We start from the raw sequence: 144,179 nt of genomic DNA, 5'->3' as shown, positions 1-144,179 counted from the left end.
TGAGGTTTATCCTGGCTGCCAGCTTGTTTATAGCAGGACCAATGGCTGGTATGTCGTTGTGTCTGCGCTGCCGCATGAGAGACGTCCACGGCAACGAGAGGTGGAGGGAGCCCACTAGAAGGATGCCGATGTGCAGACAAGTCGTTGAATGCGTCTCATTTGCTTCTCTGCAGGAGGAGGATGCAGGCTGTAACAAGGTGTTAATGAGGATTTGTGTCCATCCAGTCCTACGATTTACACAGCTCTGCCAGACTGGGGAGCCAGGGAGGTGACCTAATGTTTGTCAGCAATACACATTGGTCGCTTCCTCAGCCTGTGATCGGACAGTAATGGAGCATCGGCAGACTGATGAGGTCATCTCCCTGCCCTTCCTTGTCAGCAAATATGAATGCAGTGCAGGGGCGGACTGACCATTTGAGAACTTGGGCACTGCCCCAGGGCCCAAGGTGACTATTGGGGGCCCTATGACATGCCCCTGGTACCTTTCATAGGCTTTTTTGGGTGTGGTTTGAGTGTGGAGCAAGGACACAGGGGCCCCATGATCCCCTATTGCCTGGGGGCCCCATGAGTTGTCAGTCCACCCCTGATGCAGTGATTGTGCTCCCCTCCTCCAAGTCTGTGTGCTGCTGTGCAGAGGATTGGAGTGCCACAATCAAGACAAAGACTGTTACAAGAGTAAAGTGACTTTGTAAAGGGCTCCCCCCTCCCCCCATGTCACTGACTTACCTTTCACATAGTTAGTCTGGCTGAAAAAAGTCAAAAGTCCATCCAGTTCAACCATTAAAAAAATAAAAAGTTATAATCCTACACCCACAGTTGATCCAGAGGAAGGCAAATAAACCCAGCAAAGCGCAATCCAATTTGCTCCTGCAGGGAAAAAAATTCCTTCCTGATCCCTCGAGAGGCAATCGGATGTTCCCTGGATCAGCTTTCCCTTGCCGGTGCTCCCTTACTCCATTTCCGGTGCTCCCTTACTTCATTGCCGGTGCTCCCTTACTCCATTGCCGGTGCTCCCTTACTCCATTGCCGGTGCTCCCTTACTTCATTGCCGGTGCTCCCTTACTCCATTGCCGGTGCTCCCTTACTCCATTGCCGGTGCTCCCTTACTCCATTGCAGCCAGTACTAAAGTTTCCCCGTGTTGGTTGCTGTCAGACACCAAGAGGAGCACCGACGCCTCTCCCTCTGTCATGTGACAGTGCTCAGGACTAGTGATTGGCAGATGGACCTGAGAATTGTCACATAGGAGGAGGTCACATGTTCCCTGAGGAAGAAGCGGAGGGGGGAGTAATGCAGGCCATATACGGGTTGAAAATTGGCCGATTTTTCGGCCGAAAAAAAAGTGGGTTAATTGGTCGGCCGTTTTGCGGAGTTTTGGCAAAATTTTTTATCAGTACAGTTGGAAAAAAATCGGCCAATTTTGCCGATCGGCCGATTTTCTCGGCAATGATGAGCAAATTGGCCGATCGTTTTACCGATAAAAAATCCGTGCATGAGCCGTGACCTGCAAGAAGAAGAGGAAGAAGAAGAATTCCAGACCGCTATTATATTTTACATGAAAAAGTCTTGCGGTTGCAACAATGTATCCATTTGTATCTGAATAAAAACATCTGTGTCCGAAATGGATACAAATAGATACTTTGTTGCAACCGCTATACTTTCATGTAAAATATAATAGCGGAGCTCTCTGCAGGGACAGAAGTAATTAAATGCCGGCCGCAGACGGGACGAAAATCGGCCGATTTTTTTTTCCGTTGGTGGTAACGTCAGCCGATCAAATGACCGATTTTTTTTTTTTTTTTTTTAAACGGACGGTTTTCGACCCGTCTATGGCCTGCATAAATGGCAAAGTAAATATTAATGATTTGCCCTGAATGAACAAGGTGTTGGCATCTCTATAAATACATTGACACTCCCTTCAGACCTACGTGTTATTTATTTATTTCAGGTACTTGTATAGCGCCGTCAATGTACGCAGCTCTTTTTATATATATTGTACATTCACATCAGTCCCCGCCCCTGAGGAGCGTACAATCTAAGGTCCCTAACTCACATTCATACATACACATACTAGGGACAATTTAGACCGGATCCAAGTAACCTACCAGCATGTCTTTTGGAGTGTGGGAGGAAACCGGGGTCCCCGGAGGAACCCCACGCAGGCACAGGGAGAACATGCAAACTCCTGGCAGGTTGTGCCATGGTTGGGATTCGAACCAACGACCCGAGTACTGCCAGGTGGAAGTGCTAACCATTTAGCCGCTGTGCTGTCCAGTAACGCAGAACAAATTACGTGTTTTACCAATTGTTACCGCAGCGCAGTGACACCCTAGCATACATGTAGACTAGGTGCTTATGGACCTGTGCTCGGGTTAAAAGAATTCATGCTGGTTCCTTTCTTTAACATGTATTAAATAAGTACACAGGGGGGGACTGGCCATTTGGAAACGAGGGTCCGGGGTCAGTAGGGGGCCCCATAAGATGCCCCTGGTACCTTTTTCATAGGCTTTTTTGAGTTTGGGCAAGGACACAGGGGCCCCATGATCCCCTATTGCCCGGGGGCCCAATGAGTTGTCAGTCCGCCCCTGTACATAACTTTATTTTCAGCATTAGTGAACAAAAAGATGGAGTGAAGTATTAGGACATATTTATTAATAAAACCACAAACGGCAACTGGTATGTACAAGATAAGAAAAAAGCCTCGCTCTTCAGATAACATCCCAACCTGGTGCCCATCTCTCTGTGAGCGGCTATCCAGTCGACATATCCCACTCTGATACTGACAGATGACCTTGTCATACCCGGAACCACGCTGGAATGCACCGACCTCGCAGGGTGGAGGTGACGTTACGATGGAAGATGGCTTCAGAAAGGAGTGTGCATGTTCTGAAACGCGTGACATCGTGATTGCATCATCTCCGCCCTACGAGGCAGGAGCGTTCCGGCGTGGTTCTGGATGTGACAAGGTAGTCTGTCAGATACATCAAGAGGATAGCCACTCACAGAGAGACAGGTACAAGATTGGGATCAGCGGTTTATGTTATCTGAAGAGTTTTTTTTATCTTGTACATGCGAGTTGCCATTTGTGATTTTATTAATAGATATGTCCTAATACTACACTTCGTAGGCGCCCCCCCCCCCCCCCCTTTTTTTTCCCTTGTCTATATCCACAGTGACTGCTTTTACCCTCGGGTCAGCTGCTATACAGTGAGTAAAATAAGTACTTGATCCCCGAGCAAAACATGACTTAGTACTTGTTGGCAAGAGGTAAGATGTTTCTTGTAGTTGGTTACCAGGTTTGCACACATCTCAGGAGGGATTTTTGTCCACTCTTCTTTACAGATCTCTAAATCCTTAAGGTTTCTTGGCTGTTTCTTGGCAACTCTAAGTTTTAGCTCCCTCCATAAATGTTCTAAAGGATTAAGGTTTGAAGACTGGCTAGGCCACTCCATGACCTTAATGTTCTTCTTCTTGAGCCGCTCCTTTGTTGCCTTGGTAGTATGTTTTGGGTCATTGTCATGCTGGAAGATCCATCCACGATCCATCTTCAGTGTTCTGGCTGAGGGAAGAAGGTTCTCATCCAAGATTTTACAATACATGGCCCTTCCATTAGCCCTTCAGTGTGGCAAAGTCGGCCTGTACCTTTAGCAGAGAAACAGCCCCAAAGCATAATGTTTCCACCTCCGTGCTTGACTGTAGGGATGGTGTTCTTAGGGTCATAGTCAGCATTTTTCTTCCTCCAAACACAGCGAGTCGAGTTAATGCCAAAGAGCTCAATTTTGGTCTCATCTTGAAGAGGAGGACCTTACGGACCAGACCGAGAGCGATTGGTTATTTTGTATTGCTTCCATTTGCTAATAATCGCTCCAACAGTTGTCTCCTTCTCACCAAGCTTCTTGCCGATGGTCTTGTAGCCCATTCCAGCCTTGTGCAGGTCAACAGTCTTGTCCCTGATGACCTTTGACTGGCAAACTTCAGACGGGCCTGTACATTGGGCCTTCATGAGGAGGGGGACCTTATGGACCAGACCGAGAGTGATTGGTTATTATGTATTTCTTGCCTTTGCGAATAATCACTCGAAGAGTTGTCTCCTTCTCACCAAGCTTCTTGCCGATGGTCTTGTAGCCCATTCCAGCCTTGTGCAGGTCAACAGTCTTGTCCCAGATGACCTTTGACAGCTCTTTGGTCTCGCCCATGATGGTGGTAAGGTTTGAAGTCAAGAAAGCGATTGTCTTTTATACACATATGGAGTTGCCGTTAGGAGCGTCTTCTTACATTGACAGGACTAATCTGTGTACCACATGAGCACAGAGCCAGTCTGTGGGAGCCAGAATCATTGTTGGTTGGTAGGGGATCAAACACTTCTTTTACTCACTGAACTGCAACTTCATTTATAACATTTGTATCGTGTTTTCTGAATTTTTTAGTTTATTTTCTCATTTAAAATACACCTATGATTCAAATTATACACCCTTCATTTCTTTGTAAGGGGGATAACATACAAAATCTGCAGGGGATCAAATAATTATTTTCCCCACAGTAAGTGCCAGGGACATTTTGGATCTCTATTTTAGAGACGTTTATGTTAGACTTTCCATACAACTGTTATATATATCTTACTTGCTGGTGCCTGTGTACCTGCGTGCGCCATTTACCTTCTTTCGCTATTTTTCCAGCAATAGGCACCTATAAAATGATTCTGCTTTGGTAAAACATTGATACAATACGTTCAGAGCAGAGAAAGCTGTACAGTAAGGACTCGTTCACACTTGACTTATTTATAACTCTTGCCAAACGCCCCTATAGTGCTTGACAGGCGTTACACAGGCGTTTGGGAAGCGTTTTTAACGCTGCGCAAACACTCCCCAAACGCCCTATGCGCGTTTGTGAGGCATTTGCTAAGTGTTAAAACCGCACCACAAACGCCTATACTGAAGTTTAATGGTATTAATGCTCCGCAAATGCCTGCCAGGTGATTCAGGAGCGTCACCATAGACTTGAATGGGAGGCTTCAACCCCTCCTGACTGGACATGAGGCATCAGTTTTGCCGCAACGCTAACGCTTCAGTCTGAACAGCACTGTGTGCTGCCATGTGTAGAATTTTCATAGGCATTTGAGAAGCGTTAAAAATGCCTCCCAAACGCCTGTCTGACGCCTGCTAGCCTAATTGTGCATCCTAAAATCCTGAGCGAGAACGGACTGTATTTCCCACAGTGGTCAGACGGCCTCTAGTTCCCCTACTAGCCAATGATATTCTCTCTTGCATAGTCCAACAATGCATTCAGAAATGGAAAGGCAGTTCCGCAGAACGCAGGTTGACTTGGGGTAGCCAGCCCCCACACCCCTTCACTGGGCTGCTCACATCGGGACTGGAGTGCGGATAGAAGTGCACCACCTCTCTCTTTCAGGACAAATTGCATATCCGGTGGTACACCATTCGTAGATGACCTGATTCTGGGTCAAGGTTTTGTGCGTAGCACAGCAGCTATTTTGCTGTGATCTACTGAAAGTCATCCCTTGAAAAGTCATCTCTTGAAAGTCATCCCTTGAAAGTCATCCCTTGAAAGTCATCACTTGAAAGTCATCCCTTGAATGTCATCCCTTGAAATGTCATCCCTTGAAAAGTCATCCCGTGAAAGTCATCCCTTGAAAAGTCATCCCTCGAAAAGTCATCCCTTGAAAGTCATCCCTTGAAAAGTCAGTCATCCCTTGAAAGTCATCCCTTGAAAAGTCAGTCATCCCTTGAAAGTTATCCCTTGAAAAGTCATCCCTTGAAAAGTCATCCCTTGAAAGTCATCTCTTGAACCAAGTTTTGTAAAAATAAAAGTGTAGTAAATGGAAAGGCAAATGCTCTCTGGCTACAGTGTACAATACAGACTGAATATTCTTCATTCAGATACTTTGATAAACCACTGAGGGCTCATTCACTCCATGTGCATTGCTCAAAGCAGCCCCAAGGCAAATATCCTTGTTATCAATGGTGCCCATTCACACTTGTGTCCTGCAATGGTGCCTTCTGGAAAAAATAGAATATGTTGCATTGTATCGCAGCGCCTTCCATTGAAGCACACAGTAGGCGAAAAAGTGACCTCATCTGCTCAAGTCCATCAGAAAACTCATCATAACAATGCAACATACTATAAAAGTGCATGTGGCATTGTATACACATTGATGCACGGGCCGTGGTATGACTGAACCACGAGACGTAGAAGTCAATCTTCCTCCACTCTGTATCACCTTGATTCGTATTGAACTTGTCTCTCCGTCCGCCTCCATAACAAGAAGAGCCCAATCCCGGAAGAGAGAACGGGGATGTGCTGCGTTGGCTTCCAGCGTGCTTTGTGTTTTTATGTCGCTCTTGTTTGGAGGTTACAAGTTCACGTCTATTGTATCATCCCCATTTGCATGCCCATAGGAACCTTCATGTGTGTGCGGCGCTGGCAGGGAATGTGAGACCTGGGGCTGTGCTGGGCTGGGTGTGGACTGGAGGGCGTTGCAGGAATTTGGCACAAATGAAAAAGACAGAGAATATGCTCTGCACAGGGAGAATGACCATCGGGTACACTCCCTCGCGTGCAAAGATCAAACTCTTGTTTTCTGAATGAATGCAGGCGTATCTGAGTCATCCCATCTCTTGAACTGCTAAGGCAAATATTTATGGGAAAACGAATAATTCTGGGACAAGTTGCCAGGTCAGTGCAGGGAGGAGCGGTGTTTCCTGAACGCGCGCAGGCCGCCGTCCATGACAACGGGAGCCAAATGCAGATTACAAAACCGTCGCGTTCACTGGTGTGTAGACACTGGAGAGAAGGCTTTCCTTGAGACTTTGCCGGATCATTTCTTTCACATTCAGAGGTCATTCCATGTGCTGATTGTCGGGATTTTTTATGACGATAGATTGAGAAAACCAGGAGGAAATCTATGGCCAGCAGCTTGGTCCGTACAGAAATAATTGTAATATTCCCAATGCATATATTCCTGGCGTTGGCTGTTTGGTGTCAGCGGGTGCTGCAGCTGTAGACCACAGACATTCAAAGCTGAAAATATGGCGCCAGCACACCAAGGGTTCTCCAAACAGGTCCAAAGCAAAAGGCAATGTTTCGGAGCTTTGCAGGGCCCCTTCATCAGGCTCATTACGTCACTGATGAAGTTGCCCTAAACAACTCTGAAACGTTGCCTTTATAAATATGCTGTGACCACTGAATAAAGCTTTGGACCCATTTGGTCCATACAGAAGGTGACTTTGGAGGGTGATAACCAATAGCTCTGCAAGACAGGAGGCCAGGCTTTGGAAACGTTTGGTCCATACAGAAGGTGACTTTAGAGGGTGATAACCAATAGCTCTGCGAGACAAGAGGCCAAGTTGGGAATTCATTTTTTTAAATTGGCACCAGCGCACCAAGGGTTCTCCAAACAGGTCCAAAGCAAAAGGCAATGTTTCGGAGCTTTGCAGGGTACCTTCATCAGGCACATGACATCATTGATGAAGTTGCCCTACGCAACACTGAAACGTTGCCTTTATATATATGCTGTGACCACTGAATAAAGCTTTGGACCCGTTTGGTCCATACAGAAGGTGACTTTGGAGGGTGATAACCAATAGCTCTGCGAGACAGGACACCAGGCTTTGGACCCGTTTGGTCCATACAGAAGGTGACTTTTGGAGGGTGATAACCAGTAGCTCTACGAGACAGGAGGCCAGGCTTTGGACCCGTTTGGTCCATACAAAAGGTGACTTTGGAGGGTGATAACCAATAGCTCTGTGAGACAGGAGGTCAGGCTTTTGAACCATTTGGTCCATACAGAAGGTGACTGTAGAGGGCGATAACCAATAGCTCTGCAAAACAAGAGGCCAGGCTTTGGACCCGTTTGGTCCATCCAGAAGGTGTCTTTAGAGGGTGATAACCAATAACTCTGTGAGAAAAGAGGCCAGGCTTTGGACCCATTTGGTCCATACAGAAGGTGACTTTTGGAGGGTGATAACCAGTAGCTCTACGAGACAGGAGGCCAGGCTTTGGACCCGTTTGGTTCATACAGAAGGTGATTTTAGAGGGTGATAACCAATAGCTCTGTGAGACAAGAGGCCAAGCTTTGGACCTGTTTGGTCCATACAAAAGGTGACCTTGGAGGGTGATAACCAATAGCTCTGTGAGATAGGAGGCCAAGCTGGGAATTCATTTTCCTATCACTAAAATATTTCAGGAGCTTATTTACTCATTTTTTGGTGCCCTGGTCCCGGAGGTACTGCAGTTCTGGGTAGATGTGTGGGGTGGACAGAGCAAGCTCCTCTTTCATCTCTCAGTTCTAAAAATCCATTTAATTTATGGTCCCCATGTAGGGGACGTATCAGATATTAAACTGAAAAAAACAGATACTACACTTGATCTTAGCTAAACCCCTATTATTTTGAATTTTTCTTTATTTGTACTTTTTCACAATATCACAATTGTCCCATATTGTGCCAAAAAGAAGCGCACTCTATAATTAGGGAAGACGGCCGATAAGAGCCATCAGACAAGTGGAGCAACCTATGACACCGTCTACAAAACTAAGCCGCAAAAAAAAAAAAAAAAAAAAAGGTATAACACCAATATCATTGGAAGACATCTGGGGTTCAATCCTGTCATGCAACCAGACAGGTTATAGGGGGACTGAAGGGAAACAAAAAAATCCTCCAATTATCCAGAGCGGTGGATCTTAATAAAGTAGAACGTGTCTGCATGACTCGATTCCATCACAAATCCAAAATATACGGCGTTCATTCCTCATTTTAGAATAACAAGTCCTAAAAGAATTTATTTATGCCGACTAATGTAACCATCAAACTGGATGTCCGCTTCTGTGAGCCATTTTGGTGTAGTCAATGGGGATGATTCATCAACCAGTTGCTGACCGCAGGTAGCCGAATGACGGCTGCACTGCGGCCGGCCAGTTCTGGGAGGGTGTCATATGACGTCCTCCCAGAACGCACGGGGGCGCGCACCCGGCGATCTCCATGGTCGCTGTGTCCTATGGACACAGCTGATCACATGATGTGGTAAAATGCCAATCACAGCGGCCTTTCACCACGTGATCAGCCGTGTCCAAAGACACGCTGGGATATGCAATTGCTGGTTCTCAGCTGCACTTTCCTCACGCCAATGGTGTATTTAGGATTTGTGCTGCCCTAGGCAACACAAAATTCACCCCCCCCCAGAGAGAGCCTCATTGACCAACAACACCCCTGCCCTCCCCCACCTGAGAGAGCCTTCCACTACCATTGCCCCCATACACCGGCCACTCCCCTCCCAGCGAGAGAGGGAAAGACACTCACCTTCACAGCTCTGGACATCCCCAGGGATGAGAGTCAAGCTGCTCAGATCCCATCTGGTCCCCAAGCCGTATGTGTCCCTTCTTCCAGGAGGGTGGTGCTGCCCCCCTGAAAAATGCCGTCCTAGGCAAATGCCTTGCTTGCCTTGTGGTAAATACGCCCCTGCCTCACGCTGTTAGAGCATGAGGAAAATACTGCTGAGAACCGGCAGTTGTCAGAGCAGGGATCGGCACCGATCATCAGGGCACTGATGATCAGTGCCTTGATGATCGGTTCCTAGCAGTGCTGCCAACAAGTGCCCAGCACTGCTACCCATCTGTGCCCAGCACTGCCACCCACCAGTGTCACCCAGAAGTGCTGCCAGTCAATGCCCAGCAGTGCCACCAGTCAGTGCCGCCTATCAGTGCCCATCAGTGCTGCCTATCAGTGCCGCCTATCAGTGCAGCCTCATCAACACACATCAGTGAAGGAGAAAAATTACCTGTTTGCAAAATTTTATAATGGCAACAAAGAAACTTTTTTTTTTCACATTTTTTTGCTCTTTTTTTGTTTATAGCGCAAAAAATAAAATACCCAGCCATGAGTAAATACCACCAGAGGAAAGGTCTATTTGTGAGAAAAAAATGATAAAAATTTCATATGGGTACAGTGTTGCATGACTGCGCAATTGTCATTCAAAGTGCGACAGCGCTGAAAGCTGAAAATTGGCCTGGGCAGGAAGGGGGTAAAAGTGCCCGGTAGGCGGGGGGTTAAAACCGGAGAGTGCAAAATCTGGTGAAGCTCTGCACAGAAACCAATCAGCTTCCAGGTTTTATTATCAAAGCTTAATTGAACAAGCTGAAGTTAGAAGCTGATTGGCCGCCGTGCCCAGACGCACCAGATTTTGCACTCTCCGGTTTTAGTAAATCAACCCCATTGTTCTTAGTATGGACTGGTTCCATCAGCAGGCAGATTCTGAGGATGGCAGGATGGAGACCCGAGTACCAATTCCTGAATGAGTCTATGCAGTGATCTCCGCTATGGTCACATGCAGTCATCAATATACCCAGAAATAATTACTGTTCTGACGAAATATAAACCCCCCCCCCACTTTTTTGAACAGATAGGATACATATAATTGCTACAAAGGCAACTTTGTTATTTAGAGTAATACGAAGGTACAGGCGAACCTCGGTTTACGAATTTAATGCGTTCCACGGGACTTTTCGTGTTGCGAAAAATTCGTAAACCGAAATGCAGTTTCCCATAGGAATACGTTGAAAACCAATTAATCCATTCCGGGGGTCAGAAAAAAGTAAAAAAAAAGTCTTTTATCTGTTCAAAACTCTTTATAAAGTGCACTTTAAAGGCATAAAGGGACATGATTAAAAGGAAATGTGTGGCCAAAGGTGCCATAGCTCAGGCTTGGAGAACCCCTTTGGTTCCCTTCCAAGGGGTGAAGACTCGGATGAATGATATGCTGATCAATGAACAGATGTCTAGCATTCTTCATGATTTTCATCCAAGATTTCTTAAGGTTTGGGAACCTTGGATACAATATTCCTTGCCATCCCTGCCCCCTACTAGTTATGACCCCTTATAATTGCTATCTGTGCTAGCCCTCTTCTAGTCTCCCTTTCCTCTATGTTTTCTTTCTGACTCTTTTTTTTTTTTCTTCTAATCTTTTTTCTTTCCTTTTCTCTTTACCGTATTCTGTTGGACTACAGCTGATAATATTTGGTTCAGCTTTTTGCCGTCCTTCCTTACTGTTATTGGACATTTTATTATTTGGCTAATACAAGTCAGCAGGATGTACCTGTTTCTGAGTTATTGTTATGCTCGGCCCCTGCATGGGCGTATATTAAGCTTGTTGTGTTTATAAAACAAAACTTTCTTAATAAAAATATTGAAACAGAAAAAGAAATGTGTGAATGCATTGAAAACCAATTAATCCGTTACGGAGGTCAGAAAAAAGTCAAAAAAAGTTTTAACTGTTCAAAACTCTTTATAAAGTGAACTTTAAAGGCATAAATACTGTACAGGGACATGATTAAAAATTAATTCGTAAATGCATTGAAAACCAATAAATCCATTCGTATTGCGAAAAAAATTTGGAAACCGAGCCATTATTTTCAATGGATTTTCATTCGTAAACCGAAAATTACGTTAACCGAGGCATTCGTAAACCGAGGTGCGCCTGTACCTTTGAAAAGTGCTAAATTGTTGAAATATCACTTGAAGATGATGAAATGATGTCCGGGGCTGTTCTGCAAACAGTTTGCAATTAATTTCCAGATTTTGTGATTGGTTGACTGCCCCCCCCCCCCCAAAAAAAAAAGCATCCCCTGCTTTGTCTGAGGGGTCTTGGGGAATGTAGGTTTTCTTAGTACCAGAAGTAATCAGGGGATTATTAGACCCATGATTCAGAGATTTACATTTTTGGATGCAGGTAAGAATCTGCAGCAACTGCTTCTAAAAATATATTTATGTATACTGTGCAGACGTTGTAGGCGGGTGTGCAGAAATGCTGTAAATTCAGAGCGCTTTAAAAAATTTGTATATTAATTGTTTATTTTTATCAATTTACAAAATGCAAAGTGAGCAGCCAGAAGAAAAATCTAAACCATAACAATATTTGGCGTGATTACCCTTTGGCTTCAAACCAGAATCAATTCAAATTATTAAGCCCTTTTGAAGAAGCACAAAGAAGTGGGCAAAGTTGAGGAGCGTAGATGCAGTGGCCGGGTATCGTGAGGATCATAGACGCAATGGTCGGGTATCGTGAGGATCATAGACGCAATGGTCGGGTAACGCTGAGGATCATAGACGCAATGGCCGGGTATCGCTGAGGATCATAGACGCAATGGTCGGGTAACGCTGAGGATCATAGACGCAATGGTCGGGTAACGCTGAGGATCATAGACGCAATGGTCGGGTAACGCTGAGGATCATAGACGCAATGGTCGGGTAACGCTGAGGATCATAGATGCAGTGGTCAGGTAACGCTGAGGATCATAGATGCAGTGGTCGGGTAACGCTGAGGATCATAGATGCAGTGGCCGGGTAACGTTGAGCGTAGATGCAGTGGCCGGGTATCGCTGAGGATCATAGACGCAATGGTCGGGTAACGCTGAGGATCATAGACGCAATGGTCGGGTAACGCTGAGGATCATAGACGCAATGGTCGGGTAACGCTGAGGATCATAGACGCAGTGGTCGGGTAACGCTGAGGATCATAGATGAAGTGGTCGGGTAACGCTGAGGATCATAGATGCAGTGGTCGGGTAACGCTGAGGATCATAGACGCAGTGGTCAGGTAACGCTGAGGATCATAGATGCAGTGGTCGGGTAACGCTGAGGATCATAGATGCAGTGGTCGGGTAACGCTGAGGATCATAGACGAAGTGGTCGGGTAACGCTGAGGATCATAGATGCAGTGGTCGGGTAACGCTGAGGATCATAGATGCAGTGGTCAGGTAACGCTGAGGATCATAGATGCAGTGGTCGGGTAACGCTGAGGATCATAGACGCAGTGGTCAGGTAACGCTGAGGATCATAGATGCAGTGGTCGGGTAACGCCGAGGATCATAGACGAAGTGGTCGGGTAACGCTGAGGATCATAGATGCAGTGGTCGGGTAACGCTGAGGATCATAGACGCAGTGGTCAGGTAATGCTGAGGATCATAGATGAAGTGGTCGGGTAACGCTGAGGATCATAGATGCAGTGGTCAGGTAACGCTGAGGATCGTAGATGAAGTGGTCGGGTAACGCTGAGGATCATAGATGCAGTGGTCGGGTAACGTTGAGCGTAGACACAGTGGCCGGCTAACGCTGAGCATCATAGACGCAGTGGTCGGGTAACGCTGAAGATCATAGATGCAGTGGCCGGCTAACGCTGAGCATCATAGACGCAGTGGTCGGGTAACGTTGAGCGTAGACACAGTGGCCGGCTAACGCTGAGCATCATAGACGCAGTGGTCGGGTAACGCTGAAGATCATAGATGCAGTGGCCGGGTAACACTGAGGAGTGTAGACAAAGTGGTCGGGTAACGTTGAGCGTAGACGCAGTGGTCACGGGAAACAATCACCCCGGTTTGGCTTTCTACTTCTTTAGCTAACTGCAGTGAACTTGCATGGAGATTTTCTTCAACATTAGTAGACGCTCCTGTCGAGGTGTTAACTTCCGTTGATGGCCTGGACGTCTCTGTGAGATGGTTGCAGTTCTAGCTTTGTTAACTTTTTGTATCACTTTTGCTACAGAATTCTGACTGATGAGTAAAGCTTTGCTGATCTTCTTGTAGCCTTCACCTTTCTTGTGTCAAGAAATGATTTCTCAGGCCTTGTGACATTTCTCTTCCATGTGGTGCCATTGCTGACAGCATAAAATGGGCGGGGTTTTCTTTGTTAAGTAACGCTCTTTTATAATCACCTGTCTGCTGGACACCTGTTTAATGAATCATTAGACTCACCTAGAGATAAATTCTTGTTAATTAGGATTTTATTGTCTAAAATGTAGTTTTGCTCCTAAGAATTTCATTGAGGTGTGTTCATTTTTGCAACATGGTCTGGGATAAATTTGTAAGGAAAAATACTTTTTTGTGTGTGCAAATGAACAAATATTGTTTGCAACCCATGGCCGGCATTGGTGGAAATATTTTATAGTAACATCATGAAGTTTGACGGGGATGACATGAAGAGACAGGATTTCAGGCAGCCGACATCCACAGAAGATCGGTGCTGAGTTCTCCAAGATGTTTGGAACAACCGTTTGAGTTCCTTCAAAAACTGTGTGTCAGTCTACCTAGAAGAAGGCAACGGGCGGTCAGGCCAAATATTGATTAGATGTGGATTTCTCTTCTGTTCATTTAATTGTTGGGGTAATTAGCTCAATGGTGTAGAGCAGGGGTGTCAAACTGGCAGCCCTCCAGCTGTTGCGAAATTACAAGTCCCATCATGCCTCTGCCTTTGGGAGTCATGCTTGTAGCTGTCCATCTTGCAATGCCTCATGGGACTTGTAGTTTGGCAACAGCTGGAGGGCCGCCAGTTTGACACCTGTGGTGTAAAGCCTAGTAGTAAGTTCATGCCAACCATGAAGGACCTTTTCAGGGCTTCATGGTCCACTTATTTATTTAAAAATAAATCAAAGTAAAACAAAAAAAAGTTTTCCTCGCAGGGGGTTTCCATCATTAATGATAACCAGCCTCCTGGCTCTTTGTGGCAGCTCCATTCCTACTCAGTCCTCAAGCCTAGGCCATCGATCTGGTCTCCCAGACTGCTCCACAACACCACTATCAGGGCTCTGTCCTCAGGAGAGGTGTTAGAAGACCTGGGATCCCTGCCAGTACCTTCCATGGCTGCAGAAGTTCACATCGGCTCAAATTGGGCGCCAAACGGCCTTTATAAGGAAGCCCTGCACTATCAGGTGCTGGTTGATCTCTGGCTCCCTAGTACCTTTGTTCCCTTGGTATTCTGACTTGTGATTTCCTGTTAACGACTTGGTTTGCTCCTGGACCTGTCTCCTCTGTTTAACCCCGACCTAACCCCGACTTGTCTAACGGATCTTCTCTCCTGCTCTCTGTGTATGACCTCGGCTATCTCTTTTGACTACGTCTGCTCCGTGCCCCACCTGGCACCTGACCTTGGCTCGAACTGGTTATCCTGTGATCCTCTGTTCTCTGGAAGACCTGCATACCTCGCACAGGAGCCCCCTGCCTGCAGACCCCATCTCAGCGCATCAGCCGTGCTCCTGGGTGGACCACCAAACAAGCACTCCCACAGGCGATCTGTGCTACTCTGGGCCTGTGTCAGGGTCCTGTCCACAGCAGGAGTTCTGGAAGATCTGGCATTTCTGCCAGTACTCTACATGGCCACACATCAGCCTCAGTCTGGTGCCAGACGGCCTTTATAAGGAGGCTCATCACTTCCTCTAGTTGCTGGATGATCTCTAGCTCCCCGTGCCCTGTTCCTGGTTCCTGTGATTCTGACCTGTGATTTCCTGTTACCGACTCGGCTTGCTCCTGGACCTGTCCACTCTGATTTACCCCTGATCTGACCTCGGCCTGGCTTACGGATACTCTCTCTCTCTCTCTCTCTCGCTCCTCTGTGAATGACCTCGGCTTTCCCATCTGACTACGTCTGCTCCGATCCCCACCTGGCACCCGACCTTGGCTTGAACCAACTACCCAGTAAACATCCAAATCCCAGAAGGGCTTACAAACCACGCACAGGCACCTCCTGTCTGCAGACCTATCTCCGTGCACCAACTGTGCTTCTGAGTGGACCACCAACCAGCACTCCTACAGGTAACCTGTGCAACTTTGGGCCAGACTCCCGCTGTCCCACTCTCGCAAGGGAAGTCCTCTCTCCATTGGCCTCTGTCACCAGGTATGTGATAGCCTGATTCCTGCTGTCCCACCTTCAGGGGAGTCTGGAACTTAGCCGCAAGGGAAGCCCTCTCTCCATTGGCCTCTGTCACCAGGTATGTGATAACCACAGTGCTCATGTATCACTCAGTACCTCTCTTAGTTCTCTGTTGCTCTCACTGTGCAGTCTTGCAGTTTTCTGCACTTTCGACGGGCTCTCTGTGCCAACACACACACTCCTGGCTTCTCGCTCCTCCTGGGCAGAGCCCTGTACTGCTGCTTAGCTCCTCATTATAACAGGGGTCCACAGCTGCATACTCAGAGAGCTGGTCTCTTCTAAGACCTGGACACTGGGTTGGAGGCTTCTTCCCACCCAAAACTCTTCACAACCTCCGAGCTCCAGTCCTTGATTTAGGAATAACAAAACCCTGAGAAAAAACAAATTTCTCTGCTCAAATCTATCATTCTGAAGCCCCCTCAAACTGTATCTTTGAGAACCCCAGGTTGCCTTCCATCCTACTAATACAGTGTTAGGACCTTGCACTGTCAATATACACTCACCAGTCACTTCATTAGGTACACCTGTTTAATTGCTTGGTAACATAAATTCAGCCAATCACAAGGCAGCAACTCAATGCATTTAGGCATCTAGACGTGGTGAAGATGACTTGCTAAGGTTCAAACTGAGTGTCAGAATGGGGAAGAAAGGGGATTTAAGTGACTTTGAATGTGGCATGGTTGTTGGTGCCAAACAGGCTGGTCTGAGTATTTCAAAAACTGCTGATCTACTGGGATTTTCATGCACAGCCATCTCTAGGGTTTACAGAGAATGGTCTGAAAAAGAGGTGTGGAGGAAAGTGCCTTGTTTATGTCAGAGGAGAAGGGGCAGACTGGTTCAAGATGATGCAGAATTCCATCTCTGAATGCACAACACGTCCAACCTTGAAGCAGATGGGCTACATCAGCGGAAGACCACATCGGGGGCCACTCCTGTCATCTAAAAACAGGAAACGGAGGCTATAATTCGCACAGGCTCACCAAAATTGGACAACAGAAGATTGGAAGAACGTTGCCTGGTCTGCTGAGTCTGGATTTCAGCTGCGACATTCAGATGGTAGGGTTAGAATTTCGCATAAACAACATGAAAGTATGGATCCATCCTGCCTTGTATCAACGGTTCATGGATGTGCAACCAACAAATCTGCAGCAACTGCGTGATGCTGTCATGTCCATATGGACCAAAATCTCTGAGGAATATTTCCAACACCTTGTTGGATCTATGCCACGAAGAATGAAGGCAAAAGGGGGTCCAACCCAATATATGGACCAAAATTTCTGAGGAATATTTCCAACACCTTGTTGGATCTATGCCATGAAGAATGAAGGTAAAAGGGGGTCCCACCCAATATATGGACCAAAATCTCTGAGGAATGTTTCAACACCTTGTTTGATCTATGCCACGAAGAATGAAGGCAAAAGGGGGTCCAACCCAATATATGGACCAAAATCTCAGGAATATTTCCAACACCTTGTTGGATCTATGCCACGAAGAATGAAGGCAAAAGGGGGTCCAACCCAATATATGGACCAAAATCTCAGGAATATTTCCAACACCTTGTTGGATCTATGCCACGAAGAATGAAGGCAAAAGGGGGTCCAACCCAATATATGGACCAAAATCTCTGAGGAATGTTTCCAACACCACCTTGTTGGATCTATGCCACGAAGAATGAAGGCAAAAGGGGGTCCAACCCAATATATGGACCAAAATCTCTGAGGAATGTTTCCAACACCTTGTTGGATCTATGCCACGAAGAATGAAGGCAAAAGGGGGTCCAACCCAATACATGGATCAAAATCTCTGAGGAATATTTCCAACACCTTGTTGGATCTAGGCCACAAATAATGAAGGCAAAAGGGGGTCCAACCCAATATATGGACCAAAATCTCTGAGGAATGTTTCCAACACCTTGTTGGATCTATGCCACAAAGAATGAAGGCAAAAGGGTGTCCAACCCAATATATGGACCAAACTCTCTGAGGAATGTTTCCAACACCTTGTTGGATCTATGCCACGAAGAGTGAAGGCAAAAGGGGGTCCAACTCAATATATGGACCAAAAGCTCTGAGGAATGTTTCCAACACCTTGTTGGATCTATGCCACGAAGAATGAAGGCAAAAGGGGGTCCAACCCAATATATGGACCAAAAGCTCTGAGGAATGTTTCCAACACCATGTTTGATCTATGCCACGAAGAATGAAGGCAAAAGGGGGTCCAACTCAATATATGGACCAAAAGCTCTGAGGAATGTTTCCAACACCTTGTTGGATCTATGCCACGAAGAATGAAGGCAAAAGGGTGTCCAACCCAATATATGGACCAAAATCTCTGAGGAATGTTTCCAACACCTTGTTGGATCTCTTCCACGAAGAATGAAGGCAAAAGGTCATCCAATCCGGAACTAGCAAGGTGTACCTAATAAAGTGGCCGGTGAGCGTATATATAGAACCTACAGAGAAACTTTTTCTTTTCAATTTAACGTAGCAATGTCAGATTACAAAGCCACACATTGTTGAGGAATGAGCTTAACATAATTGCCGCAAAGTAGTTTTATTGTTTTGGTTAGCTTGTCTTGTCTGCTTTCTGTCAATCACATGTGATGTTTACTGTGACAACCATGGTATTGAACAAAATAACGCACAGTCAAAGGAATTAAAGAGATAGTGCTGTGAAGAGGAAAAGGAAAATGAGAAAAACATTTCAGAGACTGATGTGGACCATGACCTCAGTACAGCTTTTCTACATAATACTTGGAGCTCACCAATGGAACCATCTAAAGGGGCTCCATTATAGAGATCTCTCTGCACTTCCCGTCTTGTTTGACAACAATTTCAACAAAGCGTTGCCAAAACGGAGGGAAAATCTGCATCCAAGTCAAAAAAATAAAAATCTGGAACAAGTAGGAGTAAGGCGCTGGATTTAGACGATCAGTCGAATGAGGCTCAATGGCTTTGGTGAGGCTGCTGTCAACAAAAAAGAGGCGTCCTTCAAACTGGAGGTCCAGATTTGAAGATTCATGTGCATAAGTCTCATGAGAGCACCGAAGGTCAAAAAACTTTCAATATTAGTGTTGGTTCATAAATGACAACATAGAACAACCAACGCATTTCGGGGGATCAAAGACTTCTCCATTCCTCAGGGCCACAAAACTGATATGGACACATATGAGTTTTTATATTGGTTCAGGTAATACTGGGGTGTGTTAATATCACTCCCCTGGCAATATGACAGCAATTTTCAGCCATGTCCATTGTAACACCTGTTGCAGCCTTTACACACCAAGGGTTGGGATTGTGTAACTAGAACACGATGGATCCACAAACTCATATCTTCCGTCCTTTTCTTTGACAATCATCGTTTTTCTCGACACTTTTCATGGTGATGGAATGAAGGTGTCTGTGCTTCCTGTATAGATATAAATGCTGGCGTATCTTCCTGACTCTGGAATTGGATAATCAGTAAAACGTCTTCAATGTTACAGAACAGTACATGTCCTGCTGAATTGGATGAACCGCCTGCTAGCCATACAATGACCTGAATGAAGGAGAGCCTTCACAGGCATACTGAAGAATTGTTGGGAAATGTCTTTAATGGAGCCTTAGATTGCAGTTCTGGCAGGTGTTCTCATCCTTCCACACTCCTTCCAAAATTAGAAAAAAAAAGCTTTTGGCTGGACATTAACTTTAACACGTTGATAATACACAATAGTTTGTCCAAAATAGCTACAGAGGCCCTCACAGGTCTTACAGCCGAGAGATCAAAACATCAGAGTTTTATCATCAGTGTTTCGATGGAGCTCAGTCTATCTTTCTCAAGGTACTAAAACCTGGAAGTGAACCTACTAAAATATTTTTTAATGAGATGCCATAGTTACTTAAAAGAAACCATCTGTTGGTTGCAAGGGAATTTACCCCTTGGGTCATAACTTTGAAGAACCACCTACAGCTGAAGGGTCTTCTGGGGTCTCCATCTGAGTCTCGCCTTTTTTATCTTCTTTTCCATTTTTCTTTGCCAGGTCTTCAGGTTGGATGGGGTTTTCAAAGTCTTGTCAGAAATGATCAATTGGATTGAAGAAATTCAGATTCTTTTAAACCCCTCCATAGTAGCTCTGGCTGTGGAAGGAGAACCTCCTTCTGCTGGAAGGTGAACCTGGTCAACCTGAGGTCACTTTCAGACTGAAATTGTTTTTTCTCTAGAACTGTCCTGTCTTTGGCTCCATTCATCTCTTCTTCAATCTCAACCAGCTTCCACATACTGTACATGCCAATGAAAAGCATCTTTACAAAATGTTGCCTCCACCTCCATCAGGGTGGGGAATGCATTCTCAGCAGGGGCGGACTTGCCATTTGGAAACTTGGGCACTTGGTCAGTAGGGGGCCCCATGAGGTGCCCCTGGTACCTTTTTCATAGGCTTTTTTGAGTTTGGGCAAGGACACAGGGGCCCCATGATCTCCTATTGCCCGGGGCCCCGTGAGTTGTCAGTCCGCCCCTGATTCTCAGCATGGTAAGTGTTGGCTGTCCAGCACACGTAATGTTTGTACCAAGGCCAAAATGTTCAGCTTTTGTCACAGCAAACCAAACAACCTTTTACCATCACCCACGTCTCCCACATGCTTTCAGGCATACACCAGATGGGATATGGTATTGATTTATTTTAACAGTGGCTTTCTTCTGATCACTCCTTCATAAAGATCAATATTATGGATGGTCTAAGTTGTCCCGAGGATGTTTTTTGCTATCCAAGCATTTTCCGAGCTACCACTGGCTCAGAATAGAGGTTGGTGTGGCATTCTAAATTAAGGAGTCACCAGTTTCCCGCAGACACTGAAGGATATATTTAAATATTTTAATATTCCACAGTTCCAAGTTCAATCAGCAATAACTGAGTTCCTGTCCAAGGAGTTACACAAAGTAATAAAACGTTTCCTTCAAAATCCTACAAGTCTCTCCCTTTGGACCCCAAGGCCTCCAAGTCTTTCTGCTGCCTGGAAGCTCACCCACTCCTTCCATTATTGTCTCTTATTATCCCACCAGCAACAAGTGTCCCTTCTCCTCAAGAACAGAACCTCTGTCACTATAATATGGTGGCAAAATAGGGTAAAATTCCTCAAAAAGGGGATTAGTGGAGTCATTTCTTTAAAACTCATACATTTTGCCATTGGGGCGGACCGACAACTCATGGGGCCCCCGGGCAATAGGGGATCATGGGGCCCCTGTGTCCTCGCCCACACTCGAAAAAGCCTATGAAAAAGCCAACGAAAGGTACCAGGGGCATCTCATGGGGCCCCCTACTGACCCCAGGCCCTCGGGCAGTGCCCGAGTGCTAAAATGGTCAGTCCTCCCCTGTTAGCAACATATGACTGTAGTGGAAACTCTTGATTACGGTCACCTAGCTGCTTGGGAAAACGTAATTTAAAAAATATATATTTAGTAGTAGTTTCATGTTTTTCATTATTGGATATCCTTTGTATTTGTGTTTGTTTTTATTTTTTATGTATTTTTTACATCATTTTTGTACTGTTGCTTTTTCTCTTGCAGTTTTAATTTACCTTTTTTAATTTTATATATATATATGAAACATAGAATAACAGGATGCTGGTTCTGACAGAAAAACAAGTCCAGAATAGTTGAAAGGGGCTTCCTTAACCTTCAAGAGCCATTAAGTACTGTACCCTTAAAGAGCACAAAATCTGTAAAAAAATTTGCTAATTTCACTTTCTCTGTTGACTCCAATGCATTTTACCAAAATGGCAAATTTTCACCAAAATCTGATTTTTGTTGAACTTTTGGATATACTGTATAAAAACTTTTAATTCAACCCATCCCTACTCTAAACCCCCCTGGCATTATTCCTGAGTGTAGCTCGGGGTAAAGTTTCAGCACCACAAGCGGTAACCCCCCCGAGCTACACTCAGGAATACACTGCAGTGTCGCTCCGGGATCCCTCCAGCACTTACCTTGTCCTGCGCTCCCGCGATGTCCCCCCTGCAGTGTCTCCGGCAATGTCCTCCGGCCGATGCCGGCATCCATCTTCCGGGTTCCGTTCCCTGCGACGTCGGGACATACGAGGAACGGAACTGGCGGGAAATTTTAAAATTTTAAAAGTCACATTCACTAAATACACTAAAATCACATAGTATAACATTCCTGTATCAAACCATTTCACATACATTGTGTCCCGAGTGCTTTGTCCGGTGCCCTGCCTGCATTATTACTGTTCTTTCTGCCTGGAAACTGAGAAACGTCCATGGCGTCCAAAAAGCGTCCCTTTAGGTCAGACGCGGTTTTAGACCGGCTAGAGAACAGCGATAGTAAATCAGAACCACTTGCAGAATTGAGTGATAATGATTGGTGGGGGAAATTCCTCATCAGACACTGAAAACGATTCTGCGACTGAGCTCAGCGATGTGCGAACTTGGCGCTCTATTTCACATTTCAGTGTTTTTGGTTTGATTATATTATTGAATTACATTTATTATTATATTATTATTTTTTATGATTATTTATTAAATTATAATTTATGATTTCGTGTTTCAAATTGTAACATCCCCGGGATGTTTACTAGACTCTTGTTTGGACAGATTTCAGTGAGTTATTCCTAAGAATTACAGGCCTACAATAAAAAAAAACGACATATTTCCATGCAAAAAAATGTACCGCTTTGAGCACAGAAATACTGACATAATCAGACCGCTAGGGAGGTTAAATGTCTTCCTTACTAGACCCTTAGCACCTTTTTTGTATAATCCCATCCTTGCCTCTTCACTGCATTGTTCATATTCTGTCCATTTATTAATAATTGTAATTTAATAGTCTGCCCAGGCACGTTCAATTTATGTGTTGTGTGTGCTGGACAGCCAACACTTACCATGCTGAGAATGCATTCCCCACCCTGATGGTGGTGGAGGCAACATATTGTAAAGATGCTTTTCATTGGCATGTACTGTAGGTGGAAGCTGGTTGATATTGAGGGAGAGATGAATGGAGCCAAAGACAGGACAGTTCTAGAGAAAAAACAATTTCGGTCTGAAAGTGACCTCAGGTTGACCAGGTTCTCCTTCCAGCAGAAGGAGGTTCTCCTTCCACAGCTACTATGGAGGAGTTTAAAAGAATCTGAATGTCTTCAATCCAATTGATCATTTCTGGCAAGACTTTGAAAACCCCATCCAACCTGAAGACCTGGCAAAGAAAAATGGAAAAGAAGATAAAAAAAGCAAGACTCAGATGGAGACCCCAGAAGACCCTTCAGCTGTAGGTGGTTCTTCAAAGTTATGACCCAAGGGGTAAATTCCCTTGCAACCAACAGATGGTTTCTTTTAAGTAACTATGGCAACTCATTAAAATATTTACTAGACTCTTGTTCGGACAGATTTCAGTGAGTTATTCCTAAAAATTACAGGCCTACAATAAAAAAACGACATATTTCCATGCAAAAAAATGAGCACAGAAATATGGACATAATCAGACCACTAGGGAGGCTACATGCAGGGGCAGACCGACCATTTGGAAACTCGGGCTCTGCCCAAGGGCCCGGGGTCAGTAGGGGGCCCCGTAAGATGCCCCTGGTACCTTTTTCATAGGCTTTTTTGAGTTTGGGCAAGGACGCAGGGGCCCCATGATCCCCTATTGCCCAGGGACCCCATGAGTTGTCAGTCCTCCCCTTGCTACATGTTTTCCCTACTAGACCCTTAGCACCTTCTCTGTATAATCCCATCCTTGCCTCTGCACTGCATTGTTCATATTCTTTCCATTTATTAATAAATGTAATTTAATAGTCGGCCCAGACACGTTCAGTTCAATATTTTCATATCAATATATTCAGACCTCGATCCTGGAATTCTTTCGGAAGCTCTTGGATCTCCGCGATATTGTCTAGATGTGTTTTCTGGGCCTTCTAGAAGCACGCGCTCTACTTCTGAGATCCTTGGAAACGTAGTTGAGCGCAGCTGGATGTTGTTCAACCAATTATGCGATTTCCGAAGGTGATCGGTTGCGTTCGATTTTTTGGGGGGGTTTTGCAGCAGTGGCCGTGAATGCTTATTCAATCAAGACGTTTGTATATAATTTGGAAAATCACTTCGGTTTTTTTCCCCCCAATTCTCATTTACGGACTATCTTGGAAAGATTGGTGACATAAAATCCATTTTTATTTCAGGTTGTAAAACTAAAATATGTGGAAAAGTCCGAGGGGGATGGATACTTCTGTAACGATGACGAGCGAAGACTGCAATATGGAAATGGCCACACACAGTCCTCAAAGGATCCAAACATGTAATAAAAATGTTTCTGTTTTCTATTTTTTTTTTATCAGGCAACTGTTTGCTATTTTTGATGGTATATTGTATGTTTAGGCTTTGTCATTCTTCTGTTTTCATTGTTTTACAACAAGGAGTTTATATTTAAGATTCGACTTGGATTATCTCAGTGGGTCTAGCCAGGGGCGGACTGACAACTCATGGGGCCCCTGGGCAATAGGGGATCATGGGGCCCCTGTGTCCTCGCCCACACCCAAAAAAGCTTATGAAAAAGCCAATGAAAGGTACCAGGGGCATCTCATGGGGACCACTACTGACCCCGGGCCCTCGGGCAGTGCCCAAGTGCTCGAATGGTCAGTCCGCTCCTGAGTCTATTTTTCATTTCCACAACTTTTTGGAGTTTTCCAGCTAATGATCTGCTGGATTTCCTACCTGTTGCCAGTTCTTCACCATAAGGCGGATACAGGTCCACATCTTTCTTCTGATAATGTTTGAGTGTGAAAAGCAAAATGCCACGACAGGATTTTAGGGTTCAAAATGAGGGTTTTTTTTTTTTTTTTACCAGACATGGCATGTGCTACAGCGATGCGTTTTGGGGACCAGACATTGTCCTTCATTTGTTGCGAGCGCTCAGCACTGGTTCAGCATGCGGTGTTTTGTGTTTTACACGCAAATATAATTTCTACAGTTCAAGGCCACAGTTCCAGTTCCTCGGTTTACAGCCCGATCACCACCTAGATGGCTCTTTGGGATACCACCGGTAAATACATTATTTAGTACCCAAATCCGCTCACCGGCCACTTTATTAGGTCCACCTGTTCAGTTGCTTGGTAATGCAAATTGCTAATCAGCCAATCACATGGCAAAACTCAACGCATTTAGGCATCTAGATGTAGTGAAGAAGACTTGCTCAGATCAGAATGGGGAAGAATGAGGATTTAAGTTTCTTTGAACATGGCATGAAGCTTTGACCATATAACCTGGAAGCTGATTGGTTTCTACGCAGAGCTGCACTCTCCAGTTTTAGTAAATCAAGCCAAATGCTTTTTGGGGGTTGTGAGTCCCCCTTCTTCAGGGCATACTGTGTGTATATATACTGTATATAAACAGTTGTGCTCAAAAGTCTCCCTTCCCTGGCAGAAATGGTGAAATTTTGGAACCAACATTGAAAATCTGACTGATGATGCCAAAAAACTTTGTTTTAAGGGTAGTGATCATATGACGCCATTTATTATCCAATGTTTGGCTCCTTTTTAAAGCTTAATGATAACAGAAATCCCCCGAATGGCCCGAATCAGAAGTCTCCACCCCCTGGATCAGAAGTCTCCTCCCCCTGGATCAGAAGTCTCCGCCCCCTGGATCAGAAGTCTCCTCCCCCTGGATCATAATTCTACACCCCCTGGAATGTTCAGCCTTGGTACAGACATACAAGGTGACACACATGGTCTACAATACCTATGAAAGGTCAAATTGCAGTTAGTGTCTGGGTATACATAGTCAATGAGTTTGTTAGTTCACATGTGGATGCACTGAGCAGGCTAGATATTGAGCCATGGGGAGCAGAAAAGAACTGTCAAAAGACCTGCGTAACAAGGTACTCCAACTTTATAAAGATGGGAAAAGATATAAAAAGATGTCCAAAGCCTTAAATATGCCAGTCAATACTGTTCAATCACTAAGAAATGGACAATTTGGGGATCTCTTGATACCAAGCCGAGGTCAGATAGACCAAGAAAGATTGCAGCCACAACTGCCAGAAGAATTGTTCAGGATACAAAGAAAAAACCCCCACAGGTAACCTCAGGAGAAATACAGGCTGCTCTGGAAAAGGACAGTGTGCTTGTTTCAAGGAGCACAATACGACGATACTTGAACAAAAATGAGCTGCATGGTGGAGTTGCCAGAAAAAAAGCCTTTACTGTGCCAATGCTCCAAAAATGTCTGGTTACAATATGTCCGACAACACCTTGACACGATTTACAGCTTCTGTACACTGTAATCTTGATTGATGAGACCAAAATAGAGCTTTATGGTCGCAGGCCTAAGTACTATGTTTGGAGAGGGGTCAACAAGGTCTATAGCAACAAGGATATCATCCCACTGTGAAGCATGGTGGTGGCTCACTGATGTTTTGGGGGTTGGTTGAGCTCTAAAGGTACGGGGACGTTTGTGAGAATTGATGGCGAGATGAATGCAGCATGTTATCAGAAAATACTGTCAGACAATTTGCATTCTTTTTCAGGAAAGCTGCTCATGGGACACTCTTGGACTATCCAGCAATGACCCTCAGCACAAGGCCAAGCTGACCCTCCAGTGGTCACAGCAAAAAAAAGTTGAAGGTTCTGGAGTGGCCATCACAGTCTCTTGACCTTAATATCATCGAGCCGCTCTGGGGAGATCTCAAACATGCAAACACGCAAGTCGGCCAAAGACTTTACATGACCTGGAGGCATTTTGCCGAGACGAATGGGCGGCTCTACCACCAGCAGGAATTCGGGGGCCTCATAGACAACTATTACAGAAGACTCACTGCTGTCATCGATGCTAAAAGGGGAAATACACAGGATTAAAAACTAAAGAGAGGCAGACTATTGAACGGGGGGGCATTGCATTAGTTCAGTTGTTTTGTTTTATGATTGGCCCATTCTGTTACCACCTCCAGTTACAGAATATGAATCCTATAAGAAATGGGTTTTGCCGGCTCACTCTTGTGTTCTTTAAAACTTGGTACAAAACTGTATATTACCAATTCTCCAAGGGGGGGGGGGGGGCAAACTTTGCAGCACAACTGTATAGACACCATAGTGACAACTAAAACTAAATTGAACTTAAAATGGACCATATTACTGTAGATATACATAAAAAAGTCATATAGATTACTTGAAGAGGGTCAAAGGTTTGAAACATGGACGGAACGATAACAGAGGCATGGACAATGAAAATGAGGACGATGTTGCATAAAGTCAGAGATTGCAGATGATCTAAATCAGGGGGTCTCCAAATTTTTCAAGCTAAGGGCCAGTATACGGTCCTTCAGACTTTAGGAGGGCCGGATTAGGGCCGGCGAGGATAGAAAATGTCCTAGCCCCAACATCAGCAAGAATAAACATGTCCTCACCTCACCCCCTCGGTCTCCGCCCGAATCACACACCTGCTGAGCGACATATCAGACTGGATGTCTCTCCACTTCCTTAAACTGAACCTCTCCAAGACCGAGTTTCTTGTCTTCCCTCCAGCCCGGACCCCACCCCCCATTGACTTCTCCATCACATCCAACAACGCCACCATCAAACCCGCCCCGCAGGCCAGAGTACTTGGTGTCATTCTGGACTCCAACCTATCCTTCCAGCCCCAAGTCCAATCTTTAACTAACTCGTGCCGACTCCACCTCCGCAACATGCAGACTCCACCTCCGCAACATGCAGACTCCACCTCCGCAACATCGCCAAAATCCACACGTTCCTAACCCCAGAAACCACTAAACAGCTCATCCACTCCCTCATCATATCACGACTCGACTACTGCAACTCCCTCCTCACTGGCCTGCCTCGCCGCTGGCTATCCCCGCTTCAGTCCATCCTGAATACGGCTGCCAGGCTCATTCACCTCACGGACCGCTCCGTTTCCGCCACCCCCCTCTGCCAATCCCTCCACTGGCCTCCACTCAGTGTCCTCCACCCCCCTCTGCCAATCCCTCCACTGGCTTCCGATTGCGCAACGGATCAAATTCAAATTCCTAACATTGACGTACAAAGCCGTCCACCATACTGTCCCGAACTACATCACTGACCTAATATCCAAGTACCGCCCAACACGCACACTCCGCTCCTCACAAGACCTCCATCTCTCTAGTTCCCTGGTCTCCTCCGTTCATGCCCGCCTCCAGGACTTCTCCAGGGTGTCACCCATCCTCTGGAACTCCCTGCCCCAACCCATCAGATTATCACCTACTCTCCTCTCCTTTAGGCGCACCCTGAAAACCCATCTCTTCAGGGAAGCCTACCCCACTCCCTGCTAACTTGCCAACCTCCTCCACTCTTCCTACCACCCCATCCCCCACAGCCATCTCCTCCTGTGCCACCATCCCCTCCCTCCTAGATTGTAAGCTCCAAGGAGCAGGGCCCTCGATTCCCTCATGTTTTGCATTGTATTGGTATTGTTCTGTCACATGTTCTGTCCCCCTCTGTAATGTACAGCGCTGAGCGAACTATTGGCGCTTTATAAATACTGTATAATAATAATAATGTCCTCAGGGTTGATGGCCATTAGGAGGAGTAGTGCCCCATCATGGGAAGAATACACCATCATTGGTTTCAATGGAAGAAGTGCTGCCCCATTGTTGGTCTCAGTGGGAGGAATAGTGGCCCAAGGGCTAGATAAAGGGTAGTAAAAGGCCAGATTGGCCCTCAGGGCCGCAGTTTGGAGCGTTGCATAAAATCAAGGTGTGTGTTCGGCAAACTAAGTCAGAAATTCACATTAAATTACTGTATTTGGTGGTTTTATTATATAAAGTTCTTAAAATATTTCCTGAGTTCTTTACAACAATTACACACAGCAGTTTATGTAGCAAGTTTATGAAGAAAGTGACTGCAGAACTCAGTCTCAGTCTTCACAGGACTGGGATCACTGGCTGGAACTGCTATCACTCAACAACAATAGATCCCACCAGCAACAAAAGATCCCACCAGCAACAATAGACCCCCCAGGAACAATAGATCCACTCCAACATTACCCCTGGCAGCAACAACAGATCTTGCAGTACCCCGCATCAATAAACCCTCCAGCAGCCAGCAGCAATAGACCCCTTCCTCAACAGTAGATCTCTTCTAGCAACAAATCCCCCCCAGAAACAAAAGACCCCCTAGCAACAATATATCCACCAGCAACAGAACCCACTCAGGAACAATAGACCCCCCATGCAAAAACAGATCCCCTCCAGCAACAATAGATCCATCCGCAGCCAGCATCAATTGATCCTCCAGCATACCCCAGTACCCCTTGCCATTACATACATTCAGTGCTGGATGTGCCGGAACTGCTTTCCCACACGTTCTCGGTGGAAAAAAAGTTGTACCGAATGAGAGCGGTTGGTGCGCTCCCCCTACCCGGAAATGCTGGATCACGTACGTGATCCAGAGTGGAACGGCCCCCCCACCACGGTAAAAGTACATGGGGCGGTCATGTGGTTAAATGAGATGTTAGCAATTGAGTTTGGATCTACTGTACCTGGATTCCTTTGTATATTCTATTCTCTGAGCTTACATGAAATAATGACTCATTCTTCTACTATGAAGGGTAAACCTTCTGAAGTATTCTTTGTTCCTCTACTGAACAGCAGAGGTAGGACCCAACGTGGTGGCTTTCTTCCCTGCTTGCCATGAGGGGTTAAAGCCCCCTGGCCTCCACCTGCTCAGGCCATAACTGCAAGCTGTGTTTATGTTGGCCCTCGCAGCTGCTTTAAGTGGGATCTTTATATAACAGAGCAGAAGCACTGGTCTGTCTTTTTCATAAGCAACAGCTCAGGAATTCAAATCTTTACAGGAATTCAGTCTTACGAGCCTCGGAGGAATGGAAAGAGAAGATGTTCCCCAGTCCTTTCGCCGCGAGTCTTTCTATAATAAGGGTCATAATCTGTTGTTTCTCTGGTTTATGTTCATGTGTCCCAACAAGGGAAAACCTCGCTGTCAATGTGATGTAATGATGATACGGGGGGGGGATCAGAAGACACGGACACCATGGGAAGGGTTTCGGCAGTCTTTTCTGAAAGCCAAAAGTGGAGGCCATATACTCCAAGCTGGCCACTCAGTAGAGTTGTCCTGAAGCAAAAGGTGTCTCCGCCTCAAATCCCAAATGCTAGCCACACAAGTCATTCCGTTTTGCCCTTGGGCCAAGTGTGGCCTATAATACAGATAGAGCCTAATATTGGAGATTTCGATATTGTGGTAAATGGAAACAATGGTTTTTGTGGAGTGGGGCAACGAGAAGGTATAACCAGACAGCTTGTAAGGTGGGCCAAAAGGAACCAAACAGCCTCTACAGAATTGGAGTAAAGAAAAGAAGGGGAAAGCACCTGGCTACGCATTTTAGAGCATGCATACGCCTTTCTCCAGCCATCCTTCAGATAGAAGTGCGCATGCTCCAAAACGCGTTACCACCCGCTAATCGTGACTTTACTTTTGTAAGAGAAACCAAATTCCTAGCACCAAAGAACCAGTCAAGACTTTTGCCCATATTCATATACATTGCTCACATGCTCATATTTATGAGCGAAGAAGCAAAAGATGTGCTGTTCCAGTTCATCGCGTGCACATACGCGTGAGCCAGTTTGCATGTGCACATGCAAACGGGCTCACTTGTATTCCAATTAGCATGTACACTTGGTGCCCAATGACCTATATGAGCTGGTCTGTCATTATGAGCAGTTGCTGAATGGTCTTCGGCTTGTTCCTGTGACCTGGTCTGCTGTACCTGCTTACCTGTGTATTACCCAGCTTGCCTTTGGACTTCGCTTCGGCTCCTGCTTAAACTCTGTCCACCTGATTACTCTGATCTTGGTCTGTTTGCTGGACTTGCCTTTGTCTACTGTTTCGGTACTGTGTTGCCCGGCTCTTACTTACCTTGACCTGCCTCCTGGACTTGCTCTGCCTGCCGATTCAGTTCCTCTCTGCCCGGTCACTGCTGACTGCTGCCTGTCTCCTAGTCCTGCTTCATCTTCTGCTCTGGTGCCAAGCTGCTCCTGCTCTCCATTCGGAGGACTGCGACTACCAGCTCTACCCACCTACAGAGTGGACACCACCAGCCAGCTACTCCGGCACTCATGCCACTCTTTGCCCTCACACTCTCTGTCCCACCTTCAGGAGTGTTGGGTAGGAGGTGCAAGAGATGCCTCCATAACATTGTAGAGGAAGATGAAAGAAAGAGCGCACATTTCAGTCTTCACCAGATATGTGATAACTTCCACCCGACAGGCTGGTGAATTCCAGCCGTGGTTTTGGAGGTAGAGGAGGAACCTGTGAGCACAGCCCAAAAGCAGAATACACAGATACCGCTTGTAGGAGACACCGTACGAATACGGTACACTAATAAAGATGTCTTGTTGCTACACTTAGAAGGCACTTTCCCCTTCTTTCTTTGTCCTACATTTGCGGAGTCCACTTCTACCACCGGGCCAGGAGCCATAAGTGTGAAGGAGTTTTGAATTCATTTATTCAGAGACTTTTATTATTGGACTTGTATATGTGCTATAATCCCTTGGGGTGCCGCTAACCTGTGCGCGCCATTCTCCTCTTTTTGTACTGAATTAGAGTGAAGCACAATGGGGCTTCTTTAAAGCTGAAGGTCAGTACATGTCCTACTTCCATCAAAAATCCCTAAAGTTTGGAAAGAAGGTGTTTCTTCACAGTTCTGTCCTATGCTGAGGTGCAGTCTCTGGGAGCCTCACACCTTCAGGGACACTCTGGACAGACTATTTTGGCCTATATCAAGTAGGATCCTACCTGTTTGGGTTCCAGTGAACCTTACTGGCAAGACATTCTGCCATCATGGACACCTTTGGAGATTACTTTTTCATCCAATGCTCTAAACCAGGGGTCTCCAAACTATGGTACTCCAGATGTTGAAGTACTACAAGACCCATCATGCCTCTGGAAGTCTTGCCTGTGGCTGTCAGAGTCTTGCAAGGCCTCATTTGACTTGCAGTTCCTCAACACCTGGAGGGCCATAGTTTGAAGATCCCTACTCTAAACCCTTGGTGCCCAACCTGTGACCCAGTCTATGATTGGCTCCTGAAGAATGCCCCCCAGTCTCCAACTCCTATAGCATGTCCATGGTCACCTGGTCACAACCATCTCTTTTGCAATGTCTTCAGCCTCTGACAGCTTTTGCAGCATTGCATTCGCTGAATATTAAGCGCTGTCCTTTGTTGATGTCAAGGACCACACCTGAGACTCCCCTTATATGACGTTGACCACCACTGCTCTACACTATCTTCCGAAACATCCAACCCATAAAATGTTGCTGACCTTCATTCATGGAAAGACTGCCTGTCCATCACTATTGCCAAACAGAGGCTTAAAGTTTATTTAACACCCGTAACCTTTGTCCTAGTTTTGGTAGGCATGGGAAAGGGTTAGCATCCCTGCCAGGTTTTTATTGCCATCTGTGTCCCTGTGGGAAAGGCGTACTCTTGTCATTGAACAGAAAAAAAGGACAGAACCTACATTTTTACAGTTGTTAGCAAAACAAAGGGTGAAGGTAAATCTTCCAATAGGGACAACTGTCCAAGTGACTATTGTCTAAAGGGTAGAAGGGGATCTCCCCTCATTTTTGGAGAGATTTCCTCCAACTTCCTGTTGTGTCTTCTGGATGAGCAATGAAGGGAGCTCAGTTCACCATCTCTCACCCCTTCCTAGAAGTGACTCGGGAGCTCAGCTCACTCTATTTCCCCCTTCCAGTAGTCACTTTGACTTCTTCCCACGCGCTCATTGCTACCCCGAGCCAATCATCACGAACCAAATCATGGCAACTTCATCTCCACTTTTAAGAGGACCTGTCACCCCTCTACAGTCACATGGCAAAGCAGACTCCCTGAGCCCTGTTGCCGCGATCTGCGAGCTCATTATTCAGAAAACATTTCATCTTTCTTTCTTATGGCTTCAACATATGAGAAGCCAAAGTCTTCCCTTCCAGTCACAGCTTAGCTGCTATGTGAAGTTGAGATTTATTTGACTTCTTCCCACCAAAAAGCATTTAAGCCGTTGACGTCCTGCAGGTATTAGAAGATATATTGCCAAATCGCCTCCAGATCCAGGACTGCTGAAGGTCACATCTGTAATGGAAATTTATGAGGAACGGTGATTAGAAATGTTTGTAAAAGTCTGAGAATCAAATATTCATCTTCAGAGATTGCACAAAGGTTACCAAGTGATCATCCTCGCTGTGGAGCATCATAATTCACCGTCCCAAGACAGACGTAAAAGGACTTTGCTGCGTTATGGCGCCATTGTCTTACCCCGCACATCAGTCTCCCCATTCACATCAACATCCCCCCGCACAGAACTACCCCCCCATTACGTCACCCCCTACACAGCACTGCCCCCCTTCACATCACTCCTCCACATCAGCATTTGCCCCCTTTACATCACATCTCCCTGCCCGTGGCACTGCCCCATTTCAAATCAAAGCCCCCCCAGCACTGACCCCCTTCACATCACCCCTCCCCCCCCACAGCATTGCCTCCTTCACAAACCCCCAAAGCACTGCTCCCCTTTACACTTGGCCCACTTGGCCCCCCATCATATTACCCTCCCCCCACAGCACTACTCCCCGTTCCCATCGCCTTTCCCCCCACCACAATAATGTGCTCTGCCCCTTCATATCTGCCACCCCTTCAAATCACCCCTCCCCACACACACACACAGTATTGCTCCCCTTTACATCCCCCCCACTTGCCCCCCCATCATATTACCCTCCCCCCACAGCACTACTCCCTGTTCTCATCGCCCTTCCCCCCACCACAATAATGTGCTCTACCCCCTTCATATCTGCCACCCCTTCAAATCACCCCTCCCCCCACACACACAGCACAGCTCCCCTTTACACCCCCCCCCACTTGCCCCCCCATCATATTACCCTCCCCCCACAGCACTACTCCCCTTTCTCATTGCCCTTCCCCCCACCACAATAATGTGCTCTGCCCCCTTCATATCTGCCACCCCTTCAAATCATCCCCCCCCCCCAAAGCACTGCCCCTTCACATCACCCCCTGCCCCCCACCTTCACAGCCATGTCCTCTTGCCTACCTTACACAGAGCAGAAAGCGGCAGGGAGGTACAACAGGGCTGGATGGAGGGAGCTGCCAAGGCTAACTTTTCCTATTAACAAGCTGGTAAATGGTTGCTAGGCCTGCCCAGTGTCCTAGCAACCAATCACCTGCCAGCTAATCTGGAACGGTAACTCTTGCAGCTCCCGCTCCAACTCTTAGTCCAGTGAGGCTGTGCCTCCTGCTCTCCATCCATGGCATTCCCCTGCCTTGAGAATGACATCAGCCAGGGGGGAGGAAGGCTCCTAAATGGCATGACTATGGGTCCGGATGGGACAGTGGCTCAGTCCGGATCCAGACTGCGGTCCACCATTTATTAATGCCTGAATTACAGTAACAGTACAGTTTTCAGAAAAACTTTTCATCATAACAAAGCCATCCTTGAATGCAGTCGGTGACTTTGCCTAGGCTGAGATGATGTCATCAGTCTGCTGCAGGCAAGAGGAAGCATTTTTCTCAGTCTCCTCTCCCGGTGATTGGGCTGCACCACTGTGACTTTGTAGCAAGTCAAAAGCGGCTGATCGGTCGGACATTTGTGAACACAGCCAAGGACTACACAGGCTCCAGGATTTACATGACTGTCATTTCTGAGCCGGCATCTCAGCCCAGAAGTGGATGGGAACCCTGGATGATGCCTGAACAAAGATGACGCTGTCCTTCTGAAAGGAAAGGCATTGTCTGCGGGAGTACCGTGATCTCTATGAGAAGTAATAAAGACCTGGAAGTGTTACACCAACACATTACTCACCATGCTGCACTTATCAAGAAATATACATCTGATAACAGGACCGCCTAAAAAACCTCGGGCCACCAATCACGCATGGAATCACGCATGGAATCACGCATGGAATCACGCATGGAATCAAACTGGTAGATACAATTTCAGGATTTACTTCAGTCTATTATCTAACATCACTGTTATCAGATTTCCGTGGAACGTCTTGGGCTCAGGATACGTTTTGGCATGTGTGTACACAACCTACGTGCCAAAAATACAGCAAGAGCCAATTACTTGCAGGAAACTTTTGGTGTCGGATTCTGGAAAAACTTCCCATGAAAACACATTCATTGCCTGCCGAGTGTAGGAAATCCAGTGATGAACTCAAAGCAGATGCAGCAGATTATGGTCCACCAGAAGATAACGATTTATGGACTAATGAGTTGTGGGACTAAGCCAGGCTCTTTGTTTCTCTTCCTTGGTTTGTGCTTCAGAGATTGATACATACCACACCACACACACTGTCCATCGAATCAATGAAAGAATGAATATTCCTAATGTTCCTACAGATTGGTGCTCCAGTGACCCCTCATTGGAGCACCAATCTGTAGGAACATTGGGAAGCCACCAGAGATCTCCAGTTCATTCCTGATGTAATGATATTCTGATGGACAGTATGGTGTCTTAGCAGTTGGCACTGGAGACTGTTAAGTGCTGATGGGTCTTAGGCAGGGGCGGACTGACCATTCGGGAACTCTGGCACTGCCTGAGGGCCCGGGGTCAGTAGGGGGCCCCATGAGATGCCCCTGGTACCTTTTTCATAGGCTTTTTTGAGTTTGGGCAAGGACACAGGGGCCCCATGATCCCCTATTTCCCGGGGGCCCCATGAGTTGTTAGTCTGCCCCTGGTCTTAGGATCAATTCCCACCAGGTGGGAATGAATGAGGGAGGAATTTGCCAATTAGTTGGTGGAAGGTTACATGAGGGAAGATTTCAGTTGGCTGTTTATTGGGTAAGTGAAAGGAGAGGGCAGTCAACTGGAGGATGGGTATGTTAGGGAGGATGGCAGTGGGCTGGAGGAAGGGTACATGTGGGAATGGCAGTTGACTAGAAGCAGAATACATGGGAGGAAATGGTAGTTGGCTGGCGTTAAGGTATATGGGGGAGATAGTTTACTAGTGGTATGATACATGGGGGAAGATGGCAGCTAACTGGTGGTAGGACACATGGGATTTGAATGATCTTCGGGAACATGGGGGGAAATGTCTATTGGCTGGTGGTAGGGTACATAGGAAGAAATGGCAGTTAACATGGAGAGGAGGGGAGTAGAATTTTGTTGGTAGTAAGGTTCAGTGGGGAACACGGCATTTAGCTGGTGTTAGGTTACATGAGAGAAATGGCTGTTGACTGTTCGAAGGGTACACTGGGGGCGATGACAGTTACCTAGTCATAGGGTACATGGGGAGAATGGTAGTTGGCTGCTGGTAGATATATGGAGGGAGAGGGCAGTTGGTTGGTGGTAGGGTGCATGAAGTCAGATGGCAGTTGGCTTGTGGTAGTGTACTTGGGGAGGGGGTGGCAGTTGGCTGGCAGAGATGTACATGGGGGGAAATTGCAATATGCAATGTAGAGCTCTGTGTGGAACATTACAGTTTGCTGGTTTTAAGATACATTAGAGGAGATTACATTTTCTTGATAGTGGGGGAGAGATGGCCAATTGCCGGTAGCAGGGTATATGGAAGAAGATGGTGGTTGGTTGGTGGTAATAAATATGGAAGGAAATGGCGGTTGGTTGGTGGTAGTTTACAGTATATGAAAGGTGATGGTGGTTGATTGGTGGTAGGGTATATGGAAGGAGATGGTGGATGGTTGGTGGTAGGGAATATGGAAGGAGATGGTAGTTGGTTGATGGTAGGGAATATGGAAGGAGATGGTGATTGGTTGGTGGTAGGGTATATGAAAGGAGATGGTGGTTGGTTGGTGGTAGGGTGTATGAAAGGAGATGGTGGTTGGTTGGTGGTAGGGTATGTAAAAGGAGATGGTGGTTGACTAGTGGTAGGGCATATGGAAGGAGATGGTGGTTGGTTGATGGTAAGGAATATGGAAGGAGATGGTGTTTGGTTGGCAGTAAGGAATGTGGAAGGGGATGGTTGTTGGTTGGTAGTAAGGAATATGGAAGGAAATGGTGGTTGGTTGGTGGTATTGAATATGAAAGGAGACGGTAGTTGGTTGATGGTAAGGAATATGGAAGGAGATAGTGGTTTGTTCATGGTAGGGAATATGGAAGGAGATGGTGGTTGGCTTGTGGTAGGGAATATGGAAGGAGAGGGTGGTTGGTGGGTGGGTGGTAGGTAGGAAATATGGAAGAAAATGATGGTTGATTGATGGTAAATAATATGTAATGAAATGGTGGTTGGTTGGTAGTAAGGAATGTGGAAGGGGATGGTTGTTGGTTGGTAGTAAGGAATATGGAAGGAAATGGTGGTTGGTTGGTGGTATTGAATATGAAAGGAGACGGTAGTTGGTTGATGGTAAGGAATATGGCTTGTGGTAGGGAATATGGAAGGAGAGGGTGGTTGGTGGGTGGGTGGTAGGTAGGAAATATGGAAGAAAATGATGGTTGATTGATGGTAAATAATATGTAATGAAATGGTGGTTGGTTGGTGGTAAGAAATATGGAAGAAGATGGTGGTTGGTAGGTGGTAAGAAATATGGAAGGAGAGGGTGGTTGGTGGGTGGTAAGAAATACGGAAGGAGATGGTAGTTGGTGGGTGGTAAGAAATATGGAAGGAGAGGGTGGTTGGTGGGTGGTAAGAAATACGGAAGGAGATGGTAGTTGGTTGGTGGTAAGAAATATGGAAGGAGAGGGTGGTTGGTGGGTGGTAAGAAATACGGAAGGAGATGGTAGTTGGTTGGTGGTAAGAAATATGGAAGGAGATAGTGGTTGGTGGTTGATTGATGGTAAGAAATATGGAAGGAGATAGTGGTTGGTTAGTGGCAAGGAGTATGGAAGGAGAAGGCAGTTGACTTGTGGTAGTATACATGGAGGACGATGGCAGATGGCTGTTCGTAGGGTATATAAGGAGAAGTGGCACTGGGTTGGTTGTATTTGGCAGGACGTGGCAGTGAGTTGGTGGTAGGGCACTTTAGTCAACATAGTGCCCTAGTTTGGTCCTTTCTTCTCCTGATCAGCTCAGATGTCCTCTTACAGAATCTATATGTTGTATTTACCATTTCAAAAAACGTGTTCTGACAGTTCAGTGGAACGGATGTCTGACTTAGGACATTTTCTTCTCTGCTGTTCAAACACTTGAAGCTCCCATGAATGAGCTGACATTTGTTTTTCTGAAGAGTCGAAATGTACTTATTTAGCAACTTCAACAACTGAAGAGGTTTACTGTGCCTGGATGAATGCTGTCAGCATGTGAGAATATCTGAGGGATGGGGAGTCGGGAGGGAGGGTTGCAGCTTCTGGGTGGGATGGCCTTCAGCTGTAAGGTGTTGAATAGGGCTCAGAAGGCAGGGCACAGGAGAGGTTGGGTGAAGCTGTGCTCTGCTTTACTGGCTCTGCAGTAGGATTGGTCAGCAGGTTGGGAGGTGTGGGGGGAGAGGATGGATCTGCTCTGCCATGAATCAAGTGAATTACTGACACTATGAAAGGTCATGAGAAAGCTTTGCATAGAAGCATTAAAAGTGTACTATGTGCCAACAACTCCCAATAAAAGTGTTAGCTCCTCAGACGAATGGCAGTCAGGTGCAGCTCCAAGGCAGTCCATCAGTCATAGTGATGAAGATATTTCTATTGTCCAATCCACTCTGCAATCAAAGATTTGAAGTAAACAAAGTGTAAGAAACACAACGTTCACTCAGCCAGTTGCGTTGACGTGCCTTTCAGAATGAGAGACGCCCCAAATGCGTCTACACAACGCACCACAACACCTCGCACTGTGCTCCGCGAGTTATGCATTGTGATAGAGCAGTGCCGGGACAAGGGCATCCAGTGCCTAGGTGCCTAGGCTGAAGATGGAGACTGCTCAGCTGCCTCCCCCCCCCCCCCGGTACCCCACAACCTACCCCATCAGACATCCCAAACCTCCCCGTTGTGTGGGGAAGGGGACTGGGCCAATGGTGGTGAATGCCAAATTATTTGCAATATTTGTGGCATCCAATGAAATAGCACAAATGTTTGTAGTACACTGCAACGCACTGCAACGTTTAACGTCGGTGTACAAATATTGAACAGTGGTGAAGGAAATAATGTCCCTGAGGTCTTGGTGTCACAAAAAGGAAATTACCAAAAGTATTGGGCCAGCTATCCAATTATGTGATTCAGGTGTTCCAATCCCCTCCATATCATGTGATTCAGGTGTTCCAATCCCCTCCATATCATGTGATTCAGGTGTTCCCATCCCCTCCATATCATGTGATTCAGGTGTTCCAATCCCCTCCATATCATGTGATTCAGGTGTTCCCATCCCCTCCATATCATGTGATTCAGGTGTTCCAATCCCCTCCCAATCATGTGATTCCAGGATTCCAATCCCCTCCATATCATGTGATTCAGGTGTTCCAATCACCTCCATGGACACAGGTGTATACAATCAACCCCTAGGCATGCAGACTGCTTCTACAAACATTGGTGAAAGAATGGGTCGCTCTCAGGAGCTCAGTGACTCCAAGCGTGGTCCCGTGATAGGTGGTCACCTGGGCAATAAGTCCATCCGTGACATTTCCTGGCTACTAAATATTCCACGCTCAACTGTTAGGGGGATTATAACAAAGTGGAAGCAACTGGGAACAACAGCCACTCAGCCACCAAGTGGTAGGCCACGTCACATGACAGGGCGAGGTCAGCGCATGCTGAAGCGCACAGTGCGCAGAAGTCACCAACTGTCTGCAGAGTCAATAGCTAAAAACCTCCAAACTTGGTGTGGCCTTCAGACGAGCCCAACAACAGTGCGCAGAGAGCTTCATGGAATGGGTTTAAATGGCCGAGCAGCTGCATCCAAGCCTTCCATCACCAAGTGCAATGCAAAGCGTTGGATGCCGTGGTGTAAAGCACGCCGCCACTGGACTCTAGAGCAGAGGAGACATGTTCTCTGGAGTGACCAATCACACTTCTCTGTCTGGGAATCCGATGGATGTGTCTGGGTTTGGCTGTTGCCAGGGGAACGGTACTTACCTCACTGCATTGTGCCAAGTGTAAAGTTTGGTGGAGGGGGGATTATAGTGTGGGGTTGTTTTTCAGGAGTTGGGCTTGGCCCCCTAGTTCCAGTGAAGGGAACTCTTAAGGCAACATTTTGGACAATTTCATGCTCCCAACTTTGTGGGAAGAGTTTGGGGATGGTCCCTTCCTGTTCCAACATGACTGCCCACCAGTGCACAAAGCAAGGTCCATAAAGACATGGAGGAGCCAGGATGGTTTGTGGGGACATCCATGGTACCCTCAAGATGGTTTGTGAAGAGCTCCAGGGTGCCTTCAGGATGGTTTGTGGGGAGATCCGTGGTACCTCCAGGATGGTTTGTGGGGAGATTCATTGTGCTTCAAAGATGGTTTGTGGGGAGATTCATTGTGCTTCAAAGATGGTTTGTAAGGAGATCCAGGGTGCCTCCAGGTTGGTTTGCGAGGAGATCCGTGGTACCTCCAGGATGGTTTGTGGGGAGATCCATTATGCCTCCAGGATGATTTGTGGGGAGATTCATTGTGCTTCAAAGATGGTTTGTAAGGAGATCCATGGTGCCTCCAGGTTGGTTTGCGAGGAGATCCGTGGTACCTCCAGGATGGTTTGTGGGGAGATCCGTAGTACCAACAGGATGGTTTGTGGGGAGATCCGTGGTACCTCCAGGATGGTTTGTGGGGAGATTCATTGTGCTTCAAAGATGGTTTGTGGGGAGTTCCAGTATGGTTTGTAAGGAGATCCATGGTGCCTCCAGGTTGGTTTGTAAGGAGATCTGTGATGCCTCCAGGTTGGTTTGCAAGGAGATCCACGGTGCCTTCAGGATGGTTTGTGGGGAGATCCATAGTGAATCCAGGATTCAAAAATATATATAAATATATATTTATAGCATATACAATTGCTGCGCAAGCCATGTTGTATATAATGTCGTTAACCTCTTCCCGCCGGAGGTACCTCTAACCTCTTCCCGCCGGAGGTACCTCTAACCTCTTCCCGCCGGAGGTACCTCTAACCTCTTCCCGCCGGAGGTACCTCTAACCTCTTCCCGCCGGAGGTACGCATATATGCAGCCTTTCTGCAGGTGGGCTTTAACACTGAGAGGCCACACATATGTGGCCCCTGTGCGCTCCGAGCGCTTTTACTGGCGAGAACCAGAAAGCTCCTGATACATAATTGCAATTGGGAGCTTTCCGATCATGTGACCGATGTGACTGCCAATCACACCAGTCATGTGACTGGAATGTCTACCTTTGCTTGGCATTTAGAACCTAAAGGGCGGCACGAAGGGGTTAAAAATGACCTTTCCTTTTCGGTCAATGCAATATACCAACCTGGTGGCGTTCTGCACACAGACCACGTATAGAACCTCCCCAGAAATGTCACTTCCTGCTTGTGTGATTGGCTCTCTGATTTTCCCAGAAGTCTGCACTAACATACAGGTCAGATTTTAGGCATCCCCTGCAATAGGAATTTCAGTTTTGATCAGATACTCCCAGGCCCATACTGGGACAAAAAATGGGTCCGGGCAATTTAGACTGAGCAGCTAATTTTTACAGGGGGGGGGGTGTGGGGGTGCAAGGGCGTTCACGGAGTAGGTCCTCTGTACTCTAACGTAAAGGAGCACTGTGTGATATAAAGGGGACTGCACAGTAAAGGGGTACTTGATTACAGTGCCCCTAGAGATCTAATCACAGTGCCCCCTATATATTCAGCAAAGAGACATCCCAATCCAGCAAAGAGACATCCCAATATAGAAAAGAGACAGCCCAATCCAGCAGATAGACATCCCCATATAGGAAAGATATTTTAATCCAGCAAACGCACTCCCATATAGCAAAGAGATAGCCCAATCCAGCTAAGAGCCATCCCCATATAGGAAAGAGACATTTCAATCCAGCAAACAGACATACCCATATAGCAAAGAGACATCCACATACAGCAAATAGACAGCCCATATAGGAAAGAGACATTTTAATCCAGCAAACACTTCCCCATATAGCAAAGAGACAGCCCAAACCAGCAAATAGACATCCCCAAATAGGAAAGAGACATTTCAATCCAGCAAACAGACATCCCCATATAGCAAACAGACAACCCAATCCAGCAAAGAGATATCCCAATCCAGCAAAGAGACATCCCCATATATAAAAGAGACAGCCCAATCCAGCAAATAGCCATCCCCATATAGCAAAGGGACATCCCAATCCAGCAAATAGACAGCCCCATATAGGAAAGAGACATTTCAATCCAGCAAACAGACATCCCAATATAGCAAAGAGACACCGCAATCCAGCAAAGAGACATCCCAATCCAGCTAAGAGACATCCCCGTATAAGAAAGAGACAGCCCAATCCAGCAAAGAGACATTCCCATATAGCAAAGAGACATCCACATACAGCAAATAGACATCTCCATATAGGAAAGAGACATTTTAATCCAGCAAAAACTTCCCCATATAGCAAAGAGACATCCCAATCCAGCAAATAGACAGCCCCATATAGGAAAGAGACATTTCAATCCAGCAAACAGACATCCCCATATAGCAAACAGACAACCCAATCCAGCAAAGAGATATCCCAATCCAGCAAAGAGACATCCCCATATAGGAAAGAGACAGCCCAATTCAGCAAAGAGACATCCCCATATTGCAAAGAGACAGCCCGATCCAGCAAAGAGACATTCCCATCCAGAAAAGAGACATCCCAATCCACAAAGAGACAGGTTTGCGATTAAGCAAATGCCCGGTGTGCCCTATGGCCAGTCAGGGCCTGGATACTCTCCGAGGGTTAAATACTTTTAAAGGGATGCAGACCCTACATCTTTCCTCATCAGCACACTGAGAGTGCACCAGGTGATTATAATGAACCGGACCCTCCCCTGCGGAATCACTCTGCACTGGACATAGAGGAACAAGCAGCTTTGTCTTCAGAGCAGCAAAAGGTCGGGATCTGCTTCAAGTTTGGTAAATCCCTGCGATGTGCAGAGGTCGCACAGAGGGGAGTTTTTGTTTCTCCACAAAACTGGAGTCACCCTTTAAATAAAACGAACGATTTTGGACTTTCTACAAATTGTTCTGGAGGCTCCATGGATCTCTTCACACCCATGACTAATCTGGTAAGTCTGCATTTCTGTTGGAGGCGGAGACTTGGCCTGGGACCGTGCGGTGACACACATGCAGCACACACAGCTTTTGCATTCAGGCGTAAAAAAAAAAAATGTATACAAAGCCTATTTACTTCTGAGAATCTGAACGCAGCCTTAGAGCCCATTGGGGTCCAAAGTCGCATGACAGGTCACGCCCCACTGAAAGTACTATTCACATCAGTGCGACTTCAGAGTAGTCCCTGCCCTACCTTTGTGCAGCTGCCATACGACTTGAGGGCCATAGACTTTAATGTAAATCCTCCAAAGTCGCACCTGAATGATCTGCATGTGACTCGCGTGCGACTTTGTACAAACTATCATCCCCGGCCAAAGCCAGAGTCGCACTCATCCAAAGTCGTATCACTGCAAAGCCGCAATGAAAATTGGAATAAAAATTGGGGTCCGGTGCGTTTTTGATGCGTTCCAGATGTGTTCCAGGTGCGTTTTTCCCCCTCCTTTTTTGGGTAATTTGGGGTCCAGTGTATTTTTGATGCATTTTTGATGTGTTATGGTGCAGTTTTGATGCTTTCCTGATGTGTTCCAGATGCCCTTTTCGCTCTTTTTCTGGGTCATTTGGGGTCCAGTGCATTTGTGATGCGTTTTTTAAGTGTTATGGTGTGGTTTTGATGCTTTTCTGATGTATTCCAGATGCCATTTTTGCTCTTTTTTTGGGGTCATTTGGAGTCTGGTGCATTTTTGATGCGTTTCAGATGTATTCCAGATGCTTTTTTTCCCTCCTTTTTTGGGTAATTTGGGGTCCAGTGTATTTTTGATGCGTTTTTGATGTGTTATGGTGCGTTTTGGATGCTTTCCTGATGTGTTCCAGATGTCCTTTTTGCTCTTTTTTGGGTCATTTGGGGTCCGGTGCATTTTTTATGCATTTTTGATGCGTTCTGGTGCGGTTTTGATGCTTTCCTGATGTATTCCAGATGCCCTTTTCACTCCTTTTTTTGGGTCATTTGGGGTCCAGTGTATTTTTGATGCGTTCTGCTGCATTTTTGATGCTTTCCTGACATATTCCAGAAGCACTTTTCGCTCCTTTTTATTGGGTCATTTGGGGTCAGGTGCGTTTTTGATGCGTTTTTGATGTGTTATGGTGCGTTTTTGATGCTTTCCTGATGTATTCCAGATGCCCTTTTTGCTCCTTTTTTTGGTTCATTTGAGGTCCAGAGCATTTTTGATGCATTTTTGATGCGTTATGGTGCGGTTTTGATGCTTTTTTGATGTATTCCAGATGCCATTTTCGCTCTTTCGGTCATTTGGAGTCCGGTGCATTTTTGATGCGTTTCAGATGTATTCCAGATGCTTTTTTCCCTCCTTTTTTTGGTCATTTGGGGTTCAGTGTATTTTTTTATGCATTTGTTTATGCATTCTGGTGCGTTTTGGATGCTTTCCTGATGTGTTCCAGATGCCCTTTTCACTCTTTTTTTGGGTCATTTGGGGTGCGGTGCATTTTTGATGCGTTTTTGATGCGTTATGGTGCAGTTTTGATGCTTTTCTGATGTGTTCCAGATGCCATTTTCACTCTTTTTTTGGGTCATTTGGAGTCCAGTGCATTCTGTGTGCATTCTGGTGCGTTTTTGATGCTTTCCCGATGTATTCCAGAAGCACTTTTCGCTCCTTTTTATTGGGTCATTTGGGGTCCAGTGCATTTTTTATGCATTTCAGATGCTTTTTTTCCCTCCTTTTTTGGGTCATTTGGGGTCCGGTGCGTTTTTTGTGCATTTTTTATGCTTTCCTGATGTGTTCCAGATGCCCTTTTCGCTCCTTTTTTGGGTCATTTGGGGTCCAGTGTATTTTTAATGCATTTTTGATGCGTTCTGATGTGGTTTGGATGCTTTCCTGATGTATTCCAGATGCCATTTTTGCTCCTTTTTTGGGTCATTTGGGGTCCAGTGTATTTTTAATGCATTTTTGATGCGTTCTGGTGTGGTTTTGATGCTTTCCTGATGTATTCCAGATGCCATTTTTGCTCCTTTTTTTTTGGTCATTTGGAGTCCAGTGCATTTTTGATGCGTTCCAGATGTATTCCAGATGCTTTTTTCCTTCCTTTTTTGGGTCATTTGGGGTCCACTGTATTTTTGATGCGTTCTGGTGCGTTTTTAATGCTTTCCTGATGCGTTCCAGATGCCCTTTTTGCTCCTTTTTTTGGTTCATTTGAGGTCCAGAGTATTTTTGATGCATTTTTGATGCGTTATGGTGCGGTTTTGATGCTTTCCTGATGTATTCCAGATGCCATTTTCGCTCTTTTTTTGGGGGGGGTGTTAAATATGAATAATTATGAGATATTATTTATTTCTGATTTTTTTTTAAATAATCGCTCAGAGAGGCTGCACTTCAGTGTGAATCCGGCCTATGGGGCCAAAAACGCTTAAAATCTGCCAAAAATGAGCAGCTCGTGTACTTTTATGAGCGACGGGCGTTTTGCTTCAGGCGACAGGACGCTCCTGTGTGAACAGCGGCCATTGAAATGAATCGAGGGGTTCGGCTTGTCGAGTGTTTTAGAGCTGCAAGCAGAAAATCGCTACCTAGGGCCGGTTTACACGACATGCGTTTCAGTTGCTTTTTTTCTGCATCCAAAATGCACAGAAAGTATGTCATATGGTGGTCAGTGTCACAGTTCACACCAGGGCTTGCAGTTCTGGTGCGTTCCGGGTGCAGAAAAAAAAGTAGAACAGGCGGCATTTTTCCTACACAGAAATGTACTGGAAAGTGGCAAAACACACTGGAACACCCCAAAACGCATCAAAAACGCACATGTCCCTATTTAAATTGAACAAAAAGAGAGAGGGAAAAAAATAACTGGAACGCACCAAAACGCGTAAAAAAAAGCACTAGAACGCACATGTGACTATTTAAAATGAAGAAAAAGAGAGAGGAGGGAAACTGAACTGGAATGCATGAAAACCGCACTGGAACGCACCAAAACGCATCAAAAACACATCGGAACGCACATGTTCTTATTTGAATTGAAGAAGAAGGGGGGAAAAAAGAACTGGCATACCTAACAAAACGCACTGGACCGCACCAAAACGCATCAAAAAAGCACTGGAATGCACATATCCTTATTTAAATTGAAGAAAAAGGGGGGGGGGGAATGAACTGGCATATATTAAAAACGCACTGGAACGCATCAAAACGCATCAAAAAAGCACTGGAATGCACATGTCCTTATTTAAATTGAAGAAAAAGGGGGGGGAATGAACTGGCATATATTAAAAACGCACTGGAACGCACCAAAACGCACAAAAAAACACAGGAACGCACCAAAACGCATCAAGAAAGCACTGGAATGCACATGTCCTTATTCAAATTGAAGAAAAAGAGAGAGGGGGGAAAAATGAACTGACATACATAAAAAAACGCACTGGAACGCACCAAAATGCACTGGAATGCACATATCCCTTTTTAAACTGAAGAAGAAGGGGGGGATGAACTGGCATGTATTAAAAACGCACTGTTACGCACCAAAACGCATCAAAAACGCACTGGAACGCACATGTCCCTATTTAAATTGAAGAAAAATAGAGGGAGGGAAATGAACTGGCATGCATATAAAATGCACTGGAACACACCAAAACGCATCAAAAACGCACTCGAACGCACGTGTCCCTATTTAAATTGAAGAAAAAGAGAGAAGGGAAAAAAATGAACTGTAATGCATAAAGAACGCACCGGAACGCGTCAAAAACGCATCCAAACCGCGCATACAGAAACGCATTTGCAACGCATCTGCCAAAACCATGGCTGCACAAGAGGAAAAGCGTTTTCCAGCCGTCCTGTGTGCGCGGCACTCTAAAGGGCGATGCGTTCCTATGCGTGTCGGGAAATTGCGCGATTTCGCCGCCCATCCCCGAGGTGTAAAACCGAAACGCGGTGTTCTAGGCGCCCGTGTGAATGAGCCCCACGGTCCCTCGCAGGCGGCTTTTTTGTTTCCGCCGACTAGAAAAGGCGTATTTTATCCCTTCTTCTTGTGATATCCGGAACGCATCATTGGATGCGGGAGGAGCGCGAGGAATCCGAACACGTCATTGGACGCGGGAGGAGCGCGAGGAATCCGAACACGTCATTGGACGCGGGAGGAGCGTGCGGAATCCGAAGGCATCATTGGACGCAGGAGGAGCGCGAGGAATCCGAACACGTCATTGGACGCGGGAGGAGCGTGAGGAATCCGAACACGTCATTGGACGCGGGAGGAGCGTGAGGAATCCGAAGGCATCATTGGACGTGGGAGGAGCGCGAGGAATCCGAAGGCATCATTGGACACGGGAGGAGCGCGAGGAAACTGAACGCATCATTGGACGCGGGAGGAGTGCAAGGAATCCAAACGCATCATTGGACGCGGGAGGAGATCGAGGAGAACGAGCGCATCACTGGACACTGGAGGAGCGCGAGGAATTAGAACGCATCATTGGACGCAGGAGGAGCGTGAGGAAACCGAACGCATTATTGGACGCAGGAGGAGCGCGAGGAATCCGAACACATCATTGGATGCGGGAGGAGCGCGAGGAACCAGAACGCATCATTGGACGCGGGAGGAGCACGAGTAATCTGAACGCATCATTTGACGCGGGAGGAGCGCGAGGAATCCGAACGCATCATTGGACGCGGGAGGAGCGCGAGGAACCAGAACGCATCATTGGACGCGGGAGGAGCGCGAGGAACCAGAACGCATCATTGGACGCGGGGGGAGTGCGAGGAATCCGAACGCATCATTGGAAGTCTTTCGTGTGTCGGAGGAAAGTATCTTTTTATCTGCCTGTGAAATGCTGAGATGCTGTGAATGCAGAACGCAGGGCGGGCGGGGAGGAGGACAGGGAGGAGGACAGGGAGGGGATCCCCCCCCCCCACCCCCCTCCCCCCCCTCCCCAGGAGGTGGGAGCAATGCTTGTCAGCTGAGAAGAGGATAGGATCAGCACAAGTCCTTCTATCCCAGAGCATGCCATGGGGTGGGTCAGAGAATCATCCGTCTGCTTACAAGTGAAGGCAGACCAGAAAGGTAAGTGAGATGTGAGTCGCAGGGTGGGGGTGGGGGGGGGACTCCCAGGTGGGCTGTACAGGGTGGTCTCGAGGTGTCCCGGAGAACCAGATTCCCCGGCGGAGAATGTGTCTCAGGTCCCGTGCGGACTTCACCGCTCCTTCTTTTATTCCGGATCACAGACGCACGGCTGGATTGTTGGCAGGAATGTGCAGAAGGTGCGCTCGGCGCGTCAACTGAACCGAAAGGGAATTACCATCAGTCGTGGCTCAGCTTGCACCATCCGTCGCTCCTCCAGGACCGCTCTTGGTGCTCCTCCAGAACTACGTTTGGTGCTCCTCCAGGACCGTGCTTGGTGCTCCTCCAGAACTACGTTTGGTGCTCCTCCAGGACCGTGCTTGGTGCTCCTCCAGGAATGTGCAGAAGGTGCGCTCGGCGCGTCAACTGAACTGAAAGGGAATTCCCGCCGGTCGTAGCTCAGCTTGCACCGTCCGTCGCTCCTGTAGGACTGCTCTTGGTGCTCCTCCAGGACCGCTCTTTTTGCTCCTCCAGGTACGCTCTTGGTGCTCCTCCAGGACCGCTCTTGGTGCTCCTCCAAGACTGCTCATGGTGCTCCTGCAGGACCGCGCTTGGTGCTCCTCCAGGACTGCTCTTGGTGCTCCTCCAGGAACGCTCTTGGTGCTCCTCCAAGACTGCTCATGGTGCTCCTCCAGGACTGCTCTTGGTGCTCCTCCAGGACTGCTCTTGGTGCTCCTCCAGGAACGCTCTTGGTGCTCCTCCAAGACTGCTCATGAAGCTCCTCCAGGACTGCTCTTGGTGCTCCTCCAGGAACGCTCTTGGTGCTCCTCCAGGATCGCTCTTAGTGCTCCTCCAGGATCGCTCTTGGTGCTCCTCCAGGATCGCTCTTGGTGCTCCTCCAGGATCGCTCTTGGTGCTCCTCCAGGACCGCTCTTGGTGCTCCTCCAGGACTGCTCTTGGTGCTCCAGGACCTCTCTTGGTGCTCCTCCAGGACCGCTCTTGGTGCTCCTCCAGGACAGCTCTTGGTGCTCCTCCAGGACTGCTCTTGGTGCTCCAGGACCTCTCTTGGTGCTCCTCCAGGACCGCTCTTGGTGCTCTAGGACCGCCCTTGGTGCTCCTCCAGTACCGCTCTTGGTGCTCCTCCAGTACCGCTCTTGGTGCTCCTCCAGGACACACTTGCACTGTTTGGCGTTCCCGTGAAATGACCCTTTTTCGGCCTGGAGCTCAGCCGAGGGTTCAATGCATCGGCAAATAGTTGCCGTTTTGGGAATGTATCCCACGCCTGCGTTGTGAACCTCGTCTGCGCCGCGTCGTCCGCATTGTGGATCGATCGTTTCGCTAACACCTTCGTACTGCCCAGGTCAGCGCTCTACGGAGGAGTCGTTGGCGTTGTTGGACCGTCTGCGAGGCGGAACCTTCCATCAGGTGGGACTTATTCCACATCTAGATCCCTTCCAGTCATTGTAGCCGTATAATTCGCACAGCGAAGTTCTGTCATCAATACTTTGTTTCATCTGTACAACGATTGCAATATACAGGATGAGCTTTGGGGGGTCCACCACCGCCTCCTCCTCCATCTTCTCCAGCCCCCCCCCCCTGCCCCCACCCTGCCCCCGGTCATATCTGTACATGTCTCGTCCTCCGTACAACGCCGTCTCTTCCTAAGCTGCCTGATCACATCGGTGCGATTTTTCACTCGTCTGGTTTTGAAAATGCTGAACGTTCCCCTTTGGAGCAATTTTGGCCCCGGAGACCAGTGTCCCGTAATCAGGGCGCCCTGGGGTGACATTTGGGCTCCCACAAGGTGGTGCACGTGTTGTGGGGGGGGGGGACTCAGATTTGATGGGGGAACTCTTTCATAGGGTTTACTCTGGTATGATGGAGGTTTTCATGTGTAGGAAGGGACTTTGATGTGACGGGGGACTTCTAATGCGATGTGGGACTCTGATGTAATAGTGGGGATCTCTGAAGTGATGAGGGACTTCTAATGTGAAAGGGGGGAATTCTGATGTGATGGGGACCTCTGATTTGATGGGGGACCTCTGATGTGTTAGGGAGACCTCTGATGTGATGGAGGGACTTCTGATGTGATGGGGGACCTCTGATGTGATGGGGGGACTGATGTGATGGGGGACCTCTGATGTGATGGAGGGACTGATGTGATGTGGGACTCTGATGTAATAGTGGGGATCTCTGAAGTGATGAGGGACTTCTAATGTGAAGGGGGGGGGGATTCTGATGTGATGGGAAGACTTCTGATGTGATGGGGGACCTCTGATGTGATAGGGGGACCTCTGATATGATGAGGGACTTCTGATGTGATGGGGAGACCTCTGATTTAAAGGGAGGCTATGATTTGATGGGGAGACCTCTGATGTGATGGAGGGACCTCTGATGTGATGGGGGGACCTCTGATGTGATGGGGGGACCTCTGATGAGATGGGGAGATCTCTGATGTGATGGGAGGACCTCTGATGTGATGGGGAGACCTCTGATGTGATCGGGGGGACCTCTGATGTGATGGGGGGACCTCTGATGTGATGGGGGGACCTCTGATGTGATGGGAGACCTCTGATGTGATAGGGAGACCTCTGATGTGATGGGGGGACCTCGGATGTGATGGGGGGACCTCTGATGTGATGGGGGACCTCTGATATGATAGGGGGACCTCTGATGTGATGGGGAACCTCTGATATGATGGGGAACCTCTGATATGATGGGGGGACCTCTGATGTGATGGGGGACCTCTGATGTGATAGGGGAACCTCTGATGTGATGGGGAACCTCTGATGTGATGGGGAACCTCTGATATGATGGGGGGACCTCTGATGTGATGGGGGGACCTCTGATGTGATGGGGGACCTCTGATATGATAGGGGAACCTCTGATGTGAAGGGAAGACTTCTAATGTAATGGGGGAGTCTGATGTTATGAGGGGAGACCTCTGATCTGATGAGGAACTTCAGATCACCTCAGATGTGATGGGTAGACCTCTGATTTAAAGGGGGACCTCTGATGTGAAGGGAAGAATTCTAATGTAATTAGGGACTCTGATGTTATGAGGGGTGACCTCTGACGTGATAGGAGGACCTCTGATGTGAAAGGAAGACTTCTAATGTAATGGGGGAGTCTGATGTTATAAGGGGGGGGACCTCTGATGTGATGAGGAACTTCTGACGTGATAGGGGAACCTCTGATTTAAAGGGGGGCCATGATGTCATGGGGGTACCTCTGATGTGATAGGAGGAACTCTGATGTGATGGGGGAACCTCTGATGTGAAAGGAAGACTTCTAATGTAATGGGGGAATCCTGATGTTATGGAGGGGGACTTTTGATCTGATAGGGAGACCTCTGATATAAAGAGAGGCTTTGATGTGAAAGGGAGACTCTAATGTTAAGGGGGAACCTCAGATATGAAAGAGGGGGACTCTGATACTTTTTGCATACTTTTAAAGGGTGCCTCAGCTGAAAAAAAGGTTGACAAACTCAGCCACAGACTTTATCTTGTATTAATTGTATCACAAATGCTTGCGCTCTAAATGCGTTTTTGACACATTTCTGCTATGCAGGGCTCCTCCCCCAGACAGGAGATAATGCTTGTCATTGGGCAAAACAAAAATGCATGAAGTGTAAAAACCACATAAAATGCTCCAAAGTACAAACTAATGCACAAAAAACGCATTTGTGAACCTTGGAGAAACCTTTGAGTCTCAGTAATGCATGGACCAAGACATCAGGGGTGGTGGAACCCTCAAAGCTCCTCCTGAAATATTGACCGTTTGTGGGATTTATAAACTTGAGATCCTTCACTGATGAAGGAGCTAATAATTCTGATAATGTCCTCGTATTTAGTGACCGGTTCCATGGTTGTCTATTTTTCCTCGTATTTAGTGACCGGTTCCATGGTTGTCTATTGTTCCTCGTATTTAGTGACCGGTTCCATGGTTGTCTATTGTTCCTCGTATTTAGTGACCGGTTCCATGGTCGGCTATTTTTCCTCGTATTTAGTGACCGGTTCCATGGTTGTCTATTTTTCCTCGTATTTAGTGACCAGTTCCATGGTTGGCTATTTTTCCTCGTATTTAGTGACCGGTTCCATGGCCACCTATTTTTCCTCGTATTTAGTGACCAGTTCCATGGTCGGCTATTGTTCCTCGTATTTAGTGACCAGTTCCATGGTTGTCTATTTTTCCTCAGATTTAGTGACCGGTTCCATGGTCGGCTATTTTTCCTCGTATTTAGTGACCGGTTGCATGGCCCCCTATTTTTCCTCGTATTTAGTGACCGGTCCCATGGCCACCTATTTTTCCTCAGATTTAGTGACCAGTTCCATGGTTGTCTATTTTTCCTCGTATTTAGTGACCGGTTCCATGGCCACCTATTTTTCCTCGTATTTAGTGACCGGTTCCATGGTTGGCTATTTTTCCTCGTATTTAGTGACCGGTCCCATGGCCACCTATTTTTCCTCAGATTTAGTGACCAGTTCCATGGTTGTCTATTGTTCCTCAGATTTAGTGACTGGTTCCATGGCCACCTATTTTTCCTCGTATTTAGTGACCGGTTCCATGGCCACCTATTTTTCCTCAGATTTAGTGACTGGTTCCATGGCCACCTATTTTTCCTCGTATTTAGTGACTGGTTCCATGGCCACCTATTTTTCCTCGTATTTAGTGACCGGTTCCATGGCCATCTATTTTTCCTCGTATTTAGTGACCGGTTCCATGGCCACCTATTTTTCCTCGTATTTAGTGACCAGTTCCATGGCCACCTATTTTTCCTCGTATTTAGTGACCGGTTCCATGGTTGGCTATTTTTCCTCGTATTTAGTGACCGGTTCCATGGTTGGCTATTTTTCCTCGTATTTAGTGACCGGTTCCATGGCCACCTATTTTTCCTCGTATTTAGTGACCGGTTCCATGGTCGGCTATTTTTCCTCGTATTTAGTGACCGGTTCCATGGTTGGCTATTTTTCCTCGTATTTAGTGACCGGTTCCATGGCCACCTATTTTTCCTCAGATTTAGTGACTGGTTCCATGGCCACCTATTTTTCCTCGTATTTAGTGACTGGTTCCATGGTTGGCTATTTTTCCTCGTATTTAGTGACCGGTTCCATGGCCACCAATTTTTCCTCGTATTTAGTGACCGGTTCCATGGTTGGCTATTTTTCCTCGTATTTAGTGACCGGTTCCATGGTTGGCTATTTTTCCTCGTATTTAGTGACCGGTTCCATGGCCACCTATTTTTCCTCGTATTTAGTGACCGGTTCCATGGCCACCTATTTTTCCTCGTATTTAGTGACCGGTTCCATGGCCACCTATTTTTCCTCGTATTTAGTGACCAGTTCCATGGCCACCTATTTTTCCTCGTATTTAGTGACCGGTTCCATGGTTGGCTATTTTTCCTCGTATTTAGTGACCGGTTCCATGGCCACCTATTTTTCCTCGTATTTAGTGACCGGTTCCATGGCCACCTATTTTTCCTCGTATTTAGTGACCGGTTCCATGGCCACCTATTTTTCCTCGTATTTAGTGACCGGTTCCATGGTGATTCCATAGAACGATGGTGTTGGAGGGAAGGTGTTTACTGCACTCAGGACCTGTAGAAAGACACGGAACAGGAATTTGTGAGATTACCTCTCAGCTATTCTTGTGACTCGTCGGCAGAGAATCAGATTACTAGGTGAAGGTTAACAATTTTGGAATGAAGCTGCAGTAAATTGTCTCGGCTTGTCTCTGACGGGCGGCAATCCCTGTGCTGACATCAGGACTGTCTCTATGTAAACGTTCCTCTCTGGGTGTCTCCTGGCAGTTTTGAAAGGAGCAGTGAAGGGTTAAACCCTCTTTTGGGAAAGTGAAGGGAAATCCAAACTCTAAGAGTAGTCACCAGACTTGGAGGTGAGAGAAAACCGTCAATGGGGACATCTGGTGACAACTGTTACTGGGAAGAAAAGTGGGGGAAAAATTTTTGAGATGCCACCAGAACAGGAATGGAGAAGCCAACAGAACAAGGATGGAGATGCCACCAGAGCAGGGATGGAGAAGCCACCAGAACAAGGATGGAGATGCCACCAGAACAGGGATAGAGAAGCCACCAGAGCAGGGATGGAGAAGCCACCAGAACAGCAATAGAGAAGCCACCAGAGCAGGGATGGAGAAGCCACCAGAACAGGAAAAGAGAATCCACCAGAACAGGGATAGAGGTGCCACTAGAACAGGGATAGAGGTGCCACCAGAACAGGGATAAAGATGCCAGCAGAACAGGGATAAAGATGCCACCAGAACAGGAAAAGAGGGGCCATCAGAATAGGGATAGAGATGCCACCAGAACAGGAAAAGAGGGGCCATCAGAATAGGGATAGAGATGCCACCAGAACAGAAAAAGAGGGGCCACCAGAACAGGAAAAGAGGGGCCATCAGAATAGGGATAGAGATGCCACCAGAACAGAAAAAGAGGGGCCACCAGAACAGGAAAAGAGGGGCCATCAGAATAGGGATAGAGATGCCACCAGAACAGAAAAAGAGGGGCCACCAGAACAAGAAAAGAGGGGCCACCAGAACAGGAAAAGAGATGCCACCAGAAAAGAAAAGAGGGGCCATCAGAATAGGGATAGAGATGCCACCAGAACAGGAATAGAGATGCCACCAGAAAAGAAAAGAGGGGCCATCAGAATAGGGATAGAGATGCCACCAGAACAGGAAAAGAGGGGCCACCAGAATAGGGATAGAGATGCCACCAGAACAGTAATAGAGATGCCACCAGAAGAGAAATAGAAAAGACACCAGAACAGGGATAGAGATGCCACCAGAACAGGGATAGAGATGCCACCAGAACAGGGATAGAGTTGCCACCAGAACAGGGATAGAGATGCCACCAGAACAGGGATAGAGATGCCACCAGAACAGGGATAGAGTTGCCACCAGAATAGGGATAGAGAAGCCACCAGAACAGGGATAAAGAAGCCACCAGAACAGGAATAGAGATGTCACCAGAACAAGAATAGAGATGCAATCTCCCAGTGGAAACACCTGTTCTGGTGACAACTGTCCAAGACGGAACCCCCCCTCATTTGGTAGACATTCCCTCTAACTTCCTGCTGTGTCTCTGGGACAGGAAGTGACAGGAAATGCCCCCGTGTACATAGACAAAACACAACAAGGATTTTAACCCTTGCCTACTCAATCCAAACACATTGGTCGTAAACACATTGGGGTTAATTCACGAAAACTGGAGCACTCAGAATCTGGTGCAGCTCTGCATGGCAGCCAATCAGCTTCTACCTTCAGCTTGTTCAGTGGTGCTTTGACTATAAAACCTGGAAGCTGATTGGTTTCTATGCAGAGCTGCACCAGATTTTTTAGCCATTGATTCAGGATCGATCCAGGTATGATTAGAATATCTAAGATGGCCAGGGGCGGACTGACCATTTGGAAACTCGGGCACTGCCCTAGGGCCCGGGGTCAGTAGGGGTCCCCATGAGATGCCCCTGGTACCTTTTTCATAGGCTTTTTTGAGTTTGGGCAAGGACACAGGGGCCCCATGATCCCCTATTGCCAGGGGGCCCCATGAGGTGTCAGTCCGCCCCTGGTTGATACCAATCGAAAACTCGCTAAATTGATCTAATGGAGGGTCTGTGGTTTACCGTTCTCATTAAGTTTAATCACTCTAGCTGCATCTAAGGATTGATCGTATGATCGTATTGATACATGTGTGGCCCCCTTTGGGTATACATATCCTTCCTGCATGGCATGACCTTTCCCAAGATGTGATATGTTTTGGCACAGTATGGCGGGTTGCTACCGAGGTCACCGAGCGAAGACCCCCTCCATGGGATGATATGTCAGATAATGATGTTTTATACAGTAAAAACATTGTGGAAACGTCTCGTATTCCCGATCTGCTCTGTTAACAATCCTAAAATGTCATTGACGAGTACATAGAGAAGGAATTCCGCCTCCCCCCACCCCCCAGTATTCACACACTAAGAGTCCATGTTCTCTGCTGCAATCTGCAGGACTTCGGTTCAGCCTCCCAAACGATGGTGTCATGCTGTCATGTCAAGTGAGGGTGTCATGTTGGGTCCTGTAGGCTACTGTGAGCGATTGCTGCTCAGATTTCACCTCTGTAAAGATCTTCGGTGTTGAGTCGGTAGCTGATTTCCACCTTGGTAATGGGATATTATGAAACCTGAAAGGTTGCCCAAAGTAACCCATTAATGGCCATTTTTCTTTCGCAACAAAAACGTTTTTTGGTAAAAAAATGTTTGGTGACAACACTTTTTGAATATATATATATATATATATATATATATATATAGGATATGTGATGATTGTCGGCCCATATGACAGGTACTCTTTATTGGCAGAGGAAGCGATGATTGTAGCCAATGGTTAGACATGACTTTGCTGGAAGAATCTGGGTGTCACTTTTCTGTAGATGCAAAGCAGAAGATGCAGAGTCCCCGAAAAATGTGACATTGCATTTTAAATAAAAAACAAATGTATGTCCCGTCCCGTCCCCCACCATTGCCATCACCACCACCATCACCATTACCACCACCACCAACATCACCACCACCACCACCATCACCACCACCACCATCACCATCACCACCACCATCACCACCACCACCATCACCACCACCACCATCAACACTACCATCACCATCACCACCACCACCACCACCACCACCACCATCACCACCACCATCACCACCACCACCATCACCACCACCACCATCATCAACACTACCATCACCATCACCACCACCACCATCACCATCACCACCACCACCACCATCAACACTACCATCACCATCAGCACCACCATCATCACCATCACCACCATCACCACCACCACCATCACCACCACCACCACCATCAACACTACCATCACCATCACCACCACCACCACCACCATCACCACCACCACCACCATCTATAAGGATCCTCCTGTGTAATATATAATAGGCATTAATCCAAAACCCAAATGTACATTTATCAATGTGTCTACGAAATTACCTAAAAACAAAAATTCAAAGCACAAGTAAACTTCTCATGAAAGCAGCTGAGGACAGAACGGCCTCTTCATGAGATAATCATTTGAATTGTTCCCGGGTCACCTCTTCTTCACCTCTTCTTTTATGGAAATGTTTCTTTTCATGCAAGACAATGCGAGTATTTCATTTCCATGTCCCGTGTTCAGCGCTTTTGTTTGTAACATTGGTAGTTCAAAAAGTGAATTTGCATGGTCAGACCATCACATTTTCCATCTATTGCCGCTGCGTTGATAGAAGAAAATGTCGGTGTCGCTTGATAATGTTGTGTAGGAGGCCAAGAGCCGTGCTTTACCCCAATCCCTTTGGTAGCATCACAATGGTGGCAAATTCAAACTTGATTTTCCGCTACCGAGATGACATGTGTGGTACGTGTAGCTGTGTGGTCACAGTAGGTACAAATCTAGGGTGGTAGGTCATCAAAAGGCACAACTTTGTAATCTGATCTACCCTGTTATTTCAGACTATTGGTTAAGAATATAAACATAAGATACTATATCAGTACTTCCAAATAGAATCATATCATGGGGCAGAAAAATTCTCGTGACCTTCTCTCTACCATTCTGAGTACATTCCAACACCAGGATATCACACCTCCAATGTGACCCTCCATAAGGTAGAAACTACTCTGCTCCTAACCTTCTTTCTAACTTTCTCAGTACATTCCAACATCAGGATATCACATCCCCAGGGGTGGAATGACAATTTGGAAACTCGGGCACTGCCCGAGGGCCAGGGGTCAGTAGGGGGCCCCATGAGATGCCCCTGGTACCTTTTTCATAGGCTTTTTTGAGTTTGGGCAAGGACACAGGGGCCCCATGATCCCCTATTGCCCGGGGGCCCCATGAGTTGTCAGCCCGCCCCTGCACATCCCCCTACATGACCCTCCATAAAGAAGAAAATACTCTGCTCCTGACCTTCTTTCTACCATTCTGAGTATATTCCAACATCAGGATATCACAGCTCCAACGTGACCCTCCATAAGGTAGAAACTGCTTTGCTCCTAACCTTCTCTCTACCATTCTCAGTACATTCCAACATCAGGCTATCACATCCTCCAACGTGACCCTCCATAAGGATGAAAACACTCTGCTCCTGACCTTCTCTCTACCTTTCTGATTACACTTACCACTAGGATATCACACCTCCAACATGACCATCCATAAAGTATAAATTACTCTGCTCCTGACTTTCTCTCTACCTTTCTGAGTACATTCCAACATTGGGATATCACAACCTCCATAAGGTACAACATATTCTGTTCCTGACCTTCATCTGATGTTTTAAGTCAGGAGCAAAGTGTTTTCTACCTTATGCTGGGTCATGTTGGAGGGTGATATCCCGATGTTGGGTGTATTCATAAAGGAAGTGAGAAGGTCAGGAGCAGAGTACCTTCTACTTTATGGATGGTCAAGTTGGAGGAAGTGATATCCTGATGTTGGGTGTATTCATAAAGGAAGTGAGAAGGTCAGGAGCAGAGTACCTTCTACTTTATGGATGGTCAAGTTGGAAGAAGTGATATCCCGATGTTGGGTGTATTCATAAAGGAAGTGAGAAGGTCAGGAGCAGAGTACCTTCTACTTTATGGATGGTCAAGTTGGAAGAAGTGATATCCTGATGTTGGGTATAATCAGAAAGGAAGAAAAAAGATCAGGAGAGGGAATATGTTCTACCTGTGGATGATCATGGTGGGGGATATAATATCCCAATGTTGGACTGTAATCAGAAAGGTAGAGAGAAGGTCAGGAGCAGAGTATTTTCAACCTTATGGAGGGTCATGGTGGAGGGTGTGATATCCTGATGTTTGGTGTAATCAGAAAGGTAGAGGGAAGGTGAGGAGCATTGTATTTTCAACCTTATGGAGGGTCATGTTGGAGGGAGTGATATCCCAGTGTTAGGTGTGATCAGAAAGGCTGTAAAAAGGTCAGGAGCATAGTATTTTAAACCTTATGGAGGGTCATGTTGGAGGGTGTGATATCCCAGTGTTGAGTGTGATCAGAAAGGCAGAAAAAAGGTCAGGAACAGAACATGTTCAACCTTATGGAGGGTTATGTTGGAGGGAGTGATTTGTCGATGTTGGGTGCAATCAGAAAGGTAGATGGAAGGTGAGGAGCAGAGCATTTTCTACCTAATCTAGGGTCTTGGTGGAGGGTGGGGTGTCCCAGTGTTGGGCGTAATCACAAAGGTCAGGGAGCAGGAAAAGGGTCAGGAGCAGAATGTGTTCTATGTTATGGTGGGTTGTGTTGGAGAGTGTGATATCCCGGTGTTGGGTATAATCAGAAAAGTAGATAAAAAGGTCAGGAGAGGGAATATGTTCTACATTGTAGAAGGTCATCTTGGAGGATATGATATCCTGGTGTTGGAATGTATTCAGAAGGTAAAACGAAGATCAGGTGCAGAGTATTTTCTACTTCATGTAGGGTCAAATTGAAGGGTGTGATATCCTGGTGTTGGGTGTAATCAGAAAGGTAGAGAGAAGGTCAGGAGCAGAGCATTTTCAAACTTATGAAGAGTCATTTTGGAGGGTGCGATATCCCAGTGGTGGGTATAATCAGAAGGGTAGGAAGAAGGTCAGGTGCAGAGTATTTTCTACTTTATGTAGGGTCAAGTTGAAGGGTGTGATATCCTGGTGTTGGGTGTAATCAGAAAGGTAGAGAGAAGGTAAGGAGCAGAGCATTTTCAAACTTATGGAGAGTCATGTTGGAGGGTGCGATATCCTGGTGTTGGGTGTAATCAGAAGGGTAGAAAGAAGGTCAGGTGCAGAGTATTTTCTACTTTATGGAGGGTCAAGTTGAAGGGTGTGATATCCTGGTGTTGGGTGTAATCAGAAAGGTAGAGAGAAGGTCAGGATCAGAGCATTTTCAAACTTATGGAGAGTCATGTTGGAGGGTGCGATATCCCGGTGGTGGGTATAATCAGAAGGGTAGGAAGAAGGTCAGGTGCAGAGTATTTCTACTTCATGGAGGGTTATGTTGGAGGATGTGGTGTCCTGGTGTTGGAATATACTCAGAAAGGTAGAGAGAAGGTCAGGAGTATTTTCTATCCTATGGACAGTAGCGTTGGATGGTCCACTATACCATTCTTATGAGATTTATGTTTGCAGAAATAATTTTAAGCAGGATTTTTAGCATGCAAGCCTTACTACAGTCTAAAGTCCATAAACCTGTATCCAGTAATAACATGGTTAATACAAGCAGGATTTATAATATGTTACCCGCCAAGGTCCTGCGTCATTTTACTGACCCTGGAAAGCAGCCTATTACTCAATCAAGTCATTCTGCTTGGTCGCTCTGAGTCTAAGTGACAGGGAGCTGTCATGTCCAATCCGTAGAGCAATAAGGAGGGATCACCCGTGATGTATGTCAGTGGTCAGGACACGCATGGATGCCATGCTGTCATACTTTACTGACGTTGCATTGTGATATTGCTTGCCAAGCCCCACCAGCCCTAATTATTTATGCCAATCAGATGATGGAGCAGCACCAGATCTGATTGGGTGAAATACGTGATTGCAAAGCTGATAAAGTTATGGGCAGACACTTGGGAGTTCCTAGATAAATGACATTTGCTTTGTACTTCTCTTCTTCTCCTCTCTCCCTGCAGGCACGCAGTGCATCTACTCCGAGCTCACCGTGGTCCACCCATTATCCTTTGTCACAGTCATTCCTGACCGGTGGGCTGGACAAGCTTCGTCCCGCAACAGATTATGGTGCTGTGGAACTGGATTTAAACTGGGCTCACCCCCTGGAGATGCTCAGTTTTGCCCTAGGGGACCTCACCGCCACTTCGCGACACCACAGGAGGAATCAGATACAGATCTCCAGCCAACTGCCGGGAAGGATTTTAGGATATGGGAGTGTATGTGGGGAGGACACATTGAAATTAACAGAGGAACAATATCATGAATGGAGCATAGAAGATAAGACGTCTGCTCAACCAAACACTCGGCTTCTAGCAGTTTGGGATCCTCAACGTCCCGAGAGATTGTCTGTTGAGAGGGGCAGAAACAAGGACCTAATTCACGGTGAGTTCATTTTACCTACAAAGAGCGGTGTGTGTTAATAGAATTTATACCAAGAGGTTTTATAGAGAGGGCTCCTTCTAGAGCAGCCATTCTCAACCAGGGTTCTATGGAATCATAGGGTCCCTTCAGAGGCTGCTTGGGGTTCCTTGAGCTGTGGCTGATGGACCTCAAATCTGATAATGTCTGCACAATTCCAGGGCCAATGCCACATAGCAGAGCCAGCGGCATGACGTCAATGATTGATTCCGCTGTCTGGAAGGGTGGCAGTCAAACCATCAGCATTCTTCCTATTGACCACCAGTGTAAGGAGCATTCTTCCCACTGACCACCGATGTAAGAGACATTCTTCCCACTGACCCCCAATCTAAGGGACACTCTTCTCACTGACCACCAATGTAAGGGACATTCTTCCCACTGATCACCAATGTAAGGGAACATCTTCTCACTGACCCCCAATGTAAGGGACATTCTTCCCACTGACCCCCAAAGTAAGGGACATTCTTCCCACTGATCACAAATGTAAGGGAACATCTTCTCACTGATCCCCAACGTAAGCGACATTCTTCCTATTGACCACCAATGTAAGGGGCATTCTTCCCACTGACCTCCAATCTAAGGAGCATTCTTCCCACCGACCCCCAATGTAAGGGGCATTCTTCCCACTGACCTCCAATCTAAGGAGCATTCTTCCCACCGACCCCCAATGTAAGGAACATTCTTCCCACTGGCCCCCAATGTAAGGGACATTCTTCCCACTGACCCCCAATGTAAGGGACATTCTTCCCACTGACCCCCAATGTAAGGGACATTCTTCCCACTGACCTCCAATCTAAGGAGCATTCTTCCCACCGACCCCCAATGTAAGGGGCATTCTTCCCACTGACCTCCAATCTAAGGAGCATTCTTCCCACCGACCCCCAATGTAAGGAACATTCTTCCCACTGGCCCCCAATGTAAGGGACATTCTTCCCACTGACCCCCAATGTAAGGGACATTCTTCCCACTGACCCCCAATGTAAGGGACATTCTTCCCACTGGCCCCCAATGTAAGGGACATTCTTCCCACTGGCCCCCAATGTAAGGGACATTCTTCCCACTGACCACCAATGTAAGGGACATTCTTCCCACTGACCCCCAATGTAAGGGACATTCTTCTCACTGACCCCCAATGTAAGGGACATTCTTCCCACTGACCCCCAATGTAAGGGACATTCTTCCCACTGACCCCCAATGTAAGGAACATTCTTCCCACTGGCCCCCAATGTAAGGGACATTCTTCCCACTGACCCCCAATGTAAGGGAGATTCTTCCCACTGACCCCCAATGTAAGGGACATTCTTCCCACTGGCCCCCAATGTAAGGGACATTCTTCCCACTGACCCCTAATGTAAGGGACATTCTTCCCACTGACCCCCAATGTAATAAAATAATTTCAGAAGGGTTCCCAGAGACAAGAAAATTATTTCATTGGTTCCTTCGGGGTAAGAAGGTTGAGAAGGACTGTTCCAGACTATCTCCAGTGTACATTCAGTCATTATCTAATGTTTAGTTTTAACTGTAAAGTCATTTTTTATGTGACTTTCAGATTTTTACATGTTTGCACTTCCATTTTATAATGTTGTCATATTATATTTCTATCAGTCGTTAAACTCTCACTTTTATCTGTACATTTTCAGCCACTTAGAGGGTGCGTTGTTTTCTATCAGACCCTATTGGTATTTGTAGCAGGTTAAGGGACAGTAAAGTACAACCACCGGGAGGAGCAGAACTTAAAATGTAATAAGCTATGTCATGTACTTACATAATTATGTAACATACAAAGAAATAAATCCTTTAAATTTCCTCAGAGGATTCCCCCCCCCCTCCCCCCACCTTCCTGACCAGTCCATTTTTTGCGTTGCGGCGCTGCGTTACTTTAACTGACAATTGCGCGGTCGTGCAAAGCTTCGCCCAAATGAAATGTATGTCCTTTTTTCCCCACCAATAGAGCTTTCTTTTGTTGTTGTTTGCTCACCTGTGTGTTTTTTATTTTTTGTGCTATAAAAAAGAATACCGGCAATTTTGAGAAAAAAAAACAATATTTTTTACTTTTTGCTGTTAAACACGTTCAGCAAAAAAAATTAACAAAATCAAATTTCGTAAATTGTAAAAATCAAATGTTTGTAAAAATGTATTCCGCTCCGCGTCTTTGCTAAAAAAATAATCCCAATATGTGTAAATGAATTGGTTTACGTGAAAGTTATAGCGTCTACAAATGGTGGTATAGATACTGGGATTTGTTATAATTTTTTTATTTATACTAGTAATGGCGACTTATAGCGGGACTGCTGCGGGCATACTGACACTGGGGGGAACTAACTCGGTGTCACTGACATCCCCAGTGACACCAATACAGTGATCAGTGCTAAAAAAAAAGCACAAACACTGTACTAATGGCACTGGGCAGGAAGGGGTTAACATGTGGGGAGATCAAAGGGTTAACTGTGTGTTATTTCACTGTAAGCTGTGTCCGTGTGTTTCACTGTAATCACACTGCTTTGTGCACAGCCAATCCAAAGCAGCCTGCACGCACTGACAGGGACGAGAACTGTTTTGTTTACCTCTGCAATCACCAGGCGCCGGCGAGTAATCACCAGCCAGGACCCGGTGATTGACAGCCGTGGCCGCGAATGTTGGTGTGGGCAGGGATCCGTATTGTTTATACACAGGTCTCTCCCTTGTTAGAGATACTTAGCGATCACCAGATGCCAGAGAGAAATCACTAGCCGCGACCCGGTGATTGACAGCCGTGGCCGCAAATGGTGGTGTGGGTAGGGATCCGTATTGTTTATACACAGGTCTCTCCCCTGTCGGAGATACTTAGCGATCCCCGGGCGCCGGCCAGTAATCACCAGCCAGGACCCAGTGATTGACAGCCGTAGCCGCAAATGGTGGTGTGGGTAGGGATCTGTATTGTTTATACACAGTTTTCTCCCTTGTTGGAGATACTTAGCGATCACCGGGTGCCGGCGAGAAATCACTATCCAAGACCCAGTGATTGACAGCCGTGGCCGCAAATGGTGGTGTCGGTAGGGATCTGTATTGTTTATACACAGGTCTCTCCGCTCTCGGAGATACTTAGCGATCCCCGGATGCCGGTGAGAAATCACTATCCAAGACCCGGTGATTGACAGCCATAGCCGCGAATGGCGGTGTGGGTAGGGATCCGTATTGTTTATGCACAGGTCTCTCCCTTGTTAGAGATACTTAGCGATCACTGGATGCCGGTGAGAAATCACTAAGCGGGACCCGGTGATTGACAGCCGTGGCCACAAATGGCGGTGTGGGTAGGATCTGTATTGTTTATACACAGTTTTCTCCCCTGTCGGAGATACTTAGTGATCACTGGGCGCCGGCCAGTAATCACCGGCCAGGACCCAATGATTGACAGCCGTAGCCACAAATGGCGGTGTGGGTAGGGATCTGTATTGTTTATACACAGGTCTCTTCCTTGTTGGAGATACTTAACGATCACTGGGTGCAGGCTAGAAATCACTAGCCGCGACCCAGTGATTGACAGCCGTGGCCGCAAATGGTGGTGTCGGTAGGGATCTGTATTGTTTATACACAGGTCTCTTCCTTGTTGGGGATACTTAGCGATCACCGGGTGCCGGCGAGAAATCACTATCCAAGACCCAGTGATTGACAGCCGTGGCCGCAAATGGCGGTGTGGGTAGGCATCTGTATTGTTTATACACAGTTTTCTCCCTTGTTGGAGATACTTAGCGATCACCGGGTGCCGGCAAGAAATCACTAGCCGCGACCCAGTGATTGACAGCCGTGGCCGCAAATGGTGGTGTCGGTAGGGATCTGTATTGTTTATACACAGTTTTCTCCCTTGTTGGAGATACTTGGCGATCACCGGGTGCCGGCGAGAAATCACTAGCCGCAACCCGGTGATTGACAGCCGTGGCCGCGAGTGGTGTGGGTAGGGATCCGTATTGTTTATGCACAGGTCTCTCCCTTGTTGGAGATACTTAGCGATCACTGGGCGCCGCCGGGACCCAATGATTGACAGGCCGCGGATGGCGGCACGCGCATGCCCCCTACCCCGAAATGCAGAATCACGTGTATATATACGTGATTTTGCGCACCCGTGCCCCCCTGTAGCAATATTTCTGATATAGGGTGGTTGGGAAGCGGGTAAAGCTGACACCAATGATGGCTCTTTCTTAGACAAGTTAAATCTCTGTGAAGTCTTTAATAATTGCCGTCATTCTCCGCAGACTTGTATGGGATGAAGCTGCCCAGTGCTGGTCTTGTTATTGCCGGGCTGATAACTCCCAATTAAGCAGTAAAATCATCAAACACACATAACGCAGCAATCATCTAAGTATCGGTTATCAGGACTCGGCTAAGCCGGGGATCAGGTTCGCAGAGCAATTCGCTTTTTTCCCTTAAGAACCCCAAATGAAGGGTTTACTCCACAACTCGCAGTTCAATGACCGGAAGGGCTCCATGGATGGAAATTCTTGGCATAGCTGCTGGGTGGGAAGAAGGAAACCTCTGAACATCAATGTGATAGTACCCACAAACGGGGCTTTATAAATGAGGATGAGCACAATTATCTGCTGCAAGCAATTTCCATTAAGGATCGGAGCCTGAAGCTCAAGGGTTTGAGGTGTATGGCACTTACGCCCACAAAAGTCGAGGTCACATTCCTTTCTCGTCCTCCTTCTTTTCTACTGACTGATGTAGGACTGGCTCCTTCTCTGAAGGCAATAATGGAGAACAGGGCCGCTGTTAGAAACCCCGGGGCCCCATACAGGCAACCTGACAGGGCGCCCCCCACAAAAAAAAAACACAGTTTACTATGCTTCAGTTATGAATGAACACAGTAAGTGACCGTTACTGATCACTCATTGTGTTCATTCATAACTGAAGCCTAGAAAACTGTGTGTTTTTTTTGGGGAGGGGTGAAACCGATCACTCATTGTGTTCATTCAGGAAAGAAAGGGGCTGGTAAATGTGACATATTTTCTGGACCTTTCTCCATCATAAAGGTCCCTATTGGGTGTTGTGGGAAGGAGAGGAGGGAAGTCGGCAGCACTGTGGGGGTGGGACACACAGGGAAGGCCTGGGCAGCAGGGGAGAAACATATGCTGCACAGAGAGGGTGATGGGTGATGCAGAGGGGCAATTACTGGAACTGATCCCCTGTATGGCCCTCTTGGCAGTAGCTGAAAGCCAGCGGGACGGAGAGGAGAAGAAGCCGGGTTTCAGCTGCTGCAGAGAGAACCATACAGGGGATCGTTTTCAGTAATTGCCGCCCAGGGGGGACTGACCATTTGGAAACTTGGGCACTGCCTGAGGGCCCGGGGTCAGTAGGGGGCCCCATGAGATGCCCTTGGTACCTTTTTCATAGGCTTTTTTGAGTTTGGGCAAGGACACAGGGGCCCCATGATCCCCTATTTCCCAGGGGCCCCATGAGTTGTCAGTCCACCCCTGTTGCGGCCCCACCATACCAGTCACTCTCCCTGCCCAAATCTGATTCACTCAGCTGTTTGCACCCCCCTGCTGGCCTGGGCCCTTTACAGGAGGGCTGGTGGTACCTCCTTGTCCATGACCCTGATGCAGAATATTGAAGCATTCACATCAGTCTCTTCCCAAAACTGAAATGTCTCCACCACACACGCCTATAGAGCTAGTTATAATACCTGTATATTCAGGATTGTGGAAGAGTCCTTATAACTGAAACCTCCTAAAGTCACCATATCCCTCAGACCTCTTGTAGCCATGATAATGCTAGGACCTCCTACAGTTAACATAACCCAAACATTTCTAAGAGTCACCATAACCCTAGGACCTTCTAGCACCATCAGAATTCTAAGACCCCCTGTAGTCACCATAACCATAAAACCTCCTGTTGTCACCATAACCCTAAGACCTTCTAGCACCATCAGAATTCTAAGACCCCCTGTAGTCACCATAACCCTAGGACCTTCTAGCACCATTAGAATTCTAAGACCCCCTGTAGTCACCATAACCATAAAGCCTCCTGTTGTCACCATAACCCTAGAACCTTCTAGCACCATCAGAATTCTAAGACCCCCTGGAGTCACCATAACCATAAAGCCTTCTGTTGTCACCATAACCCTAGGACCTTCTAGCACCATCAGAATTCTAAGACCCCCTGTAGTCACCATAACCCTAGGACCTTCTAGCACCATTAGAATTCTAAGACCCCCTGTAGTCACCATAACCATAAAGTCTCCTGTTGTCACCATAACCCTAGGACCTTCTAGCACCATCAGAATTCTAAGACCCCCTGTAGTCACCATAACCATAAAACCTCCTGTTGTCACCATAACCCTAGGACCTTCTAGCACCATCAGAATTCTAAGACCCTCTGTAGTCACCATAACCATAAAGCCTCCTGTTGTCACCATACCCTAGGACCTTCTAGCACCATCAGAATTCTAAGACCCCCTGTAGTCACCATAACCATAAAACCTCCTGTTGTCACCATAACCCTAGGACCTTCTAGCACCATCAGAATTCTAAGACCCTCTGTAGTCACCATAACCATAAAGCCTCCTGTTGTCACTATAACCCTAGGACCTTCTAGCACCATCAGAATTCTAAGACCCCCTGTAGTCACCATAACCATAAAGCCTCCTGTTGTTACCAAAACCGTAGGACCTTCTAGCACCATCAGAATTCTAAGACCCCCTGTAGTCACCATAACCCTAGGATCTCCTAGTCACCAAAACCCTAAAACAGGATACGCTATATGAATTCCCATGTTGTAGGGGCTAGTTCACAATAATGGATGGTTTGGGTACCTAGGGACATGGTGAGGTCATAGTGAGCAAGTCTAATCAAGCAAGTCAGAGAGTTCCAGGTAATAGACTGCAGAGGTGAAAGTTCTGTTAGTAGATTACACAAGAAATTCTGAAAAGTGGCTGTTCTGACCTGAGCCGGCACTCACTCTGCACTTCTCAAGTAAACAATTGGTTGGCCCGCAGTTCTGTGATGATGAAGGTAAAGTCATCCGATCCGCAGTAGGAAGAGAAATGCTGAAACGGCTTTGGGCTATGAATGCAGGTGAAAGAAGCCCTGACTTTTACACAAAAATAAACAGAGATAAAATATTTATCGTGATGAAAAGATAACATCATCTAATTCATGTAGAACAATTCGGCAGAAAGCAGACTTTGAAGACATTCTAGAGAATGAGATCAGGACACAGGTTAATGTAACTGCCACTAATTTATATCCTGGCGTACAAAATGTCATTTTGGGCAGGTTTGGAAGATATATTTAAATGCTTAAAAGAAAACGGAATGCAGAAAAAGCAGATTATTTCTTCCCTTAACATAGTTCATGCCAAACATTTCAGTAACAGCATCTAAATAAGAGATACATTCCCAGAACTCGGACCGCATACAGACTAGCCAGCAATGGCACGTCGCATAGCCTGCCTAGCCTAATAAGTATTATTACACCTTCTAAATATAATACCTCTTGGTTTTCCTAGAACTACCATAACCCTAGAACCTCCTGGAACCCCCATAATCCTAGGGCCTCCTGGAGTCACCATAATCCTAGGGCCTCTTGGAGTCACCATAATCCTAGGGCCTCTTGGAGTCACCATAATCCTAGGGCCTCCTGGAGTCACCATAATCCTAGGGCCTCCTGGAGTCACCATGACAGTAGGATCTCCTACAGTTACCAAAACTCTACGACAGGGGCCAGGAGCAGGTCTTGGCCAGAGCCATTTAAAGCCCATTACACCATAAAAAAAGCCAACTTAATTTAGTACCCACCTACTCCAATTCATTTAGCTGAAATGGTAAAATATTTCTTGCCAACTTTTTTGGTTAAGTGAAAACTCCTGATTTTGATCTTCCCTATTTATTAGGTTCCCTGTCATATCACTTCACAGCTCATCCCCCACTTTTATTTATCATCACCCCAATCCACCATCCAATTGTCCATGGAACTACAAGTTAGGTCAAAACCTTCCTTCCATCCCCAGCTCTATGACAGGTTATAGTGATGGGGTTGGTTCACAATATTGAATGGTGAGGGTAATTGGAAACATGGTGAGGTCATCTAAAGTTGGTGAGGGCACAAGTCTAATCGAGCAAGGAAGGGGGTCCCAAGCACTGGGTTAATCCAAGAAAATTCTTGGATTAACCCAGTGCTTGGGACTCTCTTCTTTGCTCAATATTGAATGGTGAGGGTGATTTGAAACATGGTGAGGTCATCTAAAGTTGGTGAGGGCACAAGTCTAATCGAGCAAGGAAGAATTTTCTTGGATTAACCCAGTGCTTGGGACTCTCTTCTTTGCTCAATATTGAATGGTGAGGGTGATTTGAAACATGGTGAGGTCATCTAAAGTTGGTGAGGGCACAAGTCTAATCGAGCAAGGAAGAGAGTCCCAAGCACTGGGTTAATCCAAGAAAATTCTTCCTTGCTCGATTAGACTTGTGCCCTCACCAACTTTAGATGACCTCACCATGTTTCAAATCACCCTCACCATTCAATATTGAGCAAAGAAGAGAGTCCCAAGCACTGGGTTAATCCAAGAATTTTCTTGGATTAACCCAGTGCTTGGGACCCCCTTCCTTGCTCGATTAGACTTGTGCCCTCAACAACTTTAGATGACTTCACCATGTTTCCAATTACCCTCACCACTCAATATTGTGAACCAACCCCATCACTATAACCTGTCATAGAGCTGGGGATGGAAGGAAGGTTTTGACCTAACTTGTAGTTCCATGGACAATTGGATGGTGGATTGGGGTGATGATAAATAAAAGTGGGGGATGAGCTGTGAAGTGATATGACAGGGAACCTAATAAATAGGGAAGATCAAAATCAGGAGTTTTTACTTAACCAAAAAAGTTGGCAAGAAAATTTTTACCATTTCAGCTAAATGAATTGGAGTAGGTGGGGACTAAATTAAGTTGGCTTTTTTATGGTGTAATGGGCTTTAATGGCTCTGGCCAAGACCTGCTCCTCGTCCCTAACTGAGAACAAAATGGAAAGCCAGAAAAACCCTAACAATACACATAACCCTTTGTTCGTCATCAAAGTTGTGTGATTACCAAGCCAGGCTTTGTTAGGTTCAGAATCCAGCTTGGCTTTTTCTATCATTATGATCACATGGTTTTATTAGAAAACTTAGCCATGTCATTTTTTTTCAGCAAATTTCCCCTAAGCAATCCACATGGCAGAATTTAAGGCCAATTTTGATTAAATCTTGGCTTACGTAAATTTGGGACTTGATGCAAAATCATGGTCTGTGTAATTATACCACTCTTCCCAGATAATTGAGTGGATTTATTCTAAGGATCATCAGAAGCCAGCTAATAGGCTGACCTAGAGGGGCAACAGGTGAAGTATGGGGGAGGAAGGCAAATGGATCTTTCAGCTTTAAGGTTTCATTCTCAACCAGGGCTCTTTAAGAGGTTGCTGCGGCAAATTGACCAACCATCTAATGGCAACTGCCTGAATCCAGGTCCAACACCACTTGGCAGAGCCAGCAGCATGCCTGCAAGGGTGGTATCCTGACTGCAAGTGGAAATTCTTCCCGCTGACCATCAAAGTAGGGGGCATTTTCTCAATGACCTCTGATGGGGGTTCCATGAGACCAGCAAATTATTTCAAGGGTTCCTCTCAGGTAAGTTGTTGGGAAAATCTGGGTTAGATTGGAGAGTATCCATTCTAAGTGCAGTATCTGTAGAAGCCTAGGGTTCCTAAAAAGGTTGTCAAGGGTATCGACCAGGGGTGGACTGACAACTCATGGGGCCCCCGGGCAATAGGGGATCATGGGGCCCCTGTGTCCTTGCCCAAACTCAAAAAAGCCTATGAAAAAGGTACCAGGGGCATCTCATGGGGCCCCCTACTGACCCCGGGCTCTCGGGCAGTGCCCGAGTTTCCAAATGGTCAGTCCGCCCCTGGTACCGACTGACCTCCAGTTTGATGGTGTCTGCAAAGTTTCAGGGCCAATGCCACTTTGCAGAACTAGTATCCTTTTAGCCGTCTGTAAGGGTGTCAGTCTAAGCACCACTGTAAGATGGGAATTTTTCACCCTGGCCACCAACGTAAGGGGCAAATTTCCCACTGACCCCAAATTAATTGGCTTTGCATGGGTTCCCCAAAAACTTCAAAATTATTTCTAGGGCTCCTCTGGAGTAAAAAGGTTGAAAAGGCTGCTGTAGAGGTTAGTAGAAGATTACGCAAGGCATGTTGAAAAGTGACTGATCTGGCCTGAGCAGGCACTCTCTCTGCACCTCTCACGGTTGGTGGTTGGCTCACAGTTCCGCGATGACGCAGGTAATGTCACTTGATCCGCGGCGGGCAGGGGAATGCCGAAAAAGGCTTCGAGCCATGAATGAGCTGCAGGTGAAAGAAGCCTTCTCTTTTATACAAAAAATAAACAAAGATGAAATATTTATCAGCGGTGAAAAGATAACATCATCTACTTCATGTAGAACAATTCTGCAGACTGCGGGCTTTGAAGCCGGTCCAGAGAATGAGATTATGACACCCGAGGAGGTTCACGTAATCTCCTCTAATTTATATCCCGTTGTACAAGTATGTCATTTTGGGCAGATTTGGAAGATGTAATTAAAGACTCAGGGCTTATGTACACAGCAGCTGATAAACTCACGTTCAGGAGCTGTTCCGCGTTTTTTTCAGCAGCCCCTGAACCCCCCCTAATGTTTTCCTATGTGTCCGTGTGCACATCGTCGTTTACAGTCGTTTACAAGCATTTCAATTTACAGTAAATTTTTTGAACGCAGAAAACTTGCGTCCAGCAGTCGATTTTATCAGCGTTTCAAACGCAAAATGCTTGTAAACACGGCAAATCGCTTTTATAAGCGTTTGCGTTTGAAATTTTTTTTTCAACTCTGTCCAGAGCCTTTTTTCATCATGAAAAATCCATGCAAAGCATTTTCAAGGTACTCAGATGGACAAAACACTGAACACAGGATGTTCCTACCAAGCTGGTCACACATTGTAATGACCGATTCACACCTCAGACCTCTCCCAGCCTTGGAAACAAACGATATGTTAATGACCATTTCACACCTCAGACCTCTCCCACCCTTGGAAACAAACGATATGTTAATGACCATTCACACCTCAGACCTCTCCCACCCTTGGAAACGAAAGATATGTTTAATGACCATTCACACCTCAGACCTCTCCCACCCTTGGAAACAAAATATATGTTAATGACCATTCACATCTCAGACCTCTCCCAGCCTTGGAAACAAAAGATATGTTAATGACCAATTCACACCTCAGACCTCTCCCACCCTTGGAAACAAAAGATATGTTAATGACCATTCACACCTCAGATCTCTCCCACCCTTGGAAACAAAATAAATGTTAATGACCAATTCACACATCAGACCTCTCCCACCCTTGGAAACAAAAGATATGGTAATGACCATTCACACCTCAGACCTCTCCCACCCTTGGAAACAAAAGATATGGTAATGGACAATTCACACCTCTGACCTCTCCCACCCTTGGAAACAAAAGATATGTTAATGACCAATTCACACCTCAGACCTCTCCCACCCTTGGAAACAAAAGATATGTTAATGAACAATTTACACCTCTTCCACCCTTGGAAACAAAAGATATGTTAATGACCATTCACACCTCAAATTCCTCATGAAGACCCCTGCCAGGTGTCCTTAATGACTGCCTCCGCCAGACACCTTTCCCACCCTTGGAAACAAAAGAAATGTTAATGAGCAACTCACACCTAATTATCTCGACACATACTGCTGTCTCTACTTCTACTCTCTGTATTTCTGTGAAGCGGTCTGAAATAGTTAATAATTTACCACTTTTCAGTGCATTCTGGGCATTTGGGAGGTTCTCCTGTACTTATCTTTAAAAAACGCTTCTAAACGCAAACGCTCATAAACGCGGTATGCAAACGCGGCTAAGCAGCCGTTTTTTAACCTACGTTTTCCAGCAGTCAGTTTCCATCGTTCAGACGTGTCCCGTGTACATGGGGCCTTAAAAGAAAACCGAATACAGAAAAAAGAAGAATACCGCTCGCCTCAACATAGATTGTGCCGGAGATTCCATATGAACACCTAAATAAGATGTCGATTCCCAGAACGGGGCCCACGTGCCGCCATGCCACCCAGCCTACCCAGCCTAAGTATAATTACACCTTGTAGGTGAATATTGTTACATCCCGGAGTATATCATTTGAGTTTCACAATTCAAAACCATCATATAAACAAAAAAGACGATCCCATAGTTTCCAACCGCGGGGCTGCTTCTCTATAAATAACCCCCATTAACCATTTTTTGTCTCAGATTTCCAAAACGGCTGCCAATATGAAAATTAGCCAATTTCTTAAACTAGATATCCAGAATAACTTGTTGTCTGTGCCCCGCCCCCCCCTGCTGACAGCAGCCAATGGGGGTTATCTATAACTTGTTGCCAAAATGATAAGGGGGGTAATAAATACCTTTTATAGAACCCCTCAACCGATGCCCTGGCATGTCGGTAAATGAAGTCAGAAAAATGGCCGTCTCTTACCCGGTGCAGAGTCTTCCACGTTGGGTGGGTTCAAGTCAGCCTTCCAGTAACTTCACAAGTCTGAATGAATAAATCCCCAGAGTGTCACCATCCACAGCAACCAGTGGTGTATTTAGGTTTTGTGCTGCCCTAGGCAATGCAAAAATTGGCGCCCCCCCCCCCAAGAAAGAGCCAAGAAAATCCATGCCCTCCACTACCACAGCCCCCCATACACCAGCCACCATCCTCCATTGCGAGAGAGAGAGACACTCACCTTCACAGCTCCAGACATCCCCAGGAATGAGAGTCGGGCTGTGCATACACCGTCATGAAACCCACAACCTCTCTCAGAACCCACCAGGTCCCCATGCCGCGTGTGTCCCTTCTTCCAAGGGGCAGTGCTGCCCCCCTGAAAAATGCCACCCTAGGCAAATTCCTTGTTTGCCTTGTGGTACACCCCTGGGGTTGGACCCAAGGATCCCGCCAAAACTAAGAACCCGGGAACTAAGTTAATCCCCACACCCCAGCCACCATCCCCCCATGGCAAGAGAGAGAAAGACACACCTTCACAGCTCCGGACATCCCCGGGAAAGAGAGTCGGGCTGTTCATACACCGTCATGAAACCCACAGCATCTCTCGGAACCCACCAAGTCCCCATGCCACGTGTCTCCCTACTTCCGTCCCTTCTTCCGAGGGGCAGTGCTGCCCCCCTGAAAAATGCCGCCCTAGGCAAATGCCTTGTTTGCCTTGTGGTACACCCCTGGGGTTGGACCAGAGGATCCCGCCAAAACTAAGAACCCGGGAACTAAATTAATCCCCATACCCCAGCCACCATCCTCCATGGCGAGAGAGAGAAAGACACTTACCTTCACAGCTCCGGACATCCCCGGGAATGAGAGTCGGGCTGTTCATACACCGTCATGAAATCCACAGCATCTCTCGGAACCCACCAGGTCCCCATGCTGCATGTGTCCCTTCTTCCATCCCTTCTTCCAAGGGGCAGTGCTGCCCCCCCCCCCCCTGAAAAATTCCACCCTAGGCAAATGCTTTGTGGTAAATACACCCCTGACAGCAACAAAATGTCCCACTTTTTATTTATTTCAGGTACTTATATAGCGCCATCAATGTACGCAGAGCTTTACATATATATTGTACATTCACATCAGTCCCCGCCCCCGAGGAGCGTACAATCTAAGGTCCCTAACTCACATCCACATCCTGAGTGTGGGAGGAAACGCACGCAGGCACAACATGCAAACTCCAGGCAGGTGGTGCCATGGTTGGGATCAGGGGTGGACTGACAACTCATGGGGTCCGCGGGCAATAGGGGATCATGGGGCCCCTGTGTCCTTGCCGAAACTCAAAAAAGCCTATGAAAAAGGTACCAAGGGCATCTTATGGGGCCCCCTACTGACCCCGGGCCCTCAGGCAGTGCCCAAGTTTCCTAATGGTCAGTCTGCCCCTGGTTGGGATTCATACCAAGATCCTAGTACTGCCAGGCAGAAGTGCTAACCATTTAGCCACACAGGCACAGAGAGAACATGCAAACTCTGGGCAGGTGATGCCGTGGTTGGGATTCAAACTAATGACCTGAGTACTGCCAGGCGGAAGTTCTAACCACACAGTTCTTAGCCACGCAGGCACAGGGAGAACATGCAAACTCCAGGCAGGTGGTGCTGTGGTTGGGATTTGAACCAACGACCCAACTACTGCCAGGCGGAAATGCTGACCACTCAGCCACTGTGCTGCCCATTTTTTTTTTTTGCCATCTTTGAGAGCCATTCAGTGACTTTGTGTGCAATATTATTAAAATAATGGAAAAAAAATGGCCATATAGAAAAACAAATGGAAAAGGATAATAAGACCCCATTATGTATTTTTGTTATTAACTGAACTGTAGCGAGCGTCATGACATGAAACAAAATTACCCCTCACCCTCCTGAGGATTCCCCCCCCCCCTTCCTGACATCGGGTCATTTTGTGAGTCACGGCGCTGCGTTCCTTTAACTGCCAATTGCACGGTCATGCAACGTTGCGCCCAAATGATATTTAGGTCCTTTTTTCCCCACCAATAGCTTTCTTTCAGTGGTATTTGATCGCCTGTGCGTTTTACATTTTTTGCGCTATAAACAAAAACAGGTGGGCAATGTTGAGAAAGAAAAACAATATTTTTGACTTTTTGCTATTAAAAATATCTAGTAAAATATATAAAAAATTCAAATTTCGTCATAAATTTAGGCCAAAATGTGTCTTTGCTAAAAAAAAAAATCCCGATACGTGTAAATTAATTGGTTTACGTGAAAGTTATAGCATTTACAAATGGCGGTATAGACACTGGGATTTTTTTTTTCCTTTTTTTTACTAGTAATGGTGGCGATCAGCGATTTATAGCGGGACTGCGGCGGGCATTCTGACACTGGGGGGGGGGGGGCTGACTTGGTGTCACTGACATCCGCTGTGACACCAATACAGTGATCAGCGCTAATAAAAAGCACTGACGCTGTACTAATGGCACTGGGCAGGAGGGGGTTAACATCTGGGGCGATCAAAGGGTTAACTGCGTGCTGTGTGTGTGCTTCACTGTACGCATGCTGCTATGCAGAGCCATACACAGTTTTAAAAAAAATGTATTTATTTTTTTTAAAAGGTTTTTTTTTTAATATACTGTCACCAGTCAGTGTCTCTGATCACCACATCAGTCATACAATGACCAGGGGCGGACTGACCATTCGAGCACTCAGGCACTGCCCGTGGGCCCTGGGTCAGTAGGGGACCCCATGAAATGCCCCTGGTACCATTTATAGGCTTTTTTGGGTGTGCTTTTTAGTGTGGGCAAGGACACAGGGGCCCAGGGGCGGACTGACCATTTGGAAACTCGGGCACTGCTCGAGGGCCCGGGGTTAGTAGGGGCCCCATGAGATGCCTCTGGTACCTTTTTCATAGGCTTTTTTGAGTTTGGGCAAGGACACAGGGGACCCATGATCCCCTATTGCCCGGGGGCCCCATGAGTTGTCAGTCCGCCCCTGCAGGGGCCCCATGATCCCCTATGGCCCGGGGGCCCCATGAGTTGTCGGTCCGGCCAGGGGCGGACTGACCATTTGGAAACTCGGGCACTGCTCGAGTGCCCGGGGTCAGTAGGGGGCCCCATGAGATACCCCTGGTACCTTTTTCATAGGCTTTTTTGAGTTTGGGCAAGGACACAGGGGCCCCATGATCCCCTATTGCCCGGGGGCCCCATGATTTGTCGGTCCGCCCCTAATGATGACGCTGTACTGCACTGCATCAGGGGTCACAATGGAAACCCAATCCCATGCTCCAGAGGGCTCACTATGGTGACACTGAGCTACTCTGATGACAGAATGTAAAAAAAAAAAAAACTAAAAAAAAAAGAAAAGTTTTAAAAAATTGAAAAAACTTTTTTTTTCACATCCACAGGATGTGAAAAAAAAAATGATGACAAAAAAATGACAACTATTTTCTAGGGCTTCTGCTTCAAATAAATATAGAATTCTGATTTTGACCTTTTGGCGCTGAGCGTATGCAAATATGCGACCTCTCGGCCAGAGGTGGGCTGACAACTCATGGGGCCCCCGCGCAATAGGGGGGATCATGGGGCCCCTGTGTCCTCACCCACACTGAAAAAAAGCCTATGAAAAAGGTACCAGGGGCATCACATGGGGCCCCCTACTGACCCCGGGCCCTCGGGCAGTGCCCGAGTTTCCAAATGGTCAGTCCGCCCCTGCTCTCGGCGGCTGGGCCTTGGCACCAAGGGGCCACATCTTTGAGTATGCATTGTAAACAGAAGATGTGCAGAGAACGCGCGCCCTGCATGCTCCCGGCACATTTACCGGCGACTCACTGAAAGCTCCCGCTTGCTACTTGCGGTCGGGAGCTTTGCGATTACGGGACCACCGTCACATGACCCTAAACCCCGCCCTGCATCCTGGCATCTCAAATCCCTTAAAGGGTTAACGTGTGCGAGAAATGGATACATAGGCAAGTGGATGAATATTTCTTCGCCCTCGCGGTGGGAAACGCATGTGCGTTGATGCGCATTTTTTACATGCGTGTGAATGACTCATTTGCAGCAAAATCGCACTGAAGAAGTGCACGCCCCCTCCTTTTGTACGCACGGTCATGAATGGCGCGGTGTCCTGGCGTGGTTTGGCACCCATGCGTCGGCAGGCCCCCTTGGAGTAGAGTTTTTTCGTGATTTGGCGTGCGTTCCCCTGGCACCCCGGTGTGATCAGGGGCTTATTATGGGTATTTTGGTGAAGGAGAGATCTGACAGGTGACGCCACGTGGGCGGAGATTCCTGTTGACATGTGACAGACCGGAGCAGTCCGGTTTTGCTCGGCGACTCGGCTGTAGAGCTATAATTAGGTGAACGTCTCCCACGCTCGGCCTGCACGCCCTGCGTCTATTATCTCTGAACGCTCCCATGGGTGCTCGGCCGGTGTTCCCAACCTGAGGGCGTCCGACCGCCCCCAGACTGGGTGTCACCCCAATAAAAAATATTTGCATAGACTTTCCATATAAATAGTTTACTTCTAATTTCCTATAATAAATCTAAATTCTGGGAAAACAGCCAATCACACCCATCAAATACTGACATGGAGGATGCTTTTGTAGTTCTGTCCATCCAGTCTTGAGATTTACACAGCTCTGCCGCACAGCCCAGCTCAGGAGACCTGGCTTTTCACTACTGCAGTTCAGTAACACTTATTGGTCTTGTCCCTTGTCCCCCCCCCAGCCTGGACAGTAAGGCTGGATTCACACTAAGTAGCTGCATGTGACCTGGTATCAGCCTTTTGTACAGCAAGGCTCAGAGTGTGGGAGGGAGAAGCAGCACAATCAGCCAATCGGTTCATGTACTGACAAAACGTAAAATAAAAAATGCAAAATAAAAAACGTGCAAACTGGCATGTGGCAAAAAAAACTCCAGGTTTGCCGTGCGTAGAAATCAATAGGCTGCCCTATGCACAATGCGCAAGAAAACGCATAAAAACGCATGCGTGAATGGAGCGTTAAGCAGTCCATACATGGGTCGAATTCCAAACGAAAATTGGAAATTTTGTCCGTTTTGTAAATCGATGGTTCCACCATTGAATTTGAAATTCAACCAATCAAGTCTTTGGCTGGCCATACACTATAAATTTTCTTACAATTTTTTGTGCAATTTCTGCCCAATTTCCTTTAGATTTACCTGCCACTATGTAGTGTTATGCAGGCCATACATGATTCGAATTCCGAATGATTTTTCGTCCGAAAATCGAAACGTCGTTCGTGCTCTAATCCGATGGTCCACCAATAATTTCGAAAATCGGTTGTTTTTCACAAATTTTCCAGCATGCCCGATAAACGAAATGGGGAGGAACCACGTAAATTGGCCGATGCCATTGCCCCGCTAACAGAGCAAAAATCGCCCGATTATGATTAGGTCCAATTTTCGGACAAAAATCATTTGGAATTCGAACCATGTAGGGCCGGCACACGAGCTTTCCTAATTGGATACATTTTGGACACAATTGAAAGTGTTGTTTAGGTTTGACCTCCTATTGTATAGTTTTTGTATAATGTATGGCCAGCCTTTAACCACTTCCCGTCCTGCCCATGTATATAAACGGCTGGACGGTGGCAGTGCAGGGGCGGGTGGACGTTTATAAACGGCCTCCCCGCCCCCTGCTGGTGCGCACTCCCTGGGAGCGCGCAGCACCTCGATCCGGTGCCCGCTGTGTCCTCCTCTGTGTGAGGTCATGTGATCACTGATTGGCCAGTCAGTGATCACATGCAGAGTAGTAAGCAAGATGTCACTTCTGACACCATTGCTTACTACGTGTGAAATCTGTGAATGATCACAGAGATCAGATGGTACAAGGCTATTCACAACAGCCTTGTACCATGTGACAAGCTGTGACCAATCACAGCTCACACAGTATTTCTCAATGGCTGCAAATGCAGTCAGAGAGAATGAGAAATGATTCCTCTTACAGCATTTATGGGTGTAAAAGCAATCAGTGTAAAACAAAAAAAAAAATCTTCATCACCCCCCACAAGTAGTACAGTGTCACCATGGTGACATTCTACTGCTAGGGTGACAGTATGTAAAAAAAAAAAAAAAAAAAACATAAATAATAAAATTAAAAAATAAAAAAATGTAAAAAAAAGTTTAAAAATGATAATTTTTGGTTATGAATTAATTTGGGTTATTTTTTACTAAAAAGATAACAGAATAAATTTTGGCCAAGATTTATGAAGAAAGATTATTTATTTGCAAAATTTTATAAGAAAAACACTTTTTTTCAAAATTTTGGGACATTCTCATTTATATAGCAAAAAATAAAAATCCCAGCGGTGAAAAAATACCACCAAAATAAAGTTTTATCTGTCTCAAAAAAATGCTAAAAAATTCATATGGGTACAGTGTTGCATGACCGCGCAATTGTCATTCAAAGTGTGAAAGCGCTGAAAGCTGAAAATTGGCCTGGACAGGAAGGGGGTAAAAGTGTCCGGACTGGAAGGGGGTGAAAGTGTCCGGACTGGAAGGGGGTGAAAGTGTCCGGACTGGAAGGGGGGGGGGAAAGTGTCCGGACTGGAAGGGGGTGAAAGTGTCCGGACTGGAAGGGGGGGAAAGTGTCCGGGCAGGAAGGGGGGGAAACTGTCCAGACTGGAAGGGGGTGAAAGTGTCCGGACTGGAAGGGGGTGAAAGTGTCTGGACTGGAAGGGGGGGAAAGTGTCCGGACTGGAAGGGGGAGGGAAAGTGTCTGGACTGGAAGGGGGGGAAAGTGTCCGGACTGGAAGGGGGGGGAAAGTGTCCGGACTGGAAGGGGGGGAAAGTGTCCGGACTGGAAGGGGGGGAAAGTGTCCGGACTGGAAGGGGGGGAAAGTGTCCGGACTGGAAGGGGGAGGGAAAGTGTCTGGACTGGAAGGGGGGGAAAGTGTCCGGACTGGAAGGGGGGGGAAAGTGTCCGGACTGGAAGGGGGGGTGAAAGTGTCTGGACTGGAAGGGGGGGAAAGTGTCCGGACTGGAAGGGGGGGAAAGTGTCCGGACTGGAAGGAGGGGAAAGTGTCCGGACTGGAAGGGGGGGAAAGTGTCTGGACTGGAAGGGGGGGAAAGTGTTCTGACTGGAAGGGGGGGAAAGTGTCCGGACTGGAAGGGGGAGGGAAAGTGTCTGGACTGGAAGGGGGGGAAAGTGTCCGGACTGGAAGGGGGGGAAAGTGTCCGGACTGGAAGGAGGGGAAAGTGTCCGGACTGGAAGGGGGGGAAAGTGTCTGGACTGGAAGGGGGGGAAAGTGTTCTGACTGGAAGGGGGGGAAAGTGTCCGGACTGGAAGGGGGGGAAAGTGTCCGGACAGGAAGGGGGGGAAAGTGTCCGGACTGGAAGGGGGGGAGAAAGTGTCCGGACTGGAAGGGGGGGAAAGTGTCCGGACTGGAAGGGGGGGAAAGTGTCCGGACTGGAAGGGGGGAAAGTGTCCGGACTGGAAGGGGGGGAAAGTGTCCGGACTGGAAGGGGGAGGGAAAGTGTCTGGACTGGAAGGGGGGGAAAGTGTCCGGACTGGAAGGGGGGGGAAAGTGTCCGGACTGGAAGGGGGGGAAAGTGTCCGGACTGGAAGGGGGGGAAAGTGTCCGGACTGGAAGGGGGGGAAAGTGTCTGGACTGGAAGGGGGGGAAAGCGTCCGGACTGGAAGGGGGGGAAAGTGTCTGGACTGGAAGGGGGGGAAAGTGTTCTGACTGGAAGGGGGGGAAAGTGTCCGGACTGGAAGGGGGGGAAAGTGTCCGGACAGGAAGGGGGGGAAAGTGTCCGGACTGGAAGGGGGGGAAAGTGTCCGGACAGGAAGGGGGGGAAAGTGTCCGGACAGGAAGGGGGTGAAAGTGTCCGGACTGGAAGGGGGGGAGAAAGTGTCCGGACTGGAAGGGGGGGTGAAAGTGTCCGGACTGGAAGGGGGGGAAAGTGTCCGGACTGGAAGGGGGGGAAAGTGTCCGGACTGGAAGGGGGGGAAAGTGTCCGGACTGGAAGGGGGTGAAAGTGTCCGGACTGGAAGGGGGGGAAAGTGTCCGGACTGGAAGGGGGGGAAAGTGTCCGGACTGGAAGGGGGGAAAGTGTCCGGACTGGAAGGGGGGGAAAGTGTCCGGACTGGAAGGGGGTGAAAGTGTCCGGACTGGAAGGGGGGAAAGTGTCCGGACTGGAAGGGGGGGAAAGTGTCCGGACTGGAAGGGGGTGAAAGTGTCCGGACTGGAAGGGGGGGGAAAGTGTCCGGACTGGAAGGGGGTGAAAGTGTCCGGATTGGAAGGGGGTGAAAGTGTCCGGACTGGAAGGGGGGGAAAGTGTCCGGACTGGAAGGGGGGGAAAGTGTCCGGACTGGAAGGGGGGGAAAGTGTCCGGACTGGAAGGGGGTGAAAGTGACCGGATTGGAAGGGGGTGAAAGTGTCCGGACTGGAAGGGGGGGAAAGTGTCCGGACTGGAAGGGGTGAAAGTGTCTGGACTGGAAGTGGTTAATTTCTCCTCATGTTGCTACAGAAATGAATTTTCAGGGCCAAGAGTTTTCTTTCCTTTCCAGGTCACAGCTTTATATTTCTCGCACGATTCTGGCATCATTGATTTAAAATTTGTTTGTTTTTCAAAAAGTTTCCCACACGCCCGATCACTCACATTTGATGGCTGCATGGAAATCGGCCGTTTCTGTGGCCCACTAATGGTGCGAAATTCGAAAGAAAATTCTTAGAAAAGATTTCAGAATTCGTCCCGCTTATGGCCGGCTTTACACTTGACAGATTTATTTTTTTCCGCTTTCCATCCAAGCGGCATATTGGACATAAAACACTCGCAGGATCTCCAACGGGACATTTGTATTTTGTCGGTAAACAGAAGGAACCGATCCTCGGGTCAATAAACGTTCCAGGAAAGCCGGCCTGTATTTAAGTTAGAGGTGGATATCTCCTCCTGATAAGGAACCTTATTAAGCCTCCTTCAGACAGCTGATCTGTAAACATTTCACACAGAACAAGGCGGAAGTCTCCCGCTGTCAGCATCGGGGTCATAAAACATCACAGGGGCCGGAGGAGGCATTGCCCTGCACAGGCCCGGGGCCCAGCTGATCTGCATTCCAGGTATATCTCCCACCGAAGGGACACTTACCTGGGGGTGTGTTTGTAAAACATTTTCATAGCTGTTCATCCATCTGCATGTAAATGCATTCTGTGCGAATGAGACGAAATCGAACGTTCTCAGTCTATATACTCTGCAGGTCAAAGGTTATTCTTAGAAAAAAAAAACCGTGGCAGATGATGGCAGATTGCGACTCATGTGGTGGTGTATTGAGGACGGTGGATGGATAGTGGTGAATTGAGGACGGTGGATGGATGGTGGTGAATTGAGGAGGGTGGATGGATGGTGGTGGTGTATTGAGAAGGGTGAATGGATGGTGGTATATTGAGGAGGGTGAATGGATGGTGGTGTATTGAGAAGGGTAGATGGATGGTGGTGTGGTGAGAAGGGTGAATTGATGGTGGTGTGGTGAGAAGGGTGAATTGATGGTGGTGTATTGAGGAGGGTGAATGGATAGTGGTGTATTGAGAAGGGTGAATGGATGGTGGTGTATTGAGGAAGGTGGATAGATGGTGGTGGATTGAAAAGGGTGGATGGATGGTGGTGTATTGAGGAGAGTGAATGGATGGTGGTGGATTGAAAAGGGTGGATGGTGGTGTAATGGGGAGGGTGAATGGATGGTGGTATATTGAGAAGGGTGGATGGATGGATGGATGGTGGTGTATTGAGAAGGGTGAATGGATGGTTGTAGATTGAGGAGGGTGAATGGATGGTGGTGTATTGAGGAGGGTGGATGGATGGTGGTAGATTGAGAAGGGTGGATGGATGGTGGTGTATTGAGGAGGGTGGATGGATGGTGGTGGATTGAAAAGGGTGGATGGATGGTGGTATATTGAGGAGGGTGAATGGATGGTGGTGTATTGAGGAGGGTGAATGGGTGGTGGTAGATTAAGAAAGGGTGAATGGATGGTGGCATATTGGGAAGGGTGGATGAATGTTTGAGGATTTAGAAGGGTGAATGGATGGTGATCTTATGAGAAGGGTGAATGGATGGTGGTGTGTTGAGAAGGGTGGATGGATGGTAGCAGATTGAGATTGGTGGATGGATGGTGGAGTATCGAGAAGGGGATCAGTACACTCCAGGGGCGGACTGACAACTCATGGGGCCCCCGGGCAATAGGGGTTCATGGGGCCCCTGTGTCCTTGCCCAAACTCAAAAAAGCCTATGAAAAAGGTACCAGGGGCATCTCATGGGGCCCCCTACTGACCCCGGGCCCTCGGCCAGTGCCCGAGTTTCCATATGGTCAGTCCGCCCCTGGTACACTCCTTTATCTGGGTGTGGATGCTGGTAGTAAATAGGGAGAATATTGGGCACATGACTATAGAGTATTTCCCATGCGGGTCACTGGTTAGTCCTGCCCTGATGAAGGGGAGCCCGGAGCCCTGATGAAGGGGAGCCCGGAGCCCTGATGAAGGGGAGCCCGGAGCCCTGATGAAGGGGAGCCCGGAGCCCTGATGAAGGGGAGCCCGGAGCCCTGAAACACATCACATTACTCTGCTATACACAATACGGATGTATTGGACTCACACTGTATCTTTGGTGTTCTTGTTCTCTCCACACTATTTCGGGCCCCCCGGGGACACCCCAGTTGATGAGGTGCTGCCTGTAGCATTGAGATCTAAAGCCTTGTCCCTCCAGTTTTGGATCCCATGATCTACTAACACACGTATGGTAGATCTACAAAACCCTGACACGGGATCTGATCCTAGCCAAACATTCAAAAATGAGAATCCTTTTCTCAGGACTTCCACCTTAGATGTGGGATTTCCCACGCTTGGAGTATTCTGCGATTCCGGGGGGGGTTGGGGGCTGGCTTGACTTGTGGCATGGTGAGCGTAAAAAGGTGTGACTGGCCGGGTACACAGACCCTGGAGGGGTACACAGACCCTGGAGGGGTACACAGACCCCGGAGGGGTTCACAGACCTTTCACTATACAGAATCCTATTCTAAAGAGAATTCTAGCAGTGGAAGGAGGTGAACCTGCTGGACGTGCGGCATGGCAGGAAGACGATCTGTTACTTTGTATAAGGAGAATACAAAACAAAGGATACAACCTGATACAGAGTATCCCGGATACGACTGATTCCCTCTGATCTCTCCTTCCATTGTATCAGATTATTCATCATTCAGTCCAGCTAATCCTGGTTCAGGTGCACCTATCATCATAGGTCTGTTCATGTTTAATGCAACATTCTGAGTAATGTGTCACCGTACCTGTCATTGAGATCACAGTGGATTGAGGAGGGTGGATGGATGGTTGGTTGATTGAGAAGGGTGAATAGTTGGTGGCATATTGAGAAGGGTGGATGGATGGTGGCGGATTGAGAAGGGTGGATGGATGGTGGTGGATTGAGAAGGGTGGATGGATGGTGGCGGATTGAGGAGGGTGGATGGATGGTGGCGGATTGAGAAGGGTGGATGGATGGTGGCGGATTGAGAAGGGTGGATGGATGGTGGTGGATTGAGAAGGGTGGATGGATGGTGGTGGATTGAGGAGGGTGGATGGATGGTGGGGGATTGAGGAGGGTGGATGGATGGTGGTGGATTGAGAAGGGTGGATGGATGGTGGTGGATTGAGGAGGGTGGATGGATGGTGGTGGATTGAGGAGGGTGGATGGATGGTGGTGGATTGAGAAGGGTGGATGGATGGTGGGGGATTGAGGAGGGTGGATGGATGGTGGTGGATTGAGAAGGGTCGATGGATGGTGGTAGATTGAGATGGGTGGATGGTGGTGGATTGAGGAGGGTGGATGAATGGTGGTGGATTGAGGAGGGTGGATGGATGGTGGTGGATTGAGAAGGGTGGATGGATGGATAGTGGTGGATTGAGATGGGTGGATGGATGGTGGTGGATTGAGGAGGGTGGATGAATGGTGGTGGATTGAGAAGGGTGAATAGTTGGTGGCATATTGAGAAGGGTGGATGGATGGTGGTGGATTGAGAAGGGTGGATGGATGATGGTGGATTGAGAAGGGTGAATAGTTGGTGGCATATTGAGAAGGGTGAATAGTTGGTGGCATATTGAGAAAGGTGGATGGATGGTGGTGGATTGAGAATGGTGGATGGATGATGGTGGATTGAGAAGGGTGAATAGTTGGTGGCATATTGAGAAGGGTGGATGGATGATGGTGGATTGAGAAGGGTGGATGGATGATGGTGGATTGAGAAGGGTGGATGGATGATGGTGGATTGAGAAGGGTGGATGGATGATGGTGGATTGAGAAGGGTGAATAGTTGGTGGCATATTGAGAACGGTGGATGGATGATGGTGGATTGAGAAGGGTGGATGGATGATGGTGGATTGAGAAGGGTGGATGGATGATGGTGGATTGAGAAGGGTGGATGGATGATGGTGGATTGAGAAGGGTGAACAGTTGGTGGCATAATGAGAAGGGTGGATGGATGGTGGTGGATTGAGAAGGGTGGATGGATGGTGGTGGATTGAGAAGGGTGGATGGATGGTGGTGGATTGAGAAGGGTGGATGGATGATGGTGGATTGAGAAGGGTGGATGGATGATGGTGGATTGAGAAGGGTGGATGGATGATGGTGGATGGAGAAGGGTGGATGGATGATGGTGGATTGAGAAGGGTGGATGGATGATGGTGGATTGAGAAGGGTGGATGGATGATGGTGGATGGAGAAGGGTGAATAGTTGGTGGCATATTGAGAAGGTGGTTGGATATTGTCTGAGTAGCACACTGCCCTCTAGTGTCTGTGGGTGACCATGCAGCCGTTTCCTAACCTTTATGAATTGCATTGGGGCATCACTAGCATTCACCGGTCTCCCATTCAGGGACTATAGGGGTGCGCCTTCCTCTACCCAGCAAACACCAGTATGGAGGAATTGCAGCATTCTCCACACTCAGGGGATAGGTAATAGATAGGACCAGGTACACGCAATGCTGAACTTCCATCAACATCTGGAGTGCGGCGTTCATGTAGGAGTGCCCTCCATCGCTGATCAATTTGTATCCGTGGCTCTCCGACATACCAACTCACAGATAGGCTATCTCAGCTGTAAACACCACTCCATCTCCCCAATGTGTTTATATGGAGTCCGCCTGGCACTATCGTCTCTGAAAGTGAATTCCACCTGCGTGATATTCCATGTGGCGGGAGGTGCACGTGGGCCGTAATAAACTACCATCAGATTGCCATAAAACTCCTTACATTCTGAAGAGCGAAGGGACAACCAGGACCGTTCAGGACAATCAGCAGAGCTGCGAATGGTCATTTCTAGGACACAGTATCCATCGTCGGTCCATAAACTAACAACTGTAACAATGTATCCGTAATATACGATTGGTGCAGTCAACATAAGATACATAACGTCCTTCAGGTCCCAGGGGGTTCCTCCAGTACTCGCCTGGTATACAAATGTGCCCAAAAAGTTAAATGAACAAAGAACACTTCCTATTGTAAAACCAAGATTAAAGGCACTCACACTGAGTGATATACAAACAGCGATAATTCATAAATATCCGGAATCGTAGTGTGTATAGCGGCCACCTAGCCAGCATCCAAGATGGAGTCTCCATGGCTTGGCTCTGACCTACGCGTTTCGTCATACAGGACGTCACCAGGGGCTATTGTTGGAAAAAAAGAAGGCCATGGGGAGCTAACTATGTGGGGCATGTACCAAAAATACTGTTTAGTAGGGTGAGGGTCTTTTCATGCAGCTCAAAGGGGAACATTAAAATCACGCAAATCCTTTAGGCCTCGATTGCACCATTCATGCAGAAAAGCTGATGGAACCTGACATGCAGATTTCACTTGCAGAGACATCAGGTTTCCCGCGTTCTTCAATGAGTTTTAAACAAAGCATCAAAAACGCACCGGAATGCGTCAAAACCGCGCATGCGAAAACACATCCGGAACGCATCTGGACTATGTTTCTATAGTGTCAACCAACCAGGGGTGGACTGACAACTCATGGGGCCCCCGGGCAATAGGGGATCATGGGGCCCCTGTGTCCTTGCACAAATTCAAAAAAGCCTATGGAAAAGGTACCAGGGGCATCTCATGGGGCCCCCTACTGACCCGGGGCCCTCGGGCAGTGCCCGAGTTTCCAAATAGTCAGTCCGCCCCTGCAACCAACCCTTAAGCTTTGGCAATAAACCCTGGAAGCTGATTGGTTTCTATGCAGAGTTGCACCAGATTCTGCGCTCTCCAGTTTTAGTAAATGACCCCCTTTCTGTTACAAGGTGACAACGCTCTGTCCCTGCCTCCTAATTGTGCTCCTGTGTTGTCACCCTGTGAAACAGCTATAGTATCTGATGGCTCTATGTTTAAGTCCCATGGGCGGAGCGAAACGTGTCAGAGGGGTGTGGTCAGGAGGAGCTTGAGCTGAAGCTGCATCTTCACCTTTCTTGTTATAGTGGCTGGTTTCCGGTGGGCGACGGTTCTACCGTCTGTCTTCTGATGGGCTTCTGATGGAGACTAAAAGTGGCTATTTGAACACACATTATGTGGTCATGTTCTACTGTTGTCACCATCAGGGAACCCACCCTAGAAAAATGATTGAGGCCTCATTGGCCCCCTCATGTATACTCCTGCTCCTAAATGTGCGTTTAGGAGCTTTTGTCATTTTTTTTGCCAAAGCCCCTAAACTCAACTCAATGAAAGCCTACGGGTCCATGCACACGGGGGCTTTTACCAGCGTTTAGGGGCAGTTCAACGTCCCTCTCCTGAATGCAGAAGGCCTCATGAACACATCTAGTCGCAGCACAGTGGCTAAATGGTTAGCACTTGCCCCTGGCAGTACTGGGGTTGTTGGTTTGAATCCCAACGACGGCACCACCTGCCTGGAGTTTGCATGTTCTCCCTGTGCCTGTGTGGGTTTCCTCCCACACTCCAAAGACATGCTGGTAGGTGAATTGCCTCTAGTATGTGTATGTATGAATGTGAGTTAGGGACCTTAGATTGTACGCCCCTTGAGGGTTAGGGACCTTAGATTGTACGCCCCTTGAGGGTTAGGGACCTTAGATTGTACGCCCCTTGAGGGTTAGGGACCTTAGATTGTACGCCCCTTGAGGGTTAGGGACCTTAGATTGTACGCCCCTTGAGGGTTAGGGACCTTAGATTGTACGCCCCTTGAGGGTTACGACCTTAGATTGTACACCCCTTGGGGGTTAGGGACCTTAGATTGTACGCCCCTTGAGGGTTAGAGACCTTAGATTGTACGCCCCTTGAGAGTTAGGGACCTTAGATTGTACCCCCCTTGAGGGTTAGGGACCTTAGATTGTACGCCCCTTGACGGTTAGGGACCTTAGATTGTACACCCCTCGGGGGCGGGGACTGATGTGAATGTACAATATATATGTAAAGCGCGGCGTAAATTGACAGCGCTATACAAGTACCTGAAAGAATCTGCCTAGCAACAAGAAAAAAAAGCAAAACGCATCAAAAACACGCCAAAAACGCAACCTGCGTAGGTGTGAACCTAGCCTTAAGGAAAATATTTGCGGGTCGGTTTCATCATCCGGACTCACATTTACTTCACTCCACAGACCTTCCATCCTCTGAAATGAGTTCCAACGTTTTCCAGGCTTGGTCACGACGTACATCCCAGTGCTGCTGATTGTCTGCATCCTTTTTGCAGCCACGCGCAGTCCAGTGATCGCTGCGTGGCTTTTCTCAGGGTGGGTTGCTGGATGGTGACAACAGCTTTGCAGGGACTAGGTTGCAGTGGGACATGGCACGTCTCTACATTTCTATGTCCACAGTGCCACCCTGTGGTGACATATCCATTCTCCTGTAATGGGGGGTGACAACACAGGAACACAATTGGGAGGCAGGGACAGAGCGTTGTCAGCCTTTAACCCCTCGCCCACCGGGCACTTTCACCCTCTTCCTCGCAGGTCAATTTTCAGCTTTCAGCGCTCTCACACTTTGGATGACAGTTGCGCAGTCATGCAACACTGTACCCAATGTGAGTTAGGAACCCCTTAGATTGTACGCCCTTGAGGGTTAGGGACCTTAGATTGTACCCCCCTTGAGGGTTAGGGACCTTAGATTGTACGCCCCTTGAGGGTTAGGGACCTTAGATTGTACGCCCCTTCAGGGTTAGGGACCTTAGATTGTACACCCCTTGAGGGTTAGGGACCTTAGATTGTACGCCCCTTGAGGGTTAGGGACCTTAGATTGTACGCCCCTTGAGGGTTAGGGACCTTAGATTGTACGCCCCTTGAGGGTTAGGGACCTTAGATTGTACGCCCCTTGAGGGTTAGGGACCTTAGATTGTATGCCCCTTGAGGGTTAGGAACCTTAGATTGTACCCCCCCCGAGGGTTAGGGACCTTAGATTGTACGCCCCTTGAGGGTTAGGGACCTTAGATTGTACACCCCTTGAGGGTTAGGGACCTTAGATTGTACACTCCTTGAGGGTTAGGGACTGATGTGAATGTACAATATATATGTAAAGCACTGCGTAAATTGATGGCGCTATATAAGTACCTGAAATAAATAAAAAATAAACTCTCCTGGCAGCAGAAAAACACTAAAAACAGCACAAATGTGTGTAGAGACAGTACTGCGTTTAGCACTTGGATGTTTATTCATTTGATTGGCCAGAGTATTTTCCATTGACACGGATAAACGCCCAAGCGCTAAATGCGTTTTTGCCACATTTCGCGTTTTTTTGGGCAAAACGTTCTTCCCCTGAACGAGATTATTCTGTGTTCAGAAGAGGAACGTTTAACTGCCCCTAAACTCTGGTAAAAACTCATGTGTACATGGACATGCGCAGCACAGCGGCTAAATGGTTAGCACTTCCCCCTGGCAGTACTAGGGTTGTCGGTTTGAATCCCAACCACGGCACCACCTGCCTGGAGTTTGCATGTTCTCCATGCGCCTGCGTGGGTTTCCTCCGGGTACTCCGGTTTCCTCCCAAACTTGAAAGACATGCTGGTAGGTGAATTGGCTCCTGTCTAAATTGTCCCTAGTATGTGTATGTATGAATGTGAGTTAGGGACCTTAGATTGTACGCCCCTTGAGGGTTAGGGACCTTAGATTGTACGCCCCTTCAGGGTTAGGGACCTTAGATTGTACGCCCCTTGAGGGTTAGGGACCTTAGATTGTACGCCCCTTGAGGGTTAGGGACCTTAGATTGTACACCCCTTGAGGGTTAGGGACCTTAGATTGTACGCCCCTTGAGGGTTAGGGACCTTAGATTGTACGCCCCTTGAGGGTTGGGGACCTTAGATTGTACGCCCCTTGAGGGTTAGGGAAGAGGAACATTTAACTGCCCCCAAACTCTGGTAAAAGCCCATGTGTACATGGACATGTACAGCTCAGTGGCTAAATGGTTAGCACTTCCGCCTGGCAGTAATCAGGTTGTCAGTTTGAATCCCAACCATGGTAACACGTGCCTGGAGTTTGCATGTTCTCCTTGTGCCTGCGTGGGTTTCCTCCACATACTGTACTTCAGCTTCCTCCCACACCCAAAAAACATGTTGGTAGGTAAATTGGCTCCTGTCTAAGTTGGCCCTAGTATGTGTATGTATGAATGTGAGTTCGGGACCTTAGATTGTACGCCCCTTGAGGGTTAGGGACCTTAGATTGTATGCCCCCAGGGGCAGACTGACAACTCATGGGGCCCCCGGGCAATAGGGGATCATGGGGCCCCTGTGTCCTTGCCCAAACTCAAAAAAGTCTATGAAAAAGGTACCAGGGGCATCTCATGGGGCCCCCTACTGACCCCGGGCCCTTGGGCAGTGCCCGAGTTTCCAAATGGTCAGTCCGCCCCTGTACACCCCTTGAGGGTTAGGGACTGATGTGAATGTACAATATATATGTAAATTGATGGCGCTATATAAATACCTGTAATAATCTGCCTAGCAACAAGAAAAAAAAAGGCAAAACACATCAAAAACAAGGCAAAAATGTAATAATAATAAATAATGCACACATCGGCTTTTATTGACTTGAGTTCAGGGGCTTTAGCAAAAAAAACGCCCAAAGCTCCTAAACTCACGTTTAGGCGCAGCAGTGCCCGTGGAGCCGAAGAGTTCAGTTCAGGAGAAGAAACGCTTTGGCCAGAAAACGCTAAACGCGGCAAAAACGTGTAAGCTCGTCTAGAAGCCAGCCGCATTCAGAGCCTGAGTGTTTATTCATGTCGATGGAAAATACTCCAGCCAATCGAATGAATAAACACCCAAGCGCTAAACGCGGGTCGACGCGGTTTTTCTGCTGCCAGGAGAGCTGAGCGTCTAGGGGAGGGATTATCGGATACAGCGCTTTAACAAATCAAATGTCGTTCAAATACTTTGTACATCTTAGAGGGTCGATTTAAAATGAGCCAAATCTTTGGATTTTTTTTTTGGCCTGTTTTCTAAAATGTCTGGCCGATTGTTTCCCGGCCGATTGTTTCCCGGCGGATTCTTTGCCAGCTGATTCTTTCCCGGCTGATTCTTTCCCGGCTGATTCTTTGCCGGCTGATTCTTTCCCAGCCGATTCTTTCCCGGCTGATTCTTTCCCAGCCGATTCTTTCCCGGCTGATTCTTTCCCGGCCAGTTCTTTGCCGGCCGACTCTTTCCCGGCCGATTCTTTCCCGGCCGATTCTTTCCTGGACGATTCTTTGCCGGCCGATTCTTTGCCGGCCGATCCTTTCCCAGCCGATCTTTTCCTGACCGATCCTTTCCCGACCGATCCTTTCCCAGCCGATTCTTTCCTGGACGATTCTTTCCCGGCCGAGTCTTTCCCGGCCGATTCTTTCCCGGCCGATTCTTTCCCGGCCGATTGTTTCCAGACCGATTGTTTCCCAGCCGATTGTTTCCAGGCCGAATGTTTCCCGGCCGATTCTTTCCCGGCGGATTCTTTCCCGGCCGATCCTTTCCCGGCCGATTCTTTCCCGGATGATTTTTTCCCGGCCAATTCCTTCCCGGCCGATTCCTTCCTGGCCGATTCTTTCCCGGCCGATTCTTTCCCGGCCGATTCTTTCCCGGATGATTTTTTCCCGGCCAATTCCTTCCTGGCCGATTCCTTCCTGGCCGATTCTTTCCCGGCCGATTCTTTCCCGGCTGATTCTGATTCTTTCCCCGGACGATCCTTTCCCAGCCGATTCTTTGCCGGCTGATTCTTTTCCAGCCGATTCTTTTCCGGCGGATTCTTTCTCGGCTGATTCCTTCCCGGCCAATTCTTTCCCGGCCAATTCCTTCCTGGCCGACTCTTTCCAGGCCAATTCTTTCCTGGACGATTCTTTCCTGGACGATCCTTTCCCGGCCGATTCTTTCCTGGACGATTCTTTCCCGGCCGATCCTTTCCCGGCCGATCCTTTCCTGGACGATCCTTTCCCGGCCGATTCTTTCCTGGACGATTCTTTCCCGGCCGATCCTTTCCCGGCCGATCCTTTCCCGGCCGATCCTTTCCTGGACGATCCTTTCCCGGCCGATTCTTTCCTGGACGATTCTTTCCCGGCCGATCCTTTCCCGGCCGATTCTTTCCTGGACGATTCTTTCCTGGACGATCCTTTCCCGGCAGTTCTTGGCTTTTCGCAGCTCAGGAAGGAGTTTTGCATACGGCGGCGCACTGTAAATATTGATACTTTACACGCTTGTTTGCTTGACAAGAAAATGCCGCGAGCTCATGGCGTTCGGCAGTCGAAAGGTTAAATTCTTTTAAAGACGATCCCTCTTCCAACCCCCTCTTGTACAATGCAGACACCTCCCCTCCTGTACTGCAGAAGGTGCTGCCAGCACTGAGCACAGACCTGCAGATGACAGCGCTGGGGTAGGACAATCCTCTTCTATATATTCACCTCTCTCTGCTTTATAACTTCATCCATCCACTTGGGGGGGGGGGGCTATAAATGTCATGACTTCTACTTTAAATTAACCCTTTAGGGAGTTATTTTTTTTGGGGGGGGGTACAGTGTTGGCCAGAACTACAGAGGAAAAAGAATTGGGGGGGCAAAATGAGCACTGTGTCTGGAAATTGGGGGAAGGGAGTGGAAATCTGGGGTTCATCACTAGAGGGGTTCCCAATGGGAGGAAGGAGGTCCTGATCCCTCTATATAGATCTTCATATCACTAGAGGGGTCACCAGCAGGAGGAAGGAGGTCCCGATTCCTCTATATAGATCCTATCACTAGAGGGGTCACCGGCAGGAGGAAGGAGGTCCCGATTCCTCTATATAGATCCTATCACTAGAGGGGTCACCGGCAGGAGGAAAGAGGTCCTGATTCCTCTATATAGATCCTATCACTAGAGGGGTCACCGGCAGGAGGAAGGAGGTCCTGATTCCTCTATATAGATCCTATCACTAGAGGGGTCACCGGCAGGAGGAAGGAGGTCCTGATTCCTCTATATAGATCCTATCACTAGAGGGGTCACCGGCAGGAGCAAGGAGGTCCTGATTCCTCTATATAGATCCTATCACTAGAGGGGTCACCGGCAGGAGCAAGGAGGTCCTGATTCCTCTATATAGATCTTTATATCACTAGAGGGGTCACCGGCAGGAGCAAGGAGGTCCTGATTCCTCTATATAGATCCTATCACTAGAGGGGTCCACGGCAGGAGGAAGGAGGTCCTGATTCTTCTATATAGATCTTTATATCACTAGAGGGGTCACTGGCAGGAGGAAGGAGGTCCTGATTCTTCTATATAGATCCTATCACTAGAGGGGTCACCGGCAGGAGGAAGGAGGTCCTGATTCCTCTATATAGATCTTTATATCACTAGAGGGGTCACCAGCAGGAGGAAGGAGGTCCCGATTCCTCTATATAGATCTTTATATCACTGGAGGGGTCACCAGCAGGAGGAAGGAGGTCCTGATTCCTCTATATAGATCTTTATATCACTGGAGGGGCCACCGGCAGGAGGAAGGAGGTCCTGATTCCTCTATATAGATCCTATCACTAGAGGGGTCACCAGCAGGAGGAAGGAGGTTCTGATTCCTCTATATAGATCCTATCACTAGAGGGGTCACCGGCAGGAGGAAGGAGGTCCCGATTCCTCTATATAGATCTTTATATCACTAGAGGGGTCACCGGCAGGAGGAAGGAGGTCCCGATTCCTCTATATAGATTCTATCACTAGAGGGGTCACCGGCAGGAGGAAGGAGGTCCCGATTCCTCTATATAGATCTTTATATCACTAGAGGGGTCACCGGCAGGAGGAAGGAGGTCCCAATCCCTCTATATAGATCTTTATATCACTAGAGGGGTCATCGGCAGGAGGAAGGAGGTCCCAATCCCTCTATATAGATCTTTATATCACTAGAGGGATCACCGGCAGGAGGAAGGAGGTCCTGATTCCTCTATATAGATCTTCATATTACTAGAGGGGTCACCGGCAGGAGGAAGGATGTCCCGATTCCTCTATACAGATCTTTAGCTATCACTGGAAGGATCACTAGTAGACTTGGTGGACCATTCGGTCATTTTCTACCATCTTCTATGTTTTTGAAGCTTGGATGCCCAGACTATGTGTAATTGCATCATTTATGTGGCAGTTGAATGGTCAATCCCTCTATGACTGGTTCCCTAATCTGGCTTCAGGTCTGAGCACTAGGAACACACACAGGTGCACATTCTGAGTTTTCTGCTGGAAGGTTCATTAGGGTTCTCGCTGCGAAGGTGGCCTTTAGAAGGTGTGTTGAGCCTACGAAGGGGTTACATTCGGGAGGTTGGAGGAGTACAGTCCGTATTCTTCTGGCATTGTATCCGCTCTGCTCATGTTACTGTTAAATTATGGATTTATTAATGAAGTGCAATTAACACCCAGAAGGGTGTGACGCCGAGTGTTGACAGTCCCACATCCCTGTCACATTTCATCGACTGTCCTGAGCGGTGAATCGATCTGTAAATGTCCCAAGCTATGATGAATGTGTCCTGTACTTCTCACTGCTCGTCCTGTTATGGGGACCCAGGGATGGACTGGAAACTCCGGCACTGCCGAGGGCCCGGGGTCAGTAGGGGGCCCCATGAGATGCCCCTGGTACCTTTTTCATAGGCTTTTTTGAGTTTGGGCAAGGACACAGGGGCCCCATGATCCCCTATTGCCCGGGGGCCCCATGAGTTGTCAGTCCGCCCCTGAGGGGACCTGTAACGCTCCATGTTCCATCATGGCGCACTCCCTCTGAGTTTTTCAGACATTTTCCTGGAGATAGCTGCGATCCAGAGAATGTAGAATCTAATTTTCAGCAAAGACTAATGCAGGCCATACATGGTTTGAATTCCGAAAATCGAAAACGTCGTTTGCTCAGTAATCCGATGGCGCCATCATTGATTTAGAAAATCAGCCAAGAGAGTCATAACGTTCACCCCATATAACAGGCGAAACCTCTGTTCCTTCCAGGTCACAGCTCACACGCATTTTCATTTCGGAAAAAACGATCGTATGATTTGACCATCATTGAGCCGAAAATCAGTCGTTTTTCATGAATTTTCCAACATGCCGATCACCGAAAAGGGGAGGAACCACGAAAATCGGCCGGTGCCATTGACCCCACTAACAGAGCGAAAATCAGCCGATTATTCTTAGGTCCGATTTTTGGATGAAAAATTGGTCGAATTTCTACCCGTGTATCATCATTATTATTATACAGGATTTATGGCGCCAACAGTTTGCTCAGCGCTTTACAATATAACGGGAGACAATACAGCAACAATACAGATCAATACAAGAGGGATAGGAGGGCCCTGATCCTGGGAGCTTACAATCTAGGAGGGAGGGGCTAGTGGTGCAAAAGGTAAAAACTGTGGGGGATGGACTGGTAGGAGGAGTAGAAGATTCCAGTATTAGCTGAGGGCAGGATAGGCTTCCCTGAAGAGATCGGTTTTCAGAGATCGCCTAAAAGTGAGCAGTGTAGGCGATAGTCTGATAGATTGGGGTAGAGAGTTCCAGAGGATGGGGGAAGCTCTGGAGAAGTCCTGGAGATGAGCATGGGAGGAGGAGACAAGGGAGCTAGAGAGCAGGAGGTCTTGCGAGGAGCAGTATGGCCGGCATTACCTGGACATATTTATAAAGTAACTTTTACCGAACATTCACTGCTGGCGAATCAATCGCTTTCACCTGCAGAGAATGTTTGGTGAATGTCCCATTCACTGCTTTATTAATATGCGTCCTAACCGTTCTTAGATGTCCATCACCAGGAAACCTTCTTTTGGCGTAAATTTCATGATCTGGTTTTGGAATTAAAAGCTTCCTACTTATTTTTTCATCTTACCCCGAGTTCACATAGAAGCGTTTTCCCCTGCGTTTTTACAGAAACGCAGTACAGTCCATTGAACATGATTTCCTATGGGATACGTTCACATCTCTGCTTTTTTCACTCGCTGCGTTTTTTGTAAAGTGTCAGCAAAAAGTTGCATTTTTGGTTCTATAGACTTCAATGGAAAAGCTGCAGGAATGCGTGTAGTGCGTTTTTGCTGCATGTTTGCCACATTAATGCCTTTTTGATGCGTTTTAAATCTGCCTGGCTAATTGGTTAGCACTTCCCCCTGGCAGTACTGGGGTCGTTGGTTCGAATCCCAACCACGGCACCGCCTACCTGGAGTTTGCATGTTCTCCCTGTGCCTGCGTGGGTTTCCTCCGGGTACTCCGATTTCCTCCCACACTCCAAAGACATGCTGGTAGGTGAATTGGCTCCTGTCTAAATTGTCCCTAGTATGTGTATGTATGGATGTGAGTTAGGGACCTTAGATTGTACGCCCCTTGAGGGTTAGGGACCTTAGATTGTACACCCCTTGAGGGTTAGGGACCTTAGATTGTACACCCCTTGAGGGTTAGGGACCTTAGATTGTACGCCCCTTGAGGGTTAGGGACCTTAGATTGTACGCCCCTTGAGGGTTAGGGACCTTAGATTGTACGCCCCCTGAGGGTTAGGGACCTTAGATTGTACGCCCCTTGAGGGTTAGGGACCTTAGATTGTACCCCCCTTGAGGGTTAGGGACCTTAGATTGTACGCCCCTTGAGGGTTAGGGACCTTAGATTGTACGCTCATCGGGGGCGGGGACTGATGTGAATGTACAATATATACAGTCATGGCCGAAATTGTTGGCACCCTTGATATTTCTCCAGGAAATCATGTATTTCTCACGAAACGTATTGCATTAACACATGTTTTGCTATACACATGTTTATTCCCTTTGTGTGTATTGGGACAAAACAAAAAAAGGGAGGAAAGAAAGCAAATTCGACATAATGTCACACAAACCTCCAAAAATGGGCTGGACAAAAGTATTGGCACCCTTTCACAACTGCGGATAAATAAGAATGTTACAAGCATGTGATGCTCCTGTAAACTCACCTGGGGCAAGTAACAGGTGTGGGCAATATAGAAATCACACCTGAAAGCAGATAAAAAGGAGAGACGTTCACTTAACCTTTGCATTGTGTGTCTGTCTGTGCCACACTAAGCATGGACAACAGAAAGAGGAGACGAGAACTGTCTGAGGACCTGAGAACCAAAATTGTGGCAAAATATCAACAATCTCAAGGTTACAAGTCCATCTCCAGAGAACTAGATTTGCCTTTGTCCACAGTGCGCAACATTATCAAGAAGTTTGCAACCCATGGCACTGTAGCTAATCTCCCTGGTCGTGGACGGATGAGGAAAATTGATGAAAGATTGCAACGCAGAATAGTCCGGATGGTGGATAAGCAGCCCCAAACATGTTCCAAAGACATTCAAGCTGTCCTGCAGGCTCAGGGAGCATCAGTGTCAGCGCGAACTATCCGTCGACATTTAAATGAAATGAAACGCTATGGCAGGAGACCCAGGAGGACCCCACTGCTGACACAGAGACATAAAAAAGCAAGACTACAGTTTGCCAAAATGTACTTGAGTAAGCCAAAAGCCTTCTGGGAAAACGTCTTGTGGACAGATGAGACCAAGATAGAGCTTTTCGGTAAAGCACATCATTCTACTGTTTACCGAAAACGGAATGAGGCCTACAAAGAACAAAACACAGTACCTACGGTAAAATATGGTGAGGTTCAATGATGTTTTGGGGTTGTTTTGCTGCCTCTGGCACTGGGTGCCTTGACTGTGTGCAAGGCATCATGAAATCTGAGGATTACCAAAGGATTTTGGGTCGCACTGTAGGGCCCAGTGTCAGAAAGCTGGGTTTGCGTCCAAGATCCTGGGTCTTCCAGCAGGACAATGACCCCAAACATACGTCAAAAAGCACTCAGAAATGGATGGCAAAGAAGCGCTGGAGAGTTCTGAAGTGGCCAGCAATGAGCCCAGATCTAAATCCCATTGAACACCTGTGGAGAGATCTTAAAATTGCTGTTGGGAAAAGGTGTCCTTCCAATAAGAGAGACCTGGAGCTGTTTGCAAAGGAAGAGTGGTCCAAAATTCCGGGTGAGAGGTGTCAGAAGCTTATTGATGGTTATAGGAAGCGACTGATTTCAGTTATGTTTTCCAAAGGGTGTGCAACCAAATATTAAGTTAAGGGTGCCAATACTTTTGTCCAGCCCATTTTTGGGGTTTTGTGTGACATTATGTCATATTTGCTTTTCTGCCTCTGTTTTATATTTGTTCCAATACATACAAAGGGAATAAACATGTGTATAGCAAAACATGTGTTAATGCAATACCTTTTTTGTGTGAAATACTTGATTTTCAGGAAAAATATCAAGGGTGCCAACAATTTCGGCCATGACTGTATGTAAAGCGCGGAGTAAATTGACAGCGCTATAGAAGTACCTGAAAGAATCTGCCTAGCAACAAGAAAAAAAAACAAAAACGCAAAACGCATCAAAAACACGCCAAAAACGCAACCTGTGTAGGTGTGAACCTAGCCTTAAGGAAAATATTTGCGGGTCAGTTTCATCATCCGGACTCACATTTACTTCACTCCACAGACCTTCCATCCTCTGAAATGAGTTCCAACGTTTTCCAGGCTTGGTCATGACGTACATCCCAGTGCTGCTGATTGTCTGCATCCCTTTTGCAGCCACATGCAGTCCAGTGATCGCTGCCTGGCTTTTCTCAGGGTGGGTTGCTGGATGGTGACAACAGCTTTGCAGGGACTAGGTTGCAGTGGGACATGGCACGTCTCTACATTTCTATGTCCACAGTGCCACCCTGTGGTGACATATCCATTCTCCTGTAATGGGGGGGGTGACAACACAGGAACACAATTGGGAGGCAGGGACAGAGCGTTGTCTGCCTTTAACCCCTCGCCTACCAGGCACCTTCACCCTCTTCCTCACAGGTCAATTTTCAGTTCTCAGCGCTCTCACACTTTGAATGACAGTTGCGCGGTCATGCAACACTGCAGCCATATGACATTTTTACCATTTTTTTTCACACAAATAGAGCTTTCTTTTGGTATTTAATCGCGCTGGGTGGTTTATTTTTTGCGCTGTAAACAAAAAGAGTAAAAAATTGGAAAAATAATTTTTTTAGTTGCTATTATAAAATTTTGGAAACAGGTTATTTTTCTCCTTTACTGTTGTGCATTGATGAGACTGCACTGATGATGATGATGATGCACTGATAGGCAGCACTGATGGGCACTGATAGGCAGCACTGATGAGGTGGCAGTGGTGGGCATTGATGAGGGGGCACTGATAGGCGGTACTGGTGCGCATAGATGATGATGCGCTGATGGGTGACACTGACTGGTGTCGCTGACTGGCGGCACTAACTGGCGCACTGCTGAGCACTGATGGGCAGCACTGCTGGGCACAACTGCTGGGTGGCACTGATGGGTAGCACTGCTGGGCACTGATGGGTTGTACTGCTGGGCACTGGTGGGTTGTACTGCTGGGCACTGATGGGTTGTACTGCTGGGCACTGATGGGTTGTACTGCCGGGCACTGGTGGGTTGCACTGCTGGGCACTGATGGGTTGTACTGCTGGGCACTGATGGGTTGTACTGCTGGGCACTGATGGGTTGTACTGCCGGGCACTGGTTGGTTGCACTGCTGGGTGGCACTGATGGGTTGTACTGCTGGGCACTGGTGGGTGGCACTCCTGGGCACTGATGGGTTGTACTGCTGGGCACTGATGGGTGGCACTACTGGGCACTGATGGGCACTGGTGGATGGCACTGCTGGGCACTGGTGGGTGGCACTGGTGGGTGGCACTGCTGGGCACTGGTGTGTGGCACTGCTGGGCACTGATGGGCACAACTGCTGGGTAGCACTGATGGGCACTGGTGGGTGGCACTACTGGGCGGCACTGCTTGGCACTGATCATCGGGCACTGATGACCGGTGACGATCTGTTCTGTGTCATTTGCCGGTTAGCGGAAGTACTTTCCTCGCACTGTGACAGCCGATAACCGGCAACTGTAGTTATTCCGTGATCTGCTTTGTCATTGGACACAGCTAATCACATGGTAAAAGGCTGCTGTGATTGGCCTTTCACCTCATCATGTGATCAGCCGTGATATGAGTCGATGAGCTTTTAGGCTCCATTCTCACTAGTGTTTTTCGAATCGCCGCGATTCTTCCCGTGATTTGAAAATGCGCGATCGCACTTTTAGGCGACATTCATTTCAATGTCACCCGGAAATGCAGGGTGTTTTTGCCGCGATCTCGGCGCGTCCTTCCGTGCAGCAAACGCACAAACAAAATCGCAAGATGCACGACGCCTAAAAAAGGTTCCGGAAGCCGCCATCTTCACTCGGCTCCCCGGGGGGCTTCCATCTTCACTCGGTCATCCTTCCAGGTTTGCAGGCTGCGGCTGCTGGACTTACCAAGCCGTGATGACGTCACTCCAGCGCATGCAGCTGGAACTTCGGCTGCAGCTCAGCTCTCTCAATGGATGGCACGCCGTCCACATGCGCCGGTGACGTCACCGGCGCAGCTAATGTACATACCTCCTGAACAGGGCAGATTTAGGAGATATTTACTGTACCTACAGACAGGGGTGGACTCATGGGGCCCCTGGGCAATAGGGGATCATGGGGCCCCTGTGTCCTCACTCACATTCAAACCACACCCAAAAAAGCCTATGAAAGGTACCAGGGGCATCTCATGGAGCCCCCTACTGACCCCGGGCCCTCAGGCACCGCCTGAGTGCCCGAATGGTCAGTCCGCCCCTGCCTACAGATCAGCCTATAAAAGATTAAGAAGTCCTTCCTACCACTTCCAGGTTGGACCAAATCATCGAAAATACAAATATTCCTATAGTAGGTGTGTATTGTAGGAATATTTGTGTTTTCGATGATTTGGTCCATATGGGCCGCTGGGCGCTGTTGTCTGGGTCCCGGTCTGCCGGTTTTGTATTTGGTCGATGAATTGTGGAAGCCGTACTCGGTGGGGCTGTGTGGTTGGATTGGAGGATATGGTCTGGTATGGGGATGAGCAGATATTGGTCACATGGTGTCAGACATCAGTGTGATGGGGGTTTGAGGCGCAGAGAACATACAGCGGGCTGTCCGGGAAGATGAAACACCGGAACATTGGGGCTATTGCTGCTGAGGTGACAATCAGAGCTTTATATTCAGCACCTAAAATTCTGGGGAAAAAATGCTTCACGTGTCTACATACGTGTTATATACTTCTGCATGACAACACGGATTCTTGGTTTACATATATTGGAGTATATGTTCAATGTGTCATAGTGATCCTTCTCTGCTCAGCTGTGTAAAAATGATCCCTCTCTGCCCAACGGCGTCAAAATGATCTCTCTGGGGCCATTTGTGTCAATATTATCCCTCTCTGACAACTGTGTCAAAGTGATCCCTCTCTTGCCAGCTGTGTCAAAATGATCCTTCTCTGCCCAGCTGTGTCAAAGTGATCCCTCTATGGCAAACTGTGTCAAAGTGATCCCTCTCTGGCCAGCTGTGTCAAAATGATCCTTCTCTGCCCAGCTCTGTCAAAGTGATCCCTCTATGGCAAACTGTGTCAAAGTGATCCCTCTCTGGCCAGCTGTGTCAAAATGATCCTTCTCTGCCCAGCTGTGTCAAAGTGATCCCTCTCTGGCCAACTGTGTCAGTGATCCCTCTCTGCCCAGCAATGTCAAAGTGATCCCTCTCTGGCCAACTGTGTCAGTGATTCCTCTCTGCCCAGCTGTGTCAAAGTGATCCCTATCTGCCTGACTGTGTCAAAGTGATCCTTCTCTGGCCAACTGTGTCAAAGTGATAGCTCTGGCCAATTGTGTCATAGTGATCCCTCTCTGGTCAGCTGTGTCAAAATGATCCTTCTCTGTCCAGCTGTGTCAAAATGATCCTTCTCTGCCCGACTGTGTCAAAGTGATCCCTCTCTGGCCAACTATGTAAAGTGATCCCTCTCTGCCCAGCTGTGTCAAAGTGATCTTTTTCTGACTATCTGCAGTGTTTGTGCTGTTCACTGTGAATGGCATCCCAACGCATTGTATAGCGGAGCCCCAACACAGCGTCGTGGGCACTGCGTTTTCAGTAAAGGCCCTTGCACGTGTTGTTGCACACGGTGGGATGTGTTGGTGACCCAATCATAATAAATGGTCTGCCCTAACACGACACACACCAATCCATGCCATGATGCCCGTTGTGCGCCCTAACACGGCACACACCAATCCATGCCATGATGCCCGTTGTGCGCACTAACACGACACACATCAATCCATGCCATGATGCCCGTTGTGCGCCCTAACACGGCACACACCAATCCATGCCATGATGCCCGTTGTGCGCCCTAACACGACACACATCAATCCATGCCATGATGCCCGTTGTGCGCCCTAACACGGCACACACCAATCCATGCCATGATGCCCGTTGTGCGCACTAACACGACACACATCAATCCATGCCATGATGCCCGTTGTGCGCACTAACACGACACACACCAATCCATGCCATGATGCCCGTTGTGCGCACTAACACGACACACATCAATCCATGCCATGATGCCCGCTGTGCGCCCTAACACGACACACATCAATCCATGCCATGAGGCCCCTTTGTGAGCACTAACACGACACACGCCAGTCCATGCCATGATGCCCGTTGTGCGCCCTAACACGACACACACCAATCCATGCCATGATGCCCGTTGTGCGCACTAACACGACACACACCAATCCATGCCATGATGCCCATTGTGCGCCCTAACACGACACACACCAATCCATGCCATGATGCCCGTTGTGCGCCCTAACACGACACACATCAATCCATGCCATGATGCCCGTTGTGCGCCCTAACACGACACACATCAATCCATGCCATGATGCCCGTTGTGCGCCCTAACACGGCACACACCAATCCATGCCATGATGCCCGTTGTGCACACTAACACGACACACACCAATCCATGCCATGATGCCCGTTGTGCGCCCTAACACGACACACATCAATCCATGCCATGATGCCCGTTGTGCGCCCTAACACGACACACATCAATCCATGCCATGATGCCCGTTGTGCGCACTAACACGACACACACCAATCAATGCCATGATGCCCGTTGTGCGCACTAACACGACACACTCCAATCCATGCCTTGATGCCCGTTGTGCGCACTAACACGACACACATCAATCCATGCCATGATGCCCGTTGTGCGCCCTAACACGACACACATCAATCCATGCCATGATGCCCGTTGTGCGCACTAACACACCGCAATGGAGGAGTGAATGGGCCCTGGAGAAACTCTATTACGATGCCACTTGGTCCTGGTCATTGTGGACCTCCCTGTCCGGAAATGCTGGTTGCTTGGCTGCCTGTATTCTGATCCCGTGACTTTAATACTTTCAAAGCGGCAGATCTCCAAACAAGTTCAGAGTTTAGACTTCTCTCGGACTCCATGTTTGTTGTAGGTTAGCCAGAGACAGCCAGGCAAATGGCATTTTTTAGGACAATGTCTCCAATGGCACCCTCTGTATCTCTCTGATGGTAGCTTTTCATTAAAGCCCAGCTCCAGACAATTTGAATGTTTTGTGACACCAGGAGAGGAAATTATGCCTGGATTTTTTTTTCTTTCTGTGACCCTATTGGGTAGATTTTCCCTCACTTCCTTGACCTGTGACACCAGGGCCAGGAAATGGGGAGGTGCTGTTGTCAAGGAGAGAAGAGAGTATGTATAGCAGGATATCAGACGTTATACCCCTTCCCTTAGCTTGGCTACAAAATGCATTTTTCTGTGTATCCCCATCCGAGAAATGTGTCCTCTCTTCCTGTCCCGGCCAAAAGTGAGAGGAAATCTCCCCAAAAAGAGCTCAGATGGCAATAACAACGTGACAGAAGTTCTAACCCTTTCCCTGCTCCATCCAAAATAAAATGCTTTGCCTGGAGTTGGGCTTTAAGGCCCATTCACATTATTTTGTTGCTGTGCGCTGAGCAATGCCAAGACCACTCATTCATTATGAATGGACTTCCCATGCACCCCGACAGATGAAAAAATGCATGACCCCTTTTTTTCAGCAATGCAGTGCACCACAACTCTGTGCGCCATATTTTGAAATGCGTTGGTGTGCCATTAGCATTGAATAGCACCACAAAACATCGCACATAGAGCAGGTTACATAGTTAGTCTGGCTGAAAAAAAGACAAAAGTCCATCCAGTTCAACCAAAAAAAAAGTTATAATCCGACACCCACAGATGATCCAGAGGAAGGCAAACAAACCCAGCAAAGCACGATCCAATCTGCTCCTGCAGGGAAAAAAATTCCTTCCTGATCCCCCGAGAGGCAATCGGATATTCCCTGGATCAACTTTCCCTATAAATGTTATATCCAGTTATATTGTGTGTATCCAAGAAAGAATCCAGGACTTTCCTACAGCAATCCACTGAGCTGGCCACAACCAACTCTTGAGGGAGTCTATTCCACATTCTCACCGCTCTTACTGTGAAGAAACCTTCCCGTGTTTGGAGATGACATTTCTTTTCCTCCAGATGTAAAGAGCGCCCCCTTGTCCTCTGTGATGACCTCAGGGGGAATAACTACACCGAGTTCACTATATGAACCACTGATGTATTACAAATAAATGGCAACCACCCCAATCTATAACTAGCCTTTGCAGGAAGGAGCACATGGAAGGGACTTTGCACATTACAAACAACAGAACATTTCCCAGCACACTTTCCAGCTAGCTTGCAATAAAACCTAAATATCGAACCTTTCTAACAGACCATGTTCAGGCAGAGGGGGTAGTTGTACACATTTGTAAATCTACGTGAAAGCCGCAGTGCCTACGCCACGGCTCCTCTGCATACTGCGGTCCTAACTCTATAGCTACGAGAGTTTGGGGATGGCCCCTTCCTGTTCCAACATGACTGCCCACCAGTGCACAAAGCAAGGTCCATAAAGACATGGAGGAGCCAGTTTGGGGTGGAGGAACTTGACTGTCCTGCACAGAGTCCTGACCTCAACCCCATAGAACACCTTTGGGATGAATTAGAGCGGAGACTGTGAGCCAGGCCTCCTCCCCCGACATCAGTGCCTGACCTGACAAATGTGCTTCTGGAAGAATGGTCCAACCTTCCCATAGACACCCTCCTAAACCTTGTGGACGGCCTTCCCAGAGGAGTTGAAGCTGTTATAGCTGCAAAGGGCGGGGCCAACTCAATATTGAACCCTACGGACTAAGACTGGGGGGCCATTAAAGGTCATGTGCGTGGAAAGGGCGGGGCCAACTCAATATTGAACCCTACGGACTAAGACTGGGGGGCCATTAAAGGTCATGTGTGTGGAAAGGGCGGGGCCAACTCAATATTGAACCCTACGGACTAAGACTGGGGGGCCATCAAAGGTCATGTGTGTGGAAAGGGCGGGGCCAACTCAATATTGAACCCTACAGAACAAGACTGGGAGGGGCCATTAAAGGTCATGTGTGTGGAAAGGGCGGGGCCAACTCAATATTGAACCCTACGGACTAAGACTGGGGGGCCATCAAAGGTCATGTGTGTGGAAAGGGCGGGGCCAACTCAATATTGAACCCTACAGAACAAGACTGGCAGGCCATTAAAGGTCATGTGTGTGGAAAGGGCGGGGCCAACTCAATATTGAACCCTACGGACTAAGACTGGGGGGCCATTAAAGGTCATGTGTGTGGAAAGGGCGGGGCCAACTCAATATTGAACCCTACGGACTAAGACTGGGATGCCATCAACCACTTGCCAACCTCGCTACAGCACGGTTGTCCTGTTCTGGGAGGACATTATATGACGTCCTCCCAGAACGCGCCCTCCCACGCACCCCCCAGGGCACACACCTGGCGATCTCCATGATCACTGTGTCCTACAGACACAGCTGATCACATGATGTGGTAAAAGTCCAATCACAGCAGCCTTTCACCACGTGATCAGCTGTGTCCAATGGCACAGCAGATCACCAGGTAAATACAGTTGCCGGTTATCGGCTGTCACAGCGCGAGGAAAGTCCTGCCGAGAACCAGCAATTGTCAGCGAACAGATCGGCACCAATCGGCAGGGCACTGATGATCAGTGCCCAGCAGTGCCACCCATCTGAGCCCAGTAGTGCCACCCAGGGGCGTGTTTACAGCAAGGCAAACAAGGCATTTGCCTAGGGCAGCATTTTTCAGGGGCAACGCTGCCCCCCAGAAGAAGGACCACACACTGCATGGGGACCAGGTAAGATGCATGAGAGCCTGCGGGCTGCTTGATGGTGTATGCAGATCCCGAATCAAGGTCCCGGATGTGACCGGAGCTGTGAAGTGTCTGTGAGTTTCTTTCTCTCTCTTGCCAGGGATGGGAGGGGGTGGCAGCAGGTGTATGGGGGAGGTGGCGGTGGTGGGAGGCTCTTTTTGCCCGGGGAGGGGGGGGGGGGCGGAGTGGTGTTGGTTGGTGTCAGTCTCTCTCCTTGGGGGGGGGGGGGGGGGTTGCTGGTTGGTGTTATGCTCTCTTTGCGGTGGGGGGGGGATGTTGGTCAGTGTCAGGCTCTCTGCGTGGGAAAGGTTGGGGCGGTCGATTTTTGTGTTGCCTAGGGCAGCACAAAACCTAGATACACTACTGGTGCAACCCACCTGTGCCACCTATCAGTGCCACCCAGCAGTGCTGCCCATCAGTGCTCCCTATCAGTGCCCAGCAATGCCACCTATCAGTGCCGCCCAGCAGTGCTCCCTATCAGTGCTCCCTATCAGTGCTCCCCATCAGTGCCACCCATCAGTGCCACCCACCAGTGCCGCCCACCAGTGCTCCCTATCAGTGCCCAGCAGTGCCACCCATCAGTGCTACCAATCAGTGCTCCCTATCAGTGCCCAACAATGCCACCCATCAGGGCCGCCCAGCAGTGCTGCCCAGCAGTGCTCCCTATCAGTGCCACCCAGCAGTGCTGCCCATCAGTGCCCAGCAGTGCCACCCATCAGTGCCACCCATCAGTGCTCCCTATCAGTGCCACCCATCAGTGCTCCCTATCAGTGCCACCCAGCAGTGCTGCCCATCAGACTCCCTATCAGTGCCCAGCAGTGCCACCCATCATTGCTGCCCAGAAGTGCTCCCTATCAGTGCCCAGCAGTGCCACCCATCAGTGCCACCCAGCAGTGCTACCCATCAGTGCTCCCTATCAGTGCCTATCAATGCCACCTATCAGTGCAGCCTCATCAACACACATCAGCGAAGGAGAAAAATTACCTGTTTGCAAACTTTTATAATAGAAACAAAGAAAAACTTTTTTTTCACATTTTTGCCCATTTCTTTGTTTATAGCACAAAAAATAAAACCCCCAGCGGGGAGTAAAGACCACCAAAAGAAAGCTCTATTTGTGTGAAAAAAAATATTTAAACTTCATATGGGCGCAGCGTTGCATGACCGCGCAATTGTCATTCAAAGTCCGACAGCGCTGAAAGCTGAAAATCGACCTGGGCAGGAAGGGGGGGGGGGGGGGTAGAAGTGCCCAGTAGGCGAGGGGGTCAAAGTTCATGTGCGTGGAAAGGCCGCGGCCCGATACTTGCGTCAATATGGTGTGTATCCCAGCCGGTCCATATCATCCGTACCCGGCCTGGCAGAGGTGCTGTCATTTGGGTTTTATATCTTGTGACATAATTTGGGTGGAGCGTCTGATGGGAAGGATACAGAACGATCTGCATTGTAGGATGACCTCTGGCAGGAGACGTTCGGCCAGTTATCAATAGAAGGATGACATGGACTCAGCATTGTAGGCTGGATCCGGAGATGTGCTGCAGTGCTACCGCCACCTCCTGGGGAACTAGATATTTGCAGCGGGTTCTATTGGGGAAATCTTTCCTACATCCTATCATACTTCACACCTTGACACCATCACACGGACCGAGCGATTTCTACATCACCGCCATGAGCCTGTTTATTCGGCAATAACTTTACCATGCTTAAAGGAAAAACAATACAACACCCCCCCCAGCTGTGAAATGTTCCCTCCCACTGCGCTTATCTTTCCTGTATACAGTGCGGTCATGTGACTTCCCAGCAGTTTGTCTGTATGTGGAGGACCATCATTGCCACTGAATCCGTACAGCCAGGACCTCGTCCCACCACAGCCCAACGTTCTAAGGAAGCCACACAAAGAGACACACTAGCCGGAGCTGTGCGCTCACTTCAGGACTTGTTTTACTAAAGACAGTGTTACTTTGTATCTATCTTCCCTCTGATCGATGTTTATAAACAATGTTACTTTGTATCTATCTTCCCTCTGATCGATGTTTATAAACAATGTTACTTTGTATCTATCTCCCGTCTGATCGATGTTTATAAACAATGTTACTTTGTATCTATCTTCCCTCTGATCGATGTTTATAAACAATGTTACTTTGTATCTATCTTCCCTCTGATCGATGTTTATAAACAATGTTACTTTGTATCTATCTTCCCTCTGATCGATGTTTATAAACAATGTTACTTTGTATCTCTCTATCTCCCGTCTGATCGATGTTTATAAACAATGTTACTTTGTATCTCTCTATCTCCTGTCTGATCGATGTTTATAAACAATGTTACTTTGTATCTATCTTCCCTCTGATCGATGTTTATAAACAATGTTACTTTGTATCTATCTTCCCTCTGATCGATGTTTATAAACAATGTTACTTTGTATCTATCTTCCCTCTGATCGATGTTTATAAACAATGTTACTTTGTATCTATCTCCCGTCTGATCGATGTTTATAAACAATGTTACTTTGTATCTATCTTCCCTCTGATCGATGTTTATAAACAATGTTACTTTGTATCTATCTCCCGTCTGATCGATGTTTATAAACAATGTTACTTTGTATCTATCTTCCCTCTGATCGATGTTTATAAACAATGTTACTTTGTATCTATCTTCCCTCTGATCGATGTTTATAAACAATGTTACTTTGTATCTCTCTATCTCCCGTCTGATCGATGTTTATAAACAATGTTACTTTGTATCTATCTCCCGTCTGATCGATGTTTATAAACAATGTTACTTTGTATCTCTCTATCTTCTATCTGATCGATGTTTATAAACAATGTTACTTTGTATCTCTCTATATCCTGTCTGATCGATGTTTATAAACAATGTTACTTTGTATCTCTCTATATCCTGTCTGATCGATGTTTATAAACAATGTTACTTTGTATCTCTCCATCTCCCGTCTGATCGACATTTATAAACAATGTTACTTTGTATCTCTCCATCTCCCATCTGATCGACGTTTATAAACAATGTTACTTTGTATCTCTCCATCCCCCGTCTGATCGACGTTTATAAACAATGTTACGTTGTATCTCTCCATCTCCCGTCTGATCGATGTTTATAAACAATGTTACTTTGTATCTCTCCATCTCCCGTCTGATCGACGTTTATAAACAATGTTACTTTGTATCTCTCCATCTCCCGTCTGATCGATGTTTATAAACAATGTTACTTTGTGTCTCTCTATCTCCCGTCTGATCGACGTTTATAAACAATGTTACTTTGTATCTCTCCATCTCCCGTCTGATCGACGTTTATAAACAATGTTACTTTGTATCTCTCCATCTCCCGTCTGATCGACGTTTATAAACAATGTTACTTTGTTTCTCTCTTTGTTGGAACCCCCAACATGTCTAAGGCGTAAATAGAACCCCTACTTCTTCAGGACTATAGAATAGGAAAAAACAACTAAAATCAACATATCGTTAAGTATATGAATTGATGATTGGTGTTCACTATCAAGATGGGGATCCTGATGTAATGGGGGACTCTGATGGGGATCCTGATGTAATGGGGGACTCTGATGGGGATCCTGATGTAATGGGGGACTTTGATGTGGATCCTGATGTAATGGCGGACTCTGATGGGGATCCTGATGTAATGGCGGACTCTGATGGAGACCCTGATGTAATGGCGGACTCTGATGGGGATCCTGATGTAATGGCGGACTCTGATGGGGATCCTGATGTAATGGCGGACTCTGATGGGGATCCTGATGTAATGGCGGACTCTGATGGGGATCCTGATGTAATGGCGGGCTCTGATGGGGATCCTGATGTAATGGCGGGCTCTGATGGAGACCCTGATGTAATGGCGGACTCTGATGGGGATCGTGATGTAATGGCGGACTCTGATGGGGATCCTGATGTAATGGGGGACTCTGATGGGGATCCTGATGTAATGGGGGACTTTGATGTGGATCCTGATGTAATGGCGGACTCTGATGGGGATCCTGATGTAATGGCGGACTCTGATGGAGACCCTGATGTAATGGCGGACTCTGATGGGGATCCTGATGTAATGGCGGACTCTGATGGGGATCCTGATGTAATGGCGGACTCTGATGGGGATCCTGATGTAATGGCGGGCTCTGATGGGGATCCTGATGTAATGGCGGGCTCTGATGGAGACCCTGATGTAATGGCGGACTCTGATGGGGATCCTGATGTAATGGCGGGCTCTGATGGGGATCCTGATGTAATGGCGGACTCTGATGGGGATCCTGATGTTATGGCGGACTCTGTTGGGGATCCTGATGTAATGGCGGACTCTGATGGGGATCCTGATGTAATGGCGGACTCTGATGGGGATCCTGATGTAATGGCGGACTCTGATGGAGACCCTGATGTAATGGCGGACTCTGATGGAGACCCTGATGTAATGGCGGACTCTGATGGGGATCCTGATGTAATGGCAGGCTCTGATGGGGATCCTGATGTAATGGCGGACTCTGATGGGGATCCTGATGTAATGGCAGGCTCTGATGGGGATCCTGATGTAATGGCGGACTCTGATGGGGATCCTGATGTAATGGCGGACTAGGCTAGATACTGAGCCTGTGGGGTTTTTCTTTGTATCCCGGACAATTCTTCTGGCAGTTGTGGCTGCAATCTTTCTTGGTCTGCCTGACCTTGGCTTGGTATCAAGAGATCCCCGAACTTTCCACTTCTTAATAGGTGATTGAACAGTACTGACTGGCATATTCAAGGCTTTGGACATCATTTTTATGTCCTTTTCCATCTTTATAAAGTTCCATTACCTTGTTACGCAGGTCTTTTGATAGTTCTTTTCTGCTCCCCATGGCTCAGTATCTAGCCTAGTCAGTGCTTCCAGGTAAGAGCTAACAAACTCATTGACTATTTATACACTGACACTAATTGTGATGTAAGAAGCCTCCGATGTGGGACATTAACCTCTAATTGCCATTGTCCCCCGTGTGTCACCTTGTGTGTCTGTACCAAGGCCAAGCATTCCAGGGGGCGGAGACTTCTGATCTGGGGGCGGAGACTTCTGATCCGGGGGGCGGAGACTTCTGATCCGGGGGGCGGAGACTTCTGATCCGGGGGGCTGGAGACTTCTGATCCGGGGGGTTGGAGACTTCTGATCCGGGGGGTTGGAGACTTCTGATCCGGGGGGCGGAGACTTCTGATCCGGGGGGCGGAGACTTCTGATCCGGGGGGTTGGAGACTTCTGATCTGGGGGGCGGAGACTTCTGATCCGGGGGGCGGAGACTTCTGATCCGGGGGGTTGGAGACTTCTGATCCGGGGGGTCGGAGACTTCTTATCCGGGGGGCGGAGACTTCTGATCCGGGGGGCGGAGACTTCTGATCCGGGGGGCGGAGACTTCTGATCCGGGGGGCGGAGACTTCTGATCTGGGCCATTTGAGTGATTTCTGTTATCATTATGATTTAAAAAGGAGCCAAACAACGATGTGATAATAAATGGCGTCATGTGACCATCATCCTTCAATAAAAGAGCATTTTTGACAGATCACTAATATTTTCAATATCAATGCCAAAATTTCACAATTTCTGCCAGGGGATGCAAACCTTTGAGCACAACTGTACGTTTTTGCGGCATTTTTTTATGCATTTTTGCAGCATTTTTAAAAAAAAATCCGCCTAGCAACAAGAAAAATAAAAATAAAATAAGAAAAAAAACCAAATGCAAAACACAGGCGCAAAAACGCAATGCAGAACGGCTGAAACGCAAGCTGCATAGGTGTGAACCTCGCCGTAAAGAAGATGTAAACTCAGTCACTACAATCTCAGATGATTTAACATTTCCAAAGTAATGTGCCATATTTTATCATCATCTGCTTTCATTACAATAATCCCTGGGGATCCTGCCATGAAGGTCCTTGTCCTGGCACTTCCTGCTCTGAGGTGACTACTGTCTCCCAGTTGTGGTCCTGCGTTGTCACCCCTGTCACATACGCCCCTGGTAGAGACAAAAAGGGCTTTGCCCACACACAGGGGTGGACTGACAACTCATGAGGCCCCCAAGCAATAGGGGATCATGGGGCCCCTGTGTCCTCGCCCACACCCAAAAAAACCTATGAAACAGCCAATGAAAGGTACCAGGGGCATCTCATGGGGCCTCCTACTGACCCCGGGCCCTCTGGCAGTGCCAGAGTTTCCAAATGGTCAGTCCGCCCCCTGCCCACACACTTTGCACAGGCATAGTCCACCATAGTAACCATTAGGAACATATACCTGGAGAAGAAATGTTGTCTCTGCCAATCCCTCCACTGGCCTCCACTCAGTGTTCCCTATCCCTCTCTGCCAATCCCTCCACTGGCCTCCACTCAGTGTCCTCCACCCCTCTCTGCCAATCCCTCCACTGGCCTCCACTCAGTGTCCTCCATCCCTCTCTGCCAATCCCTCCACTGGCCTCCACTCAGTGTCCTCCACCCCTCTCTGCCAATCCCTCCACTGACCTCCACTCAGTGTTCCCTATCCCTCTCTGCCAATCCCTCCACTGGCCTCCACTCAGTGTCCTCCACCCCTCTCTGCCAATCCCTCCACTGGCCTCCACTCAGTGTTCCCTATCCCTCTCTGCCAATCCCTCCACTGGCCTCCACTCAGTGTCCTCCACCCCTCTCTGCCAATCCCTCCACTGGCCTCCACTCAGTGTCCTCCACCCCTCTCTGCCAATCCCTCCACTGGCCTCCATTCAGTGTCCTCCACCCCTCTCTGCCAATCCCTCCACTGACCTCCACTCAGTGTCCTCCACCCCTCTCTGCCAATCCCTCCACTGACCTCCACTTAGTGTCCTCCATCCCTCTCTGCCAATCCCTCCACCATCCTCCACCCCTCTCTGCCAATCCCTCCACCGGCCTCCACTCAGTGTCCTCCACCCCTCCACTGACCTCCACTCAGTGTCCTCCACCCCTCTCTGCCAATCCCTCCACTGACCTCCACTTAGTGTCCTCCATCCCTCTCTGCCAATCCCTCCACCATCCTCCACCCCTCTCTGCCAATCCCTCCACTGACTTCCCATTGCTGAAGGAATAAAATTCAAAACATTAACAATAACATATAAAGCCATTTATAACTCCGCCCCAAATTACATCACCAATCTTGTCTCCAAATATCACCCAAACTGTCCTCTCCGCTCCCCCCATGACCTCCTGCTCTCTATCTCCCTTGTCTCCTCCTCCCATGCTCGTCTTCAGGACTTCTCCAGAGCTTCCCCCATCCTCTGGAACTCTCTACCCCAATCTATCAGACTATCACCTACTCTGCTCACTTTTAGGCGATCTCTGAAATCCTCTCTCTTCAGGGAAGCCTATCCTGCCCTCAGCTAATAATGGAATCTTCTATTCCTCCTACCAGTCCATCCCCCACAGTTATTACCTTTTGTACCACCAGCCCCTCCCTCTTAGATTGTAAGCTCCCAGGATCAGGGCCCTCCTAACCCTCTTGTATTGAACTGTATTGTTGCTGTATTGTCTCCCGTTATATTGTACAGCGCTGAGCAAACTGTTGGCGCCATAAATCCTGTATAATAATAATATAAGGCGATCATTGGGTGATGGGGGGCTGAGAGTGGGCTGTTCTTGCATAATTAGACAAATAAAGGCTGTGATGTGCAGGCATGGTTCACTATTGTCCCCATCAGGAACATATACTTGGAGAAGAACTGCAACAATGTAAGAAAACTTCACAGATGCCACCATATGGACATACAGTACACACAGGAGATGTCAACTGTCCCTGCTTTTCCAGGACAGTCCCGGCTGTGCTGGGATAGTCCAGTTTCTTGAACTTCGACTCTGATGTGTCCCGGGCTGTGTCCTGGAATTGCAGTATCACCCATATTTGAATCACTTTACATGAGCAGTAACTCAATAAGACATTCATTGAGTGATGGGGGGGCTGTGCGTGGCGGTTCCCGGCATAATTAGACCAATAAACGAAGGCTTTGCTGACACAATTTGCACAAACATGGACCACCAAGGCCACCATCCTTGGAGAAGAAATGCAACAATGTAACAAAATTATTTGCAGATGTCCCCATATGAATATACAGTACATAGATGCCTACTGACCCAGGTATGCCAGGACAGTCCTGGATTTGCCGAGACAGTCCGGCCTCTAATGCAGGCCATAGACGGGTCGAAAACTGGCCGTTTAAAAAAAAAAAAAAAAAAAATTGGTTGTTCAATAGGCCGACGTTACCACCAACGGTAAAAAGAAAATCGACCGATTTTTGTCCTGTCTACGGCTGGCATTTAATTACTTCTGTCCCTGCAGAGAGCTCCGCTATTATATTTGACATGAAAAAGTCTTGCGATTGCAACAATGTATCTATTTGTATCCATTTCAGATACAGATGTTTTTACTCGGATACAAATAGACACATTGTTGCAATCGCAAGACTTTTTCATGTCAAATACAATAGCGGACTGGAATTCTTCTTTTTCTTCTTTTTCTTTTTCTTATTCTTTTTCTTCTTCTTATTCTTTTTCTTCTTCTTTTTCTTCTTCTTTTTCGTCTTCTTATTCTTTTTCTGCTTCTTTTTCTTCTTTTCTTCTTCTTTTTCTTCTTATTCTTTTTCTTCTTCTTTTTCTTCTTTTCTTCTTCTTTTTCTTCTTCTTCTCTCTCTTCTTCTTGCAGGTCACGGCTCATGCGCAGATTTTTTATCAGTAAAAAGATCGGCCAATTTGCCCATCATTGCCGCGAGAATCGGCCGATCAGCAAAATTGGCCGTTTTTTTTTTTTTCAACTTTACCAATAAAAAAAGTGCCAAAATCCCGAAAAACAGCCGACCAATTAACCCACTAACGGTGCGAAAATCGGCTGATTTTCGTCCCGTGTATTGCCTGCATTAAACATCAGTCCTAATGATACTGTGTTTCCTATGGAATTGCCGATCCTTTGTATGACCATAATAAGGAAGGCTTGGCTGGTGACAGATGAATGTTGTTGTTGGATGAAGCCTTGAGTCTGACCAGCTTGTTGTCCCAGTGACTCTGGTAACATCTTTTATTTTTCTCTCCAGACAGGACCAAGCCGTTCATGGGAAGAGGATCCCTCTGTGTGACATCCCCGCCCTGGAGCTGTAAGGTGAGTCTACATCTGATACAATCCTGAATTTATAGAACTGCATCAGCCCATACAGACATAGGAGTCCCGACCACCCAATCTGCGCATTTCCATCAATCGGCTTTATTTGATAAAGGGGGGCCAAGTGACTCATACAGGACCTGCGATTCCTAATAAGAATATGATATAATTAAAGTGTGTGGGAGCTCATAAATGATCCAACAGAGCGCTTTAGAGTTGCCTTTTTCAACTTTGTTACTCTAGTGGAACCCTTGGCATAATTTCGGGTCTCAGGGAGCCCCTCCTAAAATTAATTCTTTGGTAGTCAGTAGGAAGAACATTCTGTACATTGGTGGTCAGTGGGAAGAATGTCCCTTACACTGGTGGTCAGTGGGAAGAATGTCCCTTACATTGGTGATCAGTGGGAAGAATGTCCCTTACATTGGTGGTCAGTGGGAAGAATGTCCCTTACATTGGGAGTCAGTGGGAAGAATGTCCCTTACATTGGGGGTCAGTGGGAAGAATGTCCCTTACATTGGTGATCAGTGGGAAGAATGTCCCTTACATTGGTGATCAGTGGGAAGAATGTCCCTTACATTGGTGGTCAATGGGAAGAATGTCCCTTACATTGGTGGTCAGTGGGAAGAATGTCCCTTACATTGGTGGTCAGTGGGAAGAATGTCCCTTACATTGGTGATCAGTGGGAAGAATGTCCCTTACATTGGGGGTCAGTGGGAAGAATGTCCCATACATTGCTGATCAGTGGGAAGAATGTCCCTTACATTGCTGATCAGTGGGAAGAATGTCCCTTACATTGGGGGTCAGTGGGAAGAATGTCCCTTACATTGGGGGTCAGTGGGAAGAATGTCCCATACATTGCTGATCAGCGGGAAGAATGTCCCTTACATTGGTGGTCAGTGGGAAGAATGTCCCTTACATTGGGGGTCAGTGGGAAGAATGTCCCTTACATTGGGGGTCAGTGGGAAGAATGTTCCTTACATTGGGGGTCAGTGGGAAGAATGTCCCTTACATTGGGGGTCAGTGGGAAGAATACTCCTTACATTGGTGGTCAGTGGGAAGAATGTCCATTACATTGGGGGTCAGTGGGAAGAATGTCCATTACATTGGGGGTCAGTGGGAAGAATGTCCATTACATTGGGGGTCAGTGGGAAGAATGTCCCTTACATTGGTGGTCAGTGGGAAGAATGTCCATTACATTGGGGGTCAGTGGGAAGAATGTTCCTTACATTGGGGGTCAGTGGGAAGAATGTCCCTTACATTGGTGATCAGTGGGAAGAATGCTCCTTACATTGGGGGTCAGTGGGAAGAATGTCCCTTACATTGGGGGTCAGTGGGAAGAATGTCCCTTACATTGGTGGTCAGTGGGAAGAATGTCCCTTACATTGGTGGTCAGTGGGAAGAATGTCCCTTACATTGGGGTCAGTGGGAAGAATGTCCCTTACATTGGTGGTCAGTGGGAAGAATGTCCCTTACATTGGGGGGTCAGTGGGAAGAATGTCCCTTACATTGGTGGTAATTGAGAAGAATGTCCCTTACATTGGTGGTCAGTGGGAAGAATGTCCCTTACATTGGAGGTCAGTGGGAAGAATGTCCCTTACATTGGTGGTCAGTGGGAAGAATGTCCCTTACATTGGGGGTCAGTGGGAAGAATGTCCCTTACATTGGGGGTCAGTGGGAAGAATGTCCCTTACATTGGGGGTCAGTGGGAAGAATGTCCCTTACATTGGGGGTCAGTGGGAAGAATGTCCCTTACATTGGCGCTCAGTGAGAAATGAATGGGCTGCCTTATATAGCATCTTTGTAGGAGACCTCACTACCTAGAGAGAGCAGACAATGGAGGCAGTAATTCTGCAGTCCATAATCAGAGGTTCTGCACTACAGCAGCATACACCCACACACAGCTTTTACCGCCTTCCACGCCAGTGCTTTGGTCTAAGGCAGGGGTAGGCAACCTGCAGCTCTCTAGCTGTTGTGGAACTACATTTCCCATGAGGCATTGCAACATTACAAAACTGACAGTTACAGCTTTGACTTGCAGAGGCATGATGGAACTTGTAGTCCTGCAACAGCTGGAGAGCCGCAGGTTGCCTACCCCTGGTCTAAAGTAGACAAAGCCTGGCTGCCTGTATATACCTGATAACTTATCTCCTGGTTACCAACACAACACGTTTCAGGGGCTCTTCCCCCTTCATCAAGCCTAGTGGTCTCAGGGACGGCATATGTTGATGGATACTTGAACAATCTAACATTTTAATGGTAGAATCTGCAAAGAGCATTGCTATGGATTATCAGGAATAATCCGGATACAGTGTTCCATGTAAAAGTTATGCTGTAATATAATGCAGCATGATTATTCAGAGTCAAAGGAGAATAAAAAACAGTTGGAATACAATTACAACATATGAAGGAAATATAAAAAAAAAAACTTATAAATACTATTATAAAACCCTCCATTGTCTGGAAGCACTGAAGAGCATGCGTAGGAATTCTCTTTTTAAACCAATAAATGTTATATAACTCATTTTATGTTTCTAAAAGAATTCATGCGGACGTACTTCTGTTTATTCAGACAGACGAAGGTTTTATAATGGATTTTATATTTCTTTTTTATATTTCCTTTATATGGTGTAGTAATGTTTGATGTTTGGTGAGAGCGCTCATGTGATTAGAGCATTGACGTGGATCGCGTGAGAAACTCGGTCGTATGTGACGTCTCTCCTTGATCTGTTTGCTGCTACACTATGATGAGAGGTTCCACATTGGGCACCATTATTGTTGCAGATATAATGAAAGGCTCCACATTGGGCACCATTATTGTTGCAGATATAATGAGAGGCTCCACATTGGGCACCATTATTGTTGCAGATATAATGAGAGGCTCCATATTGGGCACCATTATTGTTGCACATGTAATGAGAGGCTCCACATTGGGCACCATTATTGTTGCACATGTAATGAGAGGCTCCACATTGGGCACCATTATTGTGGGACATATAATGAGAGGCTCCACATTGGGCACCATTATTGTTTCAGATATAATGAGAGGCTCCACATTGGGCACCATTATTGTTGCACATGTAATGAGAGGCTCCATATTGGGCACCATTATTGTTTCAGATATAATGAGAGGCTCCATATTGGGCACCATTATTGTTGCACATGTAATGAGAGGCTCCACATTGGGCACCATTATTGTTGCAGATATAATGAGAGGCTCCATATTGGGCACCATTATTGTTGCACATGTAATGAGAGGCTCCACATTGGGCACCATTACAGTTGCACATGTAATGAGAGGCTCCATATTGGGCACCATTATTGTTGCACATGTAATGAGAGGATCCATATTGGGCACCATTATTGTTGCACATGTAATGAGAGGCTCCACATTGGGCACCATTATTGTTGCACATGTAATGAGAGGCTCCACATTGGGCATCATTATTGTGGGACATATAATGAGTGGCTCCACATTGGGCACCGTTATTGTTTCAGATATAATGAGAGGCTCCACATTGGGCACCATTATTGTTGCACATGTAATGAGAGGCTCCATATTGGGCACCATTATTGTTGCACATGTAATGAGAGGCTCCATATTGGGCACCATTATTGTTTCAGATATAATGAGAGGCTCCATATTGGGCACCATTATTGTTGCACATGTAATGAGAGGCTCCACATTGGGCACCATTATTGTTGCACATGTAATGAGAGGCTCCATATTGGGCACCATTATTGTTGCACATGTAATGAGAGGCTCCACATTGGGCACCATTATTGTGGGACATATAATGAGTGGCTCCATATTGGGCACCATTATTGTTGCACATGTAATGAGAGGTTCCACATTGGGCACCATTATTGTTTCAGATATAATGAGAGGCTCCACATTGGGCACCATTATTGTTGCACATGTAATGAGAGGCTCCATATTGGGCACCATTATTGTTGCACATATAATGAGAGGCTCCATATTGGGCACCATTATTGTTGCACATGTAATGAGAGGCTCCACATTGGGCACCATTATTGTGGGACATATAATGAGTGGCTCCACATTGGGCACCATTATTGTTTCAGATATAATGAGAGGCTCCACATTGGGCACTATTATTGTTGCACATATAATGAGAGGCTCCACATTGGGCACCATTATTGTTGCACATATAATGAGAGGCTTCACATTGGGCACCATTATTGTTGCACATATAATGAGAGGCTCCATATTGGGTACCATTATTGTTGCACATGTAATGAGAGGCTCCATATTGGGTACCATTATTGTTGCACATGTAATGAGAGGCTCCACATTGGGCACCATTATTGTTGCACATATGACAGGCCACACTTTAAAGAGCTTGCAGTTGCCCAAGTTTTTCGGGCTCGCCAGATCACCCAAGGAAGCTCTTGGCCCATGACCAGTGTGATGATGGCTTATCCTCAACTTCAGTTCATGGACTTTTGGGGAAAGCCCAACTCTCTCACTTTCTGACCACTCGTTTCTGACCAATGTTTAAGCGTGACCTTACCCCCTTTTAAAGGGAGTGCATGGATACCACCCCATGAGACACTCAGTTTCGCTCATGTCCAATTTTGTCAACACTCCTTCTAAGTATTTTCAACCGCCTTTCATTGTCAAGTGGGAATGCAATCTACAATTAATTTTTACTGGCGACCAACTCAACAGAATATTATCCTTTTCTCATAAAGTAACCGTCTGTTCCAAGAACTGAATTACAAGGTTCTAACAAGATGGTACTTGACTCCGGCTAAACTCAACTACATGTACACACTCTCCCCGGATCGTTGCTGGAGGTGTGGGGATGCCCATGGACATGAGAGTTTCTGGGACGAAGTAAGACAAATCTCTCAAAACTTTACAGACCACCAAATTCCCCTGGACCGAGCCTGGTTCCTTTTACACCATCATGCCATGCCGCGGAAGACTTATAAGCAATCCGTCTTACCCCACCTTGTTAACATGGGCAAAAGCTGCATACCTGATCTCTGGAAGCAAACTCGACCCCCATCCAGCCACGGGAAATACCTTCTTGCAAAGCTTTCAGGTAGCTCCAATGGTAGGGTGTGCTTTAAGTCAAAGGGGACATCATTTACACACCATAGGAGGGCCATAAATGGGAACACTGAAGCAGCCTGTTCTATCATGACCCAGTGCTTGAACTGACCATGGCAGCACCAATCTATCATTCTAGTTAGATGGCATGTGGTGTAGTATCCCACAAAATCTGTGAGAGCATTGCCTCCATGAGGTTTAGCTAGTCTCAAAATCCTATAAGGGAGACTAAGTGGTTTGTGGGCCAAAAGGAATTGCAAAAACAGCCTGTTCATTGCCTTGATAAAGGAGGTCAGGACATAGATTGGTAGGGCCAGGAGGAGATACAAAATGCGTGGCATAAAATTCGTTTCAAAATATTACAGTGGCCAAACCCTGAGAACATCCCTCCCTCTAGGCCATGCTAGTAAGTCTCGCTTGCTTTTCAGAAGAAGGGCAGGAAAGTTTATTTGGAAGGCCATTGATAAATCCACAATAAGGTGGATGCCAAAATGTTTAACATTGAATTTAAACCACTTAAACTGGAAGTTCTATTGCAAGCGCTGGAGCATGGAGTCTGGAAAGTAGTCTGGAAAGTAGAGGGCTTCTGATTTTTTAAATTGGAGAGGGAGCTGTGTCGGCTTATCTCCGCTAAAAGGTTCCGAAGCGATATGAGCAGGTTTGTTACGGAAACTAAAAGATTGTCCGTATACACTGCAATTTTACATTGAGATCCAGGGTGTACAGCTAGGCCAGATATGGGCCTAGCTCATATGATGAGATGCTCTACGTTGGGTACCATTTTGTTGCACATATGATAGGTCCCCAAGTTGGGCACCATTTCGTTGTGCATATGATGAAGGGACCCATGTTGGATGCCATTTTATTGCACATATGAAGATAGGTTGCCATGTTGGGCACCATTTTGTTGCCCATATGATGAGAATCCCGTTTTGTGCTATTTTGTTACACATATGATGATAGGCCCATGCAGAGCACCATTTTTTGCACATTTGAGAGACCCCCATGTTGAGATGTTCTACGTTGGGTTCCATTTTGTTGCACATATGATGATAGGCCCATGTAGAGCACCATTTGTTGCACATTTGAGAGACCCCCATGTTGAGATGTTCTATGTTGGGTACCATTTTGTTGCACATATGATAGGTCCCCAAGTTGGGCACCATTTCGTTGGGCATATAATGAAGGGCCCCATGTTGGGTGCCATTTTCTTGCACATATGATGAAAAGCCCCACATTGGGAACCATTTTATTGCAATATGATGAGAAGCTCCTGTTGTGTTCCGTTTTGTTGCTCATATGATGAGAGGCCCACATAGAGCACCATTTTGTTGGACATTTGATGAGAGGCCCCTGCTGGGCTTCATTTTGTTGGATATATGATGAGAGGCCCCACGTTGGGCACTAAGTTTTGTTGCAAATGTAATGAAATCAACTCCACAGTGCAATAGGGGTGGGTGAAATTTAGGTGCTTTAATGAGGATTGGCTGCAATGAAACGAAGGACAATCATCAGTCTGCGGGAACAGGGGTGTAAGTGACAGGAAGGAAGACCAGAAACAAGTAGCTAAGTTCAACTTTCACTTACTGTGCAAAAAGTCTTCTGGGCAATGTATCCTCTCTCTCTCTCTCTTAAATACAAAATTCTAATTCCAGGATGTGATTATTGTGAGTATTTTTTTGGGGGGTGGGTGTCTGATTTACATATTTTACATTTGTTCGGTGTAGAGTACATGAACATTGACCACCGTTTCTTTTTGTCCACCAGGTAACACTCTGGACTCTGCTAGTGTCGCTGCTGCTGCTGTCATTCATGGCTACTACTGTGTCCTCGAGTCCAATCATGGAAAGTCGGCCCAATGCAGAACGCGACAGCCTAGGAGTGCCTGACCCCAGGAACAATGAATTTGTGGTGGAGGAGAACATAGATGTGTCTATTAGGTCAACCTGGACTTCTACTTATGGTGAGTAAGAGAGATGTTTTTTTAAATCTATTTTATATGGAGAACGCAGCAGGAAGAGGGTGCTCATCTCAAATAGGCACTGTTGCCTTGCCAATGAGGGCAAAGTGTCTCTTCCAAATACCCCACCCCATTCTCTCAGCGGCAGTGGCACGCCAGACCAGGGAGGCTTCAAACCTACAGCTTCCCACTCCAGAGCAGGGTGCCCCCATTACACAGAGAGCCTCAGACTGGAATTCAGGGATCAGAGAGAGGGTTCAAAGCCCACAGCAACCCCTGCTAGCAGGATCTGAGTTAAGAAGGAGGAAGCTAAGCACACCTCAGCCTGGAATCCACACCTTTTGCAACTATACCTCCCTCTTGTTCTTCAGTAACCTTTCTGTGCTATATCCACCATAGCTCCTCCCTCTTTCATTCTACACTGTCTGCTGGATTATCAGGACTCTCTACAAGAGCACACCGAGTGACAGAATACCTGACGAACAACTAACTACAGTACATACAATATATAAAAAATGGGGAACACGGAAAAGCAGGAGAAAACTGGAGGTGCAGGGAGCAGGTGGGAAGGGGGAACCAAAACTGGGAACAAGGGAGTGGGGTACAAGGCAGAAGGATACAAGGTACAGCATACAAGGAACAGGATAACGGCTAGCAGTATCTGACAGCAAACAAAACACTGGCACGAGAGGCACTTATAGGGGAGGACCTAAATACCCTCCCAGTGGCCAGCATCAGGTGGAAACTTATTACTGGGATCTGCTGGCTGCTGAGAGACAACCACTGGTGAAAACTGTAACTACAACCTTCCTCTATGGGAAGCACAATGCTACCAGCAGGTGATCCAGGTCCTGACACTATATATCCACCATAGTTCCTCCCTCTTTCATTCTAAGCTGTCTGCTGGATTATCAGGACTCTGTACAAGAGCACGCTGAGTGACAGAATACCTGACGAACAACTAACTATATACAATATATAAAAAATGGGGAACACAGAAAAGCAGGAGAAAACTGGAGGTGCAGGGAGCATATGGGAAGGGGGAACCAAAACTGGGATCAGGAACAAGGGAGAAAGGTACAAGGCAGAAGGATACAAGGTACAGCATACAGGGAACAGGATAGCGGCTAGCAGTATCTGACAGCAAACAAAACATTGGCACAAGAGGCACTTATAGGGAAGGACCTAAATACTCTCCCAGCGGCCAGCATCAGGTGGAAACTTATTACTGGGATCTAATGGCTGCTGGGAGACAACCACTGGTGAAAACCGGAACTACAACCTTCCGCTATGGGAAGCATAATGCCACCAGTAAGTGATCCAGGTCCTGACACTATATATCCACCATAGTTCCTCCCTCTTTCATTCTATGCTGTCTGCTGGATTATCAGGACTCTCTACAAAAGCACGCTGAGTGACAGAATACCTGACGAAGAACTACCTATATACAATATATAAAAAATGGAGAACACAGAAAAGCAGGAGAAAACTGGAGGCGCAGGGAGCAGATGGGAAGGGGGAACCAAAACTGGGATCAGGAAAAAGGGAGAAAGGTACAAGGCAGAAGGATACAGGGTACAGCATACAGGGAACAGGATAACGGCTATCTGACAGCAAACAAAACACTGGAGCAAGAGGCACTTATAGGGGAGGACCTAAATACCCTCCCAGCGGCCAGCATCAGGTGGAAACTTATTACTGGGATCTGCTGGCTGCTGGGAGGCAACCGCTGGGGAAAACCAGAACTACAACCTTCCGCTATGGGAAGCACAATGCCACCAGCAGGTGATCCGGGTCCTGACACTCTCATTACATCTATTACCCCTATACAGGCACCAGAATACAAGATGTTTCACTATATAAATGACGAATGATAATGATTAAACTGCTTTATGTTTGTCTTTTAGAAAATGCGACCCTGGAAGCGCACAGCGACGACGAATTGCCAGACATCTTGTTTCGCTCGGAGCGCTCCCCAGAAGCCTCGGCGAAGTCGAAAAAGAACAAAAAGTCTGCAAGCCGTGCGAAGGAGAAGAACAACGACGGGGAAAAAGGTTGCCGAAGGCAAAGCCTGAGGGTTCGTGTACGGGACTTAGGCCTGGGCTTCGACTCCGACGAATTGATTACCTTCTTCTACTGCAGCGGCTCGTGCCAGCAACACCGCAACATTTACGACGTCACGCTGACCTCCCTGCTCAAACACAAGCGCATCACCCACAGCGCCCACGACCGGGTCAGCAACCATCCGTGCTGCCGCCCCACCAGCTACATGAATGTGTCCTTCATGGACGTCGCCAACAACTGGCAGTTCGTGTCGCATCTGTCGGCGGCCAATTGCAGGTGTGTACGCTGAGGTCGGCTCTCGGGGGGCTGGAGAGAGAAGTGAGAGGAATACCTCGGAGCTCCTGGCACAGACCAAGAAGTCTAAAAGGCGCAAGAGGTCGCGCATGCCTGATACTTGAGTGGAGACGTGGCCGGTTGGACGTGGCATTTCCAAGGAAGGAATTTAAAACAACCAATAAAAAATAAAAAACGAAACAAAAGCAGAGAACGGTCAGCGGCCTTCCCGGCCTCCACCTCCACCTCACTTGTCTCCTATGTACAGTCTTGGTTGGGAGGGCCTTCACGCCGCAGGTCAACGGCAAGTCAAGCCTCTCCCGGGGTCGGAAGATTGCGCAGCGCCGCCGCCGCCGCTGCTACTTTGAAATATTTCAGGTTTTATTTTTTGTTCCTAACCATCCCAACATGAGTGCGACGAAACGTTCCTTCAAACCGAAGGCCAGAGGTCCAATTGACCGGACGGCACAGATGGCCGCGGGGGATTATGTCCCGAGAAAGACCAAAAAAAAAAAACGGACTCAACTACACATTGAATTGTAATATCGGAGTCTGATACGCATCGAAATCCGACAACGGACCGCATTGTGATAGGAAAAGAGCGCTTAGGCTGAAAAAAGGTCACCTGACCACCGTAAACGGCGGACACGGCGCCAACAAAAATGGTTTTCTCACTATAAGCGGTGCAGGATGGCTGGGAAACGTTCAGAGACTTCACCATTGCTCCTCTAGACAGTCTCATATTGCAGAATTCTACAGGGCGAGGGGCAAACGAAAGCGGGGGGGTGGGCGTCACTTTATTTATGCCTTACTGAGTGCTAGACGTATCCAGAGGTCCATTCGCTTTTACCTACCGTGTTTACATGGCTTCGAAGGCTTCCTAAAGCCGGACTCCGGGCCAACTGCTAAATATGTCAATGAAATACATATATCGGTGGCAGCAAAGGATTCGTATTTCTGTCCATCCAGTCCTGAGATTTACACACCTCTGCTACATAGCACAGCCCTGTCTGACAGGACAGGAGACCTTATCCGCAGTGCCTGATCCTCCTCCCCAGCCTGTGACTGGACAGTGATGGGAGAAGCAGAAGACTGATGAGGTCCTCCCTCTGTCACTCTCTCTCAGTCACTGCCTCCCCCCCCCCACCAGTCTGAGCTCTGCTGTCCATGGGGCTGATACCAGGTCACACACAGGCACTTATGCCTTTACACCCCGGTCGCATCAAGCCCGACTTTGAAATCCTGCGACCAGGGGCGGACTGACAACTCATGGGGCCCCCGGACAATAGGGGATCATGGGGCCCCTGTGTCCTTGCCCAAACTCAAAAAAGCCTATGAAAAAGGTACCAGGGGCATCTCATGGGGCCCCCTACTGATCCCAAGTGCCCAAGTTTCCAAATGGTCAGTCCGCCCCTGCGTGCGACTTACAGTGAAGTCGCACGATTTCAAAGTCGGGGGGGGGGGGACACGCCGATTTCAGGTGCGATTTGCAAGACAGATGTCTATACAAATCGCACCAAAAGTATCGCACGTACTACTTCAGAAATCGGTGCGGCTCCAACCGAGTGGGAAACGCAGCAATGCGGCCGCTGTAATTGTGGACAATAGGGTGCGACTTGGCATGTGATTTGGAAGTTGCATGGCAATGCGAATCGCATGCCAAGCCGCACCCAGTGCAACCGGGAATTTCATGATGTATTCATGATTGCAGAGCTGCATTCATCATTTATTGGAGTTGTCATTTATGCCCGGAGATCAGCTTGAGGCCTCGTGCACACCGGACGTTATAAAACGCGTTAGCTGTAGAATGCCGCAATAAAAACGTGAGTTTTTTTGCACTTTTTAGCTTTTTTGGCACTAGCTTTTTTCAGCGGTTTTTAGTGTTTTTCAGCAAAGTTATACTCCCACACAATCTTCAGGCTAAAAATAACGCTCATAAACGCCAGATAGCTGCGGGTTTGTTTGCATTTTTCAGCCTTTATCAGCGTTAGAGCATTTTTACAGCTGAAAAAACTCCTCTAGAAACCCGCTAGTCCTGGGGGGTTGTTTTTCCAGCCAAAAAATGTTGATTCCAGTCTGTGTGTGTATGGACACATAGGATAACATGCTGGGGGGTTTACTGGGCGTAGAAAAAAAACGCCAAAAGCCAAAAACAGCCGCTGTAATAACGTCCCGTGTGCGTGACGACTTAATCTGAACAGCTGCATTTCCAGTATCCTGACTGAATGACCGATCCCCCATGACCGCACAAATCCTGCAATTAAATTCCAGCCCACGGTAGTTTTTTTTTTTTACTTAACCACGTCACGCCGGGCAGACGCATATATGCCACCTTTCGGGGGGTGGGCTTTCACGCCAAGCGGCCGCATATATACGCCCCTATGCAAACACTTTACTACGCGCTCCCGGCACAGTAACCGGAGGGTACAGGAAAACTCCCGATGCCAATCACAGCAGTCACATGATCGGAATGCCCACCTCTGCCGCCAGGCATGTAGAAACTCGGAAAGCGCCGGCGGAGGCGTCGGAGCAAAATAGGTCAAAGTCTGTGTAGTCCGAGTCCCATCACCAGTCAGGCTTTTGTTATCAAAGCCACTTCTTCTCTAAGGGGAATATATACAGTCAGGTCCATAAATATTGGGACATGAACACAATTCTAACATTTTTGGCTCTATACACCACCACAATGGATTTGAAATGAAACGAACAAGATGTGCTTTAACTGCAGACTGTCAGCTTTAATTTGAGGGTATTTACATCCAAATCAGGTGAACAGTGTTGGAATTACAACACTTTGCATATGTGCCTCCCACTTGTTAAGGGACCAAAAGTAATGGGACAGAATAATAATCATAAATCAAACTTTCACTTTTTAATACTTGGTTGCAAATCCTTTGCAGTCAATGACAGCCTGAAGTGTGGAACGCATAGACATCACCAGACGCTGGGTGTCATCCCTGGTGATGCTCTGCCAGGCCTCTACTGCAACTGTCTTCAGTTCCTGCTTGTTCTTGGGGCATTTTCCCTTCAGTTTTGTCTTCAGCAAGTGAAATGCCCAATCGGATTCAGGTCAGGTGATTGACTTGGCCATTGCAGAACATTCCACTTCTTTCCCTTAAACTCTTTGGTTGCTTTTGCAGTCTGCTTTGGGTCATTGTCCATCTGCACTGTGAAGCGTCCAATGAGTTCTAAAGCATTTGGCTGAATATGAGCCGATAATATTCCCGAAACACTTCACAATTCATCCGGCTGCTTCTGTCAGCCGTCACATCATCAATAAATACAAGAGAAGCAGTTCCATTGGCAGCCATACATGCCCACGCCATGACACTACCACCACCATGATCACTGATGAGGTGGTATGCTTAGGATCATGAGCAGTTCCTTCTCCATACTCTTCTCTTCCCATCACTCTGGTACAAGTTGATGTCGGTCTCATCTGTCCATAGGATGTTGTTCCAGAACTGTGAAGGCTTTTTTAGATGTCGTTTGGCAAACTCTAATCTGGCCTTCCTGTGTTTGAGGCTCACCAATGGTTTCCATCTTGTGGTGAACCCTCTGTATTCACTCTGGTGAAGTCTTCTCTTGATTGGTGACTTTGACACACATACACCTACCTCCTGGAGAGTGTTCTTGATCTGGCCAACTGTTGTGAAGGGTGTTTTCTTCACCAGGGAAAGAATTCTTCGCTCATCCACCACAGTTGTTTTCCGTGGTCTTCCGGGTCTTTTGGTGTTGCTGAGCTCACCGGTGCGTTCCTTCTTTTTAAGAATGTTCCAAACAGTTGTTTTGGCCACGCCTAATGTTTTTGCTATCTCTCTGATGGGTTTGTTTTGTTTTTTCAGCCTAATGATGGCTTCACTGATAGTGACAGCTCTTTGGATCTCATCTTGAGAGTTGACAGCAACAGATTCCAAATGCAAATAGCACACTTGAAATGAACTCTGGACCTTTTATCTGCTCATTGTAATTGGGATAATGAGGGAATAACACACACCTGGCCATGGAACAGCTAAGAAGCCAATTGTCCCATTACTTTTGGTCCCTTAAAAAGTGGGAGGCACATATGCAAACTATTGTAATTCCTACACCGTTCACCTGATTTGGATGTAAATACCCTCATATTAAAGCTGACAGTCTGCAGTTAAATTACATCTTGTTTGTTTCATTTCAAATCCATTGTGGTGGTGTATAGAGCCAAAAATGTTAGAATTGTGTCGATGTCCCAATATTTATGGACCTGACTGTATATATATATATATATATATATATATATATATGTGTGTGTGTGTGTATGTATATATATATATATATATCTACACACACTGTGTAAATATATTATATATATGTGTATGTGTGTATATATATATATATATATATATATACACACACACACGCACACAAAATATATATATATTCTATCACTCTCTCTCTCTATATATATATGTGTGTATATATATATATATATATATATATATATATATATACACACATACTGTATACAGAGAGAGTGTGTGTATATATATATATATATATATATATATATATATAAATGCATAGACCTTTGCGCCGTGAATCTGCACGTACATTTGTTTTGTGTGAATTGGGCAAAAAATGACTGTCCTTTAGGCTCTTTCTTTTGTATACGAATGTTCTTTTTTTATATCACGGGTACTGGTAAAATACTGCATTATGGCCACCAGATGGAGCCGAAGAGCATAAGAAATGCATACATTGTTGTAGGAAGAGATACAATGTAACGATTCTAGAGAACGTTAAAGGGAAGTAGCGAATAGATGTGACCATTGGTCGAATGGCTATGCAAATTTAAAAAAATAAAAATAGACACCTAAGAGTAGCATGGAGTTACCATAACTACACAAATCTGTGTTTGTAGCGGCTCCCTCTATGCCCCTGCACAGTAGCACCTACGGGTGACGGATGGGCAGCATTCACTACTGTTTTCTACAGTGCTGTCATTCTAACACAGTAAACACGCCTACAGGAGGGTCCAGTAGTCATTATTATATCTCTTCTCCTTTAGCAGTCTGAGGACAGGTCAGTGATCCAGCACATCCAAAGCATTAACATTTTTTTTTTCCATTTTGGATAGAGTAAGGAAGGGTTAAACCCCTGTCATGTTTTTGTTTTTTTTTTGGGGGGGGGGGGGATTTGACTACAAACACAACAGGAAGTGAGAAAGCATTTACCACATTTAAGGGATAGTTTTCACCATTGGAAGAGTTCCCCTCTATCCCTCTTTTGGTGGCAACTCAATATTTTGGATTTTCCCTGATGTTCAGTCGTGGTGACAACGGTCGTCCAGGAAAAAAATTAGTGAGGGTATAATTTCTAAGCGGGGACACAGAGCAATACAGATGTTGGGAAGTAGAAAAAGGTTGTGGGGTGTGGGGGAACGATTCTTCTTTCTCTCTCCCAGGGAGGGTTGAAGGTTGGCTCTAGGCTGGAATAGGGATTGAGAGGTGGTCAAAATGCAGTTCTTGATTTGAATAGGGACTGAGTGGTGGTCAAAGGTCAACTCTTGGCTTGAATAGGAGCTAAGTGGTTGTTGAAGGCCAACTCTTGGCTTGAATAGGGACTGATTGGTGGTTGAAGGTCAGCTTTAGGTTTGAATAAGGAGTGAGTGGTGGTCAAATTCCAACTCTTGGATTGAATAGGGACTGAGTGGTAGTTGAAGGTCAGCTCTTGACTTAAATAGGGACTTAGTGTTGGTCAAAGGTCGACTCTTGGCTTAAATGGAGATTTAGTGGTGGTCGAAGGTCAGCTCTTGGCTTGAATATGGACCGAGTGGTGGTTGAAGTGCGAGTCTTCGCTTGAATAGGGACTGAGTGGTGGTCAAAGGTCGGCTCTTGGCATGAATAGAGACTGAGTGGTGTTCAAAGGCTGGCTCTTGGCTTGAATAGGGACTGAATGGTGGTTGAAGGTCAACTCTTGGCTTGAATAGGGACTGAGTGGTGGTCAAAGGCCAGTTCTTGGCTTGAATAGGGACTGAGTGGTGGTCAAAGGTCAGCTCTTGGCTTGAATAGGGACTGAGTGGTGGTCAAAGGTCAACTCTTGGCTTGAATGGGGACAGTGGTAGTCGAAGGTTGACTCTTGGGTTGAATGGGGACAGTGGTGGTTGAAGGTCAGCTTTTGGCTCAAAGATGGACTGAGTGGTGGTCAAAGGTTGACTCTTGGCTTGAATGGGGATTGAGTGGTGGTGGAAGATTGGCTCTTAGCTTGAAAAGGGACTGAGTGGTCAAAGGTCAGCTTTAGGCTTGAATAAGGACTGAGTGGTGGTCAAAGGCTGGCTCTTGGCTTGAATAGGGACTGAGTGGTGGTCGAAGGTCAACTCTTGGCTTGAATAAGGACTGAGTGGTGGTCAAAGGCTGGCTCTTGGCTTGAATAGGGACTGAGTGGTGGATGAAGGTCGGCTCTTGGCTTCTGTCCACACAGCCACCAAATCCATTTGCAGAGATCTGTGAATGGAGGGACCACAAGTTCCATTTGCCACCACTGCAGAGGGACTTGAAGATCTCAGTGGCGATGCCACAACATTGATACTGTGGCTGGAGGAATAGTCTGCAGAAGCCTGTGCATTGCACCCAGGATCCGCTGATTGGGGTTGCAATTGATTTGTTTCAATGGAAAAAACTGTAAATTTAATTTTTTTAATTGAATGTGGGGGCATTTATTAATCTTTGCAAAAAAAGGTGGAGTATACCTTTAGGACCAGAGGGAATACTGAACATGTCCACCCCCCTGCGGGCGTGTTGATGTACTGACCTCAGAACTGTCCTGCAGGAACTATACACGACCAGTAGCCGGCTCATAAAGAGACACCATAGACAGAGAGCGGCAGATGATAGCACAGTCCAGCCTTGTGGTGGCGCTCTTTCAGGAATGTGTAATTATGGACATCTGGGTCTATTGAAGAAGATATTGCAGGTCCAGCTATGGGAATGGAATGATTTTGGAATGGAGAGGTATTAGTTCTGATGGGAGTCTGGCTGTACGCCCCGAGGAAGGGGAGAATCTATGAAACATGTTGGATTTTGTGATATGAGAACCTGAGTGAAACCAAACCTGGGCTTTATTCGTTCCGCTTTTTGGTGGATTCCTCCTTGGAGACTCCACAGTGGAAACCCAACAGAGGAGAGAAACCTCACTACTCTAGGCAACTTCTGCAATGAACTTTATGTACTCTGGCTGTGCTGTCTGGCAGGGGTGGCGGGATCACAAGACTAGCCAAACAGAACTGCAATTCCATGTGTATCTTTTTTTTTTCCTACGTCCAGCTTAAATCTGTCCTTCCCTTCTATCTTGCACAGGTGTACCGGCTCCTCCCTTCGGTCTTGTGGCGGTATACCAGCTCCTCCCCTTCAGTCTTGCCCAGTTGTTCTAGCTCCTCCCCTTCAGTCTTGCATAGGTGTGCCAGCTCCTCCCCTTCAGTCTTGCACAGGTGTACCGGCTCCTCCCCTTCAGTCTTGCACAGGTATACCAGGTCCTCCCCTTCAGTCTTGCACAGGTGTACCAGCTCCTCCCCTTCAGTCTTGCACAGGTGTACCAGCTCCTCCCCTTCAGCCTTGCACAGGTGTACCAGCTCCTCCTCTTCAGTCTTGCACAGGTGTACCGGCTCCTCCCCTTCATTCTTGCACAGGTGTACCGGCTCCTCCCTTCGGTCTTGCTCAGTAGTAGCGGCTCCTCCCCTTCAGTCTTGTGGCGGTATACCAGCTCCTCCCCTTCAATCTTGCACAGTTGTTCTACCTCCTCCCCTTTAGTCTTGCACAGGTGTACCGGCTCCTCCCCTTCAGTCTTGCACAGGTGTACTGGCTCCTCCCCTTCAGTCTTGCACAGGTATACCGGCTCCTCCCCTTCAGCCTTGCACAGGTGTACTGGCTCCTCCCCTTCAGTCTTGCACAGGTGTACCGGCTCCTCCCCTTCAGTCTTGCACAGGTGTACCGGCTCCTCCTTTCGGTCTTGCTCAGTTGTAGCAGCTCCTCCCCTTCAGTCTTGCACAGATGTAGCGGCTCCTCCCTTCGGTCTTGCACAGGTGTACTGGCTCCTCCCCTTCAGTCTTGCACAGGTGTACCGGCTCCTCCCCTTCAGTCTTGCACAGGTGTACCGGCTCCTCCCCTTCAGTCTTGCACAGTTGTATTGGCTCCTCCCCTTCAGTGTTGCACAGGTGTACTGGCTCCTCCCCTTCAGTCTTGCACAGGTGTATCGGCTCCTCCCCTTCAGTCTTGCACAGGTGTATCGGCTCCTCCCCTTCAGTCTTGCACAGGTGTACCGGCTCCTCCCCTTCAGCCTTACAGACCTTAAGGGCCGTTTCACACCATAGAAATGCATTCTGGGTGCGTTTCTGTTTCCGTGTTTTTGACGCATTTCGGTTCATTTTTTTCCTTTCTTTTTCTTCAACTTTAATAAGGACGTGCGTTCTGGTGCGGTTAGTTACTTTTTGGTGCGTTTTACTGCATTCTAGTACAGTTCAGTGCAGAAAAAATGTCGCCTGTTCTACTTTTTTTTTTCCTGAAACTGGAAAGCGCTGGTGTGAACGATGCCATTGGAAAGCATGTAACCTACTATCAATGTGTTTTTGATGCAGAAAAAAAAACGCACTGGAATGCATGCGGTGTGGGCCGGCCCATAAAAAGGTCATGCACGTTCTGGTGTGTTTTTGTTGCAGTTAGTTGCTTTTTTGGTGCGATTTTGAAGCATTTTACTGCGGTCCAGTACAGTTCAGTGCAGAAAAAATGTACCATGTTCTACTTTTATTTTCTGGAACTGACTACTATGACAGCACACTGTGTTGTGTGGGACAGCGCATGGAATTCGCACGGGAATCGCACTGCATTGCTGTGCAAATTACACGCAAATGTCTGTGCGATGCGATTTGAGCCAAACACTTTGTACGGCTCAAATCGCATGGCATCCGCACCAAAAAAGGTGCAGGGCTTTTTTTTTTAAATCTGCACCTGAATCGCATCGCATGGGAGATTTCTGGCAATCGCATCACGTTTTGCGATCTGTTTCGGGGTGTCATTAACCCCTCAATGCCGAGCGCACACGAATATACGACCTCTCGGGGTCTGGGCCTTGACGCTGAGCGGCTGCATATTTGCGTGCAATTAGAAAATACATATGTGCTGAGAGTGCGTGCCCTGCGAGCTCCCAGCGCATACGTCCGTGACTCACAGAAAGGTCCCGACCCCCCCTTGTGATCGGGACCTTTTTCAATCATGTGACGGCGAATCGCAGCGGTCACATTACCCTAAAACCCCGGCTTTTGAAACTCTTAAAGGGCCGGGAGGCACCGGCGCAATGGGGTTAATTTATTATTGACACCCGCACCAGATCGCATGCATGTGATGTGATTGCAATGCGGCGCGAGGGACGTTTCCCACACTGCACTGGTGTGAACCCGAGAGTGTTTGATGCAAAAAAAAAAAAACGCACCGGACTCCATGTGGTGTGAACTGGCCCTAAGGCATTTTGATATTTGCATAACTCCGCCCACTGCTTACATCTGGGCGGAGACAGCTCCGGTATCAGTGACAGTTTCATGTTATCCCTCTAATTCAGATAGCTCCTCCCACTGCTTACATCTGGGCGGAGCTGACTCCGGGATCAGTGACAGTTTCTTGTAATCCCTCTGATTCAGATAACTCCTCCCACTGCTTACATCTGGGCGGAGCCGACTCCGGGACCAGTGACAGTTTCATGTTATCCCTCTGATTCAGATAACTCCTCCCACTGCCTACATCTGGGCGGAGCCGACTCCGGGACCAGTGACAGTTTCATGTTATCCCTCTGATTCAGATAACTCCTCCCACTGCTTACATCTGGGCGGAGCTGACTCCGGGACCAGTGACAGTTTCATGTTATCCCTCTGATTCAGATAGCTCCTCCCAGTGCTTACATCTGGGCGGAGCCGACTCCGGGACCAGTGACAGTTTCATGTTATCCCTCTGATTCAGATAACTCCTCCCACTGCTTACATCTGGGCGGAGCCAACGCCGGGACCAGTGACAGTTTCACGTTATCCCTCTGATTCAGATAACTCCTCCCACTGCTTACATCTGGGCGGAGCCGACTTCGGGACCAGTGACAGTTTCATGTTATCCCTCTGATTCAGATAACTCCTCCCACTGCCTACATCTGGGCGGAGCCGACTCCGGGACCAGTGACAGTTTCATGTTATCCCTCTAATTCAGATAACTCCTCCCAGTGCTTACATCTGGGCGGAGCCGACTCCGGGACCAGTGACAGTTTCATGTTATCCCTCTAACTCTGGGACCAGTGACAGTTTCATGTTATCCCTCTGATTCATTTAACTCCTCCCACTGCTTACATCTGGGCGGAGCCGACGCCGGGACCAGTGACAGTTTCATGTTATCCCTCTGATTCAGATAACTCCTCCCACTGCTTACATCTGGGCGGAGCCGACTTCGGGACCAGTGACAGTTTCATGTTATCCCTCTGATTCAGATAACTCCTCCCACTGCTTACATCTGGGCGGAGCCGACTTCGGGACCAGTGACGGTTTCATGTTATCCCTCTGATTCAGATAACTCCTCCCACTGCTTACATCTGGGCGGAGCCGACTTCGGGACCAGTGACAGTTTCATGTTATCCCTCTAATTCAGATGCCTCATAAAAGGAAGGGAGGACCCTCCCCCATCTCCCGGCTTCCATCGTCATGCGTCATCCTTCCGGCTTCTCCCGTCGCTCACTGAGAAGGGTGAAAGTTATTGGCACACGTTTTCGGGATGGATCTATTCAGTGCGTTTTATTGGCCGCACCCGGGATCATTTTATAGGACGCGTCACTCGGCGGCTCAGAATAAATCATGCGGTAAATCCGTCTTGCTAGGCATGGGGGGAGGGGAGAACAAATATTGTGGGGACACGCCTGGAAAACATAAAAGTGACATCACCGGCTCTGTTGTTGGCAGAATTTAAAAACCCGACTGAGAAAAATGTATCTAGGGCCGGTTCACACTCCATGCGGTTCAGTTGTTTTTTTTCTGCATCCAAAACGCACAGAAAGTAGGGGATGTGGGTGTCGGTGTCATCGTTCACATCAGGGCTTTCTGCAGATAAAAAAAGTAGAACAGACTGCATTTCTCCTGCACAGAACTGCACTGAAACGCAGGAAAACGCACATGTTCCTAATTAAGTTGAAGAAAAAGGGAGGGGGAAAAATGAACCAGAACACATTGTTTCTATGGTGTGAACCGACCCCATCATTGGTGTCAGTGGGAATAATAGTGCCCCATCATTGGTGTCAGTGGGAGAAATAGCGTCCCATCATTGGTATCAGTGGGAGGAATAGTGCCCCATCATTGGTGTCAGTGGGAGAAATAGCGTCCCATCATTGGTGTCAGTGGGAGGAATAGTGCCCCATCATTGGTGTCAGTGGGAGGAATAGTGCCCCATCATTGGTGTCAGTGGGAATAATAGCGTCCCATCATTGGTATCAGTGGGAGGAATAGTGCTCCATCATTGGTGTCAGTGGGAGGAATAGTGCCCCATCATTGGTGTCAGTGGGAGGAATAGTGCCCCATCATTGGTATCAGTGGGAGGAATAGCGCCCCATCATTGGTGTCAGTGGGAGGAATAGCGCCCCATCATTGGTGTCAGTGGGAGGAATAGCGCCCCATCATTGGTGTCAGTGAGAGGAATAGCGCCCCATCATTGGTGTCAGTGGGAGGAATAGCGCCCCATCATTGGTGTCAGTGGGATGAATAGCGCCCCATCATTGGTGTCAGTAGGAGGAATAGCGCCCCATCATTGGTGTCAGTGGGAGGAATAGTGCCCCACCATTGGTGTCAGTGGGAGGAATAGCGCCCCATCATTGGTGTCAGTGGGAGGAATAGCGCCCCATCATTGGTGTCAGTGGGAGGAATAGCGCCCCATCATTGGTGTCAGTGGGAGGAATAGCGCCCCATCATTGGTGTCAGTGGGAGGAATAGCGCCCCATCATTGGTGTCAGTGGGAGGAATAGCGCCCCATCATTGGTGTCAGTGGGAGGAATAGCGCCCCATCATTGGTGTCAGTGGGAGGAATATTGCCTCATCATTGGTGTCAGTGGGAGGAATAGTGCCCCATCATTGGTGTCAGTGGGAGGAATAGTGTCCCATCATTGGTATCAGTGGGAGGAATAGTGCCTCATCATTGGTGTCAGTGGGAGGAATAGTGCCCCATCATTGGTATCAGTGGGAGGAATAGTGCCCCATCATTGGTATCAGTGGGAAGAAAAGAGTCCCATCTTTGGTGTCATTGTGGTTTTGTCAGGCGACTTTGAGTACTACTTTGAGCCCAGGTTCACACTGATGCGGTCCAATTTCTGGTCCGGATCTCCGCATCGCATCACTATTGCACCCCATTAATGCGAACCGCTGCAGGTGTGCATGTTAACGACACCCTAAAATCTGTATGTATTTTGGTGATGACAAAGATGTACGTCTCAAATGGCACCGCACAGAAATCGCATGTGATCTGCAGGGAATGCGGTGCGGTTCTTGTGCGATTCACATGCGATATACCGCACTGCATTAGTGTGAACACGGCTCAAGCAACTTTGAAGCGACTTTCAGGGAATGCTGGGTAATCTTCCTGCAATGTCGGATCCAAATCACATCAATATAGAGGAGGATCCGACTTGGAGGCGACTTCCATTAAAGTCTATGGGCACAAGTCGCAGAGAAGTCGCCTTGACGTAGTACAGGAACCTTTTCTGAAGTCGGAGCGACTCATTAAGACGGCTCTCATTGACTAACATGGGAATTCATGTGTCATGCGACTTGGGGGTCTCACAAGTCACAACATGTAACCAACTATTTGTTACATTTATTTGTTTGCTCAGAGGAGAAAAACCGCCTACAGAACATTCCTTTTCGCACCTTTCACATAGAATGCCGGACAGAATGACCGAATAAAACGTAACCGTTTATTTGTGACGTCTTTGCTAATTCCTCCCAGCCTTCGTTCACCCGAGAAAAGAGCCCAAAGAACATTCGTTGTCACCCATTGTTTGCATAGAACAAATGTACGTTCAGATTTGCTGGATTCACGGCTGTGTTTGAAAAATGGACCCCCCTAATGCAGGCCATAGACGGGTCGAAAAGTGGCTTTTTTAATAAAAAAAATTAAAAATCGGTCGTTCAATCGGCCGACGTTACCACCAACGGTAAAAAAAATCGGCCGATTTTCGTCCCGTCTACGGCCGGCATTTAATTACTTCTGTCCCTTGCAGAGAGCTCCGCTATTATATTTGACATGAAAAAGTCTTGCGGTTGCAACAATGTATCCATTTCGGGTACAGATGTTTTTATTCGGATATAAATGGATACATTGTTGCAACCGCAAGACTTTTTCATGTCAAATATAATAGCGGACTGGAATTCTTCTTCTTTTTCTTCTTCTTCTTCTTGTTCTTCTTTTTCTTGCAGGTCACAGCTCATGCGCAGATTTTTTATCAGTAAAATGATTGGCCGATTTGCCCATCATTGCCGGGAAAATCGGCCGATCGCCGAAATCGGCAGTGAATCTTCCAACTTTACCGATAAAAAAAAAATGTGCCAAAACCCCGAAAAACAGCCGACCAATTAACCCACTAACGGTGCGAAAATTGGCCGATTTTCAACCCGTCTATGGCCTGCATAAGTATGCTCTCTGCAGGTCATCTTCACTTCTGTTCACCTAGAAAACCAAGTGCGTCATTTTACGTAGGACTGTGACGGACCACTAATGAGGGTCCTAAGGCACACAGGGCTACTGTTAGAATCCACAGGGCCCCATACAGCCAACCTGACAGGGCCCCTCCCCCCCAAAAAATATAGTTTGCTATGCTTCAGTTATGAACAGGGATAAACTGAGCATTCCGGCACTTGGGCACTGCCCGAGGGCCCGGGGTCAGTAGGGGGCCCCATGAGATGCCCCTGGTACCTTTCATAGGCTGTTTTGGGTGTGGTTTGAGTGTGGACGAGGACACAGGGGCCCCATGATCCCCTATTGCCCGGGGGCCCCATGAGTTGCCAGTCCACCCCTGGTTATGAATGAACACAGTGAGTAATCAGTACTGATCACTCATTGTGTTCATTCAGGAGAGGAAGGGGCTGGTTAATGTGCATATTTACCGGATTCTTCCCCCCGCTCTCCATCCTGCAGGATCCCATTGTGTGCTTGCAGCTGCTGGTGGGAAGAAGAGGAGGGAAGCCGGTGGCACTGCAGGGGTGGGGGCACACAGGGAAACATGGTGCACAGAAAGGGTGGAGGGGGGACAATTACTGGAACTGATCCCCTGTATGGCTCTCTCTGCAGCAGCTCAAAGCCAGTGGGAGGGAGAGAAGAAGCTGGCTTTCAGCTGCTGCAGAGAGAGCCAGATGGGATCAGTTCCAGTATTTCCCCCCCCCCCACGCTGGACCGATAAAACCCTCCCTGCCCACCATTGATTCACCCGGGAGCCTGGCCCCCCCCCACTGGCCTGGGCCCCGTACAGCGGGAGGGAGAGCTGCAGAGAGAGCCATACAGGGGACCGGTTCCAGTAATTGTCCCCCACCCTCCCTCTGCACCATGTTTCCCTGTGTGCCCCCACCCCTGCGGTGCCGCCCGCTTCCCTCTCCCTCCCAGTGGCTTTCAGCTGCTGCAGAGACAGCCATACAGAGGATCAGTTCCAGTAATTCCCCCCTCCCCCGCGCTGGACCGATAAAACCCTCCCTGCCCACCTTTGATTCACCCAGCTGCCTGGGCCCCCCTGCTGGCCTGGGCCCCGTACAGCGGGAGGGAGAGCTGCAGAGAGAGGTATACAGGGGACCGGTCTCAGTAAATGCATACCCACTGTGCCGATCACCCTCCCGGCCCACATCCGATTCTCCCCTGCGGGCCTGGGACCCGTACAGGAGGAGAGGTGGTACCCCCTAATCCACAGCCCCCGCTAAGGCACACAGGGCATGTCTGAGGTCAGCCAATCACACGCAGTCCTTCCTTCAGCCGGGGGTATCATCTCGCATGGTCATAGGACAGGGCCCTTGATGACAAGTGTTACCCCGGGGTCACACCTATGCGTTTTCCTGCAGCCTTTTGCAGAAACACACAGCAGTCCATTTCACATGATTTCCTATAGGACGGGTTCACATCTGCGCATTTTCACCCCAGTGCGTTTTGCGGAAAGCGTCGGGGACTTTTTTGAACGCAAAACATAGCATTTTTGGTTTTATAGACTTCAATGGGAACACTGCAGAAAAGCATGTGCTGCGTTTTTATGCGTTTTGCGTTTAAAATCTGCCTAGCAACAAGAAAAAAGAAAAAAAAAAAGCATCAAAAACGCGTCAAAAAACGCAATGCAGAAACGCCTCAAATGCAGCCTGCATAGGTGTGAACCCGGACTTAGGCCTGGTACACACGATCGTACAGAAAATACCGCTTTCGAAGCGATTGTATGAAAATCTGAACGTTAGTACACAGCTTTCATCCGAAATTATTCGAAGGGACAATCACAAGATATTTTACCAGATCGAACGATTTTCCTTTCAGTTTTCATCTGAAAATACTAAACAAATACATATGACATCACTTCTGAATTTTTATTCCGTTGAATTTTCGGTACTTCAGTAACCTCTGCGCTCTCAATACGAGACTAGCATGCAAAAAAGGAAAAAAAAACAAAGAAAATGGACGATCGTTTGTCCGATATTCTCATTGTGTGTATGGGGCTTATTGTCAGTGAAATGATTAGGGCCCCTTTCACATGGAGCGGACCATCAGCCAATCCACTTGCTCAGCGGGGGGGGATCTCTCCACTGATCCCCGCCGAGCAAGGTGGGTGTCCGCTCCGCCACTGCAGAGTGGACACATGCACAGCCCGCTGTCCTCTATGGGGGGGGGGTCGGATGGAAACGAACCGCCTGCACCGTTTCCACCCTATCCGATCCGATGGACAGAAGGGGAATGGATCCCCACCCGTCTGTTTGTAGCGGATCAGATTGGATGTTGGTGGGTGTCCGTTTACAGCCGCCGCTCCATAGAGGGGAATGGAGGTTCCGATCAGGTCTGCTTGAAAAATGGGCACCCATTCGGAACACCCGTGTGAAAGGGGCTAGGATACCAATTGCCAGTGGCGTCCCGAGGCAGGTGCGGGGGGTGCGCGCCACACTGAGTGACACCTACCGCACAGGGTGACACCGGACCCACTCCACGAAAAGGTAAGTTGTAAAGCAAGCCGATGATCCCCGCAGGCTCTTTTTGTGGAGCGGGTCCGGTGTCACCACGTATAGGTTGCATGCCGATGATCCCCGCAGGATGGATCGGATCTGCGGATTGGGGAGCATAAAGGTTCGGACTCCGATTCGTTATGTTCCCCAATCCGCAGATCAGATCCATCCTGCGGGGATTGTCGGCTTTCTTTACAACTTACCTTTTCATGGAGCGGGTCTGGTTTCACCCCGTATAGGTTGCATGCCGATGATCCCCGCAGGATGGATCGGATCTGCATATTGGGGAGCATAATGGATCGGACTCTGATCCATTATGCTCAGTCCGCAAATCCGATCCATCCTGCGGGGATCTTCGGCTATCTTTACAACTTACCTTTCCGTGGAGCGGGTCCGGTGTCACCCCGTATAGGTTGCATGCCGACGATCCCCGCAGGATGGATCGGATCTGCGGATTGGGGAGCATAAAGGTTCGGACTCCGATTCGTTATGTTCCCCAATCCGCAGATCGGATCCATCCTGTGGGGATTGTCGGCTATCTTTACAACTTACCTTTTCGTGGAGCGGGTCCGGTGTCACCCCGTATAGGTTGCATGCCGACAATTCAGATCTGTGGATTGGGGAGCATAATGGATCGGAATCCAATCCATTATGGTCAATCCGCAGATCCGATCCATTCTGCGGGGATCATTGGAGGGGGTGTCACCAACCCTAGGGACGCCCCTGCCAATTGTATTGCACAGACAAGTCCACATAATTGCCCCCCCTTTTTAATTTGTCGGGAGATAGTTATGACATCACACCGATTCCTCCAATCAATGCCGTTCCCCGTGGCCTGATCACCGATCTAATCATTATCATTTTGTCAGGAGTCACTTTCTATATCACAGTCATCACACCTACCGGTCCCTCCGATCAACGCTGTTCCCCACGGCGTTTTTTTTTTTTGTCATCACCGATCTATTTATTACGTCTAACTTATTTATTTATTTGTGTTCTGTTTTGTACGCTTTGTTTTTTCCTTTTACAGACCTATTTATTAACATATCTCCTAACCTCATCTATATATATATTGTGAAGTCATTACTATTTAAAGTCTATCATTAGAAACACGTGACACGGGGTCGGTCCTTCGTTCTGGTTCTGGTCTGGGACAAGGGAAATCATGGGTCCGGATGCCACGCGTTTCTTCAGCTGAAAATATTACAGAATGTTTTGTACTGTTTTATAAGATATAATAACCGAATTCCTGTTTTTAATCAATAAAACTCTATTTTTGTATAGCTGCCTGTTTACTAGAGGAATAAAGTTCATATTTCAGAACGGTTCTTTGTGAGAGTCTAACATTTTAACCCCTTCACGACGGAGGGCCAAGCAAATCTTTAACCCCTTCACGACGGAGGGCCAAGCAAATCTTTAACCCCTTCACGACGGAGGGCCAAGCAAATCTTTAACCCCTTCACGACGGAGGGCCAAGCAAATCTTTAACCCCTTCACGACGGAGGGCCAAGCAAATCATTAATGCCCGAACGCGGTTTTGCAGCTTTGACGTTTGCTAGTAAATCTGAAGAGATATCATCGCAACTGCCTAGCGCAACCAGGTGGATTATACCGCATTATCAAGACACATTGGGTTTCAGATGGTAAATGGTAACAGATCCTGATTTTTTTTATTATCAAAGAAAAGATGGCACAAAATAGTAAAAAAAAAAAAATCCCTTTTTAAATCTTGGCGTATAACCATAACTTACCACCAAAAAACATTGTATAATAAATTCTCCTGCCCCCGAGGATCGCAGTGATACCACATGAAGTAGGTAGGACACTGGTGACTTTCATAACTGATCACTGTGATAGCCAATCACAGCAATCGGGTGATTGGAAACTGGTTCCCCACTTCCCGATTGTAGGCACGAGACCTGGAGCTGTCAGTGATAAAGCCCCACTTCTGTGAGGCCACATATATATATATATACACACACATATATATATATATACACACACATATCTATCTATTATCTATCTATCTATTATCTATCTATCTATCTATCTATCTATTATCTATCTATCTATTAATCTATCTATTATCTATCTATCTATTATCTATCTATCTATCTATCTATCTATCTATCTATCTATCTATTATCTATCTATCATCTATCTATCTATCTATTATCTATCTATCTATCTATCTATCTATCTATTATCTATTATCTATCTATCTATTATCTATCTATCTATTATCTATCTATCTATCTATCTATCTATCTATCTATCTATCTATCTATCTATCTATCTATCTATTATCTATCTATCATCTATCTATCTATCTATCTATCTATCTATTATCTATCTATCTATTATCTATCTATCTATCTATCTATCTATCTATCTATCTATCTATTATCTATCTATCTATTATCTATCTA

General features: G+C 47.5%; 1 protein-coding gene and 1 non-coding gene across 2 annotated transcripts; one reads left to right on the top strand and one right to left on the bottom strand.

Annotated features, from left to right (window-relative positions):
• Window positions 1-8,218: 8,218 nt before the first annotated feature.
• Window positions 8,219-8,415, bottom strand: LOC149432647 (U2 spliceosomal RNA). Its single transcript, XR_016308983.1, has one exon. It is a non-coding gene; the product is annotated as a U2 spliceosomal RNA (small nuclear RNA).
• Window positions 8,416-47,728: 39,313 nt separating this feature from the next.
• LOC149432646 (uncharacterized) lies at window positions 47,729-126,482 on the top strand. Its single transcript, XM_089665093.1, has 5 exons — window positions 47,729-47,823; window positions 60,477-60,897; window positions 116,099-116,163; window positions 123,008-123,203; window positions 125,108-126,482. Exons 2-5 carry the CDS (start codon window positions 60,624-60,626, stop codon window positions 125,551-125,553), a joined length of 981 nt encoding a protein of 326 aa, XP_089521219.1. The 5' UTR covers window positions 47,729-47,823; window positions 60,477-60,623; the 3' UTR covers window positions 125,554-126,482.
• Window positions 126,483-144,179: the final 17,697 nt, after the last annotated feature.

Source organism: Staurois parvus, unplaced genomic scaffold (genome assembly GCF_062004578.1).
Source record: "Staurois parvus isolate SC_StPar_1 unplaced genomic scaffold, SC_StPar_1.0 ptg002124l, whole genome shotgun sequence".
NCBI lineage: Eukaryota > Metazoa > Chordata > Amphibia > Anura > Ranidae > Staurois > Staurois parvus.
Note: the sequence above shows the minus strand (reverse complement) of the source record. Positions and strands in the feature narration are given on the sequence as shown.

Excerpts from the sequence above, each read along its gene's own strand:
- LOC149432646 (XM_089665093.1), top strand. The coding sequence starts at position 60,624 with ATGCTCAGTTTTGCCCTAGGGGACCTCACCGCCACTTCGCGACACCAC. Across the intron at positions 60,898-116,098 it reads AAACAAGGACCTAATTCACG|ACAGGACCAAGCCGTTCATG; the intron begins GTGAGTTCATTT and ends TTTTCTCTCCAG. Across the intron at positions 116,164-123,007 it reads CCCCGCCCTGGAGCTGTAAG|GTAACACTCTGGACTCTGCT; the intron begins GTGAGTCTACAT and ends TTTGTCCACCAG.